Raw genomic sequence first — 144,179 nt, 5'->3', positions numbered from 1 at the left:
ACCTCCAGCTCATCGTAAACCACAACCCACCTCCAGCTCATCGTAAACCACAACCCACCTCCAGCTCATCGTAAACCACAACCCACCTCCAGCTCATCGTAAACCACAACCCACCTCCAGCTCATCGTAAACCACAACCCACCTCCAGCTCATCGTAAACCAACCCACCCCCCACCTCCAGCTCATCGTAAACCACAACCCACCTCCAGCTCATCGTAAACCACAACCCACCTCCAGCTCATCGTAAACCACAACCCACCTCCAGCTCATCGTAAACCACAACCCACCTCCAGCTCATCGTAAACCACAACCCACCTCCAGCTCATCGTAAACCACAACCCACCTCCAGCTCATCGTAAACCACAACCCACCTCCAGCTCATCGTAAACCACAACCCACCTCCAGCTCATCGTAAACCACAACCCACCTCCAGCTCATCGTAAACCACAACCCACCTCCAGCTCATCGTAAACCACAACCCACCTCCAGCTCATCGTAAACCACAACCCACCTCCAGCTCATCGTAAACCACAACCCACCTCCAGCTCATCGTAAACCACAACCCACCTCCAGCTCATCGTAAACCACAACCCACCTCCAGCTCATCGTAAACCACAACCCACCTCCAGCTCATCGTAAACCACAACCCACCTCCAGCTCATCGTAAACCACAACCCACCTCCAGCTCATCGTAAACCACAACCCACCTCCAGCTCATCGTAAACCACAACCCACCTCCAGCTCATCGTAAACCACAACCCACCTCCAGCTCATCGTAAACCACAACCCACCTCCAGCTCATCGTAAACCACAACCCACCTCCAGCTCATCGTAAACACAACCCACCTCCAGCTCATCGTAAACACAACCCACCTCCAGCTCATCGTAAACACAACCCACCTCCAGCTCATCGTAAACACAACCCACCTCCAGCTCATCGTAAACACAACCCACCTCCAGCTCATCGTAAACACAACCCACCTCCAGCTCATCGTAAACACAACCCACCTCCAGCTCATCGTAAAACACAACCCACCTCCAGCTCATCGTAAAACACAACCCACCTCCAGCTCATCGTAAAACACAACCCACCTCCAGCTCATCGTAAAACACAACCTACCTCCACCTCATCGTGTGCGACGACGCGCTGAAGACTCCCTACACCGTTTGCTTGAACGGCGAATGGGAAGGGCGCTTCAATTACCGGTTGAGATATAAAAATAGTACCTCTTTTTAAAACGGTGATAAAAACAGTTAACACACGATTGCATGTAGAAAATGTTGTGCAATGACTGGGCTTATGAAAGCGCACTCCAGCAGCAACGAACGAACGCTTTGAGGACAGCGGCAGTAGTTCTCACCCTGTCAGACAGATTTACCGCTCAAACCAGGCAGATTGACCTATTGACCCGTTAAGCATGACCTGTCAAACGTAATCAATGAATAGGATCAAAAGCAAATGATGTTTCTTCAGACAACTGGCAGAGTTTATTTTAAAAAATGGGCTTCTTTTTTTTTTTTATCAACCAAAAGCCGGCTATTACCAGTAAACGGAACCCTGGACACACATGGTTCAGCACATTAGACAGGCTACCCAGACCAACACAGTCTTCTAGTCTTACCAGCAAACGGAACCCTGGACACACATGGTTCAGCACATTAGACAGGCTACCCAGACCAACACAGTCTTCTAGTCCTACCACAGGGCAGGGGAGACTCAACACCTTACAGCATAACACAGTTAAACAGGGAACCGTCAGGAGCTGAGCCCAACCAGAACCCTGTCTTTAGTCCGTAGCAAGTGGGCACCACAGAATCTGGGACAGCGAGACAATCAAGAAGGAGTATTTTTTGAGTGAGTGAGAGATTCTCTTTGAAAGCAGCACTGTTGACGTCTAAAACAAAATGAGTCACAGCTGCTTAAACCAGATTTAAATAAATGTGAGCTTCATTTCACATCAACCCACCATCCTCCTCCAAGACAGTCCCACAAAATCCTTCTATAGAAACATCCAGAACATCCTCCTCCAAGACAGTCCCACAACATCCTTCTATAGAAACATCCAGAACATCCTTCTCCAAGACAGTCCCACAGCATCCTTCTATAGAAACATCCAGAACATCCTCCTCCAAGACAGTCCCACAACATCCTTCTATAGAAACATCCAGAACATCCTCCTCCAAGACAGTCCCACAACATCCTTCTATAGAAACATCCAGAACATCCTCCTCCAAGACAGTCCCACAACATCCTTCTATAGAAACATCCAGAACATCCTTCTATAGAAACATCCAGAACATCCTTCTATAGAAACATCCAGAACATCCTTCTATAGAAACATCCAGAACATCCTCCTCCAAGACAGTCCCACAACATCCTTCTATAGAAACATCCAGAACATCCTCCTCCAAGACAGTCCCACAACATCCTTCTATAGAAACATCCAGAACATCCTTCTATAGAAACATCCAGAACATCCTTCTATAGAAACATCCAGAACATCCTCCTCCAAGACAGTCCCACAACATCCTTCTATAGAAACATCCAGAACATCTTCCTCCAAGACAGTCCCACAACATCCTTCTATAGAAACATCCAGAACATCCTTCTATAGAATCATCCAGAACATCCTTCTATAGAAACATCCAGAACATCCTCCTCCAAGACAGTCCCACAACATCCTTCTATAGAAACATCCAGAACATCCTTCTATAGAATCATCCAGAACATCCTTCTATAGAAACATCCAGAACATCCTCCTCCAAGACAGTCCCACAACATCCTTCTATAGAAACATCCAGAACATCCTTCTATAGAAACATCCAGAACATCCTTCTATAGAAACATCCAGAACATCCTTCTATAGAAACATCCAGAACATCCTATAGAAACATCCAGAACATCCTTCTATAGAAACATCCAGAACATCCTTCTATAGAAACATCCAAAACATCCTTCTATAGAAACATCCAAAACATCCTTCTATAGAAACATCCAGAACATCCTCCTCCAAGACAGTACCACAACATCCTTCTATAGAAACATCCAGAACATCCTTCTATAGAAACATCCAGAACATCCTTCTATAGAAACATCCAGAACATCCTTCTATAGAAACATCCAGAACATCCTCCGAACCCGGACAGGCTCTGTCCATCTGGAACAACACACTGTAGGCTATAGAAAAACTGTCTGTTCAGTCTACAGAGACGAGTGATTAAACCACTTATTCATCTGAGACTAATGATTTATCTATGAAGCTGAAGAAGTCCACATTGGACAGTAGAGAGAAACACTCCATACAGTTACTAATCACAATATTACTTTTGGACGATATTATATTGGTACTTGGACAAAAAAAATAGAAATTATATTCGTTTTTTTGCTAGGCAGAGTTAAAAATCGTCTGTATCTGCGACAAAATACTGGTAAAAATGTTTTAAGGACATATTTCCTTATGCTCGCTCTCATCTCCTCGCAATATGTTTGGAACATAAAATGGCAGTAGGGAATCGACGAGAGGCGCTGACCCTAGTAGGGAATCGACGAGAGGCGCTGACCCTAGTAGGGAATCGACGAGAGGCGCTGACCCTAGTAGGGAATCGACGAGAGGCGCTGACCATAGTAGGGAATCGACTAGAGGCGCTGACCCTAGTAGGGAATCGACTAGAGGCGCTGACCCTAGTAGGGAATCGACTAGAGGCGCTGACCCTAGTAGGGAATCGACTAGAGGCGCTGACCCTAGTAGGGAATCGACTATACAGAACAAAAATATAAAAACACAACCATTTCAGAAGGTTTTACTGAGTTACAGTTCATATAAGGAATCTGGCGTGGATCAGAAAGCCAGTCAGTATCTGGCGTGGATCAGAAAGCCAGTCAGTATCTGGCGTGGATCAGAAAGCCAGTCAGTATCTGGCGTGGATCAGAAAGCCAGTCAGTATCTGGCGTGGATCAGAAAGCCAGTCAGTATCTGGCGTGGATCAGAAAGCCAGTCAGTATCTGGCGTGGATCAGAAAGCCAGTCAGTATCTGGCGTGGATCAGAAAGCCAGTCAGTATCTGGCGTGGATCAGAAAGCCAGTCAGTATCTGGCGTGGATCAGAAAGCCAGTCAGTATCTGGCGTGGATCAGAAAGCCAGTCAGTATCTGGCGTGGATCAGAAAGCCAGTCAGTATCTGGCGTGGATCAGAAAGCCAGTCAGTATCTGGCGTGGATCAGAAAGCCAGTCAGTATCTGGCGTGGATCAGAAAGCCAGTCAGTATCTGGCGTGGATCAGAAAGCCAGTCAGTATCTGGCGTGGATCAGAAAGCCAGTCGGTATCTGGCGTGGATCAGAAAGCCAGTCGGTATCTGGCGTGGATCAGAAAGCCAGTCGGTATCTGGCGTGGATCAGAAAGCCAGTCGGTATCTGGCGTGGATCAGAAAGCCAGTCGGTATCTGGCGTGGATCAGAAAGCCAGTCAGTATCTGGCGTGGATCAGAAAGCCAGTCAGTATCTGGCGTGGATCAGAAAACCAGTCAGTATCTGGCGTGGATCAGAAAGCCAGTCAGTATCTGGTGTGACCATTTGCCTCATGCAGCGAGACACATCTCCTTCTCATAGAGTTGATCAGGCTGTTGATTGTGGCCTGTGGAATGTTGTCCCACTCCTCTTCAATGGCTGTGTGAAACTGCTGGATATTGGTGGGAACTGGAACACAATGTCGTACCCGTCAATTTAGAGCATCCCAAACATTATTTTATTTTTCTGTTTAACCAGACAAGTCAGTTATTAAGAACAAATTCTTATTTACAATGACGGCCTAGGAACGGTGGGTTAACTGCCTTGTTCAGGGGCAGAATGACACATTTTTACCTTGATAGCTCAGGGATTCGATCCAGCAACCTTTCATTTACTGACCTAACTCTCTAACCACTAGGCTACCTGTCGCCCCAACTAGGTCTGGTGAGTATGCAGCCCATGGAAGTACTGGGACATTTTCAGCTTCCAGGAATTGTGAACAGATCCTTGTGACATGGCGTTGTGCATTATCATGCTGAAACATGAGGTGATGGTGGCGGATGAATGGCACGACAACGGGCCTCAGGATCTCGTCAAGTTCTCTGGGCTTTCAAATCGCCATCGATAAAACGCAAGTGTGTTCGTTATGCCTGCCCATACCATAACCCCACCGTCACCATGGGGCACTCGGTTCACAACGTTGACGTCATCAAACCGCTCGTCCACGCTGTCTGCCATCTGCCTGGTACAGTTGAAACCTGGATTTCAACAAGCAGACTTCACCAGCCAGTGGCCATTGAAGGTGAGCATTTGCAAACACAGAAGTCGGTTACGACGTCGAACTGCAGTCAGGACAAGACCCTGGTGAGGACGACGAGCACACTGATGAGCTTCCCCGAGACAGTTTCTGGCAGTTTCATTGGCTGTCCAGTGGCTGGTCTCAGACCATCTCGCAGGTGCAGAAGTCCTGGGCTGGTGTGGAGGTCCTGGGGGTCCTGGGCTGGCGTGGAGGTCCTGGGCTGGCGTGGAGGTCCTGGGCTGGCGTGGAGGTCCTGGGCTGGCGTGGAGGTCCTGGGCTGGCGTGGAGGTCCTGGGCTGGCGTGGTTCCAGTTGTGAGGCCAGTTGGACAACTTCTCAACTTCTCTAAAATAACGTTGGAAGCGGCATATGGTAGAGCACTGAACATTAAATTCTCTGTTAACAGCTCTAGTGGACATTCCTGCAGTCAGCAGGCCAATTTCACACTCCCTCAAAACTTGAGACATCTGTGGCATTGTGTTGTGTTACAAAACTGCACATTAAATTGTGCCAAGCACAAAGTGCACCTGTGTAATGCTGTTTAATCAGCTTCTTGAAATGCCACACCGGTCAGGTGGATTAATTATCTTGGCAAAGAAGAAATGCTCACTAGCAGGGATATAAACCAAATGTGTGCACAAAACTTGAGAGAAATCATCTTTTTCCATGTGTATGGAACATGGCGCCAACACTTTACATGTTGTGTTTATATTTTTGTTTAGCATAAATGTATTGAACTGGTTTGAACATTTGCCCAAGTTAAATATAATTAAGACATGAACAAAATGCATAAGTGCTTGGTATGAAACCGTCGGTATGTGCGGTGCGTACATCTACACTTACTGTAGCCGTTAGCGATGATGCTAATAATAACCTTCTGGTGATGGAAATGGTGAATTAAATGTTAAACTAATTAAATTAATTAGTAGCCAATGCCTACCTGGCAGAAATATATCGTGAAGAAACAGGAGGAGTTATTACCAACATTACAGTCTTCACTCCGGCTAGCTGACTGGCTAGCTGACTGGCTGGGACTGGCTAGCTGGTTGACTGGCTGGCAGACTGGCTGGCTGTCTGGGACTGGCTAGCTGGTTGACTGGCTGGTTGACTGGCTGGCTGACTGTCTGGGACTGGCTAGCTGACTGGCTAGCTGACTGGCTAGCTGACTGTCTGGGACTGGCTAGCTGGTTGACTGGCTGGCACAATGGCTGGCAGACTGGCTGGCTGGCCGCTTTATCAGGTCAGAGGATAAGGGTCTCCCAGTCCCAGTCCGCTCCAGTCCCAGTCTGCTCCAATGGTTGCATTAGACTCTTGGGAGGGTTATTAAGGGATGAAGATGGGATAGCGTAGGTAGAAGGGTAGGTAGCTAATTCTAAAATGGATGAAGTAGTTCTTCCCCCCAGAAACTACACACAATACCCCATAATGACAACGGGTTCAAGTCCGAGCTTTGGCTGGGCCACTCAAGGACATTCAGAGACTTGTCTCGAAGCGTTGTCTTGGCTGTGTGCTTAGGGACGTTGTCATGTTGGAAGGTGAACCTTCCATCCAGTCTGAGGTCCTGAGCACTCTGGAACAGGTTTTCATCAATGATCTCTCTGTACTTTGCTCGGTTCATCTTTCCTTCAATCCTGACCAGTCTGAAAAAAAAAACAGCATGATGCTGCCACCACCATGCTTCACCGTAGGGATGGTAATGGCCAGGTGATGAGTGGTTTCCACCAGACGTGGCGGTTGGCATTAAGGCCAAATAGTTCGATTTTGGTTTCATCAGACCACAGAATTTTGTTTTTTCATGGTCAGACTACTTTAGGTGACTTTTGGCCAACTCCAAGCGGGCTGTCATGTGCCTTTTACTGAGGAGTGGTTTCCGTCTGGCCACTCTACCATAAAGTCCGCCTGATTGGTGGATTGCTGCAGAGATGGTTGTTCTTCTGTCAGAGTGACCATCGGGTTCTTGGTCACCTCCCTGACCAAGGTCCTTCTCCCCCGATTGCGCAGTTTGGCTGGGCAGCCAGCTCTGGGAAGAGTCTTGATGGTTCCAAACTGATTCCATTTATGAATCATGGCGATCACTGTGTTTTTGGGGATCTTCAATGCAGCAGACATTTTTTGGTGCCTCGACACAATCCTGTCTCGGAGCTCTATGGACAATTCCTTCAACCTAATGGCTTGGCTCTGACATGCACGGTCAACTGTGGGACCTTAGTAGGTAGCTACATGTAGCTAAGTAGGTAGAGGGGTAGGTAGCTATATGGGTACTAAGTAGGTAGAGGGGTAGGTAGCTACATGGGTACTAAGTAGGTAGAGGGGTAGGTAGCTACATGGGTACTAAGTAGGTAGAGGGGTAGGTAGCTACATGGGTACTAAGTAGGTAGAGGGGTAGGTAGCTACATGGGTACTAAGTAGGTAGAGGGGTAGGTAGCTATATGGGTACTAAGTAGGTAGAGGGGTAGGTAGCTACATGGGTACTAAGTAGGTAGAGGGGTAGGTAGCTACATGGGTACTAAGTAGGTAGAGGGGTAGGTAGCTACATGGGTACTAAGTAGGTAGAGGGGTAGGTAGCTATATGGGTACTAAGTAGGTAGAGGGGTAGGTAGCTATATGGGTACTAAGTAGGTAGAGGGGTAGGTAGCTACATGGGTACTAAGTAGGTAGAGGGGTAGGTAGCTACATGGGTACTAAGTAGGTAGAGGGGTAGGTAGCTATATGGGTACTAAGTAGGTAGAGGGGTAGGTAGCTACATGGGTACTAAGTAGGTAGAGGGGTAGGTAGCTACATGGGTACTAAGTAGGTAGAGGGGTAGGTAGCTATATGGGTACTAAGTAGGTAGAGGGGCAGGTAGCTACATGGGTACTAAGTAGGTAGAGGGGTAGGTAGCTATATGGGTACTAAGTAGGTAGAGGGGTAGGTAGCTACATGGGTACTAAGTAGGTAGAGGGGTAGGTAGCTACATGGGTACTAAGTAGGTAGAGGGGTAGGTAGCTACATGGGTACTAAGTAGGTAGAGGGGTAGGTAGCTACATGGGTACTAAGTAGGTAGAGGGGTAGGTAGCTACATGGGTACTAAGTAGTAGACTGTGACTCACACAACACCTTAAATGAGAAAACACAGACCCATACAATATAGACGTTAGTGTCTATCAGACAGGATCCCAGCCAGGTTGGGTAACGTTAGTGTCTATCAGACAGGATCCCAGCCAGGTTGGGTAACGTTAGTTTCTATCAGACAGGATCCCAGCCAGGTTGGGTAACGTTAGTGTCTATCAGACAGGATCCCAGCTAGGTTGGGTAACGTTAGTTTCTATCAGACAGGATCCCAGCCAGGTTGGGTAACGTTAGTTTCTATCAGACAGGATCCCAGCTAGGTTGGGTAGAGTGTTGTACATTCCAGACAGGATCCCAGCTAGGTTGGGTAACGTTAGTTTCTATCATACATTCCAGACAGGATCCCAGCTAGGTTGAGTAGAGTGTTGTACATTCCAGACATGTTTTCCTCTCATCTAGTTCTGCGTCATCACAGAGGCGTCGAACACAATGAACCCATTTAGGGCCGACACACAGACAACTGTTTTAAAAACACCCAGGCCCAGCACATCTCTCTCACTAGACCATCTAAGTCAGATACAGGCTGAGCTCACTCCATCCACTCACTCCTACAACTACTCTCGTATAATTACACACAGATTCAAAACACACACACAGACTTACATCGGTCTCAACTTTCTTATGCTAGTGTTGTTGACTTGTCCCCCGGTAGCGGTGAAACACAAACAAAGGCTGAAGCCTAATATTTACCATGCAAATAACCCTCTCTCTGTGAATGGTGAACATAGGGTTAGCTGTTACCCAGCCTGTCTCTGTGAATGGTGAACATAGGGTTAGCTGTTACCCAGCCTGTCTCTGTGAATGGTGAACACAGGGTTAGCTGTTACCCAGCCTGTCTCTGTGAATGGTGAACATAGGGTTAGCTGTTACCCAGCCTGTCTCTGTGAATGGTGAACATAGGGTTAGCTGTTACCCAGCCTGTCTCTGTGAATGGTGAACATAGGGTTAGCTGTTACCCAGCCTGTCTCTGTGAATGGTGAACATAGGGTTAGCTGTTACCCAGCCTGTCTCTGTGAATGGTGAACAAAGGGTTAGCTGTTACCCAGCCTGTCTCTGTGAATAGTGAACACAGGGGTAGCTGTTACCCAGCCTGTCTCTGTGAATGGTGAACATAGGGTTAGCTGTTACCCAGCCTGTCTCTGTGAATGGTGAACATAGGGTTAGCTGTTACCCAGCCTGTCTCTGTGAATGGTGAACATAGGGTTAGCTGTTACCCAGCCTGTCTCTGTGAATGGTGAACACAGGGTTAGCTGTTACCCAGCCTGTCTCTGTGAATGGTGAACATAGGGTTAGCTGTTACCCAGCCTGTCTCTGTGAATGGTGAACATAGGGTTAGCTGTTACCCAGCCTGTCTCTGTGAATGGTGAACATAGGGTTAGCTGTTACCCAGCCGGTCTCTGTGAATGGTGAACACAGGGTTAGCTGTTACCCAGCCTGTCTCTGTGAATGGTGAACATAGGGTTAGCTGTTACCCAGCCTGTCTCTGTGAATGGTGAACATAGGGTTAGCTGTTACCCAGCCTGTCTCTGTGAATAGTGAACACAGGGTTAGCTGTTACCCAGCCTGTCTCTGTGAATGGTGAACACAGGGTTAGCTGTTACCCAGCCTGTCTCTGTGAATGGTGAACATAGGGTTAGCTGTTACCCAGCCTGTCTCTGTGAATGGTGAACATAGGGTTAGCTGTTACCCAGCCTGTCTCTGTGAATGGTGAACACAGGGTTAGCTGTTACCCAGCCTGTCTCTGTGAATGGTGAACACAGGGTTAGCTGTTACCCAGCCTGTCTCTGTGAATGGTGAACATAGGGTTAGCTGTTACCCAGCCTGTCTCTGTGAATGGTGAACATAGGGTTAGCTGTTACCCAGCCTGTCTCTGTGAATGGTGAACATAGGGTTAGCTGTTACCCAGCCTGTCTCTGTGAATGGTGAACACAGGGTTAGCTGTTACCCAGCCTGTCTCTGTGAATGGTGAACATAGGGTTAGCTGTTACCCAGCCTGTCTCTGTGAATGGTGAACATAGGGTTAGCTGTTACCCAGCCTGTCTCTGTGAATGGTGAACACAGGGTTAGCTGTTACCCAGCCTGTCTCTGTGAATGGTGAACATAGGGTTAGCTGTTACCCAGCCTGTCTCTGTGAATGGTGAACATAGGGTTAGCTGTTACCTAGCCTGTCTCTGTGAATAGTGAACACAGGGTTAGCTGTTACCTAGCCAGTCTCTGAGAATAGTGAACACAGGGTTAGCTGTTACCTAGCCAGTCTCTGTGAATAGTGAACACAGGGTTAGCTGTTACCCAGCCCGTCTCTGGCAGTTACACCACCGATGCCTCACCTGATAACGAGCCGCGTACATTCCACACATTCCTATCAGTCGACAGACGAGAGCAGAAGGAAAACAGTCGTCCTTTAACCAGGACTGTACAGACTGGCTAGAACAACAGAGATAACAGGAAACACAAGCCCTGACAAGAGGTTGTTGGCTTTCTGTCAGATTAGGAATGAAACCAAGGCTGAACCCTTTGGTCTTAAAGCCAAGCGTCACGTCTGGAGGAAACCTGGCACCATCCCTACAGTGAAGCATGGTGGTGGCAGAATAATACTATGAGGATGTTTTCAGCGGCAGGGACTGGGAGACTAGTCAGGATGGAGGGAAAGATGAACGGAGCTCAGAGATTCTTAATGAAAACCTGCCCCAGAGCGCTCAGGACATCAAAGCAAACTTTGTCACATGCGCCAAATAAGTGTAGCCTTAGGCTATATACAGGGTATTACGGTACTGAGTCAATGTGGAGGCTATATACAGGGTATTACAGTACCGAGTCAGTGTGGAGGCTATATACAGGGGGTACCGGTACTGAGTCAGTGTGCGGGGTACAGGCTAGTTGAGGTAATTTGTACATGTAGGTGGGGGTAAAGTGACTATGCATAGATAATAAACAGCTAGCAGCAGCAGTGTAAAAACAAAATGGGGGGGGGGGGGGTCAATGTAAATTGTCTGATGGAGATTTGACTAATTGTTCAGCAGTCTTGGGGGTAGAAGCTGTTGAGGAGCCTCTTGGCGCTCCGGTGCCGCTTGCCATGAGGGAGCAGAGAAAATAGTCTATAATCTGGGTGACTGGAACCCTGACAATTTTATGGTTCTTCCTCTGACACCGCCTGGTATATAGTTCATGGATGGCAGGAAGCTTGAGCCCAGAGATGCACTGGGCCGTACGCACTACTCTCTGGCGCACCTTACAGATGGAGGCCGAGCAGTTGCCATACCAGGCGGTTATGCAACAGGTCAGGATGCTCTCGATGGTGCAGCTGTAGAGCCTTTTGAGGATCTGAGGACCAATGACAAATATTTTCAGTCTCCTGGAGGGTTAAAGGTGTTGTTGTGCCCTCTTCACAATTGTCTTGGTGTGTTTGGACCATGTTAGTTTGTTGGTGATGTGGACACCAAGGAACTTGAAACTCTCAACCTGCCCCACTACAGCCCCGTCGATGAGAATGGGGGCTTGTTCAGCCCACCTTTTCCTGTAGTCCACGATCATCTCCTTTGTCTTGCTCACGTTGAGGGATAGGTTGTTGTCCTGGCACCACACTGCCAGGTCTCGGACCTCCTCCCTATAGGCTGTCTCGTCGTAGTCGGTGATCAGGCCTAGGGGCGGCCCCGGCAGGAAGTCCAGGATCCAGTTGCAGAGGGAGGTGTTTAGTCCCAGAGTCCTCTAGGCTGTAATCACTGCCAAAAGGTGCTTCAACAAAGTACTGAGTAAAGGGTCTGAATACTTACATTTCCATAATTGTTCATACATTTGCAAAAAAAAAACATATTTAAACCTGTTTTTGCTTTGTCATTATGGGGTATTGTTTTTACATTGAGGGGGAAAAAAACAACAACTTTTAATCCATTTTAGAATAAGGCTGTAACAAAATGTGGAAAAAGTCAAGGGGTCTGAATACTTTCCGAATGCACTGTACCTCATGAGAGAACGTACACAACACAACGAGAGGGAGACGGTTCACATATCCACTTTGAAGAACAAGTTAAATGATTTAGTCAGTCAGCTCTACAGCATACTTAGGCAGACTAGCTAAATAGGATGGCTACAGACAGTACAGTATGGGGAGGTTAATGTTGGTTGTCCGTCTGTCCCGGAGACACGTCTACTAACAACCGGGTCTGTCCCGGAGACACGTCTACTAACGACCGGGTCTGTCCCGGAGACACGTCTACTAACGACCGGGTCTGTCCCGGAGACACGTCTACTAATGACCGGGTCTGTCCTGAAGTGCACTAAAAGCTGATATGGGGCGTTGGTAGAAGACAGTACAAACATATGAATGACAGGAAGGAAGTGAGTCATTACAGTAGTAAAGTACAAATCAACTCAGGGGCACGTGTAACCCAATCGGTCTCTCTTCGGGTGGAGCCTCCTCCACTGACAGAGACACAAACAGAAAACAAGGCCTGTAAGCACCCACAACCCTCGTCTTCTCCAACAGGCGCTCCGAGACTTTAAAAAGACTTCCCCTGAGACAGACGGGTGGGAGTCGCTACAGTGAATTACTTAAGTCTCCCTGGGGTCAATGACATGTTCGTCATTTAGCAGACGCTCTTATCTAGAGACACTAGTGCAAAGATAGGTGGTTGTCCTACCTAGCTATCATAATATTTCAGTTAGCAGATATAAAATGATACATGTTCTCAAATGTGAGGGGGAACTTCCGGATTACAAAAAAAAATGTTCCCGTCACCTTTCCAACAGGTTGTTAGGAACACAAGCCTTTCTCTACACCAGCAATAACATCTGCTAAATATGTGTATGTGACCCCAAAAAAACATTTGATAACTTGTAGAAAGAGATCGCAAATAGAGCCCCAACCCGATGAAGCCAGCATCACATAGAGCTCCACCCCGATGAAGCCAGCATCACATAGAGCTCCACCCGATGAAGCCAGCATCACATAGAGCTCCACCCGATGAAGCCAGCATCACATAGAGCTCCACCCGATGAAGCCAGCATCACATAGAGCTCCACCCGATGAAGCCAGCATCACATAGAGCTCCACCCGATGAAGCCAGCATCACATAGAGCTCCACCCGATGAAGCCAGCATCACATAGAGCTCCACCCTGATGAAGACAGCATCACAGAGCTTTAACCCATAATTGAACCGTTGATAATTGAGTCAGCTAGTAAATACTGTGTGAGCCAGCCAACCTCACAAACACACTAACCATATTACCAACTTCCGGGCTCTTGCAGCACGAGAGGAAATCCTTCGTGTAACAGAACATAGTATGGCATTGCGTTTCCAACACACACACACAGAGAGAGAGAGAGAGACAGAGAGACAGAGAGAGAGAAAGAGAGAGAGAAAGAGAGAGAGAAAGAGAGAGAGAAAGAAAGAAAGAAAGAAAGAGAGAGAGAGAGAAAGAGAGAGAGAGAGAGAAAGAGAGAAAGAGAGAAAGAGAGAAAGAGAGAGAGCAAATATTTGAAAAGGACAGAATGAGAGACAACTTGCAATGTGTACACACAATGTTTGGCCTATTAACAAAAGTAGAATTTGGGGTAACACTTTCCAATTTCTAGACTGCAGATGGAGAAACACAGAGCAGTAGTGGTAGCAGCATACTAGCCAACATGTCGTGGTTGGTTGCACAGCAGCGTGGTACGGAAAAAAAGGACCACAGAAACAAGAATTATGGTTCTGCTTTAGAATAATGAGTTCTCTTCTGGACCAGAACCGGATAACATGGCCCTCAACAACAACAACAGGAAGCACAAAGCTCAACATAAAGACCAGGGGCCTCATGTATCAACGTTGTGTAGAAACTACTCTAAAATACTACTTACGAAACAGAATTTAGAATGTTCGGACGAATAGAAAACGTCCGATTTATCAAACAATCCTACGAGTGTTATACACACACACACACAGGTAGGAGATAACCATTGGTAAATAGTAATTGTTCGCAGAGTCAGTGCTCGTGCAAGACTTTGGCTATTTGCATATATGGTCCAATTCACCCCTTTAAAAGCCTGTGGGAAATATACAATGAAATACAACAGCCGTGAAGAGAGACCGAAACAGAGGTGCTCGTATCGGAGATTGAGAAGAACCAAAAGGTTTGATTTGGCTCGTTCAGTTGTGGTTTGACCAGTAAATATAAAACACAGCTACACAGAGTGGACCATAAGGACAATTTAAGATGCTTTAACAATGGTAAATATACTACAATTGAGTAGGAAACACTTACCACTAATCCATCCTCACCACTAATCCATCCTCACCACTAATCCATCTATCCTCACCACTAATCCATCCTCACCACTAATCCATCCATCCTCACCAATAATCCATCCATCCATCCTCACCAATAATCCATCCATCCATCCATCCTCACCAATAATCCATCCATCCATCCATCCTCACCAATAATCCATCCATCCATCCTCACTAATCCATCCATCCTCATCACTAAAGCCATCCATCCATCCTCATCACTAAAGCCATCCATCCATCCTCATCAGCACTAAAGCCATCCATCCATCCTCATCAGCACTAAAGCCATCCATCATCACCACTAAAGCCATCCATCCATCCTCACCACTAAAGCCATCCATCCATCCTCATCACTAAAGCCATCCATCCATCCTCATCACTAAAGCCATCCATCCATCCTCACCACTAAATCCACCACTAATCCATCCTCACCACTAATCAATCCATCCATCCAAAGCTAACTCTTTGATCCTTGAAAACCTTGCTGGAAATAAAAAATATTGTGTGCCATTACTTGGAAAATAAATGTGAGTGTGGATGACATCATAAAGACGTCTGATTCCGTCTGAAATACCCTTTGTTTTTGGTTTCCTCTTGCCCCGATCTTAACAAGTATGGCGATAGTGTTATCGTCCCGGCCGTACCTTCCACTACCTAATGACAACACTCAGATAAACCAAAGATTTTTTTTATGGAGTCGTAACCTAACCACTCAAATGGTTTACCCCATGTGAGATTTACACCAGGACACATCTGGAAGAGAGGCAGAGCGATGCAGTAGAGAGTCAGGGGAGATATCATTCAAGATTCAGTCATAAAAGACATGAAGGCCTACACTGCCCCCAAAAGCCTGTCCCCAAAACACAGACTCACGACTACATAGATGGAGATACCCAACTCCTGCTGCAAAACACCTAGGTTTAATGCAGACTGTAGCTGGGGATTTCATTTGTCAGATCATTGACTGAATCAGAGTGGAAGATAGACAGGAACTGATATATTGTGTACACGGGGACATTAGTTAAGAGGCCAAATGCTTGGTCCGAACGTGAACACATATCGCATGCAAAACGTTTTTTGGAAACTTAAGGAAAGTATCTTTCATATCAGCAAGAAATGATTTTCTAAAAACACAAAAAGGTTAAATTAGTACACATAGTGTTAAGAGTTCCGGTAGGGCCATGAATCCGTGTTAGAGCTCCTGTTAACGGAAGACTAAAAAGCTTTCCGGTGCTAATTATCCATCTTACATGCCCCGAACACCTGTGTGTAACAGTAGGCTGACAGAAATGTGTTGTTACTGAAAAATACTATCAGCTGCAACTGTAACACATCCGGTTAAACAGCGGACAGTGACTGTATATTTAGCATTTGTGATATGACAGTAAATGGATATGTTCCTATAACCGTATTGTAATTGATAATCGATTCACGTTTAACGTTAGATGGGAGTATTTGGCTAACCAGAGCCAGTCTAATGTTAACTCTCAAATTATTTTAAAAAAATTGTGCAATTTGCAGTTACAACATAAACTAATGATATATACCCACGGATTCCTCATCAGTTTAATTCAACTGTCGTACCCCATCAGCATGTATCAGCTTGTTCGTAAACAATGTAAACAAACACTGTATAGTCTCAAAATGTGGTCTAAACTAAAATTGTGTTACCATCGATGGCTAAGAGTATATTATTGGGCTATAGTAGCCCCATGCTAGTGGGCTATAGACAGCACCGGGCCATCTGATCTGCCCTTGAACAGCACCGGGCCATCTGAGCCTTCCTTGAACAGCACCGGGCCACCTGAGCCTTCCTTGAACAGCACCGGGCCACCTGAGCCTTCCTTGAACAGCACCGGGCCACCTGAGCCTTCCTTGAACAGCACCGGGCCACCTGAGACTTCCTTGAACAGCACCAGGCCACCTGAGATTTCCTTGAACAGCACCAGGCCATCTGAGCTTTCCTTGAAGTACACAGGTGCCATCTGAACTCAAAATGTCAGGAAGGAGGAAAACCCATGCAGGAAACGTTTGGGTGCCGTACACATTCGTCTATCCTTCAAAAACAGTCTTCAGATGGACAATGCACACTATACTGGGGCGTTTAAAAAAAAAATGTTTTACAAGCATTTCACTACACCCGTAATAACATCTGCTAAATATGGATGTATGTGACCAATACAATTCATTGTGTTCGGTAGATGGCATCTATACTTTCACAAGATGTAATTGCACACAAATACGATTGTTTAAATGGCATTTTACCTAAAAAAAAAAAAAGTAGCAGAGAACAGATTGACTAGTCAACCAGTTAGTTACATTATTAGCTGGCTAACCGGTTAGCCACCCTTTTGGGGAATTTTAGCTAGTTTATTCAATAGCTAGTTAGCAAACAAACGTCCCATTTTTGGCGCTACATAGGTTAGTTAACATTTTAGTTAGCTAGTTTATTTGAACAAAACGACTAGTTAGCTAGCGTGTAAAACTAAACATCGTCCAGAACAAGCTAAATACATAGAGCTAGGCTAGTTGGCGTCTTGTTTGACAATAAAAGAGTGGCTAACCTGGCGGGGAAGCTAACTAGTTAGCATATGCTAACCGACCAGGGTGCGCTGCAGGGTTAACTAGTTGCAAGATAACTAATACTAATCAGAACAATCACATTGGTGCCACAAAAAAACACAAAAACACGACTAGTGTGTTACAAAATCAGCTAGCAGTATAATGTCTTTAAAAAAAAAAAAATTTATCCTCGGAAAGTGAATTAAATATTAAGTTAATTCACCTGCAATTCGGCCCGATCTACCTCCCATTGAGCCCGGTCCACCTCGAAACGAGCCCATTCGTGTTGCAGGAAGTGTAGGATCCCCGGGATGCTGTACGGAGACCTGTCCGCTTCCCCTGCATCCCCCTCCGGTAGCAGTACCTTCCCCACACCGGCTAAAATCGAGTTATTGTTGTTGTTGAAGAAAACACCGGGCCCTGCCTGTTCGTCCATGGCCGGGCTCGGTTCGGGTCAAGAACAGATATCTCCTCGTTGTTGTTGTGTCCTTGCTCCTTCGTGAGGTCTAGATATAGTTTAGCTACGGTAAGTGAGCGGAAGAGCAGAAACAAACCACGGGTATACCGACAGTCTTCTGGAGGAACTGGGCGCTCACTTTCTGACAGCTTTACTGTCATCGACCCGACGTCAGAGAACGTGATCACTCCCACACCATATAAGGATGTGGAGGTGGTCCGAGAAAACACAAGCAGGACCCATATCAATCATGTCAAATGTTATTTGTCACATATACACACACATATATATATATATGTATATGCTCACCGGATGTCATTGCAGGTGTAGCGAAAATGCTTGTGTTTCTAGTTTCTAACAGTGTAGTAATATCTTAACAATTCACAACAATACACACAACCTAAAAGTAAAATCATGGAATGAACGAATACATAAATATTAGGATGAGCAATGTCGGCGTGGCATAGACTAAAATACAGTAAAATAGATTACAGTATGTATATATATATATATGAGATGAGTAAAGCAAAAATCAAGTAAACATTAAAATGGCTGGTGATTTCAAGTTTATGTATATCAGCAGCAACCTCAGGGTGCAAGGGTAATGTAACCGGGTGGAACCGGCTCGTGATGGCTGTTTAACAGCCTGATGGCCTTCAGATAGAAGCTGTTTTTCAGTCTCTCGGTCCCAGCTTTGATGCAGCTGTACTGACCGCGCCTTCTGTGTGATAGCCGGGTGAACTGGCCGAGGCTCGGGTGGTTGTAAAAATAAATCAAATAAATCTTTCATTTTGAACCTACACAACTGGTTGGGAGCAGCACAGGCTCATCCACAGAGCGGCGTCCCTCGCCTGGGGAACTTCAGATACCGTCGATCTCATTGAGGGAGTTCGATTAGACTGCACCTGGAGAAAGCGGCGAGGGAAGAAAACGCCGGGGCCTGCCTGTTCGAACATAACCGGGTTGGTAATAATGTCAACCACAAAAGCCTGATGTATAGTTCAGATACACAACGAATCCAAGTAAAATGATCTGTTTTTATGAAGAGCAAGCACTTGCTTGGAAACATTTACTCCGAACTCATTACTCCACAGGCTTGACGTATATCACTTGTTTTCAGCCGTCTGCTCTTGACGGGGCACATGGCTCACGCCCAGTTTCAAAACAAATCAAATGCTATCCCGTTACCTCAGGGCATTAATCTCCTCATTGATAACCTTTCAAAAACATCTCTTCTCTATTCTATCAAGTCAGTTAAGAACAAATTCTTATTTTCAATGACGGCCTAAGAACAGTTTTGTACCTTTTCAGCTCGGGGGTTTGAACTTGCAAACTTCCGGTTACTAGTCCAACGCTCTAACCACTAGGCTACCCTGCCGCACCCATCACATATAACTATACGATACACTATTATCAGTAGCCTATATGGCGCAGCAATATAATTGTCAGTAATATTAAAATGTAATACACAAGGAAGCTTTATTGACATGATACATTCTCCAATAGCTGTAAATGGTCACCATAACCGTCTCTGGGCCAGGAGCTTTGAGCTCTCATTGTAGTTTGATATCCTACACATGATTCAACTTCTGTGTGCAGTTGTACAAGAAAAACACATTAAACTCAGTAACATTTGGAGCAAAAACAGAAGTGGAAAAAAAGTGACAAAAAAACTGTAGAATAGCTGAAAAACCAACTCTATTAACTGTGGGTCATGGTTTGCCTTAACTGTGGGTCGTACGTGGCTTCATTAACTGTGGGTCGTACGTGGCTTCATTAACTGTGGGTCGTATCTAGCTTCATTAACTGTGGGTCGTACATGGCTTCATTAACTGTGGGTCGTACGTGACTTCATTAACTGTGGGTCGTACGTGGCTTCATTAACTGTGGGTCGTATCTGGCTTCATTAACTGTGGGTCGTACGTGGCTTCATTAACTGTGGGTCGTACGTGGCTTCATTAACTGTGGGTCGTACGTGGCTTCATTAACTGTGGGTCGTACGTGGCTTCATTAACTGTGGGTCGTACGTGGCTTCATTAACTGTGGGTCGTACGTGGCTTCATTAACTGTGGGTCGTACGTGGCTTCATTAACTGTGGGTCGTACGTGGCTTCATTAACTGTGGGTCGTACGTGGCTTCATTAACTGTGGGTCGTACGTGGCTTCATTAACTGTGGGTCGTACGTGACTTCATTAACTGTGGGTCGTACGTGACTTCATTAACTGTGGGTCGTACGTGGCTTCATTAACTGTGGGTCGTACGTGGCTTCATTAACTGTGGGTCGTACGTGACTTCATTAACTGTGGGTCATACGTGACTTCATTAACTGTGGGTCGTACGTGACTTCATTAACTGTGGGTCGTACGTGGCTTAATTAACTGTGGGTCGTACGTGACTTCATTAACTGTGGGTCGTACGTGACTTCATTAACTGTGGGTCTTCCGTGGCTTCATTAACTGTGGGTCATACGTGACTTCATTAACTGTGGGTCGTACGTGACTTCATTAACTGTGGGTCGTACGTGACTTCATTAACTGTGGGTCGTACGTGGCTTCATTAACTGTGGGTCGTACGTGGCTTCATTAACTGTGGGTCGTACATGGCTTCATTGACTGTGGGTCGTACGTGACTTCATTAACTGTGGGTCATACGTGACTTCATTAACTGTGGGTCGTACGTGACTTCATTAACTGTGGGTCGTACGTGACTTCATTAACTGTGGGTCGTACGTGACTTCATTAACTGTGGGTCGTACGTGACTTCATTAACTGTGGGTCGTACGTGACTTCATTAACTGTGGGTCGTAACTCATGCCTTGTTAGCGTAACATTGTTTTGTTGACATTATTACCCCACTCGTGAAGTTCACAATCTGATTTTTCAGGTCCTTTTTTTAATGGATCTTTATATTTACCTTTAAATAACAACCAACTATTTACAGGCACTCAAAAAAAATATTAAATCATTACTTCATCTTCCAAACAATCTTTCCCATAGATTTTTTTCCTTCAGAAGTCATGAAATCATGCATCCCATGTTAGCATGGATCATCACATAGCAGGTAATGTTCCTCAATAGAACTCGGTCTCTCTCAAACAGGGGATGTTGTAAAGGACTGGTCTATTTAATGTGTTGTAAAGGACTGGTCTGTGAGGTCTATTTAATGTGTTGTAAAGGACTGGTCTGTGAGATCTATTTAATGTGTTGTAAAGGACTGGTCTGTTAGAGGTCTATTTAATGTGTTGTAAAGGACTGGTCTATTTAATGTGTTGTAAAGGACTGGTCTGTGAGGTCTATTTAATGTGTTGTAAAGGACTGGTCTGTGAGGTCTATTTAATGTGTTGTAAAGGACTGGTCTGTGAGATCTATTTAATGTGTTGTAAAGGACTGGTCTGTTAGAGGTCTATTTAATGTGTTGTAAAGGACTGGTCTATTTAATGTGTTGTAAAGGACTGGTCTGTGAGGTCTATTTAATGTGTTGTAAAGGACTGGTCTGTGAGATCTATTTAATGTGTTGTAAAGGACTGGTCTGTTAGAGGTCTATTTAATGTGTTGTAAAGGACTGGTCTATTTAATGTGTTGTAAAGGACTGGTCTGTGAGGTCTATTTAATGTGTTGTAAAGGACTGGTCTGTGAGGTCTATTTAATGTGTTGTAAAGGACTGGTCTGTGAGGTCTATTTAATGTGTTGTAAAGGACTGGTCTGTGAGATCTATTTAATGTGTTGTAAAGGACTGGTCTGTGAGGTCTATTTAATGTGTTGTAAAGGACTGGTCTGTGAGATCTATTTAATGTGTTGTAAAGGACTGGTCTGTTAGAGGTCTATTTAATGTGTTGTAAAGGACTGGTCTATTTAATGTGTTGTAAAGGACTGGTCTGTGAGGTCTATTTAATGTGTTGTAAAGGACTGGTCTGTGAGGTCTATTTAATGTGTTGTAAAGGACTGGTCTGTGAGATCTATTTAATGTGTTGTAAAGGACTGGTCTGTTAGAGGTCTATTTAATGTGTTGTAAAGGACTGGTCTATTTAATGTGTTGTAAAGGACTGGCCTGTGAGAGGTCTATTTAATGTGTTGTAAAGGACTGGCCTGTGAGATCTATTTAATGTGTTGTAAAGGACTGGTCTGTGAGAGTCCTATTTAATGTGTTGTAAAGGACTGGTCTGTGAGAGTCCTATTTAATGTGTTGTAAAGGACTGGCCTGTGAGAGGTCTATTTAATGTGTTGTATAGGACTGGTCTGTGAGAGTCCTATTTAATGTGTTGTAAAGGACTGGTCTGTGAGATCTATTTAATGTGTTGTAAAGGACTGGTCTGTGAGAGGTCTATTTAATGTGTTGTAAAGGACTGGCCTGTGAGAGTCCTATTTAATGTGTTGTAAAGGACTGGCCTGTGAGAGGTCTATTTAATGTGTTGTATAGGACTGGTCTGTGAGAGTCCTATTTAATGTGTTGTAAAGGACTGGTCTGTGAGATCTATTTAATGTGTTGTAAAGGACTGGTCTGTGAGGTCTATTTAATGTGTTGTAAAGGACTGGCCTGTGAGAGGTCTATTTAATGTGTTGTAAAGGACTGGTCTGTGAGAGTCCTATTTAATGTGTTGTAAAGGACTGGTCTGTGAGAGTCCTATTTAATGTGTTGTAAAGGACTGGTCTGTGAGGTCTATTTAATGTGTTGTAAAGGACTGGTCTGTGAGGTCTATTTAATGTGTTGTAAAGGACTGGTCTGTGAGATCTATTTAATGTGTTGTAAAGGACTGGTCTGTTAGAGGTCTATTTAATGTGTTGTAAAGGACTGGTCTATTTAATGTGTTGTAAAGGACTGGTCTGTGAGGTCTATTTAATGTGTTGTAAAGGACTGGTCTGTGAGGTCTATTTAATGTGTTGTAAAGGACTGGTCTGTGAGATCTATTTAATGTGTTGTAAAGGACTGGTCTGTTAGAGGTCTATTTAATGTGTTGTAAAGGACTGGTCTATTTAATGTGTTGTAAAGGACTGGTCTGTGAGGTCTATTTAATGTGTTGTAAAGGACTGGTCTGTGAGGTCTATTTAATGTGTTGTAAAGGACTGGTCTGTGAGGTCTATTTAATGTGTTGTAAAGGACTGGTCTGTGAGATCTATTTAATGTGTTGTAAAGGACTGGTCTGTGAGGTCTATTTAATGTGTTGTAAAGGACTGGCCTGTGAGAGGTCTATTTAATGTGTTGTAAAGGACTGGCCTGTGAGATCTATTTAATGTGTTGTAAAGGACTGGTCTGTGAGAGTCCTATTTAATGTGTTGTAAAGGACTGGCCTGTGAGAGGTCTATTTAATGTGTTGTATAGGACTGGTCTGTGAGAGTCCTATTTAATGTGTTGTAAAGGACTGGTCTGTGAGATCTATTTAATGTGTTGTAAAGGACTGGTCTGTGAGAGGTCTATTTAATGTGTTGTAAAGGACTGGCCTGTGAGAGTCCTATTTAATGTGTTGTAAAGGACTGGCCTGTGAGAGGTCTATTTAATGTGTTGTATAGGACTGGTCTGTGAGAGTCCTATTTAATGTGTTGTAAAGGACTGGTCTGTGAGATCTATTTAATGTGTTGTAAAGGACTGGTCTGTGAGGTCTATTTAATGTGTTGTAAAGGACTGGCCTGTGAGAGGTCTATTTAATGTGTTGTAAAGGACTGGTCTGTGAGAGTCCTATTTAATGTGTTGTAAAGGACTGGTCTGTGAGAGTCCTATTTAATGTGTTGTAAAGGACTGGCCTGTGAGAGGTCTATTTAATGTGTTGTATAGGACTGGTCTGTGAGAGTCCTATTTAATGTGTTGTAAAGGACTGGCCTGTGAGAGGTCTATTTAATGTGTTGTAAAGGACTGGTCTGTGAGAGTCCTATTTAATGTGTTGTAAAGGACTGGTCTGTGAGAGGTCTATTTAATGTGTTGTAAAGGACTGGCCTGTGAGAGGTCTATTTAATGTGTTGTAAAGGACGGGCCTGTGAGAGGTCTATTTAATGTGTTGTATAGGACTGGCCTGTGAGAGTCCTATTTAATGTGTTGTAAAGGACTGGCCTGTGAGAGGTCTATTTAATGTGTTGTAAAGGACTGGCCTGTGAGAGTCCTATTTAATGTGTTGTAAAGGACTGGTCTGTGAGAGGTCTATTTAATGTGTTGTAAAGGACTGGCCTGTGAGAGTCCTATTTAATGTGTTGTAAAGGACTGGTCTGTGAGATCTATTTAATGTGTTGTAAAGGACTGGCCTGTGAGGTCTATTTAATGTGTTGTAAAGGACTGGCCTGTGAGAGTCCTATTTAATGTGTTGTAAAGGACTGGTCTGTGAGAGTCCTATTTAATGTGTTGTAAAGGACTGGCCTGTGAGGTCTATTTAATGTGTTGTAAAGGACTGGTCTGTGAGGTCTATTTAATGTGTTGTAAAGGACTGGTCTGTGAGGTCTATTTAATGTGTTGTAAAGGACTGGCCTGTGAGAGTCCTATTTAATGTGTTGTAAAGGACTGGTCTGTGAGATCTATTTAATGTGTTGTAAAGGACTGGCCTGTGAGGTCTATTTAATGTGTTGTAAAGGACTGGCCTGTGAGAGGTCTATTTAATGTGTTGTAAATGACTGGTCTGTGAGAGGTCTATTTAATGTGTTGTAAAGGACTGGCCTGTGAGAGGTCTATTTAATGTGTTGTAAAGGACTGGTCTGTGAGAGGTCTATTTAATGTGTTGTAAAGGACTGGTCTGTGAGAGGTCTATTTAACGTGTTGTAAAGGACTGGTCTGTGAGAGGTCTATTTAATGTGTTGTAAAGGACTGGCCTGTGAGAGGTCTATTTAATGTGTTGTAAAGGACTGGTCTGTGAGAGGTCTATTTAATGTGTTGTAAAGGACTGGTCTGTGAGAGGTCTATTTAATGTGTTGTAAAGGACTGGTCTGTGAGAGTCCTATTTAATGTGTTGTAAAGGACTGGTCTGTGAGATCTATTTAATGTGTTGTAAAGGACTGGTCTGTGAGGTTAATGTGTTGTAAAGGACTGGCCTGTGAGAGGTCTATTTAATGTGTTGTAAAGGACTGGCCTGTGAGAGGTCTATTTAATGTGTTGTAAAGGACTGGTCTGTGAGAGTCCTATTTAATGTGTTGTAAAGGACTGGTCTGTGAGATCTATTTAATGTGTTGTAAAGGACTGGTCTGTGAGGTTAATGTGTTGTAAAGGACTGGCCTGTGAGAGGTCTATTTAATGTGTTGTAAAGGACTGGCCTGTGAGAGGTCTATTTAATGTGTTGTAAAGGACTGGTCTGTGAGAGGTCTATTTAATGTGTTGTAAAGGACTGGTCTGTGAGAGGTCTATTTAATGTGTTGTAAAGGACTGGTCTGTGAGGTCTATTTAATGTGTTGTAAAGGACTGGTCTGTGAGGTCTATTTAATGTGTTGTAAAGGACTGGTCTGTGAGAGTCCTATTTAATGTGTTGTAAAGGACTGGTCTGTGAGAGGTCTATTTAATGTGTTGTAAAGGACTGGCCTGTGAGAGGTCTATTTAATGTGTTGTAAAGGACTGGCCTGTGAGGTCTATTTAATGTGTTGTAAAGGACTGGCCTGTGAGGTCTATTTAATGTGTTGTAAAGGACTGGCCTGTGAGAGGTCTATTTAATGTGTTGTAAAGGACTGGCCTGTGAGGTCTATTTAATGTGTTGTAAAGGACTGGCCTGTGAGGTCTATTTAATGTGTTGTAAAGGACTGGCCTGTGAGGTCTATTTAATGTGTTGTAAAGGACTGGTCTGTGAGAGGTCTATTTAATGTGTTGTAAAGGACTGGCCTGTGAGAGGTCTATTTAATGTGTTGTAAAGGACTGGTCTGTGAGAGGTCTATTTAATGTGTTGTAAAGGACTGGTCTGTGAGAGGTCTATTTAATGTGTTGTAAAGGACTGGTCTGTGAGAGGTCTATTTAATGTGTTGTAAAGGACTGGTCTGTGAGAGGTCTATTTAATGTGTTGTAAAGGACTGGCCTGTGAGGTCTATTTAATGTGTTGTATAGGACTGGCCTGTGAGGTCTATTTAATGTGTTGTAAAGGACTGGTCTGTGAGAGGTCTATTTAATGTGTTGTAAAGGACTGGCCTGTGAGAGTCCTATTTAATGTGTTGTAAAGGACTGGTCTGTGAGAGGTCTATTTAATGTGTTGTAAAGGACTGGTCTGTGAGGTCTATTTAATGTGTTGTAAAGGACTGGTCTGTGAGGTCTATTTAATGTGTTGTATAGGACTGGTCTGTGAGATCTATTTAATGTGTTGTAAAGGACTGGTCTGTGAGAGGTCTATTTAATGTGTTGTATAGGACTGGTCTGTGAGGTCTATTTAATGTGTTGTAAAGGACTGGTCTGTGAGAGGTCTATTTAATGTGTTGTAAAGGACTGGTCTGTGAGGTCTATTTAATGTGTTGTAAAGGACTGGCCTGTGAGGTCTATTTAATGTGTTGTAAAGGACTGGTCTGTGAGGTCTATTTAATGTGTTGTAAAGGACTGGTCTGTGAGAGGTCTATTTAATGTGTTGTAAAGGACTGGCCTGTGAGGTCTATTTAATGTGTTGTAAAGGACTGGCCTAAATGTATTATTAAAAAGGATGTCTTGGGTGACGTTTAAAGCCTCAAGACAAGAACATCGAAAACAAGCATTTTACTTAAAGGTAGACCCATTTTACTACTTAAAGGTAGACTCTTTTTACTTAAAGGTAGACCCATTTCTGCTCAAGTTTCCACATGCAACAAACACATCCCATTACAAACATACGCATGATTGAATCCCGTCTTACACATCAGCCTCAACAAACGTAACCAAGACTCACGGAGTACAAGAGTCCGCGCGGAATGATGATGTCAGACCAATAAGGAAGCAGATACAAACTGTACTCAGTTCAATTCTTTAGAAGTAGGTCCCTTTACATGTTCAATGGGAAGAGTCCCAAATGGCATCCTATATTCCCTAAATAGTGCACTACTCTGGTCCAAAAGGGGAGTGCACTACTCTGGTCCAAAAGGGGAGTGCACTACTCTGGTCCAAAAGGGGAGTGCACTACTCTGGTCCAAAAGGGGAGTGCACTACTCTGGTCCAAAAGGGGAGTGCACTACTCTGGTCCAAAAGGGGAGTGCACTACTCTGGTCCAAAAGGGGAGTGCACTACTCTGGTCCAAAAGGGGAGTGCATTACTCTGGTCCAAAAGGGGAGTGCACTACTCTGGTCCAAAAGGGGAGTGCACTACTCTGGTCAAAAGGGGAGTGCACTAACTACTCTGGTCAAAAGGGGAGGGCACTACTCTGGTCAAAAGGGAAGTGCACTACTCTGGTCAAAAGGGGAGTGCACTACTCTGGTCAAAAGGGAAGTGCACTACTCTGGTCAAAAGGGGAGTGCACTACTCTGGTCAAAAGGGGAGTGCACTACTCTGGTCCAAAAGGGGAGTGCACTCCTCTGGTCAAAAGGGGAGTGCACTACTCTGGTCAAAAGGGGAGTGCACTAACTACTCTGGTCAAAAGGGGAGTGCACTAACTACTCTGGTCAAAAGGGGAGTGCACTAACTACTCTGGTCAAAAGGGGAGGGCACTACTCTGGTCAAAAGGGAGTGCACTACTCTGGTCAAAAGGGAGTGCACTACTCTGGTCAAAAGGGAGTGCACTACTCTGGTCAAAAGGGAGTGCACTACTCTGGTCCAAAAGGGAGTGCACTACATAGGGAATAGGATGCCATTTAAGATGTAAAAATGAGATCCATCTCTAAAATAGTAACAATACATTTAAATGCCATCAAAAGCAGTACTCTCTCTCTACAGGGGTTGTGGATATTAAAACACCCTTTCTTATTTACATACTTGTTTCCTGGACATTATTATTATATTTATTTTACCTTTATTTAACTCGGTAAGTCAGTTAAGAACAAATTCTTATTTTCAATGACGGCCTAGGAACAGTGGGTTAACTGCCTGTTCAGGAGCACAACGACAGATTTGTACCTTGTCAGCTCTGGGATTCGATCTTGCAACCTTTCGGTTACTAGTCCTACACTCTAACCACTAGGCTACCTGCCGCCCCTACACTCTAACCACTAGGCTACCTGCCGTCCCTACACTCTAACCACTAGGCTACCTGCCGTCCCTACACTCTAACCACTAGGCTACCTGCAGCCCCTACACTCTAACCACTAGGCTACCCTGTCGCCCCTACACTCTAACCACTAGGCTACCTGCCGTCCCTACACTCTAACCACTAGGCTACCTGCCGCCCCAACACTCTAACCACTAGGCTACCTGCCGTCCCTACACTCTAACCACTAGGCTACCTGCCGTCCCTACACTCTAACCACTAGGCTACCTGCCGTCCCTACACTCTAACCACTAGGCTACCTGCCGTCCCTACACTCTAACCACTAGGCTACCTGCCGTCCCTACACTCTAACCACTAGGCTACCTGCCGTCCCTACACTCTAACCACTAGGCTACCTGCCGTCCCTACACTCTAACCACTAGGCTACCCTGTCGCCCCTACACTCTAACCACTAGGCTACCTGCCTCCTCTACACTCTAACCACTAGGCTACCTGCCGTCCCTACACTCTAACCACTAGGCTACCTGCCGTCCCTACACTCTAACCACTAGGCTACCTGCCGTCCCTACACTCTAACCACTAGGCTACCTGCCGTCCCTACACTCTAACCACTAGGCTACCTGCCACCCCAACACTCTAACCACTAGGCTACCTGCCGTCCCTACACTCTAACCACTAGGCTACCTGCCGTCCCTACACTCTAACCACTAGGCTACCTGCCACCCCTACACTCTAACCACTAGGCTACCTGCCGTCCCTACACTCTAACCACTAGGCTACCTGCCGTCCCTACACTCTAACCACTAGGCTACCTGCCACCCCAACACTCTAACCACTAGGCTACCTGCCGTCCCTACACTCTAACCACTAGGCTACCTGCCGTCCCTACACTCTAACCACTAGGCTACCTGCCGTCCCTACACTCTAACCACTAGGCTACCTGCCGCCCCTACACTCTAACCACTAGGCTACCTGTCGACTAAGTAGAAAAATCTCATCCACCGAGAACCAAGTTAAATAAAGAACATGTTAGAGACGTATCAGACGACAACAACATTACACCAGGATGATAAAGTATTCTGCATTTCAGGGATATTTAGAAGAAACTCGTTTTGAGTTTGATGGTGGGCGCGGCCTGCACAGTTGGCTGGGCCAATAGGGCTGCTGCTTTGGCTTTGCTGCTCGCCTGATTGGCTCTGACGGCCGACTCAAGGCGGGTCTTGAGCTCAGGTGCGGCTCCAATCACTGTCTTGAAGGCAGCTGGGTAGAGGGGCCCGATCCGCATCAGGTTCTGGAGAGCAAACTCATGTAGGCCCTTGGAGGCAGGAGGAGCAGAGGAGAAGGCCTTGTCATCCAGGAGATAGGAGACCAGGGTGGGGACGAGCAGAGCCAGCAACTGTACCCCTGTTGAAGAGAGGGAACCGGGTGGAGACGTAGTGAGGGAGGGAGAGGGAAACGGGGAGAGGGAGGGGAACGGGGAGGGAGAGGGAAACAGAGAGAGGGAGGGAGAGGGAGGGAGAGGGGAGAGGGAAACAGAGAGAGGGAGGGAGAGGGAGGGGAGAGGGAAACGGGGAGAGGCAGGGAAACGGGGAGAGGCAGGGAAACGGGGAGGGAGAGGGAAACGGGGAGGGAGAGGGAAACGGGGAGGGAGAGGGAAACGGGGAGAGGGAGAGGGAAACGGGGAGAGGGAGGGAAACGGGGAGAGGGAGGGAAACGGGGAGAGGGAGGGAAACGGGGAGAGGGAGGGAAACGGGGAGAGGGAGGGATGCAAGAGACAGAGGGAGAGACGGAAGGGAAGAGAAAGGGAGAGACAAACATTGATGCATCTTGTTAGTTAACATTTGCTCTATGAAGAAAATGGATCAGTATCAGAGTGAGAGGACATCAAATACTGTGATTCATAAAGATTAGTCTGACCTACATTACAGAGGAGAATCAACTAATACATATTGGAAGCATGAGAACACCTGAACTCTCACAGTTCAGCTGCTCAACTACACACACCCTGAGTCTAAAACCACAGACCATAAATCCAGACTACCACTCCCCTCTACTCCACACACCCTGAGTCTAAAACCCCAGACCATAAGTCCAGACTACCACTCCCCTCTACTCCACACACCCTGAGTCTAAAATCACAGACCTTAAATCCAGACTACCACTCCCCTCTACACACCGAGTCTAAAACCCCAGACCTTAAGTCCAGACTACCACTCCCCTCTACTACACACACCGAGTCTAAAACCACAGACCTTAAATCCAGACTACCACTCCCCTCTACACACCGAGTCTAAAACCCCAGACCATAAGTCCAGACTACCACTCCCCTCTACACACCCTGAGTCTAAAACCCCAGACCATAAGTCCAGACTACCACTCCCCTCTACACCGAGTCTAAAACCCCAGACCATAAGTCCAGACTACCACTCCCCTCTACACACCCTGAGTCTAAAACCCCAGACCATAAATCCAGACTACCACTCCCCTCTACACCCTGAGTCTAAAACCCCAGACCATAAGTCCAGACTACCACTCCCCTCTACACACCCTGAGTCTAAAACCCCAGACCATAAGTCCAGACTACCACTCCCCTCTACACACCCTGAGTCTAAAACCCCAGACCATAAGTCCAGACTACCACTCCCCTCTACACACCCTGAGTCTAAAACCACAGACCTTAAATCCAGACTACCACTCCCCTCTACACACCCTGAGTCTAAAACCCCAGACCATAAGTCCAGACTACCACTCCCCTCTACACCCTGAGTCTAAAACCCCAGACCATAAGTCCAGACTACCACTCCCCTCTACACCCTGAGTCTAAAACCCCAGACCATAAGTCCAGACTAACACTCCCCTCTACACCCTGAGTCTAAAACCCCAGACCATAAGTCCAGACTACCACTCCCCTCTACACCCTGAGTCTAAAACCCCAGACCATAAGTCCAGACTACCACTCCCCTCTACACCCTGAGTCTAAAACCCCAGACCATAAGTCCAGACTAACACTCCCCTCTACACACCCTGAGTCTAAAACCCCAGACCATAAGTCCAGACTACCACTCCCCTCTACACACCCTGAGTCTAAAACCCCAGACCATAAATCCAGACTACCACTCCCCTCTACACACCCTGAGTCTAAAACCACAGACCATAAATCCAGACTAACACTCCCCTCTACACCCTGAGTCTAAAACCACAGACCATAAATCCAGACTACCACTCCCCTCTACACCCTGAGTCTAAAACCCCAGACCATAAATCCAGACTACCACTCCCCTCTACACCCTGAGTCTAAAACCCCAGACCATAAATCCAGACTACCACTCCCCTCTACACCCCGAGTCTAAAACCCCAGACCATAAGTCCAGACTACCACTCCCCTCTACACCCTGAGTCTAAAACCCCAGACCATAAGTCCAGACTAACACTCCCCTCTACACCCTGAGTCTAAAACCCCAGACCATAAATCCAGACTACCACTCCCCTCTACACACCCTGAGTCTAAAACCCCAGACCATAAGTCCAGACTACCACTCCCCTCTACACACCCTGAGTCTAAAACCACAGACCATAAATCCAGACTAACACTCCCCTCTACACCCTGAGTCTAAAACCACAGACCATAAATCCAGACTACCACTCCCCTCTACACCCTGAGTCTAAAACCCCAGACCATAAATCCAGACTACCACTCCCCTCTACACCCTGAGTCTAAAACCCCAGACCATAAATCCAGACTACCACTCCCCTCTACACCCCGAGTCTAAAACCCCAGACCATAAGTCCAGACTACCACTCCCCTCTACACCCTGAGTCTAAAACCCCAGACCATAAGTCCAGACTAACACTCCCCTCTACACCCTGAGTCTAAAACCCCAGACCATAAGTCCAGACTACCACTCCCCTCTACACCCTGAGTCTAAAACCCCAGACCATAAATCCAGACTACCACTCCCCTCTACACCCCGAGTCTAAAACCCCAGACCATAAGTCCAGACTACCACTCCCCTCTACACCCTGAGTCTAAAACCCCAGACCATAAATCCAGACTACCACTCCCCTCTACACCCTGAGTCTAAAACCCCAGACCATAAGTCCAGACTAACACTCCCCTCTACACCCTGAGTCTAAAACCCCAGACCATAAATCCAGACTACCACTCCCCTCTACACCCTGAGTCTAAAACCCCAGACCATAAATCCAGACTACCACTCCCAGAATACAAGGAAACACATGAAGAGGCGTTTAGTTACAGAAAGGCTTTTACAGATCAATGGTTGTCTTTATAGGGAAATGTGTACCTCTACCAGGTTACCCAACTCGAACAGGACACCAGGAAGACAACTCAATTATGTTCTCACCAGTTTCTCTACTGAACCATAAACTGAAAATATCCTGAAAGTCAGATTTTTTTTTACAAACTCTTAGATGTCCCTGCATGATCTTTACTCGGGAATTAAACCAATAGAATCTGGAATCTGGCATTTCATGTCGCTGAAAACATGCAGAGAAACCCGTCCGACCCTTTGAATGCTCTGTCAGGTGGATATTTTCAGTAGTAAAATACTGAAGGGAATAAACTAGATCTAGATTGGGTTTATCGGAGGTCAACAGTTGATCGAGATGCTTGTACCCCACATTCAGGCCATGGTGGTACGGTTCTGTTCCTCTGCCATGCCCACTAGGTTCTCCAGAACCCTGATGCCCTCCTGTACGGCCCTGCAGGTCCGTGACCGTTTTAACCCGGTGTGTACAGCATTGCTACCAACGGTACGTACGGTTCTGTTCCTCTGCCATGCCCACTAGGTTCTCCAGAACCCTGATGCCCTCCTGTACGGCCTGCAGCTCTGTGACCGTGCCTGGGCGACTCCTCTCCACCCCCTTCAGTTTCTCCACCATAAGCGGCGCCAGGGCGTGGATGTAGGGTGTGGATAACGCACGGCTGGGGTGCTGGAACACGGACAGGAGGAGCTGGTAACACCGCGCCTGGACCTGAGAGGGAGAAACAGATTACTGACATTCAGGGACAACTGGAGGGGGGGGGTCTTAGAGCGGGGTAAGAGAAGAGACAATAGACATTAAAGGGGTCAGAGGATTTCAACGCTTTAGTGAGGCAGTGTGTGTGTGTGTGTCGTACCCAGGGGTCAGAGGAGTTCAACGCTTTAGTGAAGCAGTGTGTGTGTGTGTGTGTGTGTGTGTGCGTACCCAAGGGTCAGAGGAGATGAGGCGGTGTGTGTGTGCGTACCCAGGGGTCAGAGGAGATGAGGCGGTATGTGTGTGTCGTACCCAGGGGTCAGAGGAGATGAGGCGGTGTGTGTGTGTGCGCGCGTACCCAGGGGTCAGAGGAGACGAGGCGGTGTGTGTGTGTGTGCGCGCGTACCCAGGGGTCAGAGGAGACGAGGCGGTGTGTGTGTGTGTGTGTGCGTACCCAAGGGTCAGAGGAGATGAGGCGGTGTGTGTGTGCGTACCCAGGGGTCAGAGGAGATGAGGCGGTGTGTGTGTGTGTGTGTAAACAGGGGTCAGAGGAGATGAGGCAGTGTGTGTGTGTGTGTGCGTACCCAGGGGTCAGAGGAGAGGAGTGCGTTCCTATAGCGTTCCATACAACCCTGCTGCAGCACAGTGACTCCTATGACCTCTGAACTGGCAGACAGCAGGAAGAGGGTCATGGCTGTCAGCATACTGACCTCATCCATGTTGGGACGAGACTCATCTGAGGAACACATTAAAGGCCCATTACAACATTATCAGCAGGCCACGGCTGGACAGCCACCTACACAGCATCCTGACACAATGGGAAGATGGGGAACACCTGGCTACCAGGAATCCTTCTAGAACAGTGTGTATGTTACCTGGTTGAGAATATTCTAAAACAGTGTGTGTGTTACCTGGTGGAGAATATTCTAGAACAGTGTGTGTGTTACCTGGTGGAGAATATTCTAGAACAGTTTGTGTGTTACCTGGTGGAGAATATTCTAGAACAGTGTGTATGTTACCTGGTGGAGAATATTCTAGAACAGTGTGTGTGTTACCTGGTGGAGAATATTCTAGAACAGTGTGTGTGTTACCTGGTGGAGAATATTCTAGAACAGTGTGTGTGTTACCTGGTGGAGAATATTCTAGAACAGTGTGTGTGTTACCTGGTGGAGAATATTCTAGAACAGTGTGTATGTTACCTGGTGGAGAATATTCTAGAACAGTGTGTATGTTACCTGGTGGAGAATATTCTAGAACAGTGTGTATGTTACCTGGTGGAGAATATTCTAGAACAGTGTGTATGTTACCTGGTGGAGAATATTCTAGGACAGTGTGTGTGTTACCTGGTGGAGAATATTCTAGAACAGTGTGTATGTTACCTGGTTGATAATATTCTAGAACAGTGTGTATGTTACCTGGTGGAGAATATTCTAGGACAGTGTGTGTGTTACCTGGTGGAGAATATTCTAGAACAGTGTGTATGTTACCTGGTTGAGAATATTCTAGAACAGAAGCCAGACTACTCCTAATCAGTCCTGTCCACTGAGTGGGAGTCTTCTCAGCCCGGGCCAGAGGAGAGGTGATGATGGTCTTTATACCCTGTAGAGCAGCTGAGACAGGCAGGGGGATGGAGTTATCAGGGGTCTTTATAAATGTTTTGTCTGTGTGTGTGTGTGTGTGTGTGTGTGTGTGTGTGTGTGTGTGTGTGTGTGTACCTGAGACTGGCAGGGGGATGGAGTTATCAGGGGTCTTTATAAATGTTTTGTCTGTGTGTGTGTGTGTGTACCTGAGACTGGCAGGGGTATGGAGTTATCAGGTGTCTTCACAGCCGTCTCCTTCAGGACCCCGGTTATTAGGAAGAGAACAGTCGGGAGGATGGTCATGCTGCCTGTGGGTGGGGGGAGGGAGGGGAGGGGGGATGACAGACATGAGGAATGACAGAGTTAGACTTGTATCCTTCAGTAATGAGGAATGAGAGAGACATGTATCCTTCAGTAATGAGGAATGAGAGAGACTTGTATCCTTCAGTAATGAGGAATGAGAGAGACTTGTATCCTTCAGTAATGAGGAATGAGAGAGACTTGTTTCCTTCAGTAATGAGGAATGAGAGAGAGAGAGACTTGTATCCTTCAGTAATGAGGAATGACAGAGAGAGAGACTTGTTTCCTTCAGTAATGAAGAATGAGAGAGAGAGAGACTTGTATCCTTCAGTAATGAGGAATGAGAGACTTGTATCCTTCAGTAATGAGGAATGAGAGAGAGAGAGACTTGAATCCTTTAGGGGCGGCAGGGTAGCCTAGTCGTAAGAGCGTTGGACTAGTAACCGGAAGGTTGCAAGTTCAAACCTCCGAGCTGACAAGAAAATGTAATCCTTCACTCCATCCCACACCAATAGTAATTTTGAAACTGCCACATGCAACAGTTCAATCAATGGGTATTCAATTGAAATGACGATTGGACGGCAGTAACCATTGCAGAATGCACCTTATATATGTCAACAAGGCAAACAGACCCTTTCTATAAACGTCCCTGTCGCTAATCTCTCAGTAGCCCTGAAATCCCTGTCGCTAATCTGTCAGTAGCCCTGAAACCCCTGTCCCTAATCTGTCAGTAGCCCTGAAACCCCTGTCCCTAATCTGTCAGTAGCCCTGAAACCCCTGTCCCTAATCTCTCAGTGGCCCTGAAATCCCTGTCGCTAATCTGTCAGTAGCCCTGAAACCCCTGTCCCTAATCTGTCAGTAGCCCTGAAATCCCTGTCCCTAATCTGTCAGTAGCCCTGAAATCCCTGTCCCTAATCTGTCAGTAGCCCTGAAATCCCTGTCCCTAATCTGTCAGTAGCCCTGAAACCCCTGTCCCTAATCTGTCAGTAGCCCTGAAACCCCTGTCCCTAATCTCTCAGTGGCCCTGAAATCCCTGTCGCTAATCTGTCAGTAGCCCTGAAACCCCTGTCCCTAATCTCTCAGTGGCCCTGAAATCCCTGTCGCTAATCTGTCAGTAGCCCTGAAACCCCTGTCCCTAATCTGTCAGTAGCCCTGAAACCCCTGTCCCTAATCTCTCAGTGGCCCTGAAATCCCTGTCGCTAATCTGTCAGTAGCCCTGAAATCCCTGTCGCTAATCTGTCAGTAGCCCTGAAACCCCTGTCCCTAATCTGTCAGTAGCCCTGAAACCCCTGTCCCTAATCTCTCAGTGGCCCTGAAATCCCTGTCGCTAATCTGTCAGTAGCCCTGAAACCCCTGTCCCTAATCTCTCAGTAGCCCTGAAACCCCTGTCCCTAATCTGTCAGTAGCCCTGAAACCCCTGTCCCTAATCTCTCAGTGGCCCTGAAATCCCTGTCGCTAATCTGTCAGTAGCCCTGAAACCCCTGTCCCTAATCTGTCAGTAGCCCTGAAACCCCTGTCCCTAATCTCTCAGTGGCCCTGAAATCCCTGTCGCTAATCTGTCAGTAGCCCTGAAATCCCTGTCGCTAATCTGTCAGTAGCCCTGAAATCCCTGCCCCTAATCTCTCAGTGGCCCTGACATCCTAACTGAATCTTCTCAGTTGATTTCCAGGATAATCTGATCCTCAGAAAGCTTCAGTCTCAGACATAACAACCACAGACCCAGGGTGAGACAGATCCAACGGGAGAGAGGCTATTGAGCCAGACTGAATCTAAGGCGGAGAGATGAACACTAGAACTCTGCTATTAGCAGTATAACACACCACAACAAGGCAATTAATTATAGGAGACATTCTGAGTCTGTGTGGTCAGGTGTTTTTGTCGGTGTGTTACCTGCGGGGGAGCATAGCAACGGCAGTTCAGCCAGTATAGAGACGGTGTGAGCCACCAGCCGGGTGCTCTCCTCAGGCAGACGAGGCTGGGGTCGGAGGGGCAGGTGGCTGGGGGACTCGTTCACCCTGGGAATGAAAATACATGAGTTTGGGCTTTTCAATGACCCAAAGATGCTGTACTATTAGGGTTGCAAACTTCAGTAAAAAAAAGGCAGGAAATAAAGAATCTTCCAAGCAGGATAACCAGGGTATTAAAACAGAACGACCCCGACAGGTCACAACAGAACGACCCCGACAGGTCACAACAGAACGACCCCGACAGGTCACAACAGAACGACCCCGACAGGTCACAACAGAACGACCCCGACAGGTCACAACAGAACGACCCCGACAGGTCACAACAGAACGACCCCGACAGGTCACAACAGAACGACCCCGACAGGTTACAACAGAACGACCCCGACAGGTTACAACAGAACGACCCCGACAGGTCACAACAGAACGACCCTGATACAACAGAACGACCCTGATACAACAGAACGACCCTGATACAACAGAACGACCCTCACAGGTCACAACAGAACGACCATGATACAACAGAATGACCCTGATATGTTACAACAGAAAGACCCTGACAGGTTACAACAGAACGACCCCGACAGGTTACAACAGAACGACCCCGATAAATTACAACAGAACGACCCCGACACGTTACAACAGAACAACCCTGACAGGTTACAACAGAACGACCCCGACACGTTACAACAGAACAACCGACAGGTTACAACAGAACGACCCCGACAGGTTACAACAGAACGACCCCGACAGGTTACAACAGAACGACCCCGACAGGTTACAACAGAACGACCCCGACAGGTTACAACAGAACGACCCCGACAGGTTACAACAGAAAAACCCTCACAGGTTACAACAGAAAAACCCTCACAGGTTACAACAGAACGACCCTGATACAACAGAACGACCCTGACAGGTTACAACAGAAAAACCCTCACAGGTTACAACAGAACGACCCTGATACAACAGAACGACCCTGATACAACAGAACGACCCTGACAGGTTACAACAGAACGACACTGATACAACAGAACGACCCCGACAGGTTACAACAGAACGACACTGATACAACAGAACGACCCCGACAGGTTACAACAGAACGACACTGATACAACAGAACGACCCCGACAGGTTACAACAGAACGACACTGATACAACAGAACGACCCCGACAGGTCACAACAGAACGACCCCGACAGGTTACAACAGAACGACCCCGACAGGTTACAACAGAACGACCCCGACAGGTTACAACAGAACGACCCCGACAGGTTACAACAGAACGACCCCGACAGGTTACAACAGAACGACCCCGACAGGTTACAACAGAACGACCCCGACAGGTTACAACAGAACGACCCCGACAGGTTACAACAGAACGACCCCGACAGGTTACAACAGAACGACCCCGACAGGTTACAACAGAACGACCCCGACAGGTTACAACAGAACGACCCCGACAGGTTACAACAGAACGACCCCGACAGGTTACAACAGAACGACCCCGACAGGTTACAACAGAACGACCCTGACAGGTTACAACAGATCGACCCTGACAGGTCACAACAGAACGACCCCGACAGGTCACAACAGAACGACCCCGACAGGTCACAACAGAACGACCCCGACAGGTCACAACAGAACGACCCCGACAGGTCACAACAGAACGACCCCGACAGGTCACAACAGAACGACCCCGACAGGTCACAACAGAACGACCCCGACAGGTTACAACAGAACGACCCCGACAGGTCACAACAGAACGTCACGTTACAACAGAAAAACCCTCACAGGTTAAAACAGAACGACCCTGATACAACAGAACGGCCCCAACAGGTTACAACAGAACGACCCCGACAGGTTACAACAGAACGACCCTGACAACAGAACGACCCTGACACAACAGAACGACCCTGATACAACAGAACGACCCTGACAGGTTACAACAGAACGACCCTGACAGGTTACAACAGAACGACCCTGACAGGTTACAACAGAACGACCCTGACACAACAGAACGACCCTGACACAACAGAACGACCCTGACACAACAGAACGACCCTGACACAACAGAACGACCCTGACACAACAGAACGACCCTGACACAACAGAACGACCCTGACACAACAGAACGACCCTGACACAACGACCCTGACACAACAGAACGACCCTGACACAACAGAACGACCCTGACACAACAGAACGACCCTGACACAACAGAACGACCCTGACACAACAGAACGACCCTGACACAACAGAACGACCCTGACACAACAGAACGACCCTGATAAGCAAAAACATATATTTAAAATACTACATTCATATATTACCTGTTAAAATACTACATTCATATATTACCTGTTAAAATACTACATTCATATATTACCTGTTAAAATACTACATTCATATATTACCTGTTAAAATACTACATTCATATATTACCTGTTAAAATACTACATTCATATATTACCTGTTAAAATACTACATTCATATATTACCTGTTAAAATACTACATTCATATATTACCTGTTAAAATACTACATTCATATATTACCTGTTAAAATACTACATTCATATATTACCTGTTAAAATACTACATTCATATATTACCTGTTAAAATACTACATTCATATATTACCTGTTAAAATACTACATTCATATATTACCTGTTAAAATACTACATTCATATATTACCTGTTAAAATACTACATTCATATATTACCTGTTAAAATACTACATTCATATATTACCTGTTAAAATACTACATTCATATATTACCTGTTAAAATACTACATTCATATATTACCTGTTAAAATACTACATTCATATAATACCTGTTAAAATACTACATTCATATATTACCTGTTAAAATACTACATTCGTATAATACCTGGTGTTGAGTTGGGGCAAGTGACGAACCAGGATGAACACCATAAGCTCCATGGCAGCGAAGACTAGGGACTTCCCCGGGAGCAGCTCCCCAGTCTCACCTCCCTCTCCCCGGAGAGACAGAGCGTCCTTCTCCCCTCCACCCTCCTTACCTGGAGGGAGATACGTAGAGCAGATCATCATGAGGTGAGAACATTCTGAGACCGGACATGACAAAATCAGTAGTTATGAGCCCATTTAGGTTTCAGCTAAACATTGATTTTAAATGAATGTACATTTCAGTGGTATATCCTAACGATAGACCGAGAGTCTGGATATACTGGTCGGTATCACCACATGGTTAATGATGACTATAGGTACTGGTCGGTATCACCACATGGTTAATGATGACTATAGGTACTGGTCGGTATCACCACATGGTTAATGATGACTATAGGTACTGGTCGGTATCACCACATGGTTAATGATGACTATAGGTACTGGTCGGTATCACCACATGGTTAATGATGACTATAGGTACTGGTCGGTATCACCACATGGTTAATGATGACTATAGGTACTGGTCGGTATCACCACATGGTTAATGATGACTATGGTACTGGTCGGTATCACCACATGGTTAATGATGACTATAGGTACTGGTCGGTATCACCACATGGTTAATGATGACTATAGGTACTGGTCGGTATCACCACATGGTTAATGATGACTATAGGTACTGGTCGGTATCACCACATGGTTAATGATGACTATAGGTACTGGTCGGTATCACCACATGGTTAATGATGACTATGGTACTGGTCGGTATCACCACATGGTTAATGATGACTATAGTACTGGTCGGTATCACCACATGGTTAATGATGACTATAGGTACTGGTCGGTATCACCACATGGTTAATGATGACTATAGGTACTGGTCGGTATCACCACATGGTTAATGATGACTATAGGTACTGGTCGGTATCACCACATGGTTAATGATGACTATAGTACTGGTCGGTATCACCACATGGTTAATGATGACTATAGGACTGCAGAAAGGTATCTGGGACCAGCATGGCGAACCGTGTCAGAACTGACCCTGTGTGTCTCTCTGCTGTGTCAGGTGGTCCTGTGCAGCCCGGATCGTCTCCTGCACCACAGCCGTAACTTGGAGCTGAACGGCTGGAGGATCTCTGGTCAGGAGTAGTCTGTGGAGAACGTTGAGCAGCTCTACACCTAACAACTACAACATGAAACCTGGTTAGACCCCCAGCCTGTCAGCTCTGTACCCAACAACATGAAACCTGGTTAGACCCCCAGCCTGTCAGCTCTGTACCCAACAACTACAACATGAAACCTGGTTAGACCCCCAGCCTGTCAGCTCTGTACCCAACAACTACAACATGAAACCTGGTTAGACCCCCAGCCTGTCAGCTCTGTACCCAACTAGAACATGAAACCTGGTTAGACCCCCAGCCTGTCAGCTCTGTACCTAAACTACAACATGAAACCTGGTTAGACCCCCAGCCTGTCAGCTCTGTACCCAACAACATGAAACCTGGTTAGACACCCAGCCTGTCAGCTCTATACCCAACAACTACAACATGAAACCTGGTTAGACCCCCAGCCTGTCAGCTCTGTACCCAACAACTACAACATGAAAACTGGTTAGACCCCCAGCCTGTCAGCTCTGTACCTAAACTACAACATGAAACCTGGTTAGACCCCCAGCCTGTCAGCTCTGTACCTAACAACTACAACATGAAACCTGGTTAGACCCCCAGCCTGTCAGCTCTGTACCCAACAACTACAACATGAAACCTGGTTAGACCCCCAGCCTGTCAGCTCTGTACCCAACAACTACAACATGAAACCTGGTTAGACGCCCAGCCTGTCAGCTCTGTACCCAACAACATGAAACCTGGTTAGACCCCCAGCCTGTCAGCTCTGTACCCAACAACTACAACATGAAACCTGGTTAGACGCCCAGCCTGTCAGCTCTACACCCAACAACAACATGAAGAGAAACCTGTATAGACCTCTATACACATGGTGTGTGTGGAGGGAAACGGATAGAGACAGAGATGGTGTGTGTGGAGAGGGAAACGGATAGAGAGAGATGGTGTGTGTGGAGGGAAACGGATAGAGACAGAGATGGTGTGTGGAGAAGGAAACAGAGATGGTGTGTGTGGAGAAGGAAACAGAGATGGTGTGTGTGGAGAAGGAAACACAAGATAAAATAAATAAGCATAAATATGGGTTGTATTTACAATGGTGTTTGTTCTTCACTGGTTGCCCTTTTCTCATGGCAACAGGTCACAAATCTTACTGCTGTGATGTCACACTGTGGTATTTCACCCAGTAGATATGAGAGTTTATCAAAATCAGGTTTGTTTTCTAATTCTTTGTGGGTCTGTGTAACCTGAGGGAAATATGTCTCTCTAATATGGTCATACATTGGGCAGGAGGTTAGGAAGTGCAGCTCAGTTTCCTCCTCATTTTGTGGGCAGTGAGCACATAGCCTGTCTGCTCTTGAGAGCCATGTCTGCCTACGGCGGCCTTTCTCAATAGCAAGGCTATGCTCATTGAGTCTGTACATAGTCAAAGCTTTCCTTAAGTTGGGTAAGTCACAGTGGTCAGGTATTCTGCCGCTGTGTACTCTGTTACTGTTTAGGGCCAAATCTCCCTCCCTCCCTCCCTGCCCCCTCCCTCTCTTCCCCTCTCTTCCCCTCCCTCCCTCCCTCCCCTCCCTCCATGCCTCCCTGCCCCCCCTCCCTCCATGCCTCCCTGCCCCCCCCCCCCTCCATGCCCCCCCCCCCCTCCCTCCTCCCTCCTCCCTCCTGTTATCTTTACCTGGTCTTCACTGATGTGTGTCCTGGCACAGGGAGAGTCCAGTAGGGTACAGAGAGCCTGTAGACATGACATGACATGCTCTATTGGTTCCTCAGCTCTTGGGAAACACAGGAACTCAATACTGACACCTGGGAGGGACAGTGGTTAGTTATCATCTATACTGACACCTGGGAGGGACAGTGGTTAGTTATCATCTATACTGACACCTGGGAGGGACAGTGGTTAGTTATCATCTATACTGACACCTGGGAGGGACAGTGGTTAGTTATCATCTATACAGACACCTGGGAGGGACAGTGGTTAGTTATCATCTATACTGACACCTGGGAGGGACAGTGGTTAGTTATCATCAATACTGACACCTGGGAGGGACAGTGGTTAGTTATCATCTATACTGACACCTGGGAGGGACAGTGGTTAGTTATCATCTATACTGACACCTGGGAGGGACAGTGGTTAGTTATCATCTATACTGACACCTGGGAGGGACAGTGGTTAGTTATCATCTATACTGACACCTGGGAGGGACAGTGGTTAGTTATCATCTATACTGACACCTGGGAGGGACAGTGGTTAGTTATCATCTATACTGACACCTGGGAGGGACAGTGGTTAGTTATCATCTATACTGACACCTGGGAGGGACAGTGGTTAGTTATCATCTATACTGACACCTGGGAGGGACAGTGGTTAGTTATCATCTATACTGACACCTGGGAGGGACAGTGGTTAGTTATCATCTATACTGACACCTGGGAGGGACAGTGGTTAGTTATCATCTATACTGACACCTGGGAGGGACAGTGGTTAGTTATCATCTATACTGACACCTGGGAGGGACAGTGGTTAGTTATCATCTATACTGACACCTGGGAGGGACAGTGGTTAGTTATCATCTATACTGACACCTGGGAGGGACAGTGGTTAGTTATCATCTATACTGACACCTGGGAGGGACAGTGGTTAGTTATCATCTATACTGACACCTGGGAGGGACAGTGGTTAGTTATCATCTATACTGACACCTGGGAGGGACAGTGGTTAGTTATCATCTATACTGACACCTGGGAGGGACAGTGGTTAGTTATCATCTATACTGACACCTGGGAGGGACAGTGGTTAGTTATCATCTATACTGACACCTGGGAGGGACAGTGGTTAGTTATCATCTATACTGACACCTGGGAGGGACAGTGGTTAGTTATCATCTATACTGACACCTGGGAGGGACAGTGGTTAGTTATCATCTATACTGACACCTGGGAGGGACAGTGGTTAGTTATCATCTATACTGACACCTGGGAGGGACAGTGGTTAGTTATCATCTATACTGACACCTGGGAGGGACAGTGGTTAGTTATCATCTATACTGACACCTGGGAGGGACAGTGGTTAGTTATCATCTATACTGACACCTGGGAGGGACAGTGGTTAGTTATCATCTATACTGACACCTGGGAGGGACAGTGGTTAGTTATCATCTATACTGACACCTGGGAGGGACAGTGGTTAGTTATCATCTATACTGACACCTGGGAGGGACAGTGGTTAGTTATCATCTAAACTGACACCTGGGAGGGACAGTGGTTAGTTATCATCTATACTGACACCTGGGAGGGACAGTGGTTAGTTATCATCTATACTGACACCTGGGAGGGACAGTGGTTAGTTATCATCTATACTGACACCTGGGAGGGACAGTGGTTAGTTATCATCTATATTGACACCTGGGAGGGACAGTGGTTAGTTATCATCTATACTGACACCTGGGAGGGACAGCGGTTAGTTATCATCTATACTGACACCTGGGAGGGACAGCGGTTAGTTATCATCTATACTGACACCTGGGAGGGACAGCGGTTAGTTATCATCTATACTGACACTTGGGAGGGACAGCGGTTAGTTATCATCTATACTGACACCTGGGAGGGACAGCGGTTAGTTATCATCTATACTGACACCTGGGAGGGACAGCAGTTAGTTATCATCAATACTGACACCTGGGAGGGACAGTGGTTAGTTATCATCTATACTGACACCTGGGAGGGACAGTGGTTAGTTATCATCTATACTGACACCTGGGAGGGACAGTGGCTAGTTATCATCTATACTGACACCTGGGAGGGACAGTGGTTAGTTATCATCTATACTGACACCTGTCTGTCTGTCTGTCTCTGTGGCTGTCTGTCTCTGTGGCTGGCTAGCTGTCTGTCTCTGTGGCTGGCTAGCTGTCTCTGTGTCTGTCTGTCCCTGTGGCTGGCTGTCTGTCTGTCTGTCCCTGTGGCTGGCTGTCTGGCTGTCCCTGTGGCTGGCTGTCCCTGTGGCTGGCTGTCTCTGTGGCTGGCTGTCTGTCTGTCCCTGTGGATGTCTGGCTGTCTGGCTGTCCCTGTGGCTGGCTGTCTGGCTGTCCCTGTGGCTGGCTGTCTGGCTGTCTGTCTCTGTGGGTGTCTGGCTAGCTGTCTGTCTCTGTGGCTGTCTGGCTAGCTGTCTGTCTCTGTGGCTGTCTGGCTGGGTGTCTGTCTCTGTGGGTGTCTGTCTCTGTGGGTGTCTGTCTCTGTGGGTGTCTGTCTCTGTGGGTGTCTGTCTCTGTGGGTGTCTGTCTCTGTTGGGTGTCTGGCTAGCTGTCTGTCTCTGTGGCTGTCTGTCCGTCTCTGTGGCTGGCTGGCTGGCTGCGTGCCAGACAGACACTGTGGCTGGCTGTCTGTCTCTGTGGCTGTCTGTCTGTCTCTGTGGCTGTCTGTCTGTCTCTGTGGCTGTCTGTCTGTCTCTGTGGCTGGCTGGCTGGCTGCGTGCCAGACAGACACTGTGGCTGGCTGTCTGTCTGTCCCTGTGGCTGGCTGTCTGGCTGTCTGTCTCTGTGGCTGTCTGTCTCTGTGGGTGTCTGGCTAGCTGTCTGTCTCTGTGGCTGTCTGTGTCTGGCTAGCTGTCTGTCTCTGTGGGTGTCTGTCTCTGTGGGTGTCTGTCTCTGTGGGTGTCTGTCTCTGTGGGTGTCTGGCTAGCTGTCTGTCTCTGTGGCTGTCTGGCTAGCTGTCTGTCTCTGTGGCTGGCTAGCTGTCTGTCTCTGTGGCTGGCTAGCTGTCTCTGTGGCTGGCTGGCTGGCTGCGTGCCAGACAGACACTGTGGCTGGCTGGCTGTCTCTCTGTCTGTCCCTGTGGCTGTCTGTCTGTCTGTCCCTGTGGCTGGCTGTCTGTCTCTGTGGCTGTCTGTCTCTGTGGCTGTCTGGCTAGCTGTCTGTCTATGTGGCTGTCTGTCTGTCTCTGTGGCTGGCTGGCTGGCTGCGTGCCAGACAGACACTGTGGCTGGCTGTCTGTCTGTCCCTGTGGCTGGCTGTCTGTCTGTCTGTCTGTCTCTGTGTCTGTCTGTCTCTGTGTCTGTCTGTCTCTGTGGCTGTCTGTCTCTGTGGCTGTCTGGCTAGCTGTCTGTCTATGTGGCTGTCTGTCTGTCTCTGTGGCTGGCTGGCTGGCTGCGTGCCAGACAGACACTGTGGCTGGCTGTCTGTCTGTCCCTGTGGCTGGCTGTCTGTCTGTCTGTCTGTCTCTGTGGCTGTCTGTCTGTCTCTGTGGCTGCCTGTCTGTCTCTGTGGCTGCCTCTCTGGCTGCCTCACTGTCTCTGTGGCTGCCTCTCTGTCTCTGTGGCTGCCTCTCTGTCTCTGTGGCTGCCTCTCTGTCTCTGTGGCTGGCTGCGTGCCAGACAGACACTGTGGCTGGCTGTCTGTCTCTGTGTCTGGCTGTCTGTCTGTCTGACTGTCCCTGTGGCTGGCTGTCTGTCTGTCTGTCTGGCCATGTGGCTGGCTGTCTGTCTGTCTGGCCCTGTGGCTGGCTGTCTGTCTGGCTGTCTCTGTGGGTGTCTGTCTCTGTGGGTGTCTGTCTCTGTGGGTGTCTGTCTCTGTGGGTGTCTGTCTCTGTGGGTGTCTGGCTAGCTGTCTGTCTGGCTAGCTGTCTGTCTGGCTAGCTGTCTGTCTCTGTGGCTGGCTGGCTGGCTGCGTGCCAGACAGACACTGTGGCTGGCTGGCTGTCTGTCTCTGTGTCTGGCTGTCCCTGTGGCTGGCTGGCTGTCCCTGTGGCTGTCTGTCTGTCTGGCTGTCTCTGTGGCTGTCTGTCTGTCTTTGTGGCTGTCTGTCTCTGTGGCTGTCTGGCTAGCTGTCTGTCTCTGTGGCTGGCTAGCTGTCTGTCTCTGTGGCTGGCTGGCTGTCTCTGTGGCTGCCTGTCTCTGTGGCTGCCTGTCTCTGTGGCTGGCTAGCTGTCTGTCTCTGTGGCTGTCTGTCTCTGTGGCTGTCTGTGGCTGTCTGTCTCTGTGGCTGGCTGGCTGTCTGGCCCTGTGGCTGGCTGTCTGCCTGTCTGTCTCTGTGGGTGTCTGTCTAGCTGTCTGTCTCTGTGGCTGGCTGCGTGCCAGACAGACACTGTGGCTGGCTGGCTATCTGTCTCTGTGTCTGGCTGTCCCTGTGGCTGGCTGTCTGTCTGTCTCTGTGGCTGTCTGGCTAGCTGTCTGTCTCTGTGGCTGGCTAGCTGTCTGTCTCTGTGGCTCTGTCTCTGTGGCTGTCTGTCTCTGTGGCTGTCTGTCTCTGTGGCTGTCTGTCTCTGTGGGTGTCTGTCTCTGTGGGTGTCTGTCTCTGTGGGTGTCTGTCTCTGTGGGTGTCTGTCTCTGTGGGTGTCTGTCTCTGTGGGTGTCTGTCTCTGTGGGTGTCTGTCTCTGTGGGTGTCTGTCTCTGTGGGTGTCTGTCTCTGTGGGTGTCTGTCTCTGTGGGTGTCTGTCTCTGTGGGTGTCTGTCTCTGTGGGTGTCTGTCTCTGTGGGTGTCTGTCTCTGTGGGTGTCTGTCTCTGTGGCTGTCTGACTAGCTGTCTGTCTCTGTGGCTGTCTGACTAGCTGTCTGTCTCTGTGGCTGGCTAGCTGTCTGTCTCTGTGGCTGTCTGTCTGTCTCTGTGGCTGGCTGCGTGCCAGACAGACACTGTGGCTGGCTGGCTGGCTGTCTCTCTGTCTGTCTGTCCCTGTGGCTGTCTGTCTGTCTGTCTGTCTGTCTGTCTGTCTCTGTGGCTGTCTGGCTAGCTGTCTGTCTCTGTGGCTGTCTGTCTGTCTCTGTGGCTGTCTGGCTAGCTGTCTGTCTCTGTGGCTGTCTGTCTGTCTCTGTGGCTGGCTGGCTGGCTGCGTGCCAGACAGATACTGTGGCTGGCTGTCTGGCTGTCTGTCTGGCTGTCTGTCTCTGTGGCTGCCTCTCTGTCTCTGTGGCTGCCTCTCTGTCTCTGTGGCTGCCTCTCTGTCTCTGTGGCTGCCTCTCTGTCTCTGTGGCTGCCTCTCTGTCTCTGTGGCTGCCTCTCTGTCTCTGTGGCTGCCTCTCTGTCTCTGTGGCTGCCTCTCTGTCTCTGTGGCTGCCTCTCTGTCTCTGTGGCTGCCTCTCTGTCTCTGTGGCTGCCTCTCTGTCTCTGTGGCTGCCTCTCTGTCTCTGTGGCTGCCTCTCTGTCTCTGTGGCTGCCTCTCTGTCTCTGTGGCTGCCTCTCTGTCTCTGTGGCTGGCTGCGTGCCAGACAGACACTGTGGCTGGCTGTCTGTCCCTGTGGCTGGCTGTCTGTCTGGCTGTCCCTGTGGCTGGCTGGCTGTCTGTCTGACTGTCCCTGTGGCTGGCTGTCTGTCTGTCTGGCTGTCTCTGTGGGTGGCTGTCTCTGTGGGTGTCTGGCTAGCTGTCTGTCTGGCTAGCTGTCTGTCTCTGTGGCTGGCTGGCTGGCTGCGTGCCAGACAGACACTGTGGCTGGCTGGCTGTCTGTCTCTGTGTCTGGCTGTCCCTGTGGCTGGCTGGCTGTCCCTGTGGCTGTCTGTGTGTCTCTGTGGCTGTCTCTCTGTCTCTGTGGCTGCCTCTCTGTCTCTGTGGCTGCCTCTCTGTCTCTGTGGCTGCCTCTCTGTCTCTGTGGCTGCCTCTCTGTCTCTGTGGCTGCCTCTCTGTCTCTGTGGCTGCCTCTCTGTCTCTGTGGCTGCCTCTCTGTCTCTGTGGCTGCCTCTCTGTCTCTGTGGCTGCCTCTCTGTCTCTGTGGCTGCCTCTCTGTCTCTGTGGCTGCCTCTCTGTCTCTGTGGCTGCCTCTCTGTCTCTGTGGCTGCCTCTCTGTCTCTGTGGCTGCCTCTCTGTCTCTGTGGCTGCCTCTCTGTCTCTGTGGCTGCCTCTCTGTCTCTGTGGCTGCCTCTCTGTCTCTGTGGCTGCCTCTCTGTCTCTGTGGCTGGCTGCGTGCCAGACAGACACTGTGGCTGGCTGTCTGTCTCTGTGTCTGGCTGTCCCTGTGGCTGGCTGTCTGTCTGGCTGTCCCTGTGGCTGGCTGTCTGTCTGACTGTCCCTGTGGCTGGCTGTCTGTCTGTCTGGCTGTCTCTGTGGGTGGCTGTCTCTGTGGGTGTCTGTCTCTGTGGGTGTCTGGCTAGCTGTCTGTCTGGCTAGCTGTCTGTCTGGCTAGCTGTCTGTCTCTGTGGCTGGCTGGCTGGCTGCGTGCCAGACAGACACTGTGGCTGGCTGGCTGTCTGTCTCTGTGTCTGGCTGTCCCTGTGGCTGGCTGGCTGTCCCTGTGGCTGTCTGTCTGTCTGTCTCTGTGGCTGTCTGTCTGTCTCTGTGGCTGTCTGTCTGTCTCTGTGGCTGTCTGTCTCTGTGGCTGTCTGTCTAGCTGTCTGTCTCTGTGGCTGGCTGTCTGTCTCTGTGGCTGGCTGGCTGGCTGCGTGCCAGACAGACACTGTGGCTGTCTGCCTGTCTCTGTGGCTGTCTGTCTCTGTGGCTGGCTAGCTGTCTGTCTCTGTGGCTGGCTGTCTGTCTCTGTGGCTGTCTGTCTGTCTCTGTGGCTGGCTGGCTGGCTGCGTGCCAGACAGACACTGTGGCTGGCTGTCTGTCTCTGTGTCTGTCTGGCCCTGTGGCTGGCTGTCTGTCTGTCTGTCTCTGTGGGTGTCTGTCTCTGTGGGTGTCTGTCTCTGTGGCTGTCTGTCTCTGTGGCTGTCTGTCTCTGTGGCTGTCTGTCTGTCTGTCTCTGTGGCTGTCTGTCTGTCTCTGTGGCTGTCTGTCTGTCTCTGTGGCTGTCTGTCTGTCTCTGTGGCTGTCTGTCTGTCTCTGTGGCTGTCTGTCTGTCTCTGTGGCTGGCTGGCTGCGTGCCAGACAGACACTGTGGCTGTCTGGCTGTCTCTGTGGCTGCCTGTCTCTGTGGCTGTCTGTCTCTGTGGCTGGCTAGCTGTCTGTCTCTGTGGCTGTCTGTCTGTCTCTGTGGCTGTCTGTCTGTCTCTGTGGCTGGCTGGCTGGCTGCGTGCCAGACAGACACTGTGGCTGGCTGTCTGTCTCTGTGTCTGTCTGGCCCTGTGGCTGGCTGTCTGTCTGTCTGTCTCTGTGGCTGTCTGTCTCTGTGGGTGTCTGTCTCTGTGGGTGTCTGTCTCTGTGGCTGTCTGTCTCTGTGGCTGTCTGTCTCTGTGGCTGTCTGTCTCTGTGGCTGTCTGTCTCTGTGGCTGTCTGTCTGTCTCTGTGGCTGGCTGCGTGCCAGACAGACACTGTGGCTGGCTGGCTATCTGTCTCTGTGTCTGGCTGTCCCTGTGGCTGGCTGTCTCTGTGGCTGTCTGTCTAGCTGTCTGTCTCTGTGGCTGGCTGTCTGTCTCTGTGGCTGGCTGGCTGGCTGCGTGCCAGACAGACACTGTGGCTGTCTGCCTGTCTCTGTGGCTGTCTGTCTCTGTGGCTGGCTAGCTGTCTGTCTCTGTGGCTGGCTGTCTGTCTCTGTGGCTGTCTGTCTGTCTCTGTGGCTGTCTGTCTGTCTCTGTGGCTGGCTGGCTGGCTGCGTGCCAGACAGACACTGTGGCTGGCTGTCTGTCTCTGTGTCTGTCTGGCCCTGTGGCTGGCTGTCTGTCTGTCTGTCTCTGTGGGTGTCTGTCTCTGTGGGTGTCTGTCTCTGTGGGTGTCTGTCTCTGTGGCTGTCTGTCTCTGTGGCTGTCTGTCTGTCTGTCTCTGTGGCTGTCTGTCTGTCTGTCTCTGTGGCTGTCTGTCTGTCTCTGTGGCTGTCTGTCTGTCTCTGTGGCTGTCTGTCTGTCTCTGTGGCTGTCTGTCTGTCTCTGTGGCTGTCTGTCTGTCTCTGTGGCTGTCTGTCTGTCTCTGTGGCTGTCTGTCTGTCTCTGTGGCTGGCTGGCTGGCTGCGTGCCAGACAGACACTGTGGCTGTCTGGCTGTCTCTGTGGCTGCCTGTCTCTGTGGCTGTCTGTCTCTGTGGCTGGCTAGCTGTCTGTCTCTGTGGCTGTCTGTCTGTCTCTGTGGCTGTCTGTCTGTCTCTGTGGCTGGCTGGCTGGCTGCGTGCCAGACAGACACTGTGGCTGGCTGTCTGTCTCTGTGTCTGTCTGGCCCTGTGGCTGGCTGTCTGTCTGTCTGTCTCTGTGGCTGTCTGTCTCTGTGGGTGTCTGTCTCTGTGGGTGTCTGTCTCTGTGGGTGTCTGTCTCTGTGGCTGTCTGTCTCTGTGGCTGTCTGTCTCTGTGGCTGTCTGTCTGTCTCTGTGGCTGGCTGCGTGCCAGACAGACACTGTGGCTGGCTGGCTATCTGTCTCTGTGTCTGGCTGTCCCTGTGGCTGGCTGTCTGTCTGTCTGTCTCTGTGGCTGTCTGTCTCTGTGGCTGTCTGGCTAGCTGTCTGTCTCTGTGGCTGTCTGGCTAGCTGTCTGTCTCTGTGGCTGTCTGGCTAGCTGTCTGTCTCTGTGGCTGTCTGGCTAGCTGTCTGTCTCTGTGGCTGTCTGGCTGTCTGTCTCTGTGGCTGTCTGGCTGTCTGTCTCTGTGGCTGTCTGGCTGTCTGTCTCTGTGGCTGGCTGGCTGTCTGTCTCTGTGGCTGGCTGGCTGTCTGTCTCTGTGGCTGGCTGGCTGTCTGTCTCTGTGGCTGGCTGGCTGTCTGTCTCTGTGGCTGGCTGGCTGTCTGTCTCTGTGGCTGGCTGGCTGTCTGTCTCTGTGGCTGGCTGGCTGTCTGTCTCTGTGGCTGGCTGGCTGTCTGTCTCTGTGGCTGGCTGGCTGTCTGTCTCTGTGGCTGGCTGGCTGTCTGTCTTGTGGCTGGCTGCTGTCTGTCTCTGGGCTGGCTGTCTGTCTCTGTGGCTGGCTGGCTGTCTGTCTCTGTGGCTGGCTGGCTGTCTGTCTCTGTGGCTGGCTGGCTGTCTGTCTCTGTGGCTGGCTGGCTGTCTGTCTCTGTGGCTGGCTGGCTGTCTGTCTCTGTGGCTGGCTGGCTGTCTGTCTCTGTGGCTGGCTGGCTGTCTGTCTCTGTGGCTGGCTGGCTGTCTGTCTCTGTGGCTGGCTGGCTGTCTGTCTCTGTGGCTGGCTGGCTGTCTGTCTCTGTGGCTGGCTGGCTGTCTGTCTCTGTGGCTGGCTGGCTGTCTGTCTCTGTGGCTGGCTGGCTGTCTGTCTCTGTGGCTGGCTGGCTGTCTGTCTCTGTGGCTGGCTGGCTGTCTGTCTCTGTGGCTGGCTGGCTGTCTGTCTCTGTGGCTGGCTGGCTGTCTGTCTCTGTGGCTGGCTGGCTGTCTGTCTCTGTGGCTGGCTGGCTGGCTGTCTCTGTGGCTGGCTGGCTGGCTGTCTCTGTGGCTGGCTGGCTGTCTCTGTGGCTGGCTGGCTGTCTGTCTCTGTGGCTGGCTGGCTGTCTCTGTGGCTGGCTGGCTGGCTGCGTGCCAGACAGACACTGTTGCTGGCTGTCTGTCTCTGTGGCTGCCTGTCCCTGTGGCTGGCTGTCTGTCTGGCTGTCTCTGTGGCTGCCTGTCTTTGTGGCTGCCTGTCTCTGTGGCTGCCTGTCTCTGTGTCTGGCTGTCCCTGTGGCTGACTGTCTGTCTGTCTGGCCCTGTGGCTGGCTGTCTGTCTGGCTGTCTCTGTGGCTGCCTGTCTCTGTGGCTGCCTGTCTCTGTGGCTGCCTGTCTCTGTGGCTGCCTGTCTCTGTGGCTGCCTGTCTCTGTGGCTGCCTGTCTCTGTGGCTGCCTGTCTCTGTGTCTGTGGTCCATACCCAACATCAGATGCATTCTGTCCTTAATCAGATCCTCCAGGCTCTGAGTAGGTCCAGGATTACCCTGGGGGTAGACTGGTGCCCCAGAAGCCTGTGGAGGGACAGCAGGGGCCTCCTCTTCCCCCTCCCCAAAGCTGGTGCTGCTCAGCCAGAGGGCCACAGCGTGGAGAACGGGGGCCCAGGAGCCACGGTAATGGAGACGGGCTGTGTCGATGGTCTCTGGGGTGTAGAAGGCACCACCTGAACAACACAGGAAAACAGGCTTGTCAGGAGGTATTGTCCTTTTAAGAGACAGAGGTGGAATAGCAACCCAATCTGTCACACAAAGTCATGAACATCATGAAGAAGTTGTAGGGACAGTTTCCCGGAAACAGATGAATCAAGTCTAGAAAAGCGTGTTCAGTTGAGAGATACTCCATTTAATTTATCTGTGGCTTAAGACTGGCCATAGGGTTGAGTTGTGGTGTACCGTCAGGGGGCAGTTGGCTGGAGAACTCAGCAGGCAGTGTGAGCAGAGCGTAGTCTCTGAGGACAGCCAACCACAGCCGAGACAGAGACGGTAGTTCAGGCTGCACCAGCATAATTAGGCTGTCAGGAGGAAGAATGTCCGCTCCCACCTCCTCCTCCTCCTGTTCCTCATCCTCTTCTCCTGCCTTCACCTCCTTCACCGGCCGAGACTCTGCTTCCTTCTTTATCTTCATGGCCACCACATACACCTGAAAGATGGGGGAGGGAGAGAATGAGAGCACGGGAGAGAGAGAGACACAGAGAGAGAGAGAGAGAGAGAGAGAGAGAGAGAGAGAGAGAGAGAGAGACAGAGATAGAGAGACAGAGAGACAGAGATAGAGAGACAGAGAGAGAGAGAGAGAGAGAGAGAGAGAGAGACAGAGAGACAGAGAGAGAGACAGAGAGACAAACTATGTTTTCATCCAACCTGAATGTCAGTAAAGAACATATGACAGGACTCATGGCCTGACGGCTTGATGGAAACAGAAAATGCCGTTAAATGTTAAAAATGTCCACGAAACAAAATACGCTAGACAGGGTGGTATATTTTTTTGTATCTTTAGAATGAAATGAAGTCCTTATCTGTTATCTGTCCTTATCTGTTAACCTCCAGGTTATCTGTTTTATAAGTCTATAGGTAGTCGACACGCAGCAAAGATACACACGGTCAGAGACCCACTAAAACAGCATCGGCCCCTCAAGGCCTAACCTATAGTCTATAGTGTTACAGGCCTCCAGCCTATAGTCTATAGTGTTACAGGCCTCCAGCACAGCCTAACCTATAGTCTATAGTGTTACAGGCCTCCAGCACAGCCTAGTCTATAGTCTATAGTGTTACAAGCCTCCAGCACAGCCTAACCTATAGTCTATAGTGTTACAGGCCTCCAGCCTATAGTCTATAGTCTATAGTGTTACAGGCCTCCAGCCTATAGTCTATAGTGTTACAGGCCTCCAGCCTATAGTCTATAGTCTATAGTGTTACAGGCCTCCAGCACAGCCTAGTCTATAGTCTATAGTGTTACAGGCCTCCAGCCTATAGTCTATAGTCTATAGTGTTACAGGCCTCCAGCCTATAGTCTATAGTCTATAGTGTTACAGGCCTCCAGCACAGCCTAACCTATAGTCTATAGTGTTACAGGCCTCCAGCCCAGCCTAGTCTATAGTCTATAGTGTTACAGGCCTCCAGCCCAGCCTAGTCTATAGTCTATAGTGTTACAGGCCTCCAGCCCAGCCTAACCTATAGTCTATAGTGTTACAGGCCTCCAGCCCAGCCTAACCTATAGTCTATAGTGTTACAGGCCTCCAGCCCAGCCTAACCTATAGTCTATAGTGTTACAGGCCTCCAGCCCAGCCTAGTCTATAGTCTATAGTGTTACAAGCCTCCAGCCCAGCCTAGTCTATAGTCTATAGTGTTACAGGCCTCCAGCACAGCCTAGTCTATAGTCTATAGTGTTACAGGCCTCCAGCCTATAGTCTATAGTCTATAGTGTTACAGGCCTCCAGCCCAGCCTAGTCTATAGTCTATAGTGTTACAGGCCTCCAGCCCAGCCTAGTCTATAGTCTATAGTGTTACAGGCCTCCAGCCTATAGTCTATAGTGTTACAGGCCTCCAGCCCAGCCTAGTCTATAGTCTAAAGGGCTACAGGCCTCCAGCCCAGCCTAGTCTATAGTCTAAAGGGCTACAGGCCTCCAGCCCAGCCTAGTCTATAGTCTAAAGGGCTACAGGCCTCCAGCCCAGCCTAGTCTATAGTCTATAGTGTTACAGGCCTCCAGCCCAGCCTAGTCTATAGTCTATAGTGTTACAGGCCTCCAGCCTATAGTCTATAGTCTATATTGTTACTGGCCTCCAGCCTATAGTCTATAGTCTATAGTGTTACAGGCCTCCAGCCCAGCCTAGTCTATAGTCTAAAGGGCTACAGGCCTCCAGCCCAGCCTAGTCTATAGTCTAAAGGGCTACAGGCCTCCAGCCCAGCCTAGTCTATAGTCTAAAGGGCTACAGGCCTCCAGCCCAGCCTAGTCTATAGTCTATAGTGTTACAGGCCTCCAGCCCAGCCTAGTCTATAGTCTATAGTGTTACAGGCCTCCAGCCTATAGTCTATAGTCTATAGTGTTACAGGCCTCCAGCCCAGCCTAGTCTATAGTCTATAGTGTTACAGGCCTCCAGCCCAGCCTAGTCTATAGTGTTACAGGCCTCCAGCCCAGCCTAGTCTATAGTGTTACAGGCCTCCAGCCCAGCCCAGCCTAGTCTATAGTCTAAAGGGCTACAGGCCTCCAGCCCAGCCTAGTCTATAGTCTAAAGGGCTAGTGTTACAGGCCTCCAGCCCAGCCTAGTCTATAGTCTATAGTGTTACAGGCCTCCAGCACAGCCTAACCTATAGTCTATAGTGTTACAGGCCTCCAGCCTAGTCTATAGTCTATAGTGTTACAGGCCTCCAGCCTAGTCTATAGTCTATAGTGTTACAGGCCTCCAGCCTAGTCTATAGTCTATAGTGTTACAGGCCTCCAGCCCAGCCTAGTCTATAGTCTAAAGGGCTACAGGCCTCCAGCCCAGCCTAGTCTATAGTCTAAAGGGCTACAGGCCTCCAGCCCAGCCTAGTCTATAGTCTAAAGGGCTACAGGCCTCCAGCCCAGCCTAGTCTATAGTCTATAGTGTTACAGGCCTCCAGCCTAGTCTATAGTCTATAGTGTTACAGGCCTCCAGCCCAGCCTAGTCTATAGTCTAAAGGGCTACAGGCCTCCAGCCCAGCCTAGTCTATAGTCTAAAGGGCTACAGGCCTCCAGCCCAGCCTAGTCTATAGTCTAAAGGGCTACAGGCCTCCAGCCCAGCCTAGTCTATAGTCTAAAGGGCTACAGGCCTCCAGCCCAGCCTAGTCTATAGTCTATAGTGTTACAGGCCTCCAGCCCAGCCTAGTCTATAGTCTATAGTGTTACAGGCCTCCAGCCCAGCCTAGTCTATAGTCTAAAGGGCTACAGGCCTCCAGCCCAGCCTAGTCTATAGTCTATAGTGTTACAGGCCTCCAGCCCAGCCTAGTCTATAGTCTAAAGGGCTACAGGCCTCCAGCCCAGCCTAGTCTATAGTGTTACAGGCCTCCAGCCCAGCCTAGTCTATAGTCTAAAGGGCTACAGGCCTCCAGCCCAGCCTAGCCTATAGTCTAAAGGGCTACAGGCCTCCAGCCCAGCCTAGCCTATAGTCTAAAGGGCTACAGGCCTCCAGCCCAGCCTAGCCAATAGTCTAAAGGGCTACAGGCCTCCAGCCCAGCCTAGTCTATAGTCTAAAGGGCTACAGGCCTCCAGCCCAGCCTAGCCTATAGTCTAAAGGGCTACAGGCCTCCAGCCCAGCCTAGTCTATAGTGTTACAGGCCTCCAGCCTATAGTCTATAGTGTTACAGGCCTCCAGCCCAGCCTAGTCTATAGTCTAAAGGGCTAGTGTTACAGGCCTCCAGCCCAGCCTAGTCTATAGTCTAAAGGGCTAGTGTTACAGGCCTCCAGCCCAGCCTAGTCTATAGTCTAAAGGGCTAGTGTTACAGGCCTCCAGCCCAGCCTAGTCTATAGTCTAAAGGGCTAGTGTTACAGGCCTCCAGCCCAGCCTAGTCTATAGTCTAAAGGGCTAGTGTTACAGGCCTCCAGCCTATAGTCTATAGTCTAAAGGGCTAGTGCTACAGGCCTCCAGCCCAGCCTAGTCTATAGTCTAAAGGGCTAGTGTTACAGGCCTCCAGCCCAGCCTAGTCTATAGTCTAAAGGGCTAGTGTTACAGGCCTCCAGCCTAGTCTATAGTCTAAAGGGCTAGTGTTACAGGCCTCCAGCCCAGCCTATAGTCTATAGTCTAAAGGGCTCCAGCCTATAGTCTATAGTCTAAAGGGCTACAGGCCTCCAGCCCAGCCTAGTCTATAGTCTAAAGGGCTAGTGTTACAGGCCTCCAGCCTATAGTCTATAGTCTAAAGGGCTAGTGTTACAGGCCTCCAGCCCAGCCTAGTCTATAGTCTAAAGGGCTCCAGCCTAGTCTATAGTCTAAAGGGCTCCAGCCTAGTCTATAGTCTAAAGGGCTCCAACTAGTCTATAGTCTAAAGGGCTAGTGTTACAGGCCTCCAGCCCAGCCTAGTCTATAGTCTAAAGGGCTACAGGCCTCCAGCCCAGCCTAGCCTATAGTCTAAAGGGCTCCAGCACAGCCTAGTCTATAGTCTATAGTGTTACAGGCCTCCAGCCCAGCCTAGTCTATAGTCTAAAGGGCTACAGGCCTCCAGCCCAGCCTAGCCTATAGTCTAAAGGGCTCCAGCACAGCCTAGTCTATAGTCTATAGTGTTACAGGCCTCCAGCCCAGCCTAGTCTATAGTCTAAAGGGCTCCAGCCCAGCCTAGTCTATAGTCTAAAGGGCTAGTGTTACAGGCCTCCAGCCCAGCCTAGTCTATAGTCTAAAGGGCTACAGCCTATAGTCTATAGTCTAAAGGGCTAGTGTTACAGGCCTCCAGCCTAGTCTATAGTCTAAAGGGCTAGTGTTACAGGCCCCCAGCCTATAGTCTATAGTCTAAAGGGCTACAGCCTATAGTCTATAGTCTAAAGGGCTAGTGTTACAGGCCTCCAGCCTAGTCTATAGTCTAAAGGGCTAGTGTTACAGGCCTCCAGCCCAGCCTAGTCTATAGTCTAAAGGGCTAGTGTTACAGGCCTCCAGCCCAGCCTAGTCTATAGTCTAAAGGGCTAGTGTTACAGGCCTCCAGCCCAGCCTAACCTATAGTCTAAAGGGCTAGTGTTACAGGCCTCCAGCCCAGCCTAGTCTATAGTCTAAAGGGCTAGTGTTACAGGCCTCCAGCCCAGCCTAGTCTATAGTCTAAAGGGCTCCAGCCTATAGTCTATAGTCTAAAGGGCTAGTGTTACAGGCCTCCAGCCCAGCCTAGTCTATAGTCTAAAGGGCTAGTGTTACAGGCCTCCAGCCCAGCCTAGTCTATAGTCTAAAGGGCTAGTGTTACAGGCCTCCAGCCCAGCCTAGTCTATAGTCTAAAGGGCTAGTGTTACAGGCCTCCAGCCTATAGTCTATAGTCTAAAGGGCTAGTGTTACAGGCCTCCAGCCTATAGTCTATAGTCTAAAGGGCTAGTGTTACAGGCCTCCAGCCTATAGTCTATAGTCTAAAGGGCTAGTGTTACAGGCCTCCAGCCTATAGTCTATAGTCTAAAGGGCTAGTGTTACAGGCCTCCAGCCTATAGTCTATAGTCTAAAGGGCTAGTGTTACAGGCCTCCAGCCTATAGTCTATAGTCTAAAGGGCTAGTGTTACAGGCCTCCAGCCTATAGTCTATAGTCTAAAGGGCTAGTGTTACAGGCCTCCAGCCTATAGTCTATAGTCTAAAGGGCTAGTGTTACAGGCCTCCAGCCTAGCCTATAGTCTAAAGGCCTCCAGCCTAGTCTATAGTGTTACAGGCCTCCAGCCTAGTCTATAGTCTAAAGGGCTCCAGCCTATAGTCTATAGTCTAAAGGGCTAGTGTTACAGGCCTCCAGCCTATAGTCTATAGTCTAAAGGGCTAGTGTTACAGGCCTCCAGCCTAGTCTATAGTCTAAAGGGCTAGTGTTACAGGCCTCCAGCCCAGCCCAGCCTAGTCTATAGTCTAAAGGGCTCCAGCCCAGCCTATAGTCTATAGTCTAAAGGGCTCCAGCCTATAGTCTATAGTCTAAAGGGCTCCAGCCTATAGCCTATAGTCTAAAGGGCTCCAGCCTAGTCTATAGTCTAAAGGGCTCCAGCCTATAGCCTATAGTCTAAAGGGCTCCAGCCTAGTCTATAGTCTAAAGGGCTCCAGCCTATAGTCTATAGTCTAAAGGGCTCCAGCCTAGTCTATAGTCTAAAGGGCTAGTGTTACAGGCCTCCAGCCTATAGTCTATAGTCTATAGTGTTACAGGCCTCCAGCCCAGCCTAGTCTATAGTCTAAAGGGCTAGTGTTACAGGCCTCCAGTCTATAGTCTATAGTCTAAAGGGCTCCAGCCTATAGTCTATAGTCTAAAGGGCTCCAGCCTAGTCTATAGTCTAAAGGGCTAGTGTTACAGGCCTCCAGTCTATAGTCTATAGTGTTACAGGCCTCCAGCCTATAGTCTATAGTCTAAAGGGCTAGTGTTACAGGCCTCCAGCCTAGTCTATAGTCTAAAGGGCTACAGGCCTCCAGCCCAGCCTAGTCTATAGTCTAAAGGGCTCCAGCCTATAGTCTATAGTCTAAAGGGCTAGTGTTACAGGCCTCCAGCCTATAGTCTATAGTCTAAAGGGCTAGTGTTACAGGCCTCCAGCCTAGTCTATAGTCTAAAGGGCTACAGGCCTCCAGCCCAGCCCAGCCTATAGTCTATAGTCTAAAGGGCTCCAGCCTAGCCTATAGTCTAAAGGGCTAGTGTTACAGGCCTCCAGCCTAGTCTATAGTCTAAAGGGCTACAGGCCTCCAGCCTATAGTCTATAGTCTAAAGGGCTAGTGTTACAGGCCTCCAGCCTAGTCTATAGTCTAAAGGGCTACAGGCCTCCAGCCCAGCCTAGTCTATAGTCTAAAGGGCTCCAGCCTATAGTCTATAGTCTAAAGGGCTAGTGTTACAGGCCTCCAGCCTATAGTCTATAGTCTAAAGGGCTAGTGTTACAGGCCTCCAGCCTAGTCTATAGTCTAAAGGGCTACAGGCCTCCAGCCCAGCCCAGCCTATAGTCTATAGTCTAAAGGGCTCCAGCCTAGCCTATAGTCTAAAGGGCTAGTGTTACAGGCCTCCAGCCTAGTCTATAGTCTAAAGGGCTACAGGCCTCCAGCCTATAGTCTATAGTCTAAAGGCCTCCAGCCCAGCCTATAGTCTAAAGGCCTCCAGCCCAGCCTAGCCTATAGTCTAAAGGGCTAGTGTTACAGGCCTCCAGCCCAGCCCAGCCTAGCCTATAGTCTAAAGGGCTAGTGTTACAGGCCTCCAGCCTATAGTCTATAGTCTAAAGGGCTCCAGCCTAGTCTATAGTCTAAAGGGCTACAGGCCTCCAGCCCAGCCCAGCCTATAGTCTATAGTCTAAAGGGCTCCAGCCTAGTCTATAGTCTAAAGGGCTCCAGCCTAGTCTATAGTCTAAAGGGCTCCAGCCTAGTCTATAGTCTAAAGGGCTCCAGCCTAGTCTATAGTCTAAAGGGCTCCAGCCTAGTCTATAGTCTAAAGGGCTCCAGCCTAGTCTATAGTCTAAAGGGCTCCAGCCTAGTCTATAGTCTAAAGGGCTCCAGCCTAGTCTATAGTCTAAAGGGCTCCAGCCTAGTCTATAGTCTAAAGGGCTCCAGCCTAGTCTATAGTCTAAAGGGCTCCAGCCTAGTCTATAGTCTAAAGGGCTCCAGCCTAGTCTATAGTCTAAAGGGCTCCAGCCTAGTCTATAGTCTAAAGGGCTCCAGCCCTAGTCTATAGTCTAAAGGGCTCCAGCCTAGTCTATAGTCTAAAGGGCTCCAGCCTAGCCTATAGTCTAAAGGGCTCAGCCTAGTCTATAGTCTAAAGGGCTCCAGCCTAGTCTATAGTCTAAAGGGCTCCAGCCTAGTCTATAGTCTAAAGGGCTCCAGCCCTAGTCTATAGTCTAAAGGGCTCCAGCCTAGTCTATAGTCTAAAGGGCTCCAGCCTAGTCTATAGTCTAAAGGGCTCCAGCCTAGTCTATAGTCTAAAGGGCTCCAGCCTAGTCTATAGTCTAAAGGGCTCCAGCCTAGTCTATAGTCTAAAGGGCTCCAGCCTAGTCTATAGTCTAAAGGGCTCCAGCCTAGTCTATAGTCTAAAGGGCTCCAGCCTAGTCTATAGTCTAAAGGGCTCCAGCCTAGTCTATAGTCTAAAGGGCTCCAGCCTAGTCTATAGTCTAAAGGGCTCCAGCCTAGTCTATAGTCTAAAGGGCTCCAGCCTAGTCTATAGTCTAAAGGGCTCCAGCCTAGTCTATAGTCTAAAGGGCTCCAGCCCAGCCTAGTCTATAGTCTAAAGGGCTCCAGTCTATAGTCTAAAGGGCTCCAGCCCAGCCTAGCCTATAGTCTAAAGGGCTCCAGCCTAGTCTATAGTCTAAAGGGCTCCAGCCTAGTCTATAGTCTAAAGGGCTCCAGCCTAGTCTATAGTCTAAAGGGCTCCAGCCTAGTCTATAGTCTAAAGGGCTCCAGCCTAGTCTATAGTCTAAAGGGCTCCAGCCTAGTCTATAGTCTAAAGGGCTCCAGCCTAGTCTATAGTCTAAAGGGCTCCAGCCTAGTCTATAGTCTAAAGGGCTCCAGCCTAGTCTATAGTCTAAAGGGCTCCAGCCTAGTCTATAGTCTAAAGGGCTCCAGCCTAGTCTATAGTCTAAAGGGCTCCAGCCTAGTCTATAGTCTAAAGGGCTCCAGCCTAGTCTATAGTCTAAAGGGCTCCAGCCTAGTCTATAGTCTAAAGGGCTCCAGCCTAGTCTATAGTCTAAAGGGCTCCAGCCTAGTCTATAGTCTAAAGGGCTAGTGTTACAGGCCTCCAGCCCAGCCTAGTCTATAGTCTAAAGGGCTCCAGCCTAGCCTATAGTCTAAAGGGCTCCAGCCTAGCCTATAGTCTAAAGGGCTCCAGCCTAGTCTATAGTCTAAAGGGCTCCAGCCTAGTCTATAGTCTAAAGGGCTAGTGTTACAGGCCTCCAGCCCAGCCTAGTCTATAGTCTAAAGGGCTCCAGCCTAGCCTATAGTCTAAAGGGCTCCAGCCTAGCCTATAGTCTAAAGGGCTCCAGCCTAGCCTATAGTCTAAAGGGCTAGTGTTACAGGCCTCCAGCCCAGCCTAGTCTATAGTCTAAAGGGCTCCAGCCTAGCCTATAGTCTAAAGGGCTCCAGCCTAGCCTATAGTCTAAAGGGCTCCAGCCTAGTCTATAGTCTAAAGGGCTCCAGCCTAGTCTATAGTCTAAAGGGCTAGTGTTACAGGCCTCCAGCCCAGCCTAGTCTATAGTCTAAAGGGCTCCAGCCTAGCCTATAGTCTAAAGGGCTCCAGCCTAGCCTATAGTCTAAAGGGCTCCAGCCTAGCCTATAGTCTAAAGGGCTAGTGTTACAGGCCTCCAGCCCAGCCTAGTCTATAGTCTAAAGGGCTCCAGCCTAGCCTATAGTCTAAAGGGCTCCAGCCTAGCCTATAGTCTAAAGGGCTCCAGCCTAGTCTATAGTCTAAAGGGCTCCAGCCTAGTCTATAGTCTAAAGGGCTAGTGTTACAGGCCTCCAGCCCAGCCTAGTCTATAGTCTAAAGGGCTCCAGCCTAGCCTATAGTCTAAAGGGCTCCAGCCTAGCCTATAGTCTAAAGGGCTAGTGTTACAGGCCTCCAGCCTATAGTCTATAGTCTAAAGGGCTAGTGTTACAGGCCTCCAGCCCAGCCTAGTCTATAGTCTAAAGGGCTCCAGCCTAGTCTATAGTCTAAAGGGCTCCAGCCTAGTCTATAGTCTAAAGGGCTCCAGCCTAGTCTATAGTCTAAAGGGCTCCAGCCTAGTCTATAGTCTAAAGGGCTCCAGCCTATAGTCTATAGTCTAAAGGGCTCCAGCCCAGCCTATAGTCTATAGTGTTACAGGCCTCCAGCCTAGTCTATAGTCTATAGTCTAAAGGGCTAGTGTTATGATTTTGTATGTATGTTTCTACATGTATTTATTTAGGTTCACAGACCAAGGTCCCCGTCACGAACGGTGCCGTTACAAACCCTACATTTGTGATCAGAAAAAAGACCCGATATAGACCCAAGGAGCAAAAAAAATATAGTGTTACAGGCCTGGTAGATTTACAAACTCACCTCAGCCCAGGCCTTCAGTACGGCCAATTTCTCCATGGTGGTAGCACTCTCACTGTACAGCTGACTAGAGGAACCCTTCCCAGCCTGCACCTTGTCCAGCGAGGATACCAGGAGATTGTGGACGCGACGAAGATCATTCAGGTCACTGACCACACCACTACCGATCCACGTACTACACACCTACAGAAAGGACACACAGAGAAGAAGGGAATTGGAGAGAAACGATTTACACAGGCTGGTAGAAAAACAGGGATTTGGTTTGTTTTTCAGGAGAAGAACAAAATAGAAAAATGGAAAAATGCAGAGAGAGAGAGACAGGGATCGTGATCGAACAAAGAGAGCCAGCGAAAGAGATCGATTTCATGAGAGATGAAGACCGTGAGAGAGAAAGAGATCGATATCATGAGAGATGAAGATCGTGAGAGAGAAAGAGATCGATATCATGAGAGATGAAGATCGTGAGAGAGAAAGAGATCGATATCATAAGAGATGAAGACCGTGAGAGAGAAAGAGATCGATATCATGAGAGATGAAGATCGTGAGAGAGAAAGAGATCGATATCATAAGAGATGAAGACCGTGAGAGAGATAGAGCAATGGATTGTGATCGTCAGAGCGAGACACAACAAGCCCTCCGTGTGAGGAGTGTGTCAACACTGTATCTGACAATTATGTTTGCTGCCTCCTCCTCCACATCAGTCAGAAAGCAGAAGTATCTCAGCTCTACAGCTCCACTACACTAGCCTATAGTACAGTACAGTACACTACAGCTCCACTACACAGAGAGGGACATGATGACTCAGAGCTCTGCAGTACTGAGGATTAGCTGAGACTGTCTACTGCATACTATACACTACAGTACACTACACTATAGTACACTACACTATAGTACACTACACTACAGGTACACCACACTACAGTACAGTACACTGCAGTACACTACACTACACTACAGGTACACCACAGTACACTACCCTATAGTACACTACACTACAGTACACTACACTACAGGTACACCACAGTACACTACCCTATAGTACACTACAGTACACTACACTACACTACCCTATAGTACACTACACTTCACTACAGGTACACCACAGTACACTACCCTATAGTACACTACAGTACACTATAGTACACTACACTACAGGTACACCACAGTACACTATACTACCCTATAGTACACTACAGTACACTATAGTACACTACACTACAGGTACACCACAGTACACTACCCTATAGTACACTACAGTACACTACACTACACTACCCTATAGTACACTACACTACACTACAGGTACACCACAGTACACTACCCTATAGTACACTACAGTACACTACAGTACACTACACTACAGTACACTACAGTACACTATACTACCCTATAGTACACTACCCTATAGTACACTACAGTACACTACACTGCAGTACACTACACTACAGGTACACTATAGTACACTACACTACAGGTACACCACAGTACACTACCCTATAGTACACTACACTTCACTACAGGTACACCACACTACACTACCCTATAGTACACTACAGTACACTACCCTATAGTACACTACACTATACTACCCTATTGTACACTACCCTATACTACCCTATAGTACACTACACTACAGGTACACCACAGTACACTACCCTATAGTACACTACAGTACACTATAGTACACTACAGTACACTACAGTACACTACACTACAGTACACTATAGTACACTACCCTATAGTACACTATACTACCCTATTGTACACTACCCTATAGTACACTACAGTACACTATAGTACACTACCCTATAGTACACTATACTACCCTATTGTACACTACCCTATAGTACACTACAGTACACTACACCACAGTACACTACCCTATAGTACACTACACTACACTACAGTACACTACACTACAGTACACTACCCTATAGTACACTATACTACCCTATTGTACACTACCCTATACTACCCTACAGTACCCTATAGTACCCTATAGTACACTACACTACACTATAGCACACTAAACTGCAGTACACTACACTACCCTATAGTACACTACACTACCCTATAGTACACTACACTACCCTATAGTACACTATACTACCCTATAGTACACTACACTATACTACCCTATAGTACACTACACTACACTACCCTATAGTACACTATACTACCCTATAGTACACTACACTATACTACCCTATAGTACACTACACTACACTACCCTATAGTACACTACACTACACTACCCTATAGTACACTACACTACCCTATAGTACACTACACTACCCTATAGTACACTGCACTACCCTATACTACCCTACAGTACCATATAGTACACTACACTACACTATAGCACACTAAACTGCAGTACACTACACTACCCTATAGTACACTACCCTATAGTACACTACACTACCCTATAGTACACTACACTACCCTATAGTACACTACCCTATAGTACACTACACTACCCTATAGTACACTACACTACACTATAGTACACTACACTATAGCACACTAAACTGCAGTACACTATACTACCCTATAGTACACTACCATATAGTACACTACCCTATAGTACACTACAGTACACTACCCTATAGTACACTACCCTACAGTACACTACCCTACAGTACACTACACTACCCTACAGTACACTACACTACAGTACACTACAGTACACTACACTACCCTATAGTACACTACAGTACACTACCCTACAGTACACTACACTACCCTATAGTACACTACAGTACACTACCCTACAGTACACTACACTACCCTATAGTACACTACAGTACACTACCCTACAGTACACTACACTACCCTACAGTACACTACACTACACTACCCTACAGTACACTATAGTACACCACACTACAGTACACTACCCTATAGTACACTACCCTATAGTACACTACAGTACACTACCCTATAGTACACTACACTATAGTACACTACCCTATAGCACACTACACTACCCTATAGTACACTACCCTATAGTACACTACAGTACACTACCCTATAGTACACTACACTATAGTACACTACCCTATAGCACACTACACTACCCTATAGTACACTACCCTATAGTACACTACACTACCCTATAGTACACTACACTATAGTACACTACCCTATAGTACACTACACTACCCTATAGTACACTACACTACCCTACCCTATAGTACACTACACTACACTACATTACAGTACACTACACTACAGTACACTACACTACACTACACTACACTACACTACACTATAGCACACTACACTACAGTACACTACCCTATAGTACACTACACTACCCTATAGTACACTACCCTACCCTATAGTACACTACCCTATAGTACACTTAACTACCCTATAGTACACTACACTACACTACCCTATAGTACACTACACTATATATAGTACACTACCCTATAGTACACTACAATACACTACAGTACACTACCCTATAGTACATAACACTACACGACAGTACACTACCCTATAGGACATAACACTACACGACAGTACACTACCCTATAGGACATTACACTACACTATAGTACACTACACTATAGTACACTACACTACAGTACACTACAGTACACTACCCTATAGTACACTACACTATAGTACACTAGACTATAGTACACTAGACTAGAGTACACTACACTACACTACAGTACACTACACTATACTATAGTACACTACAGTACACTATAGTACAGTACACTACACTACAGTACACTACACTACAGTACACTAGCCTCACAGTCTACAGCTATACTGAGTAGAAGAGAGCCATGTGATATAAAATCAACGCTTGGAACCAGGGGGAGGTCTGGTCCACAGTGGTCTGGTCCACAGTGGTCTGGTCCACAGTGGTCTGGTCAACAGTGGTCAGGTCAACAGTGGTCAGGTCAACAGTGGTCAGGTCAACAGTGGTCAGGTCAACAGTGGTCAGGTCAACAGTGGTCTGGTCAACAGTGGTCTGATCAACAGTGGTCTGATCAACAGTGGTCTGATCAACAGTGGTCTGGTCAACAGTGGTCTGGTCAACAGTGGTCTGATCAGTGGTCTGGTCAACAGTGGTCTGGTCAACAGTGGTCTGGTCCCAGTGGTCTGGTCCCAGTGGTCTGGTCAACAGTGGTCTGGTCAACAGTGGTCTGGTCAACAGTGGTCTGGTCAACAGTGGTCAGCTCCCAGTGGTCTGGTCCCAGTGGTCTGGTCAACAGTGGTCTGGTCCCAGTGGTCAGGTCAACAGTGGTCTGGTCAACAGTGGTCAGCTCCCAGTGGTCTGGTCAACAATGGTCTGGTCAACAATGGTCTGGTCAACAATGGTCTGGTCAACAATGGTCTGGTCAACAGTGGTCTGGTCAACAGTGGTCAGGTCAACAGTGGTCAGCTCCCAGTGGTCTGGTCAACAGTGGTCTGGTCAACAGTAGTCTGGTCAACAGTGGTCAGCTCCCAGTGGTCTGGTCCCAGTGGTCTGGTCCCAGTGGTCAGCTCCCAGTGGTCAGGTCAACAGTGGTCTGGTCAACAGTGGTCTGGTCAACAGTGGTCAGGTCAACAGTGGTCAGGTCAACAGTGGTCAGGTCAACAGTGGTCAGGTCCCAGTGGTCAGATCAACAGTGGTCTGGTCCCAGTGGTCAGATCAACAGTGGTCTGGTCAACAGTGGTCTGGTCAACAGTGGTCAGGTCAACAGTGGTCAGGTCAACAGTGGTCTGATCCCAGTGGTCTGGTCCCGGTCTGGTCCCAGTGGTCAGCTCCCAGTGGTCAGCTCCCAGTGGTCAGCTCCCAGTGGTCAGGTCAACAGTGGTCTGGTCCCATTGGTCAGCTCCCAGTGGTCAGATCCCATTGGTCTGGTCCCAGTGGTCAGGTCAACAGTGGTCAGGTCAACAGTGGTCAGGTCAACAGTGGTCTGGTCCCAGTGGTCTGGTCAACAGTGGTCTGGTCAACAGTAGTCTGGTCAACAGTGGTCAGCTCCCAGTGGTCTGGTCCCAGTGGTCTGGTCCCAGTGGTCAGCTCCCAGTGGTCAGGTCAACAGTGGTCTGGTCAACAGTGGTCTGGTCAACAGTGGTCAGGTCAACAGTGGTCAGGTCAACAGTGGTCAGGTCCCAGTGGTCAGATCAACAGTGGTCTGGTCCCAGTGGTCAGATCAACAGTGGTCTGGTCAACAGTGGTCTGGTCAACAGTGGTCAGGTCAACAGTGGTCAGGTCAACAGTGGTCTGATCCCAGTGGTCTGGTCCCGGTCTGGTCCCAGTGGTCAGCTCCCAGTGGTCAGCTCCCAGTGGTCAGGTCAACAGTGGTCTGGTCCCATTGGTCAGCTCCCAGTGGTCAGATCCCATTGGTCTGGTCCCAGTGGTCAGGTCAACAGTGGTCAGGTCAACAGTGGTCAGGTCAACAGTGGTCAGGTCAACAGTGGTCAGGTCAACAGTGGTCTGGTCCCAGTGGTCTGGTCAACAGTGGTCTGGTCCCAGTGGTCAGTTCCCAGTGGTCAGTTCCCAGTGGTCAGTTCCCAGTGGTCAGTTCCCAGTTTTTGCCATGTGTGATGAACACATTGTACATCTTGAATAGCCAATTGCAAATATATCATTTTTTCTTATAGTTTAAAACTGCCATTGTTTTATTCGTTTTTCTCTTAAAACAATAAGAAAAATGCATTAAATTCCAGGTGAATTCCCAATGCAGATGGCCTAGATGGCACTTCCCACAGAGAGAGAAAACATGATAATTTCTGCTGCTGTTTCTACTAACCACATCGGTTTCATTTATAGGATGATGAGCGGAAACTGTTTTGTGATAACTACACTGTTATATATTTGGGGAGTGAAAATATATATACACTGCTCAAAAAAATAAAGGGAACACTTAAACAACAATGTAACTCCAAGTCAATCACACTTCTGTGAAATCAAACTGTCCACTTAGGAAGCAACACTGATTGACAATACATTTCACATGCTGTTGTGCAAATGGAATAGACAACAGGTGGAAATTATAGGCAATTAGCAAGACACCCCAATAAAGGATTGGTTCTGCATGTGGGGACCACAGACCACTTCTCAGTTCCTATGCTTCCTGGTTGATGGTTTGGTCACTTTTGAATGCTGACGGTGCTTTCACTCTAGTGGTAGCATGAGACGGAGTCTACAACCCACACAAGTGGCTCAGGTATTGCAGCTCATCCAGAATGGCACATCAATGCGAGCTGTGGCAAGAAGGTTTGCTGTGTCTGTCAGCGTAGTGTCCAGAGCATGGAGGCGCTACCAGGAGACAGGCCAGTACATCAGGAGACGTGGAGGCCGTAGGAGGGCAACAACCCAGCAGCAGGACCGCTACCTCCGCCTTTGTGCAAGGAGGAGCAGGAGGAGCACTGCCAGAGCCCTGCAAAATGACCTCCAGCAGGCCACAAATGTGCATGTGTCTGCTCAAACGTTCAGAAACAGACTCCATGAGGGTGGTATGAGGGCCATACGTCCACAGGTGGGGGTTGTGCTTACAGCCCAACACCGTGCAGGATGTTTGGCATTTGCCAGAGAACACCAAGATTGGCAAATTCGCCACTGGCGCCCTGTGCTCTTCACAGATGAAAGCAGGTTCACACTGAGCATGTGACAGACGTGACAGAGTCTGGAGACGCCGTGGAGAACGTTCTGCTGCTTGCAACATCCTGTAGCTTGACCGGTTTGGCGGTGGGTCAGTCATGGTGTGGGGTTGCATTTCTTTGGGGGGCAACACAGCCCTCCATGTGCTCGCCAGATGTAGCCTGAGCGCTGTCCTCAGATAATCGCATAGTGAGCTTTCGCCATAAAGCCTTTTTGAAATCTGACACGGCGGCTGGATTAACAAGAAGTTCAGCTTTATTTTGATGTATTGCACTTGTGATTGTATGAAAGTTAAATATTTATAGTAATTTAATTTGAATTTGGCGCTCTGCAATTTCACCGGAAGTTGTCGAGGTGCGACGCTAGCATCCCACTGATCCAGAAGAAGTTTTCAGCGTTTCAACCTTCACACCTGTAAATACTACTCACCGAGCTCTCACAATTGTGTTCTTATCGCTAGAACCAGAGCTGAGATTTCCAATGTGTGTAGGCTATTCATGGTGATGTAGAGAGCTGTGATGTCAGAAGGTGGTCGTGTGGAGAACCTATCAGGACAGTTACCTGGCATGCCTTTGCTGTGATGTCAGAAGGTGGTCGTGTGGAGAACCTATCAGGACAGTCACCTGGCATGCCTTAGCTGTGATGTCACAAGGTGTATCTGGGGAGGACCTATCAGGACAGTTACCTGGCATGCCTGAGCTGTGATGTCAGAAGGTGGTCATGTGGAGAACCTATCAGGACAGTTACCTGGCATGCCTTAGCCGTGATGTCAGAAGGTGTATCTGGGGAGAACCTATCAGGACAGTTACCTGGCATGCCTTAGCCGTGATGTCAGAAGGTGGTCATGTGGAGAACCTATCAGGACAGTTACCTGGCATGCCTTAGCCGTGATGTCAGAAGGTGTATCTGGGGAGAACCTATCAGGACAGTTACCTGGCATGCCTTAGCCGTGATGTCAGAAGGTGTATCTGGGTAGAACCTATCAGGACAGTTACCTGGCATGCCTTAGCCGTGATGTCAGAAGGTGTATCTGGGGAGAACCTATCAGGACAGTTACCTGGCATGCCTTAGCCGTGATGTCAGAAGGTGTATCTGGGGAGAACCTACCAGGACAGTTACCTGGCATGCCTTAGCCGTGATGTCAGAAGGTGTATCTGGGGAGAACCTACCAGGACAGTTACCTGGCATGCCTTAGCCGTGATGTCAGAAGGTGTATCTGGGGAGAACCTATCAGGACAGTTACCTGGCATGCCTTAGCCGTGATGTCAGAAGGTGTATCTGGGGAGAACCTATCAGGACAGTTACCTGGCATGCCTTAGCCGTGATGTCAGAAGGTTTATCTGGGGAGAACCTATCAGGACAGTTACCTGGCATGCCTTAGCTGTGATGTCAGAAGGTGTATCTGGGGAGAACGCTGGTCTAAGAGCAGCTCCAACCTGAGGATCAATAAAGATATATACATTGAATAAGGTTGCCAGAGTTACATAGAAATACAACACATAGATTATCTTAATGGCGTATCTTCATTGATTATCTGTGTTGATAGACTCACGTTCGCCTGGTACTGCTCCAGGATCACGTGACCTGGGAACTCTGGCTCCGGAACAGAGGCAAACTTCTTAATAATGTCTTCCAGAGCCTGAAGACCAGCCATCCTCAACTGGTTACTGTTGTCTGTAGCCGCCATGAAGGCCATGCGAATCAGGTCAGAGAGGTGGAGGACCAACAGATCACCTGAGGGAGGGGGGAGGGAGAGAGAGAGAGGGAGGGAGGGGGGAGGGAGAGAGAGAGAGAGGGAGGGGGGAGGGAGGGAGAGAGAAAAAGGGTTGGTTACTGGTGTCTGTAGCCGCCATGAAGGCCATGCGAATCAGGTCCGAGAGGTGGAGGACCAACAGACCTGAGCGAGAGGGAGGGAGAGAGAGAGAGGGAGGGGGGAGGGAGAGAGAGAGAGGGAGGGATCAGGTTTCCTATATATTTTGACAGATGGAATTCCATGACTAACCACTGGCAGCGTCTCAGTGTGTATAAAAAAATTAAGTCTAATGTGGTATCTGAGAGGCTGCTCGCTGATCGTGTGTGTGTACCTTTAGGGTTCTTGGCCTTAGCAGAGCGGGCGCCGGCCAGGTCAAAGTGGGTCTTGTCTGCGTTCTCACACAGCAGTATGATGCGACACAGACAGTCTGCGGCGAACACACGGGTCACCCAGCGCGGCGCCACAGATGGCTTGGCGTTATTGTCCTCTCCCAGCGCCGTAAACATGATGTCATCGTCGATCTCATCCTGCTTCTCCGAGTCGTCCTCTTCTTTACCCAGATCTACCGGTGCCACAACCCCTCCTCCAGCCTCTGGACAGGAAGGAAGGAATACTTCAACGTCCCACACAGGAAAACCAGGCACGACACATTAAAGGCCTAATGCAGCCCTTTTCATATCCATATCAAACCAGGCACGACACATTAAAGGCCCAATGCAGCCCTTTTCATATCCATATCAAATCACACACACGACACATTAAAGGCCCAATGCAGCCCTTTTCATATCCATATCAAACCAGGCACGACACATTAAAGGCCCAATGCAGTCCTTTTCATATCCATATCAAATCATACACGACACATTAAAGGCCTAATGCAGCCCTTTTCATATCCATATCAAACCAGGCACGACACATTAAAGGACTAATGCAGCCCTTTTAATATCCATATCAAATCATGACACATTAAAGGCCCAATGCAGCCCTTTTCATATCCATATCAAATCATGACACATTAAAGGCCCAATGCAGCCCTTTTCATATCCATATCAAATCACACACACACGACACATTAAAGGCCTAATGCAGCCCTTTTCATATCCATATCAAATCATGACACATTAAAGGCCCAATGCAGCCCTTTTCATATCCATATCAAATCACACACACGACACATTAAAATCCTTTCTGGGTAACAAATACCTTACTGGGATTGTTTAACATTAAAATCGTCAAAAATAAACACAAATAGCTTCTTAGCAAAGACCATGCAAAGACCAAGCAATCATTTTGCCAAGACTGTTTGGGAGTGGTTTGAATGGGAGGAGAAAACTAGCTGTTATTGGCAGAGAGGTTTGGAACTCTTTCTTATTGGTCTATTAACTGGTGATGTCACCAGGCAGTATAAAACTCCATCCCACCGAAGCAGGCTGACATTTCAGGTCGTCTTTTCAAAAAGCTTTTAAACTAAAAGGGGCATTATCATAATTTTCACAGTATTCTTCCAAACTCAGTGTGGAAATATATGATATAAAAACACTGAAAAATCCAGTTTTGACTACACTGAACCTTTAAGACGACGGAGGGAGAATGGACAGTTAAAAAAAAAACATTATTCAACAAGACAATAATGAGACCCATATGGCTAGTGGCCTAAATAAATATCACGGACTGACCAACAGCCAGACGGAAATATATCTACAGAACATTCCATGGCCACATCATGTCCTAGTCATGACTTAGCTGAGCATAACATTGATAAATATATAAATAGAAGACATGTTTATTTAAACCCGTCACCAAACACTTAGTTAAGTCAAGTTTCACAGACTGTGACCTGTCGTAGCAGCCAGGACATCCTTGCAGAGCTTCAACCAATGAGAGAGCTTGTCCACGGCGAGCGAGGAGAGCATGTGGCCCAGAGTGTCATGGATGTCGTGACAAAGCTTCCTGTCCGTCTCCCGGTCCAGCATTCCAAACAGAACCCCCTCCAAACCAGTCTCTGTGATGTTCAGATCTGGGGAGAGAGAGGAAGAGAGAGAGGAAGAGAGAGAAAGAGAGTTAATCAATGTCGTCATCATTATCACACCTCTGCGGCACACCACCCCCTACAGACTAGTCTATCTGTGGCACACCACCCCCTACAGACTAGTCTATCTGTGGCACACCACCCCCTACAGACTAGTCTATCTGTGGCACACCACCCCCTACAGACTAGTCTATCTGTGGCACACCACCCCCTATAGACTAGTCTATCTGTGGCACACCACCCCCTACAGACTAGTCTATCTGTGGCACACCACCCCCTATAGACGAGTATCTGCTCCCTAATCTAGCGTCGGGCGCCCGTCCCTGGTCTAGCGCCCGTCCCTGGTCTAGCGTCGGACGCCCGTCCCTGGTCTAGCGTCGGACGCCCGTCCCTGGTCTAGCGTCGGACGCCCGTCCCTGGTCTAGCGTCGGACGCCCGTCCCTGGTCTAGCGTCGGACGCCCGTCCCTGGTCTAGCGTCGGGCCCGTCCCTGGTCAGGTCCACTACTTACTGACGGTGGTTGAGTCCGTGCTGTCCTTGTTGCGGGCCAGACTCATGGCGTACTCACAGACCTCCGCAGCCTCTCTCTGGGCCAGCTGTCTCAGACAGGCCACCGCTGCACGGCGCAGCAACAGGTGAGAGCTACACAGGTGGACCTGAGGAAGGAACACACACAGGTCAACTACCACAACACACACACACACACACCAACTACCACAACACACACACACAGGTCAACTACCACAACACACACATACACACCAACTACCACAACACACACACACAGGTCAACTACTGCCCTGCCACGCCCCCCCCCCCCCCACACTCACACAGAGACAGGGCATCAGGCTGGCCCCCTCACACAGAAACAGGGCATCAGGCTGCCCCCCCCTCACACAGAAACAGGGCATCAGGCTGGCCCCCCCTCACACAGAGACAGGACATCAGGCTGGCCCCCCCTCTCACACAGAGACAGGGCATCAGGCTGGCCCCCCCTCTCACACAGAGACAGGGCATCAGGCTGGCCCCCCCTTTCACACAGAGACAGGGCATCAGGCTGGCCCCCCCTCTCACACAGAGACAGGGCATCAGGCTGGCCCCCCCCTCTCACACAGAGACAGGGCATCAGGCTGGCCCCCCCTCTCACACAGAGACAGGGATTCAGGCTGGCCCCCCCTCTCACACAGAGACAGGGCATCAGGCTGGCCCCCCCTCTCACACAGAGACAGGGCATCAGGCTGGCCCCCCCTCTCACACAGAGACAGGGCATCAGGCTGGCCCCCCCCTCTCACACAGAGACAGGGCATCAGGCTGGCCCCCCCTCTCACACAGAGACAGGGATTCAGGCTGGCCCCCCCTCTCACACAGAGACAGGGCATCAGGCTGGCCCCCTCACACAGAGACAGGGCATCAGGCTGGCCCCCTCTCACACAGAGACAGGGCATCAGGCTGGCCCCCTCTCACACAGAGACAGGGCATCAGGCTGGCCCCCTCTCACACAGAGACAGGGCATCAGGCTGGCCCCCTCTCACACAGAGACAGGGCATCAGGCTGGCCCCCTCTCACACAGAGACAGGGCATCAGGCTGGCCCCCTCTCACACAGAGACAGGGCATCAGGCTGGCCCCCTCCCACACAGAGGCACGGCATCAGGCTGGCCCCCTCACACAGAGGCACGGCATCAGGCTGGCCCCCTCCCACACAGAGGCACGGCATCAGGCTGGCCCCCTCCCACACACTTACACAGAGACAGGGCACCAGGCTGGAGAGGTTAACGTGGCGCGGGGCGAACATGTGTAGCTGCTGGAGACAGGATATGGCCGCTGCCTGCACCAGGGAGTCGCTGTGACCCTGCATGATGGCACAGCCCACCAGACATGATGAGCGGATCGTCGAGATGGTCGCTCCGTTACCTGGAGAGAGAGAGAGAGAGATCAGCAACACTGGTGTAAAGTACTTCAGTATATTTTAAAGTACTGGTGTAAAGTACTTCAGTATATTTTAAAGTACTACTTAAGTAGTTTTTTTGCGGTATCTGTACTTCAGAATTTATATTTTTGACAACTTTTACCTCACTAGATTCCTAAAGAAAATAGTGTACTTTTTAAACACATTTTCCCCGACACCCAACAGTACTTAGCAGGACAGAAAGATGGTCTCATTCACAGACTTATCAAGACAACATCCCTGGTCATCTCTACTGATCTGGATCACTAAACACACCTGGCTATCTGTAAATGATATCTCAGTGTTCCCCTGGCTATCTGTAAATGATATCTCAGTGTTCCCCTGGCTATCTGTAAATGATATCTCAGTGTTCCCCTGGCTATCTGTAAATTATATCTCAGTGTTCCCCTGGATATATGTAAATGATGTCTGAGTGTTGGAGTGTTCCCCTGGCTATCTGTAAATGATTTCTGAGTGTTCCCCTGGCTATCTGTAAATGATTTCTGAGTGTTCCCCTGGCTATATGTAAATGATTTCTGAGTGTTCCCCTGGCTATATGTAATGATATCTGAGAGTTCCCCTGGATATATGTAAATGATCTGAGTGTTCCCCTGGCTATATGTAAATGATGTCTGAGTGTTGGAGTGTTCCCCTGGCTATATGTAAGTGATGTCTGAGTGTTGGAGTGTTCCCCTGGCTGTCTGTAAATGATGTCTGAGTGTTGGAGTGTTCCCCTGGCTATATGTAAGTGATGTCTGAGTGTTGGAGTGTTCCCCTGGCTGTCTGTAAATGATGTCTGAGTGTTGGAGTGTTCCCCTGGCTATCTGTAAATGATGCATGAGTGTTGGAGTGTTCCCCTGGCTATCTGTAAATGATGCCCGAGTGTTGGAGTGTTCCCCTGGCTATCTGTAAATGATGTCTGAGTGTTCCCTTGGCTATATGTAAATGATGTCTGAGTGTTGGAGTGTTCCCCTGGCTATCTGTAAATGATGTCTGAGAGTTCCCCTGGCTATATGTAAATGATCTGAGTGTTCCCCTGGCTATATGTAAATGATGTCTGAGTGTTGGAGTGTTCCCCTGGCTATCTGTAAATGATGCCTGAGTGTTGGAGTGTTCCCCTGGCAATCTGTAAATGATGTCTGAGTGTTCCCCTGGCTATATGTAAATGATGTCTGAGTGTTCCCCTGGCTATATGTAAATGATGTCTGAGTGTTGGAGTGTTCCCCTGGCTATCTGTAAATGATGTCTGAGTGTTCCCCTGGCTATCTGTAAATGATGTCTGAGTGTTCCCCTGGCTATATGTAAATGATGTCTGAGTGTTCCCCTGGCTATATGTAAATGATTTCTGAGTGTTCCCCTGGCTATATGTAATGATATCTGAGAGTTCCCCTGGCTATATGTAAATGATCTGAGTGTTCCCCTGGCTATATGTAAATGATGTCTGAGGGTTGGAATGTTCCCCTGGCTGTCTGTAAATGATGTCTGAGTGTTGGAGTGTTCCCCTGGCTATCTGTAAATGATGCCTGAGTGTTCCCCTGGCTATCTGTAAATGATGCCTGAGTGTTGGAGTGTTCCCCTGGCTATCTGTAAATGATGTCTGAGTGTTCCCCTGGCTATATGTAAATGATGTCTGAGTGTTGGAGTGTTCCCCTGGCTATATGTAAATGATGCCTGAGTGTTGGAGTGTTCCCCTGGCTATATGTAAATGATGTCTGAGTGTTGGAGTGTTCCCCTGGCTATCTGTAATGATATCTGAGTGTTCCCCTGGCTATATGTAAATGATGTCTGAGTGTTCCCCTGGCTATATGTAAATGATTTCTGAGTGTTCCCCTGGCTATATGTAAATGATTTCTGAGTGTTCCCCTGGCTATATGTAAATGATTTCTGAGTGTTCCCCTGGCTATATGTAAATGATTTCTGAGAGTTCCCCTGGCTATCTGTAAATTATATCTGAGTGTTCCCCTGGCTATATGTAAATGATGCCTGAGTGTTGGAGTGTTCCCCTGGCTATATGTAAATGATGTCTGAGTGTTCCCCTGGCTATCTGTAAATTATATCTGAGTGTTCCCCTGGCTATATGTAAATGATGCCTGAGTGTTCCCCTGGCTATATGTAAATGATTTCTGAGTGTTCCCCTGGCTATATGTAAATGATTTCTGAGTGTTCCCCTGGCAATCTGTAAATGATGTCTGAGTGTTGGAGTGTTCCCCTGGCTATCTGTAAATTATATCTGAGTGTTCCCCTGGCTATATGTAAATGATGCCTGAGTGTTCCCCTGGCTATATGTAAATGATTTCTGAGTGTTCCCCTGGCTATATGTAAATGATTTCTGAGTGTTCCCCTGGCTATATGTAAATGATGTCTGAGTGTTGGAGTGTTCCCCTAGCTATCTGTAATGATATATGAGTGTTGGAGTGTTCCCCTAGCTATCTGTAATGATATCTGAGTGTTGGAGTGTTCCCCTGGCTATCTGTAAATTATTTCTGAGTGTTGGAGTGTTCCCCTGGCTATATGTAAATGATGTCTGAGTGTTGGAGTGTTCCCCTGGCAATCTGTAAATGATGTCTGAGTGTTCCCCTGGCTATTTGTAAATGATGTCTGAGTGTTGGAGTGTTCCCCTGGCTATCTGTAAATGATGTCTGAGTGTTCCCCTGGCTATATGTAAATGATGTCTGAGTGTTGGAGTGTTCCCCTGGCTATCTGTAAATGATGGCTGAGTGTTCCCCTGGCTATATGTAAATGATGTCTGAGTGTTCCCCTGGCTATCTGTAAATGATGTCTGAGTGTTCCCCTGGCTATATGTAAATGATGTCTGAGTGTTGGAGTGTTCCCCTGGCTATCTGTAAATGATGTCTGAGTGTTCCCCTGGCTATATGTAAATGATGTCTGAGTGTTCCCCTGGCTATCTGTAAATGATCTGAGTGTTCCCCTGGCTATATGTAAATGATGTCTGAGTGTTCCCCTGGCTATATGTAAATGATTTCTGAGTGTTCCCCTGGCTATATGTAATGATATCTGAGAGTTCCCCTGGCTATATGTAAATGATCTGAGTGTTCCCCTGGCTATATGTAAATGATGTCTGAGGGTTGGAATGTTCCCCTGGCTGTCTGTAAATTATGTCTGAGTGTTGGAGTGTTCCCCTGGCTATCTGTAAATGATGCCTGAGTGTTCCCCTGGCTATCTGTAAATGATGTCTGAGTGTTCCCCTGGCTATATGTAAATGATGTCTGAGTGTTGGAGTGTTCCCCTGGCTATATGTAAATGATGCCTGAGTGTTGGAGTGTTCCCCTGGCTATCTGTAAATGATGTCTGAGTGTTGGAGTGTTCCCCTGGCTATCTGTAAATGATGTCTGAGTGTTGGAGTGTTCCCCTGGCTATCTGTAATGATATCTGAGTGTTCCCCTGGCTATATGTAAATGATGTCTGAGTGTTCCCCTGGCTATATGTAAATGATTTCTGAGTGTTCCCCTGGCTATATGTAAATGATTTCTGAGAGTTCCCCTGGCTATCTGTAAATTATATCTGAGTGTTCCCCTGGCTATATGTAAATGATGCCTGAGTGTTCCCCTGGCTATATGTAAATTATTTCTGAGTGTTCCCCTGGCTATATGTAAATGATTTCTGAGTGTTCCCCTGGCTATATGTAAATGATGTCTGAGTGTTGGAGTGTTCCCCTAGCTATCTGTAATGATATATGAGTGTTGGAGTGTTCCCCTGGCTATATGTAAGTGATGTCTGAGTGTTGGAGTGTTCCCCTAGCTATCTGTAATGATATATGAGTGTTGGAGTGTTCCCCTAGCTATCTGTAATGATATCTGAGTGTTGGAGTGTTCCCCTAGCTATCTGTAATGATATCTGAGTGTTGGAGTGTTCCCCTGGCTATCTGTAAATTATTTCTGAGTGTTCCCCTGGCTATATGTAAATGATGTCTGAGTGTTGGAGTGTTCCCCTGGCTATCTGTAAATGATGTCTGAGTGTTCCCCTGGCTATATGTAAATGATGTCTGAGTGTTCCCCTGGCTATATGTAAATGATGTCTGAGTGTTGGAGTGTTCCCCTGGTTATCTGTAAATGATGCCTGAGTGTTGGAGTGTTCCCCTGGCTATCTGTAAATGATACCTGAGTGTTGGAGTGTTCCCCTGGCTATCTGTAAATGATGCCCGAGTGTTGGAGTGTTCCCCTGGCTATCTGTAAATGATGCCTGAGTGCTGGAGTGTTCCCCTGGCTATCTGTAAATGATGTCTGAGTGTTCCCCTGGCTATATGTAAATGATGCCTGAGTGTTGGAGTGTTCCCCTGGCTATCTGTAAATGATGTCTGAGTGTTGGAGTGTTCCCCTGGCTATCTGTAATTTTGTCTGAGTGTTGGAGTGTTCCCCTGGCTATCTGTAATGATATCTGAGTGTTCCCCTGGCTATATGTAAATGATGTCTGAGTGTTCCCCTGGCTATATGTAAATTATTTCTGAGTGTTCCCCTGGCTATATGTAAATGATTTCTGAGAGTTCCCCTGGCTATATGTAAATGATGTCTGAGTGTTCCCCTGGCTATATGTAAATGATTTCTGAGTGTTCCCCTGGCTATATGTAAATGATTTCTGAGAGTTCCCCTGGCTATCTGTAAATTATATCTGAGTGTTCCCCTGGCTATATGTAAATGATGCCTGAGTGTTCCCCTGGCTATATGTAAATGATGTCTGAGTGTTGGAGTGGTCCCCTGGCTATCTGTAAATGATGTCTGAGAGTTCCCCTGGCTATATGTAAATGATGCCTGAGTGTTCCCCTGGCTATATGTAAATGATGTCTGAGTGTTGGAGTGTTCCCCTGGTTATCTGTAAATGATGCCTGAGTGTTGGAGTGTTCCCCTGGCTATCTGTAAATGATGCCTGAGTGTTGGAGTGTTCCCCTGGCTATCTGTAAATGATGCCCGAGTGTTGGAGTGTTCCCCTGGTTATCTGTAAATGATGCCTGAGTGTTGGAGTGTTCCCCTGGCTATCTGTAAATGATCTGAGTGTTCCCCTGGCTATATGTAAATGATCTGAGTGTTCCCCTGGCTATATGTAAATGATGTCTGAGTGTTGGAGTGTTCCCCTGGCTATCTGTAAATGATGCCTGAGTGTTCCCCTGGCTATCTGTAAATGATGCCTGAGTGTTGGAGTGTTCCCCTGGCTATCTGTAAATGATGTCTGAGTGTTCCCCTGGCTATATGTAAATGATTTCTGAGTGTTCCCCTGGCTATATGTAAATGATTTCTGAGAGTTCCCCTGGCTATCTGTAAATTATATCTGAGTGTTCCCCTGGCTATATGTAAATGATGCCTGAGTGTTCCCCTGGCTATATGTAAATGATTTCTGAGTGTTCCCCTGGCTATATGTAAATGATTTCTGAGTGTTCCCCTGGCTATATGTAAATGATGTCTGAGTGTTGGAGTGTTCCCCTAGCTATCTGTAATGATATATGAGTGTTGGAGTGTTCCCCTAGCTATCTGTAATGATATCTGAGTGTTGGAGTGTTCCCCTGGCTATATGTAAATGATGTCTGAGTGTTCCCCTGGCTATATGTAAATGATGTCTGAGTGTTCCCCTGGCTATCTGTAAATGATGCCCGAGTGTTGGAGTGTTCCCCTGGTTATCTGTAAATGATGCCTGAGTGTTGGAGTGTTCCCCTGGCTATCTGTAAATGATCTGAGTGTTCCCCTGGCTATATGTAAATGATCTGAGTGTTCCCCTGGCTATATGTAAATGATGTCTGAGTGTTGGAGTGTTCCCCTGGCTATCTGTAAATGATGCCTGAGTGTTCCCCTGGCTATCTGTAAATGATGTCTGAGTGTTGGAGTGTTCCCCTGGCTATATGTAATGATATCTGAGAGTTGCCCTTGCTATATGTAAATGATCTGAGTGTTCCCCTGGCTATATGTAAGTGATGTCTGAGTGTTGGAGTGTTCCCCTGGCTATCTGTAAATGATGCCCGAGTGTTGGAGTGTTCCCCTGGTTATCTGTAAATGATGCCTGAGTGTTGGAGTGTTCCCCTGGCTATCTGTAAATGATGTCTGAGTGTTCCCCTGGCTATATGTAAATGATGTCTGAGTGTTCCCTTGGCTATATGTAAATGATGTCTGAGTGTTGGAGTGTTCCCCTGGCTATCTGTAAATGATGTCTGAGTGTTCCCCTGGCTATCTGTAAATGATCTGAGTGTTCCCCTGGCTATATGTAAATGATGTCTGAGTGTTCCCCTGGCTATATGTAAATGATTTCTGAGTGTTCCCCTGGCTATATGTAAATGATTTCTGAGTGTTCCCCTGGCTATATGTAATGATATCTGAGAGTTCCCCTGGCTATATGTAAATGATCTGAGTGTTCCCCTGGCTATATGTAAATGATGTCTGAGGGTTGGAATGTTCCCCTGGCTGTCTGTAAATGATGTCTGAGTGTTGGAGTGTTCCCCTGGCTATCTGTAAATGATGCCTGAGTGTTCCCCTGGCTATCTGTAAATGATGCCTGAGTGTTGGAGTGTTCCCCTGGCTATCTGTAAATGATGTCTGAGTGTTCCCCTGGCTATATGTAAATGATGTCTGAGTGTTGGAGTGTTCCCCTGGCTATCTGTAAATGATGTCTGAGTGTTGGAGTGTTCCCCTGGCTATCTGTAAATGATGTCTGAGTGTTGGAGTGTTCCCCTGGCTATCTGTAATGATATCTGAGTGTTCCCCTGGCTATATGTAAATGATGTCTGAGTGTTCCCCTGGCTATATGTAAATGATTTCTGAGTGTTCCCCTGGCTATATGTAAATGATTTCTGAGAGTTCCCCTGGCTATCTGTAAATTATATCTGAGTGTTCCCCTGGCTATATGTAAATGATGCCTGAGTGTTGGAGTGTTCCCCTGGCTATATGTAAATGATGTCTGAGTGTTCCCCTGGCTATCTGTAAATTATATCTGAGCGTTCCCCTGGCTATATGTAAATGATGCCTGAGTGTTCCCCTGGCTATATGTAAATGATTTCTGAGTGTTCCCCTGGCTATATGTAAATGATTTCTGAGTGTTCCCCTGGCTATATGTAAATGATGTCTGAGTGTTGGAGTGTTCCCCTAGCTATCTGTAATGATATATGAGTGTTGGAGTGTTCCCCTAGCTATCTGTAATGATATCTGAGTGTTGGAGTGTTCCCCTGGCTATCTGTAAATTATTTCTGAGTGTTGGAGTGTTCCCCTGGCTATATGTAAATGATGTCTGAGTGTTGGAGTGTTCCCCTGGCAATCTGTAAATGATGTCTGAGTGTTCCCCTGGCTATTTGTAAATGATGTCTGAGTGTTGGAGTGTTCCCCTGGCTATCTGTAAATTATGTCTGAGTGTTCCCCTGGCTATCTGTAAATGATGTCTGAGTGTTCCCCTGGCTATATGTAAATGATGTCTGAGTGTTGGAGTGTTCCCCTGGCTATCTGTAAATGATGTCTGAGTGTTCCCTTGGCTATATGTAAATGATGTCTGAGTGTTGGAGTGTTCCCCTGGCTATCTGTAAATGATGTCTGAGTGTTCCCCTGGCTATCTGTAAATGATCTGAGTGTTCCCCTGGCTATATGTAAATGATGTCTGAGTGTTCCCCTGGCTATATGTAAATGATTTCTGAGTGTTCCCCTGGCTATATGTAATGATATCTGAGAGTTCCCCTGGCTATATGTAAATGATGTCTGAGGGTTGGAATGTTCCCCTGGCTGTCTGTAAATTATGTCTGAGTGTTGGAGTGTTCCCCTGGCTATCTGTAAATGATGCCTGAGTGTTCCCCTGGCTATCTGTAAATGATGCCTGAGTGTTGGAGTGTTCCCCTGGCTATCTGTAAATGATGTCTGAGTGTTCCCCTGGCTATATGTAAATGATGTCTGAGTGTTGGAGTGTTCCCCTGGCTATATGTAAATGATGCCTGAGTGTTGGAGTATTCCCCTGGCTATCTGTAAATGATGTCTGAGTGTTGGAGTGTTCCCCTGGCTATCTGTAATGATATCTGAGTGTTCCCCTGGCTATATGTAAATGATGTCTGAGTGTTCCCCTGGCTATATGTAAATGATGTCTGAGTGTTCCCCTGGCTATATGTAAATGATTTCTGAGTGTTCCCCTGGCTATATGTAAATGATTTCTGAGAGTTCCCCTGGCTATATGTAAATGATGTCTGAGTGTTCCCCTGGCTATATGTAAATGATTTCTGAGTGTTCCCCTGGCTATATGTAAATGATTTCTGAGAGTTCCCCTGGCTATCTGTAAATTATATCTGAGTGTTCCCCTGGCTATATGTAAATGATGCCTGAGTGTTGGAGTGTTCCCCTGGCTATATGTAAATGATGTCTGAGTGTTCCCCTGGCTATCTGTAAATTATATCTGAGTGTTCCCCTGGCTATATGTAAATGATGCCTGAGTGTTCCCCTGGCTATATGTAAATGATTTCTGAGTGTTCCCCTGGCTATATGTAAATGATTTCTGAGTGTTCCCCTGGCTATATGTAAATGATGTCTGAGTGTTGGAGTGTTCCCCTAGCTATCTGTAATGATATATGAGTGTTGGAGTGTTCCCCTGGCTATATGTAAGTGATGTCTGAGTGTTGGAGTGTTCCGCTAGCTATCTGTAATGATATATGAGTGTTGGAGTGTTCCCCTAGCTATCTGTAATGATATCTGAGTGTTGGAGTGTTCCCCTAGCTATCTGTAATGATATCTGAGTGTTGGAGTGTTCCCCTGGCTATCTGTAAATTATTTCTGAGTGTTCCCCTGGCTATATGTAAATGATGTCTGAGTGTTGGAGTGTTCCCCTAGCTATCTGTAATGATATATGAGTGTTGGAGTGTTCCCCTAGCTATCTGTAATGATATCTGAGTGTTGGAGTGTTCCCCTGGCTATCTGTAAATTATTTCTGAGTGTTGGAGTGTTCCCCTGGCTATATGTAAATGATGTCTGAGTGTTGGAGTGTTCCCCTGGCAATCTGTAAATGATGTCTGAGTGTTCCCCTGGCTATATGTAAATGATGTCTGAGTGTTGGAGTGTTCCCCTGGCTATCTGTAAATTATGTCTGAGTGTTCCCCTGGCTATCTGTAAATGATGTCTGAGTGTTCCCCTGGCTATATGTAAATGATGTCTGAGTGTTGGAGTGTTCCCCTGGCTATCTGTAAATGATGTCTGAGTGTTCCCCTGGCTATATGTAAATGATGTCTGAGTGTTCCCTTGGCTATATGTAAATGATGTCTGAGTGTTGGAGTGTTCCCCTGGCTATCTGTAAATGATCTGAGTGTTCCCCTGGCTATATGTAAATGATGTCTGAGTGTTCCCCTGGCTATATGTAAATGATTTCTGAGTGTTCCCCTGGCTATATGTAATGATATCTGAGAGTTCCCCTGGCTATATGTAAATGATCTGAGTGTTCCCCTGGCTATATGTAAATGATGTCTGAGGGTTGGAATGTTCCCCTGGCTGTCTGTAAATTATGTCTGAGTGTTGGAGTGTTCCCCTGGCTATCTGTAAATGATGCCTGAGTGTTCCCCTGGCTATCTGTAAATGATGCCTGAGTGTTCCCCTGGCTATCTGTAATGATATCTGAGTGTTCCCCTGGCTATATGTAAATGATGTCTGAGTGTTCCCCTGGCTATATGTAAATGATTTCTGAGTGTTCCCCTGGCTATATGTAAATGATTTCTGAGAGTTCCCCTGGCTATCTGTAAATTATATCTGAGTGTTCCCCTGGCTATATGTAAATGATGCCTGAGTGTTGGAGTGTTCCCCTGGCTATATGTAAATGATGTCTGAGTGTTCCCCTGGCTATCTGTAAATTATATCTGAGTGTTCCCCTGGCTATATGTAAATGATGCCTGAGTGTTCCCCTGGCTATATGTAAATGATTTCTGAGTGTTCCCCTGGCTATATGTAAATGATTTCTGAGTGTTCCCCTGGCTATATGTAAATGATGTCTGAGTGTTGGAGTGTTCCCCTAGCTATCTGTAATGATATATGAGTGTTGGAGTGTTCCCCTGGCTATATGTAAGTGATGTCTGAGTGTTGGAGTGTTCCCCTAGCTATCTGTAATGATATATGAGTGTTGGAGTGTTCCCCTAGCTATCTGTAATGATATCTGAGTGTTGGAGTGTTCCCCTAGCTATCTGTAATGATATCTGAGTGTTGGAGTGTTCCCCTGGCTATCTGTAAATGATGTCTGAGTGTTGGAGTGTTCCCCTGGCTATCTGTAAATGATGTCTGAGTGTTCCCCTGGCTATATGTAAATGATGTCTGAGTGTTCCCCTGGCTATATGTAAATGATGTCTGAGTGTTGGAGTGTTCCCCTGGCTATATGTAAATGATGTCTGAGTGTTGGAGTGTTCCCCTGGCTATCTGTAAATGATACCTGAGTGTTGGAGTGTTCCCCTGGCTATCTGTAAATGATGCCCGAGTGTTGGAGTGTTCCCCTGGCTATCTGTAAATGATGCCTGAGTGCTGGAGTGTTCCCCTGGCTATCTGTAAATGATGTCTGAGTGTTCTCCTGGCTATATGTAAATGATGTCTGAGTGTTGGAGTGTTCCCCTGGCTATATGTAAATGATGCCTGAGTGTTGGAGTGTTCCCCTGGCTATCTGTAAATGATGTCTGAGTGTTCCCCTGGCTATATGTAAATGATGTCTGAGTGTTGGAGTGTTCCCCTGGCTATCTGTAATGATATCTGAGTGTTCCCCTGGCTATATGTAAATGATGTCTGAGTGTTCCCCTGGCTATATGTAAATTATTTCTGAGTGTTCCCCTGGCTATATGTAAATGATTTCTGAGAGTTCCCCTGGCTATATGTAAATGATGTCTGAGTGTTCCCCTGGCTATATGTAAATGATTTCTGAGTGTTCCCCTGGCTATATGTAAATGATTTCTGAGAGTTCCCCTGGCTATCTGTAAATTATATCTGAGTGTTCCCCTGGCTATATGTAAATGATGCCTGAGTGTTCCCCTGGCTATATGTAAATGATGTCTGAGTGTTGGAGTGGTCCCCTGGCTATCTGTAAATGATGTCTGAGAGTTCCCCTGGCTATATGTAAATGATCTGAGTGTTCCCCTGGCTATATGTAAATGATGTCTGAGTGTTGGAGTGTTCCCCTGGTTATCTGTAAATGATGCCTGAGTGTTGGAGTGTTCCCCTGGCTATCTGTAAATGATGCCTGAGTGTTGGAGTGTTCCCCTGGCTATCTGTAAATGATCTGAGTGTTCCCCTGGCTATATGTAAATGATCTGAGTGTTCCCCTGGCTATATGTAAATGATGTCTGAGTGTTGGAGTGTTCCCCTGGCTATCTGTAAATGATGCCTGAGTGTTCCCCTGGCTATCTGTAAATGATGCCTGAGTGTTGGAGTGTTCCCCTGGCTATCTGTAAATGATGTCTGAGTGTTCCCCTGGCTATATGTAAATGATTTCTGAGTGTTCCCCTGGCTATATGTAAATGATTTCTGAGAGTTCCCCTGGCTATCTGTAAATTATATCTGAGTGTTCCCCTGGCTATATGTAAATGATGCCTGAGTGTTCCCCTGGCTATCTGTAAATGATTTCTGAGTGTTCCCCTGGCTATATGTAAATGATTTCTGAGTGTTCCCCTGGCTATATGTAAATGATGTCTGAGTGTTGGAGTGTTCCCCTAGCTATCTGTAATGATATATGAATGTTGGAGTGTTCCCCTAGCTATCTGTAATGATATCTGAGTGTTGGAGTGTTCCCCTGGCTATCTGCAAATTATTTCTGAGTGTTGGAGTGTTCCCCTGGCTATATGTAAATGATGTCTGAGTGTTCCCCTGGCTATATGTAAATGATGTCTGAGTGTTGGAGTGTTCCCCTGGCTATCTGTAGATTATGTCTGAGTGTTCCCCTGGCTATCTGTAAATGATGTCTGAGTGTTCCCCTGGCTATATGTAAATGATGTCTGAGTGTTGGAGTGTTCCCCTGGCTATCTGTAAATGATGTCTGAGTGTTCCCCTGGCTATATGTAAATGATGTCTGAGTGTTCCCTTGGCTATATGTAAATGATGTCTGAGTGTTGGAGTGTTCCCCTGGCTATCTGTAAATGATGTCTGAGTGTTCCCCTGGCTATCTGTAAATGATCTGAGTGTTCCCCTGGCTATATGTAAATGATGTCTGAGTGTTCCCCTGGCTATATGTAAATGATTTCTGAGTGTTCCCCTGGCTATATGTAATGATATCTGAGAGTTCCCCTGGCTATATGTAAATGATCTGAGTGTTCCCCTGGCTATATGTAAATGATGTCTGAGTGTTCCCCTGGCTATATGTAAATGATGCCTGAGTGTTCCCCTGGCTATCTGTAAATGATGCCTGAGTGTTGGAATGTTCCCCTGGCTGTCTGTAAATGATGTCTGAGTGTTGGAGTGTTCCCCTGGCTATCTGTAAATGATGCCTGAGTGTTCCCCTGGCTATCTGTAAATGATGCCTGAGTGTTGGAGTGTTCCCCTGGCTATCTGTAAATGATGTCTGAGTGTTCCCCTGGCTATATGTAAATGATGCCTGAGTGTTGGAGTGTTCCCCTGGCTATCTGTAAATGATGTCTGAGTGTTGGAGTGTTCCCCTGGCTATATGTAAATGATGTCTGAGTGTTCCCCTGGCTATATGTAAATGATTTCTGAGTGTTCCCCTGGCTATATGTACATGATTTCTGAGAGTTCCCCTGGCTATCTGTACATGATATCTGAGTGTTCCCCTGGCTATCTGTACATGATATCTGAGTGTTCCCCTGGCTATCTGTAATGATATCTGAGTGTTCCCCTGGCTATCTGTACATGATATCTGAGTGTTCCCCTGGCTATCTGTAAATGATCTGAGTGTTCCCCTGGCTATATGTAAATGATGTCTGAGTGTTCCCCTGGCTATATGTAAATGATTTCTGAGTGTTCCCCTGGCTATATGTAATGATATCTGAGAGTTCCCCTGGCTATATGTAAATGATCTGAGTGTTCCCCTGGCTATATGTAAATGATGTCTGAGTGTTCCCCTGGCTATATGTAAATGATGCCTGAGTGTTCCCCTGGCTATCTGTAAATGATGCCTGAGTGTTGGAATGTTCCCCTGGCTGTCTGTAAATGATGTCTGAGTGTTGGAGTGTTCCCCTGGCTATCTGTAAATGATGCCTGAGTGTTCCCCTGGCTATCTGTAAATGATGCCTGAGTGTTGGAGTGTTCCCCTGGCTATCTGTAAATGATGTCTGAGTGTTCCCCTGGCTATATGTAAATGATGCCTGAGTGTTGGAGTGTTCCCCTGGCTATCTGTAAATGATGTCTGAGTGTTGGAGTGTTCCCCTGGCTATATGTAAATGATGTCTGAGTGTTCCCCTGGCTATATGTAAATGATTTCAGAGTGTTCCCCTGGCTATCTGTACATGATATCTGAGTGTTCCCCTGGCTATCTGTACATGATATCTGAGTGTTCCCCTGGCTATCTGTACATGATATCTGAGTGTTCCCCTGGCTATCTGTACATGATATCTGAGTGTTCCCCTGGCTATCTGTACATGATATCTGAGTGTTCCCCTGGCTATCTGTACATGATATCTGAGTGTTCCCCTGGCTATCTGTACATGATATCTGAGTGTTCCCCTGGCTATCTGTACATGATATCTGAGTGTTCCCCTGGCTATCTGTACATGATATCTGAGTGTTCCCCTGGCTATCTGTACATGATATCTGAGTGTTCCCCTGGCTATCTGTACATGATATCTGAGTGTTCCCCTGGCTATCTGTACATGATATCTGAGTGTTCCCCTGGCTATCTGTACATGATATCTGAGTGTTCCCCTGGCTATCTGTACATGATATCTGAGTGTTCCCCTGGCTATCTGTACATGATATCTGAGTGTTCCCCTGGCTATCTGTACATGATATCTGAGTGTTCCCCTGGCTATCTGTACATGATATCTGAGTGTTCCCCTGGCTATCTGTACATGATATCTGAGTGTTCCCCTGGCTATCTGTACATGATATCTGAGTGTTCCCCTGGCTATCTGTACATGATATCTGAGTGTTCCCCTGGCTATCTGTACATGATATCTGAGTGTTCCCCTGGCTATCTGTACATGATATCTGAGTGTTCCCCTGGCTATCTGTACATGATATCTGAGTGTTCCCCTGGCTATCTGTACATGATATCTGAGTGTTCCCCTGGCTATCTGTACATGATATCTGAGTGTTCCCCTGGCTATCTGTACATGATATCTGAGTGTTCCCCTGGCTATCTGTACATGATATCTGAGTGTTCCCCTGGCTATCTGTACATGATATCTGAGTGTTCCCCTGGCTATCTGTACATGATATCTGAGTGTTCCCCTGGCTATCTGTACATGATATCTGAGTGTTCCCCTGGCTATCTGTACATGATATCTGAGTGTTCCCCTGGCTATCTGTACATGATATCTGAGTGTTCCCCTGGCTATCTGTACATGATATCTGAGTGTTCCCCTGGCTATCTGTACATGATATCTGAGTGTTCCCCTGGCTATCTGTACATGATATCTGAGTGTTCCCCTGGCTATCTGTACATGATATCTGAGTGTTCCCCTGGCTATCTGTACATGATATCTGAGTGTTCCCCTGGCTATCTGTACATGATATCTGAGTGTTCCCCTGGCTATCTGTACATGATATCTGAGTGTTCCCCTGGCTATCTGTACATGATATCTGAGTGTTCCCCTGGCTATCTGTAATGATATCTGAGTGTTCCCCTGGCTATCTGTAATGATATCTGAGTGTTCCCCTGGCTATCTGTAATGATATCTGAGTGTTCCCCTGGCTATCTGTAATGATATCTGAGTGTTCCCCTGGCTATCTGTAATGATAGCGGAGTGTTCCCCTGGCTATCTGTAAATGATATCTGAGTGTTCCCCTGGCTATCTGTAATGATATCTGAGTGTTCCCCTGGCTATCTGTAAATGATATCTGAGTGTTCCCCTGGCTATCTGTAATGATATCTGAGTGTTCCCCTGGCTATCTGTAATGATATCTGAATGTTCCCCTGGCTATCTGTAAATGATATCTGAGTGTTCCCCTGGCTATCTGTAATGATATCTGAGTGTTCCCCTGGCTATCTGTAAATGATATCTGAGTGTTCCCCTGGCTATCTGTAATGATATCTGAGTGTTCCCCTGGCTATCTGTATTTTTAAACCAAATATTTGTAGACTTTTACTCAAGTAGTATTTTACTGGGTTACTTTTACTTTCCCTTGAGTCATTTACCATTATCATATCTTTACTTAATTATGTAAATTATGTCCTTTTTCCATCCCTGATTAGCAGTCAAAGTGAAGTTATAATCTGTAAAGATTCATGACTTCTCTGTAAATATGTAGGAGCAGTATACTGCCCTCTACTGGCACATCAATGCTTTTAGAGACAAAACTAGCCAGCCTGGAAGCTAGACATGGTTGTCTTGTTATAATTGACCATTACCCTGTAGTTCGGGTCCAACGGTGGTGATGAGAGCGCCCAGACATCGTCCCAGACACTGGTGTACCTCAGTGTGTGACGGGGGTACGGTTAGGAGCAGGGTCAGGACCAGGGAGAGGGTGGGCTCCACATAGCCTCGATACATGGGACCACTGGAGTCTACTATGAGAGCCAGGGAGTGGAGGGCCCACGTCTGGAGAGACAGAGAGGTCACAGATCAAAAGCTTACAGGATTATGGAGGAACTAAACATTGGGCCAGTTTCCCAGATACAGATTAAGGATTTGGACTAAAAACCAAACTGCTTTTTAAAATCTAGGATTTGGCTTAATCTGTGTCTGGGAAACTGGCCCATTACACTTCTCCAAAGTCCAAGCCAGACTTGTATTAGGGAGCTGCCTTCGTGAAGCAGGTTGTGTACAGATTCTCTACCATTTAATAATAGTGGGAAAGTCCCCTCTGACAAAGTTTACAGCAGGATTGAGCTTTTAAAGCCACTACTGTACAAGTACACACGTCAGGAGAAGGGTGGCGAATCAGGACGCAGCCTGAGACTCACCTGTCCACCGTTCACTCACCTGGACCTCGTGGGAGGTTCCATCCTGGGCTAGGGCCAATAGGATGCTGACGCTGGTTTTGAGGTGCTGTCCTGAACCAATTCCTCCTACGTATCTGTGCAGACAGCCCAGAGCCAGGGAGTGGCCTGTTCTGGAGACCACGTCACGGGCTGACCTCAGTCTGGAGGGGGGAAGAGAGGAGAGGAGATGGAGAAGAGAGGAGATGGAGAAGAGAGGAGATGGAGAAGAGAGGAGATGGAGACGAGAGGAGAGGGGAAGAGAGGAGAGGAGAAGAGAGGGGAAGAGAGGAGAAGAGAGGAGAGGAGAAGAGAGGAGAAGAGAGGAGAGGGGGAGAGAAGAGAAGAGAGGAGAAGGGAAGGGAGGAGAGGGGAAGAGAAGAGAGGAGAGGAGAAGAGAAGAGAGGAGAGGAGAAGAGAGGAGAGGAGAAGAGAGGAGAGGAGAAGAGGAGAAGAGAGGAGAGGAGAGGAGAGGAGAGGAGAGGAGAGGAGAGGAGAGGAGAGGAGAGGAGAGGAGAGGAGAGGAGAGGAGAGGAGAGGAGAGGAGAGGAGAGGAGAGGAGAGGAGAGGAGAGGAGAGGAGAGGAGAGGAGAGGAGAGGAGAGGAGAGGGGGAGAGAGAAGAGGGGGAGAGAGAAGAGGGGGAGAGAGAAGAGGGGGAGAGAGGAGAGGGGGAGAGACGAGAGGGGGGGGAGAGGAGAGGAGAAGAGAGGAGAGGAGAGGAGAGGAGAGGAGAGGAGAGGAGAGGAGAGGAGAGGAGAGGAGAGGAGAGGAGAGGAGAGGAGAGGAGAGGAGAGGAGAGGAGAGGAGAGGAGAGGAGAGGAGAGGAGAGGAGAGAAGAGGGGGAGAGAGAAGAGGGGGAGAGAGGAGAGGGGGAGAGAGGAGAGGGGGAGAGAGAAGAGGGGGAGAGAGGAGAGGGGGAGAGAGGAGAGGGGGGGGAGAGGAGAGGAGAGGAGAAGATAGGAGAGGGGAAGAGAGGAGGGGGAGGAGGAGAGGAGAAGAGAGGAGAGGAGAAGAGAGGAGAGGGGGAGAGAGCAGAGGGGAAGAGGGGAGAGGAGAAGAGAGGAGAGGAGAAGAGAGGAGAGGAGAGGGGAAGAGACGAGAGGAGAGGGGAAGAGAAGAGAGGAGAGGAGAAGAGAGGAGAGGGGAGAGAAGAGAAGAGAGGAGAAGGGAAGGGAGGAGAAGGGAAGGGAGGAGAGGGGAAGAGAAGAGAGGAGAGGAGAAGAGAGGAGAGGAGAGGAGAGGAGAAGAGAGGAGAAGAGAGGAGAGGAGAGGAGAGGAGAGGAGAGGAGAGGAGAGGAGAGGAGAGGAGAGGAGAGGAGAGGAGAGGAGAGGGGGAGAGAGAAGAGGGGGAGAGAGAAGAGGGGAGAGAGGAGAGGGGGAGAGAGGAGAGGGGGGGGAGAGGAGAGGAGAGGAGAAGATAGGAGAGGGGAAGAGAGGAGGGGGAGGAGGAGAGGAGAAGAGAGGAGAGGAGAAGAGAGGAGAGGGGGAGAGAGCAGAGGGGAAGAGAGGAGAGGAGAAGAGAGGAGAGGAGAAGAGAGGAGAGGAGAGGGGAAGAGACGAGAGGAGAGGGGAAGAGAAGAGAGGAGAGGAGAAGAGAGGAGAGGGGAGAGAAGAGAAGAGAGGAGAAGGGAAGGGAGGAGAAGGGAAGGGAGGAGAGGGGAAGAGAAGAGAGGAGAGGAGAAGAGAGGAGAGGAGAAGAGAGGAGAAGAGAGGAGAGGAGAGGAGAGGAGAGGAGAGGAGAGGAGAGGAGAGGAGAGGAGAGGAGAGGAGAGGAGAGGAGAGGAGAGGAGAGGAGAGGAGAGGAGAGGAGAGGAGGAGAGAGAAGAGGGGGAGAGAGAAGAGGGGGAGAGAGGAGAGGGGGAGAGAGGAGAGGGGGGGGAGAGGAGAGGGGGGGGAGAGGAGAGGAGAAGAGAGGAGAGGAGAGGAGAGGAGAGGAGAGGAGAGGAGAGGAGAGGAGAGGAGAGGAGAGGAGAGGAGAGGAGAGGAGAGGAGAGGAGAGGAGAGGAGAGGAGAGGAGAGGAGAGGAGAAGAGAGAAGAGGGGAAGAGAGAAGAGGGGGAGAGAGAAGAGGGGGAGAGAGGAGAGGGGAGAGAGGAGAGGGGGGGAGAGGAGAGGAGAGGAGAAGATAGGAGAGGGGAAGAGAGGAGGGGGAGGAGGAGAGGAGAAGAGAGGAGAGGAGAAGAGAGGAGAGGGGGAGAGAGCAGAGGGGAAGAGAGGAGAGGAGAAGAGAGGAAAGGAAAGGAGAGGAGAGGAGAAGAGAGGAGAGGAGAGGGGAAGAGAGGAGAGGAGAGGGGAAGAGAAGAGAGGAGAGGAGAAGAGAGGGAGAGAGGAGGGGAGAGGAGAAGAGAGGGAGAGAGGAGGGGAGAGGGGGAACGTTAATAAGTTAAATAAGGGGGTGAAGAGAAAATAACACAAGGTCAAGCAGGTCAAGAGAGAGAGCGATCTCAGGAAAGTCCTGTGACACATGAAGCTAGATAGATATGAGTAACAGACGGGTCGTACTTGTCAAAGCTGTACTGTGCCATGCGGGCAATGAAGGTGGCCTCTCCCACCACCTGAGCCATCCTTCCCAAGGCCTCCCCAGCAGCACAGCGCAGGATGGGGTTTGGGTTGTCCAGAGCGCCCATCACCAGCGCCAGGGCGGATTTACGAACCTCTTCAGGACCCAGGGTGGACTTGTTCTCTGCCAGACCCTACAGGGAGGAGAGAAGATTGTCTGGTTCATTGGGGAAGAGAGAACAGGATACATAGCAGGGCCCCTCCTGGACGGTAGCTCTCCAGGAACAGGGTTGGAGTTAAAACCTACAGGAGGGTCTCTCTCCAGGAACAGGGTTGGAGTTAAAACCTACAGGAGGGTCTCCCTCCAGGAACAGGGTTGGAGTTAAAACCTACTTGAGGGTCTCCCTCCAGGAACAGGGTTGGAGTTAAAACCTACAGGAGGGTCTCCCTCCAGGAACAGGGTTGGAGTTAAAACCTACAGGAGGGTCTCCCTCCAGGAACAGGGTTGGAGTTAAAACCTACAGGAGGGTCTCCCTCCAGGAACAGGGTTGGAGTTAAAACCTACAGGAGGGTCTCCCTCCAGGAACAGGGTTGGAGTTAAAACCTACAGGAGGGTCTCTCTCCAGGAACAGGGTTGGAGTTAAAACCTACAGGAGGGTTTCTCTCCAGGAACAGGGTTGGAGTTAAAAACCTACAGGAGGGTCTCCCTCTAGGAACAGAGAGTAAGCTGTCACTACTGGAAAGGTTTTGTGTTTAAGAGATTTCCCTGTGCAACTTTAACAGGAGTTAAAGGCCTCACCTTGAGGGCGCTCAGGACAGCGGTGAAGATGTTGAGCTGGACAGCCTGCTGTCTGACCCCCTTGGCCTGTTTAATACACTCTGCAAAGTGGTCCAGCATCTGCAGCCTAGCACAGACAGATGTGAGAGATGAATAAAAACTGTTTCCCAAACGTCTCCTGAAGTACCCCCCGGCCAGTCCCAAACCTCTCCTGAAGTACCCCCCCGGCCAGTCCCCCTGTTTCTAGTTTCCCAAACCTCTCCTGAAGTACCCCGCTGGCCAGTCCCCCTGTTTGTAGTTTCCCAAACCTCTCCTGAAGTACCCCCCTGGCCAGTCCCCCTGTTTCTAGTTTCCCAACCCCTCTCCTGAAGTACCCCCCTGGCCAGTCCCCCTGTTTCTAGTTTCCCAACCCTCTCCTGAAGTACCCCCCCGACCAGTCCCAAACCTCTCCTGAAGTACCCCCTGGCCAGTCCCCCTGTTTGACATCTAGTTTCCCAAACCTCTCCTGAAGTACCCCCCGACCAGTCCCAAACCTCTCCTGAAGTACCCCCCCGGCCTGTCCCAAACCTCTCCTGAAGAACCCCCCCGGCCAGTCCCAAACCTCTCCTGAAGTACCCCCCCGGCCAGTCCCAAACCTCTCCTGAAGTACCCCCTGGCCAGTCCCCCTGTTTGTAGTTTCCCAAACCTCTCCTGAAGTACCCCCTGGCCAGTCCCCCTGTTTGACTCCATCTAGAAGCAGCATAGCTGATTCAACTACTGAAGGCCTGGACACCTCTGAAGACCGAGACAAACAATATTCGATTATTCTAGGAATGTCAAATGTCAGTTGACCAGGGACCAGGTCTCTGAACTGTGTCAGGGGTCAGAGTTAGGACTGACAGGTAGTCTCACCTGTGTTTAAAGGAGACATGAGGGAACACCACTCCGAACAGAGCGACGGAGGCGTCTATAACAGAAACGCCAAGGGGGAGGGGCCCAGGCATGGCCTCGCCCATCGGTACCCTCAGGTAGATGGAGGAGGGGTCGTGTTCTAGAGCGCCACTGCCTGACGCACTGTTGGGCTGGAGCTACACACACACACACACACACACACACACACAATTAACAAAGCAAGGGGGTCTATTCAGTGATGTGAAACGTCCTGAAAATTGCAGATAGAAATAGAATAAAACAGATTGGACACGATTCTAGCTGACAGAAAACCACGAGGTTCTACACAATGTATTTCTATATGAAAATTGTGTCATGTTCCATCCGCTTGGAGTCATCATGGGGAGATGGGCACTTCGCTTTACAGTAACCTCTAGCCTTTAGAGTAGGTCAGTTACCTGGTCCTCAATAGACTTGTGGTCAGTCTCCTGTAGCCAGGACCCCATCAGAACACTGTCGTCATAGTGACAGAGGGAGCGTAGCAACGAGGTGGTGGTGTTGGCCGAGTTATCAGTCAGAGTGAACTCTGCCACCAGCTCTCTCAGCAGGGCATTGAAACTACCTACAGTGGAGAGATGGAAAGGTAAGGGACAACTTCCCGAACACAGACTAAACATATGCTCTGTGCTCCAGGACTAGGCTTAAATCGGGGCGCGGGTAAACCAGCCCTATAGGACTAACACCTCAACACCAGCTGTTGGATCGAAGCCTAATTAAAAAGTCTGGTCATATTTCCTCCAGTCGGTACCTTCGTATGTCTTCGGGGGAAGTAGAGCCAAGATGTCATAGAGTCTCAGCCTCACCATAGCTGCACTGGCTTTCAGATGGGTGCCATGCACCTTGATGACCGACGGGACACTGAGGATAAACAACAACATAATAAACAACAACATAATAAACAAAAACAAAATCATCATAAACACCATAATAAACAACACCATAATAAACAACAACAAAATCATCATAAACAACAACAACCGGTCGGGAGGGGATGGACCCCCCCGCCCCCAGGTCCGTCAGTCAAATCAATCATACTCACTGTGACATCATGGTCATGGCGCACTCGATAGGTGTCATCAGCCTGCGGATCACATCCTCCGTCAGCAGCTCAGGACAATGGGCCACAAAGCTACGCATGGCTTGAGGAGGAGAGACGGAGGAGAGAGAGAGGGAGGAGGAGAGAGAGAGAGGGAGGGAGGGGGGGAGAGAGAGAGGGAGGAAGGAGAGAGGGAGGAGGAGAGGGAGGGGGAGAGAGGGAGGAGAGAGAGAGAGGGAGGAGGGGGGAAGAGAGAGTGGGAGGAGGGGGGAGGAGAGAGAGGGAGGAGGAGAGAGAGGGGAGGAGGAGGGAGGAGAGAGAGGGGAGGAGAGAGGGGAGAGGAAGGGAGGAGAGAGGGGAGAGGAGAGGAGGAGAGAGAGAGAGGGAGGAGGGGTGGAGAGAGGAGAGGAGGAGAGAGAGAGGAGGAGGGGTGGAGAGAGAGGGCGGAGGGGTGGAGAGAGAGGGAGAGGAGAGGAGAAAGGGAGAGGAGAGGAGAAAGGGAGGAGAGGAGAAAGGGAGGAGAGGAGGAGAGGAGAAAGGGAGGAGAGGAGAAAGGGAGGAGAGGAGGAGAGAGAGGGGGAGGAGAGGAGGAGGGAGGAGAGGAGGAGAGAGAGGGGGAGGAGAGGAGGAGAGAGAGGGGGACATTTCAGATAAAGCAAAACTCCTTGGGATCCAGAGTGACAAGCCACACATTACTGTAGTGAAGAGCACGCGTCTCCCTACCACAGAGTGCCCCAGCACGTCCCTCCAGCGTAACCTGCCAGGTGAAGCTGTCTCCTCTAGCCTTCTCTGCCTCCATCTCTTTCTGGGAACGGGGGGGAACACGTTCCTCCACAGCAGCAGCATCTTGGGAAGGTGATAACGGACCAGGGACGGGCCTGGACACAGCGTCAGGTTCACAAATAAGAAGTGTTAGGACAGGCGACCAAACAAGTTGCTGTGTTGGACCACACACCCTGTCAATGTGAAGAAAGATAAACCACTCTGGACTGCTTTAGCTGACTGGCAGGAATGAAGAACGACACAGAACATATGGAAGAGCAGCTGAAAAACACAGCTAAATGGTGGGAGGTGTTAGGGGGTAGGGGTTTGGTGTTAGGGGTTTGTTGTTGTGCTAGGGGTTAGGGGTTTGTTGTTAGGGGGTAGGGGTTAGGGGTTTGTTGTTAGGGGGTAGGGGTTAGGGGTTTGGTGTTAGGGGTTTGGTGTTAGGGGGTAGGGGTTAGGGGTTTGGTGTTAGGGGTTTGGTGTTCGGCTAGGGGTTTGGTGTTAGGGGGTAGGGGTTTGGTGTTAGGGGGGTAGGGGGTAGAGGTTTGGTGTTAGGGGGTAGGGGTTAGGGGATAGAGGTTTGGTGTTAGGGGGGTAGAGGTTTAGTGTTAGGGGGTAGGGGTTAGGGGGGTAGAGGTTTGGTGTTAGGGGCTAGGGGGTAGGGGTTTGGTGTTAGGGGCTAGGGGTTAGGGGTTTGGTGTTCGGCTAGGGGTTTGGTGTTCGGCTAGGGGTTTGGTGTTAGGGGCTAGGGGTTAGGGGTTAGGGGCTTAGGGCTAGGTAGTAGTAGGGAACTAACTCACCAAGAGACATTAGTGCCCCCAGAAGCAAGCCATCCAGCCTGGGTTCTCTGCAGAGAAAGACGGCTGTTCTGGGCTGCTGTACGGAGCAAGTCCTCAGCTATGCTCACCACCAGCTAGAACAGACAGAGATTAGAGTATATACCACCAGCTAGAACCAGAGAGAGATTAGAGTATATACCACCAGCTAGAACAGAGAGAGAGATTAGAGTATATACCACCAGCTAGAACAGAGAGAACAGAGAGAGATTAGAGTATATACCACCAGCTAGAACAGAGAGAGAGATTAGAGTATATAACACCAGCTAGAACAGAGAGAGAGATTAGAGTATATACCACCAGCTAGAACAGAGAGAGAGATTAGAGTATATACCACCAGCTAGAACAGAGAGAACAGAGAGAGATTAGAGTATATACCACCAGCTAGAACAGAGAGAGAGATTAGAGTATATAACACCAGCTAGAACAGAGAGAGATTAGAGTATATACCACCAGCTAGAACAGAGAGAGAGATTAGAGTATATACCACCAGCTAGAACAGAGAGAGAGATTAGAGTATATACCACCAGCTAGAACAGAGAGAGATTAGAGTATATACCACCAGAGGGAACAGAGAGAGATTAGAGTATATACCACCAGCTAGAACAGAGAGAGAGATTAGAGTATATACCACCAGCTAGAACAGAGAGAGAGATTAGAGTATATACCACCAGCTAGAACAGAGAGAACAGAGAGAGATTAGAGTATATACCACCAGCTAGAACAGATACATTTTTGGTAGGGTTCACTGTCAAAAATCACACTGTTGTTGAAAAAAAAAAAGATAATTCAAGTCCACAAAAAAGCGTAAAACAAACCAGGAGAACACTTTTGAGGTCTGAAACAAATCTGAGACATGTGGATGTTGTGGTGTAGTCCCCTTCAATTCCAGTGTTCACATAGCAAGAGGCTGTTGTTTATCAGTGTCTGTGTAGTGGTGGAGTTTACACAACAAATACCCCATGGGTTGAATAATTAATCATGATAATTATTCTGCCAGGTAAGCTACTAAGTGGTTAACATTTAACTCGGAAGGTTTTTGGGGGAATTTTTTCCACAACTAGCAAACCTTTCATTAGCATCGTTGCTAACGGTTACCGGTAGAGTCACGCACCAACTCAAGGGTGGAAAGGACCCAACGTGACTCAAATATACCTATATATATATAATATAATATAAAGTTACCCAGTAAAATACTACCCGAGTAAAAGTCTTAAAAGTAATTTGGTTTTAAATATCCTTAAGTATTAAAAGTAAATATATAAATCATTTCAAATTCCATCTATTAGGCAAACTAGACGGCGCAATTTATTTTTGTATTGGCGGATAGCCAGGGGTACACTCCAAGATTCAGAGGCAGGAAGGGATGTTCTCTTGATCAGTGTGTGAAATTGGGTCATTTCCTGTCTTGTCAGCATTCAAAATGTAACGAGTACTTTTGGGTGTCAGGGAAATGTACAGAGTAAAACCGTACAATTATTTTCTTTACGGAATGTAGTGAGTAAAAGTAGTTCAGGAATATAAATAGAGTAAAGTACAGATACCCCCCCCCCTGCTATCTGGAACAGAAGACGTGGCATCTCGTTGCCCCCCACCCCCCCCCCCCACCCCCCCCCCCCCCCCAGGACCTACTAAGTAGTATTTTAAAGTACTGCACAGACAGACGGGCATTCTCGTGCCACTCCAGAAAGTTAGCAGAAAGAGTCTGTACATCTAGGTTGATTCCCTACTAGGGTCTCATACCTTTTAGTTGATTCCCTACATCTGTGATTCCCTACATCTAGGTTGATTCCCTACATCTAGTGATTCCCTAACATCTAGTCGATTCCCTACTAGGCCAACACATCTACGTCGATTTCCATACATAGTGATCCCTACATCTAGTTGATTCCCTACATCTAGTTGATTCCCTACATCTAGTTGATTCCCTACATCTAGTTGATTCCCTACATCTAGTTGATTCCCTACATCTAGTTGATTCCCTACATCTAGTTGATTCCCTACATCTAGTTGATTCCCTACATCTAGTTGATTCCCTACTAGGGTCAATACATCTAGTCGATTCCCTACATCTAGTTGATTCCCTACATCTAGTTGATTCCCTACATCTAGTTGATTCCCTACATCTAGTTGATTCCCTACATCTAGTTGATTCCCTACATCTAGTTGATTCCCTACTAGGGTCAATACATCTAGTTGATTCCCTACATCTAGTTGATTCCCTACTAGGGTCAATACATCTAGTTGATTCCCTACATCTAGTTGATTCCCTACATCTAGTTGATTCCCTACTAGGGTCAATACACCTAGTTGATTCCCTACATCTAGTTGATTCCCTACATCTAGTTGATTCCCTACTAGGGTCAATACATCTAGTTGATTCCCTACATCTAGTTGATTCCCTACATCTAGTTGATTCCCTACATCTAGTTGATTCCCTACATCTAGTTGATTCCCTACTAGGGTCAATACATCTAGTTGATTCCCTACATCTAGTTGATTCCCTACATCTACTTGATTCCCTACATCTACTTGATTCCCTACTAGGGTCAATACATCTAGATGATTCCCTACATCTAGTTGATTCCCTACTAGGGTCAATACATCTAGTTGATTCCCTACTAGGGTCAATACATCTAGTTGATTCCCTACATCTAGTTGATTCCCTACATCTAGTTGATTCCCTACATCTAGTTGATTCCCTACTAGGGTCAATACATCTAGTTGATTCCCTACATCTAGTTTGATTCCCTACATCTAGTTGATTCCCTACATCTAGTTGGATTTCCCTACTAGGGTCAATACATCTAGTTGATTCCCTACATCTAGTTGATTCCCTACATCTAGTTGATTCCCTACTAGGGTCAATACATCTAGTTGATTCCCTACATCTAGTTGATTCCCTACATCTAGTTGATTCCCTACATCTAGTTGATTCCCTACATCTAGTTGATTCCCTACTAGGGTCAATACATCTAGTTGATTCCCTACATCTAGTTGATTCCCTACATCTACTTGATTCCCTACTAGGGTCAATACATCTAGTTGATTCCCTACATCTAGTTGATTCCCTACTAGGGTCAATACATCTAGATGATTCCCTACATCTAGTTGATTCCCTACATCTAGTTGATTCCCTACATCTAGTTGATTCCCTACTAGGGTCAATACATCTAGTTGATTCCCTAGTAGGGTCAATACATCTAGTTGATTCCCTACATCTAGTTGATTCCCTACATCTAGTTGATTCCCTACATCTAGTTGATTCCCTACTAGGGTCAATAATCTAAGTTGATTCCCTACATCTAGTTGATTCCCTACATCTAGTTGATTCCCTACATCTAGTTGATTCCCTACATAGTTGATTCCCTACATCTAGTTGATTCCCTACATCTAGTTGATTCCCTAAATTAGTTGATTCCCTACTAGGGCAATACATCTAGTTGATTCCCTACATCTAGTTGATTCCCTACATCTAGTTGATTCCCTACATCTAGTTGATTCCCTACTAGGGTCAATACATCTAGTTGATTCCCTACATCTAGTTGATTCCCTACATCTAGTTGATTCCCTACATCTAGTTGATTCCCTACTAGGGTCAATACGTCTAGTTGATTCCCTACATCTAGTTGATTCCCTACTAGGGTCAATACGTCTAGTGATTCCCTACATCTAGTTGATTTCCCTACATCTAGTTGATTCCCTACATCTAGTTGATTCCCTACATCTAGTTGATTCCCTACATCTAGTTGATTCCCTACATCTAGTTGATTCCCTACATCTAGTTGATTCCCTACATCTAGTCGATTCCCTACTAGGGTCAATACATCTAGTTGATTCCCTACATCTAGTTGATTCCCTACATCTAGTTGATTCCCTACATCTAGTTGATTCCCTACATCTAGTTGATTCCCTACATCTAGTTGATTCCCTACATCTAGTTGATTCCCTACATCTAGTTGATTCCCTACATCTAGTTGATTCCCTACATCTAGTTGATTCCTACTAGGGTCAATACATCTAGTCGATTCCCTACATCTAGTTGATTCCCTACATCTAGTGATTCCCTACATCTAGTTGATTCCCTACATCTAGTTGATTCCCTACATCTAGTTGATTCCCTACATCTAGTTGATTCCCTACTAGGGTCAATACATCTAGTTGATTCCCTACATCTAGTTGATTCCCTACTAGGGTCAATACATCTAGTTGATTCCCTACATCTAGTTGATTCCCTACATCTAGTTGATTCCCTACTAGGGTCAATACACCTAGTTGATTCCCTACATCTAGTTGATTCCCTACTAGGGTCAATACATCTAGTTGATTCCCTACATCTAGTTGATTCCCTACATCTAGTTGATTCCCTACATCTAGTTGATTCCCTACATCTAGTTGATTCCCTACATCTAGTTGATTCCCTACTAGGGTCAATACATCTAGTTGATTCCCTACATCTAGTTGATTCCCTACATCTACTTGATTCCCTACATCTACTTGATTCCCTACTAGGGTCAATACATCTAGATGATTCCCTACATCTAGTTGATTCCCTACTAGGGTCAATACATCTAGTTGATTCCCTACTAGGGTCAATACATCTAGTTGATTCCCTACATCTAGTTGATTCCCTACATCTAGTTGATTCCCTACATCTAGTTGATTCCCTACTAGGGTCAATACATCTAGTTGATTCCCTACATCTAGTTGATTCCCTACATCTAGTTGATTCCCTACATCTAGTTGATTCCCTACTAGGGTCAATACATCTAGTTGATTCCCTACATCTAGTTGATTCCCTACATCTAGTTGATTCCCTACTAGGGTCAATACATCTAGTTGATTCCCTACATCTAGTTGATTCCCTACATCTAGTTGATTCCCTACATCTAGTTGATTCCCTACATCTAGTTGATTCCCTACTAGGGTCAATACATCTAGTTGATTCCCTACATCTAGTTGATTCCCTACATCTACTTGATTCCCTACTAGGGTCAATACATCTAGTTGATTCCCTACATCTAGTTGATTCCCTAACTAGGGTCAATACATCTAGATGATTCCCTACATCTAGTTGATTCCCTACATCTAGTTGATTCCCTACATCTAGTTGATTCCCTACTAGGGTCAATACATCTAGTTGATTCCCTAGTAGGGTCAATACATCTAGTTGATTCCCTACATCTAGTTGATTCCCTACATCTAGTTGATTCCCTACATCTAGTTGATTCCCTACTAGGGTCAATACATCTAGTTGATTCCCTACATCTAGTTGATTCCCTACATCTAGTTGATTCCCTACATCTAGTTGATTCCCTACATCTAGTTGATCCCTACTCTAGTTGATCCCTAATCTAGTTGGATTCCCTACATCTAGTTGATTCCCTACATCTAGTTGATTCCCTACATCTAGTTGATTCCCTACTAGGGTCAATACATCTAGTTGATTCCCTACATCTAGTTGATTCCCTACATCTAGTTGATTCCCTACATCTAGTTGATTCCCTACTAGGGTCAATACATCTAGTTGATTCCCTACATCTAGTTGATTCCCTACATCTAGTTGATTCCCTACATCTAGTTGATTCCCTACTAGGGTCAATACGTCTAGTTGATTCCCTACATCTAGTTGATTCCCTACTAGGGTCAATACGTCTAGTTGATTCCTACATCTAGTTGATTCCCTACCATCTAGTGATTCCCTACATCTAGTTGATTTCCCTACATCTAGTTGATTCCCTACATCTAGTTGATTCCCTACATCTAGTTGATTCCCTACATCTAGTTGATTCCCTACTAGGGTCAATACGTCTAGTTGATTCCCTACATCTAGTTGATTCCCTACTAGGGTCAATACGTCTAGTTGATTCCCTACATCTAGTTGATTCCCTACATCTAGTTGATTCCCTACTAGGGTCAATACGTCTAGTTGATTCCCTACATCTAGTTGATTCCCTACATCTAGTTGATTCCCTACATCTAGTTGATTCCCTACATCTAGTTGATTCCCTACATCTAGTTGATTCCCTACATCTAGTTGATTCCCTACATCTAGTTGATTCCCTACATCTAGTTGATTCCCTACATCTAGTTGATTCCCTACATCTAGTTGATTCCCTACATCTAGTTGATTCCCTACATCTAGTTGATTCCCTACATCTAGTTGATTCCCTACTAGGGTCAATACGTCTAGTTGATTCCCTACATCTAGTTGATTCCCTACTAGGGTCAATACGTCTAGTTGATTCCCTACATCTAGTTGATTCCCTACTAGGGTCAATACGTCTAGTTGATTCCCTACATCTAGTTGATTCCCTACATCTAGTTGATTCCCTACATCTAGTTGATTCCCTACATCTAGTTGATTCCCTACATCTAGTTGATTCCCTACATCTAGTTGATTCCCTACATCTAGTTGATTCCCTACATCTAGTTGATTCCCTACATCTAGTTGATTCCCTACATCTAGTTGATTCCCTACATCTAGTTGATTCCCTACATCTAGTTGATTCCCTACATCTAGTTGATTCCCTACATCTAGTTGATTCCCTACATCTAGTTGATTCCCTACATCTAGTTGATTCCCTACATCTAGTTGATTCCCTACTAGGGTCAATACGTCTAGTTGATTCCCTACATCTAGTTGATTCCCTACTAGGGTCAATACGTCTAGTTGATTCCCTACATCTAGTTGATTCCCTACTAGGGTCAATACGTCTAGTTGATTCCCTACATCTAGTTGATTCCCTACATCTAGTTGATTCCCTACATCTAGTTGATTCCCTACATCTAGTTGATTCCCTACATCTAGTTGATTCCCTACATCTAGTTGATTCCCTACATCTAGTTGATTCCCTACATCTAGTTGATTCCCTACATCTAGTTGATTCCCTACATCTAGTTGATTCCCTACATCTAGTTGATTCCCTACATCTAGTTGATTCCCTACATCTAGTTGATTCCCTACATCTAGTTGATTCCCTACATCTAGTTGATTCCCTACATCTAGTTGATTCCCTACATCTAGTTGATTCCCTACATCTAGTTGATTCCCTACATCTAGTTGATTCCCTACATCTAGTTGATTCCCTACTAGGGTCAATACATCTAGTTGATTCCCTACATCTAGTTGATTCCCTACATCTAGTTGATTCCCTACATCTAGTTGATTCCCTACATCTAGTTGATTCCCTACATCTAGTTGATTCCCTACATCTAGTTGATTCCCTACATCTAGTTGATTCCCTACATCTAGTTGATTCCCTACATCTAGTTGATTCCCTACATCTAGTTGATTCCCTACATCTAGTTGATTCCCTACATCTAGTTGATTCCCTACATCTAGTTGATTCCCTACATCTAGTTGATTCCCTACATCTAGTTGATCCCTACCTTATCCCATCTAGTTGATTCCCTACATCTAGGTTGATTCCCTACATCTAGTTGATTTCCCTACATCGTAGTTGATTCCCTAGCATAAGTTGTTCCTACATGCTAGTTGATTCACCTACATCTAGTTGATTCCCTACATCTAGTTGATTCCTACATCTAGTTGGATTCCGCTACCATCTAGTTGATTCCCTACATCTAGTTGATTCCCTACATCTAGTTGATTCCTACATCTAGTTGATTCCCTACATCTAGTTGATTCCCTACATCTAGTTGATTCCCTACATCTTAGTTGATTCCCTACATCTAGTTGATTCCCTACTAGGGTCAATACGTTTTTATTATATTGTTGAATTGAGTTTTAATGTCTGGATTCCGTCCGCGTTCTCGGCATCACAGATTGGATCGGGCCCGTAGTTTGGACCGAGGGAATGGGCCAGACAGAAACGGGTACAAACCTTCCCCTTGGAGATGTGGACGCCCAGAGGACACTGGTGCACCCGCCCAGCAGAGCAGCCACGGCGAAGCTGTAGCCGCTGACGGCCTCTGGAGAGCTCTTCAGGTTGTTGATGCGCTCCGCACAGCGCTCCAGCAGCGGAGTCAGCTGATAGGGCAGCGCCACGGCAACGCAGCGTAGACACCAGGCCGCCGCCAAACGGGCCGCCATGCTTGGGTGGAGCAGCACAGAGGAGACCGTCTCCAGGAGACCTGAGGGGTCAGGGGTCAGGGTTACATATGACTACCCTATAAATTGTATACTTGTTAGGAGGCCTATAATTGTATACTTGTTAGGAGGGCTATAATTGTATACTTGTGAGGAGGGCTATAATTGTATACTTGTGAGGAGGGCTATAATTGTATACTTGTGAGGAGGGCTATAATTGTATACTTGTGAGGAGCCCTATAATTGTATACTTGTGAGGGGCCCTATAATTGTATACTTGTGAGGAGCCCTATAATTGTATACTTGTGAGGAGCCCTATAATTGTATACTTGTGAGGAGCCCTATAATTGTATACTTGTGAGGAGCCCTATAATTGTATACTTGTGAGGAGCCCTATAATTGTATACTTGTGAGGAGCCCTATAATTGTATACTTGTGAGGAGCCCTATAATTGTATACTTGTGAGGAGCCCTATAATTGTATACTTGTGAGGAGCCCTATAATTGTATACTTGTGAGGAGCCCTATAATTGTATACTTGTGAGGAGCCCTATAATTGTATACTTGTGAGGAGCCCTATAATTGTATACTTGTGAGGAGCCCTATAATTGTATACTTGTGAGGAGCCCTATAATTGTATACTTGTGAGGAGCCCTATAATTGTATACTTGTGAGGAGCCCTATAATTGTATACTTGTGAGGAGCTCTATAATTGTATACTTGTGAGGAGCCCTATAATTGTATACTTGTGAGGAGCCCTATAATTGTATACTTGTGAGGAGCCCTATAATTGTATACTTGTGAGGAGCCCTATAATTGTATACTTGTGAGGAGCCCTATAATTGTATACTTGTGAGGAGCCCTATAATTTTATACTTGTGAGGACCTCACATTACATTATAAACTGTATGAGGACTTTTCGGTTGGTCCTGTGTGTGTGTGTGTGTGTGAGCCTGCATTCATGCATGGTGTGTGATTGATTGACTGTGTGTGTGTGTGAGCCTGCATTCATGCATGGTGTGTGATTGATTGACTGTGTGTGTGTGTGAGCCTGCATTCATGCATGGTGTGTGATTGATTGACTGTGTGTGTGTGTGTGTGTATGTGTGAGAATAGTATATCCTGTGTGTGTGTGTGTGTGTGTGTGTGTGTGTATGTGTGAGAATAGTATATCCTGTGTGTGTGTGTGTGTGTATGTGTGAGAATAGTATATCCAGTGTGTGTGTGTGTGTGTGTGAGAGAATAGTATATTCAGTGTGTGTGTGTGTGTGTGTGTGAGAATAGTATATTCAGTGTGTGTGTGTGTGAGAATAGTATATTCAGTGTGTGTGTGTGTGTGTGAGAATAGTATATTCAGTGTGTGTGTGTGTGTGAGAATAGTATATTCAGTGTGTGTGTGTGTGTGAGAATAGTATATTCAGTGTGTGTGTGTGTGTGAGAATAGTATATTCAGTGTGTGTGTGTGTGAGAATAGTATATTCAGTGTGTGTGTGTGTGTGTGAGAATAGTATATCCTGTGTGTGTGTGTGTGTGTGAGAATAGTATATCCTGTGTGTGTGTGTGTGTGTGTGAGAATAGTATATCCTGTGTGTGTGTGGTGTGTGTGAGAATAGTATATCCAGTGTGTGTGTGTGTGTGTGAGAATAGTATATCCTGTGTGTGTGTGTGTGTGAGAATAGTATATCCTGTGTGTGTGTGTGTGTGTGTGTGTGGTGTGTGTGAGAATAGTATATCCAGTGTGTGTGTGTGTGTGTGTGTGTGCTGCATTCCTGCATGGTGTGTGTTCTGTGTAATGTCCTACCAATGGAAGGTTCCTGTATGAGCGGTGAGGATGTGGCACTAAGACTCTGCACCAGGCTGCCCAGCTCTTTGAGGGCACAGACCATCACGTGTTGACTGGCAGAAACATCAGCTGCTCCTGCCTTGTTCTCTCCACTGGTGTCATTCACTACTGCTTCTGGAGCGGGAGAGGAGAGAGAAGGAGGAAGGGGGAGAGGGAGAGAGAAGGAGGAAGGAGGAGAGGGAGAGAGAAGGAGGAAGGAGGAGAGGGAGAGGGAAGGAGGGAGGAGAGGGAGAGGGGAGGAGGAGGGAGGAGAGGGAGAGGGAAGGAGGGAGGGAGGAGAGGGAGAGGGAAGGAGGGAGGAGAGGGAGAGGGAAGGAGGAGGGAGGAGGGAGGAGAGAAGAGGGAAGGAGGAGAGAGGAGGGAAGGAGAGAAGAGGGAAGGAGGAGAGAAGGAGAGAAGAGGGACGGAGGAGAGAAGGAGAAGAGAAGAGAAGAGGGAAGGAGGAGGGAAGGAGAGAAGAGGGACAGAGGAGAGAAGGAGAAGAGAAGAGGGAAGGAGGAGGGAAGGAGAGAAGAGGGACAGAGGAGAGAAGGAGAAGAGAAGAGGGAAGGAGGAGGGAAGGAGAGAAGAGGGAGAGAAGAGGGACAGAGGAGAGAAGGAGAAGAGAAGAGGGAAGGAGGAGGGAAGGAGAGAAGAGGGACAGAGGAGAGAAGGAGAAGAGAAGAGGGAAGGAGGAGGGAAGGAGAGAAGAGGGAGAGAAGAGGGGACAGAGGAGAGAAGGAGAAGAGAAGAGGGAAGGAGGAGGGAAGGAGAGAAGAGGGACAGAGGAGAGAAGGAGAAGAGAAGAGGGAAGGAGAGAAGAGGGAGAGAAGAGGGAAGGAGGAGAGAAGAGGGAAGGAGGAGGGAGGAGAGAAGAGGGAAGGAGGAGAGAAGAGGGAAGGAGGAGAGAAGAGGGAAGGAGGAGGGAAGGAGAGAAGAGGGAAGGAGGAGGGAAGGAGAGAAGAGGGAAGGAGGAGGGAGGAGAGAAGAGGGAAGGAGGAGAGGAGAAAGAAGAGGGAAGGAGGAGAGGAGAAGAGAAGAGGGAAGGAGGAGAGAGAAGAGAAGAGGGAAGGAGGAGAGGAGAAGAGGGAAGGAGGAGAGGAGAGGGAAGGAGGAGGGAGGAGAGGGAAGGAGGAGGGAGGGAGAGGGAAGGAGGAGGGAGGAGAGGAGAGGAAAGGAGGAGGGAGAGAGGAGAGGAGAGGGAAGGAGGAGAGGAGAGGGAAGGAGGAGGGAGGAGAGGGAAGGAGGAGGGAGAAGAGAGGAAGGAGGAGGGAGAAGAGAGGGAAGGAGGAGGAGAAGAGAGGGGAAGGAGGAGGGAGAAGAGAGGGAAGGAGGAGGGAGGAGAGAAGAAGAGAGGGAGACAGGAGAGGGAAGGAGGAAGAGGGGCCAAGTAGTTTTGAGCACATTGTCAAGATGACTCATTGTATTATCGTTTAATAAACTTCAAGGAACCTCTGGCTAACAGGCAACCTCTAGCTAACAGGTAAACAGGCAACCTCTGGCTTAACAGGCAACCTCTGGCTAACAGGCAACCTCTGGCTAACAGGCAACCTCTGGCTAACAGGCAACCTCTGGCTAACAGGCAACCTCTGGCTAACAGGCAACCTCTGGCTAACAGGCAACCTCTGGCTAACAGGCAACCTCTGGCTAACAGGTAACCTCTGGCTAACAGGTAACCTCTGGCTAACAGGCAACCTCTGGCTAACAGGCAACCTCTGGCCTAACAGGCAACCTCTGGCTAACAGGCAACCTCTGGCTAACAGGCAACCTCTGGCTAACAGGTAACCTCTGGCTAACAGGGCAACCTCTGGCTAACAGGCAACCTCTGGCATAACAGGCAACCTCTGGTAACAGGCAACCTCTGGCTAACAGGCAACCTCTGGCTAACAGGCCAACCTCTGGCTAACAGGCAACCTCTGGCTAACAGGCAACCTCTGGCTAACAGGCAACCTCTGGCTAACAGGCAACCTCTGGCTAACAGGTAACAGGCAACCTCTGGCCTAAACAGGGTAACAGGCAACCTCTGGGCTAACAGGTAACAGGCAACCTCTGGCTAACAGGTAACAGGCAACCCTCTGGCTAACAGGTAACAGGCAACCTCTGGCTAACAGGTAACAGGCAACTCTGCTAACAGTAACAGGTAACTCTGGCTAACAGGTAACCTCTGGCTAACAGGTAACCCCTCTGTACTAACAGGTAACCTCTGGCTAACAGGTAACCTCTGGCTAACAGGTAACAGGCAACCTCTGGGCGTAACAGGTAACAGGACAACCTCTGGCTAACAGGTAACAGGCAACCTCTGGGCTAACAGGTAACAGGCAACCTCTGGCTAACAGGTAACAGGCAACCTCTGGCTAACAGGTAACAGGCAACCTCTGGCTAACAGTTAACAGGCAAACCTCTGGCTAACAGGTAACAGGCAACCTCTGGCTAACAGGTAACAGGCAACCTCTGGCTTAACAGGTAACAGGCAACTCTGGCTAACAGGTAAAGGCAACCTCTGGCTAACAGGTAACAGGCAACCTCTGGCTAACAGGTAACAGGCAACCTCTGGCTAACAGGTAACAGGCAACCTCTGGCTAACAGGTAACAGGCAACCTCTGGCTAACAGGTAACAGGCAACCTCTGGCTAACAGGTAACAGGCAACCTCTGGCTAACAGGTAACAGGCAACCTCTGGCTAACAGGTAACAGGCAACCTCTGGCTAACAGGTAACAGGCAACCTCTGGCTAACAGGTAACAGGCAACCTCTGGCTAACAGGTAACAGGCAACCTCTGGCTAACAGGTAACAGGCACCTCTGGCTAACAGGTAACAGGCAACCTCTGGCTAACAGGTAACAGGCAACCTCTGGCTAACAGGTAACAGGCAACCTCTGGCTAACAGGTAACAGGCAACCTCTGGCTAACAGGTAACAGGCAACCTCTGGCTAACAGGTAACAGGCAACCTCTGGCTAACAGGTAACAGGCAACCTCTGGCTAACAGGTAACAGGCAACCTCTGGCTAACAGGTAACAGGCAACCTCTGGCTAACAGGTAACAGGCAACCTCTGGCTAACAGGTAACAGGCAACCTCTGGCTAACAGGTAACAGGCAACCTCTGGCTAACAGGTAACAGGCAACCTCTGGCTAACAGGTAACAGGCAACCTCTGGCTAACAGGTAACAGGCAACCTCTGGCTAACAGGTAACCGGCAACCTCTGGCTAACAGGCAACCTCTAGCTAAACAGGCAACCTCTAGCTAACAGGCAACCTCTAGCTAACAGGCAACCTCTAGCTAACAGGCAACCTCTAGCTAACAGGCAACCTCTAGCTAACAGGTAACCTCTAGCTAACAGGTAACCTCTAGCTAACAGGTAACCTCTAGCTAACAGGTAACCTCTAGCTAACAGGTAACCTCTAGCTAACAGGTAACCTCTAGCTAACAGGTAACCTCTAGCTAACAGGTAACCTCTAGCTAACAGGTAACCTCTAGCTAACAGGTAACCTCTAGCTAACAGGTAACCTCTAGCTAACAGGTAACCTCTAGCTAACAGGTAACCTCTAGCTAACAGGTAACCTCTAGCTAACAGGTAACCTCTAGCTAACAGGTAACCTCTAGCTAACAGGTAACCTCTAGCTAACAGGTAACCTCTAGCTAACTAGCTAACAGGTAACCTCTAGCTAAACAGGTAACAGGCCTCTGGCTAACAGGCAGCCTCTGGCTAACAGGCAGCCTCTGGCTAACAGGCAACCTCTAGCTAACAGGTAACCTCTAGCTAACAGGTAACCTCTAGCTAACAGGTAACCTCTAGCTAACAGGTAACCTCTAGCTAACAGGTAACCTCTAGCTAACAGGTAACCTCTAGCTAACAGGTAACCTCTAGCTAACAGGTAACCTCTAGCTAACAGGTAACCTCTAGCTAACAGGTAACAGGGACATTGTAATATATTTTTATTTTTATCATGCATTAACAGTACTACATATCAGCATTAAGACAGACAACACAAAGGTCTGAGGATTCATTGTCACCAGGACATTTAATGAACCCACATCAAATATGGCTGGGAGTTTGCATCAAATAGGACATCTGCCATGGTTTCTCTGCTGGCGAAAGATCGGCAAGACATCTGGATTTATGAAATGTTTTGGCTTTAATAGATACATTTTCCCCTCTTACTTTAGTCTCATTCGAGATGGTTCCTATGATGAATTAAAACCCTCAGAGCTCAGTAGGAAGAAATTATGTTTTCTATGATATACAGTACAAGTCCAAAGTTTGGACAACCTACTCATTCAAGGGTTGTCTTTATTTTTTACTATTTTCTACATTGTAGAATAATAGTGAAGACATCACAACTATGATGAAATAACACATATGGAATCATGTAGTAACCAAAAAAAAGTGTTAGTCAAATCAACATATTTTTTTATATTTTAGTAGCAACCCTTTGCCTTGATGACAGCTTTGTTCTCTTGGCATTCTCTCAACCAGCTTCACCTGGAATGCTTTTCCAACAGCCTTGAAAGGAGTTCCCACATATGCTGAGCACTGAGCACCAAAAATCTCAAATTTCGACTCATCAGACCCAAAGGACAAATTTCCACCAGTCTAATGTCCATTGCTCATGTTTCTTGGCCCAACCGAGTCTCTTCTTCTTATTGGTGTCCTTTAGTAATGGTTTCTTTGCAGCAATTAGACCATGAAGGCCTGATTTATTGAGTCTTCTCTGAACAGTTGATGTTGAGATGTGTCTGTTACTTTATTTGGGCTGGTAACTCTAATACATGTATCCTCTGCAGCAGAGGTAACTCTGGGTCTTCCTTTCCTGTGGCGGTCCTCATGAGAGCCAGTTTCATCATAGCGCTTGATGGTTTTATCGACCGCACTTGAAGATACTTAAAAAGTTATTCAAATTTTCCACATTGACTGACCTTCATGTCTTAAAGTAATGATGGACTGTAATTTATCTTTGCTTATTTAAGCTGTTCTTGCCATAATATGGACTTGGTCTTTTACCAAATAGGGCTATCTCCTGTATACCACCCCTACCTTGTCACAACACAACCGATTGGCTCAAACACAGGCAAAGGGTGGCTACTTTGAATAATCTCAAAAATAAAATATATTTTGATTTGTTTAACACTTTTTTGGTTACTACATGATTCCATATGTGTTATTTCATAGTTTACACAATGTAAAAAAAAAAGTTAAAAAATGAAGAAAAACCCTGGAATGAGTAGGTGTGTCCAAACTGTTGACAGGTACTGGAGTAGAAAGATGGCCAGTTGACACGGACAGTTGACACGGACAGTTGACACGGACAGTTGACACGGACAGTTGACACAGAAGGTTTCAGAGGGAATCACAGAGTAAGAATCTGGAGAAGTTATTTTGTAAAAAGAACAAAAAAAGTGATTGTGATGATAGGATGGAGTAATTCCAACACCAAATGATGTCACACACAAAAAGACCAATTAGTTCATGTTTGTTTTGTTTTTTATAAAAGCTCCCCAGGGGGGATAAAAGGTTTGCTTTTGCTGAGTGTGTGAGTTAATTGGTTAATTGCTTTTCATCTCTATAACAAGATAATGTGATATACTTTTTACAGGTTAGCAGGGTATAGTTTAATACACTATAGGGAGTGTGCAATGGTAACTGAGAGTTGCACAATTTCAGCAACTTCAACAAAATCCCTGGTTTTCCAGAAATCCTGGTTGGAATATTACAGGGGAAGGAAGAAAGAAATACGGAATCCTCCAACCAAGATTTTCTGGAAACCCAGGGAATTCTGGGAAAGTTGCCCTATCTACTGTACATATATTAAAGCCAGACTCAGCCCCAAATAAAATGTCCCCCCCCCTCCGGTTTAAAACATATTGAACTGTATAGATCCGGGACGGGCAACGCCAGTCCTCGAGGGCCTGATTGGTAAAACATCTTTTCTCCATCCCAGGCAAACACAGCTTATTAATCACATTGCATTTTTAACTGAAGATCCTGATTAGGTGATTATTAGAGTCAGGTATGTTAGCTGGGGCAAAACTGTGACACCAAATCAGGACCTCAAGGACTAGAGTTGCCCTGGTCTACAGTGTCTGGGATGATGGAGTTGCCCTGGTCTACGGTGTCTGGGATGATGGAGTTGCCCTGGTCTACGGTGTCTGGGATGATGGAGTTGCCCTGGTCTACGGTGTCTGGGATGATGGAGTTGCCCTGGTCTACGGTGTATAGGATGATGGAGTTGATGCATAAGCAGCCTTTTAAAGCACTTCATGACTACAGATGTGACAGGGTGGTAGTCATGTCAGGCCCCGGAGGACTGGAGTTGTTGACATGACGTCTGTCCTGGGTTCGTTTTGACGTCTGTCCTGGGTTTGTTTTGTCGCCCCGAACAGTTTGATATTTCATAATCACTTAATAACATGAGACTTACAGAGTCTGTCTTTAATGGGTTATAATCTCTATAGTAGTAGCAGTAAAAATGTTAGTCTCATTCTGGAAAAACCTACGATGCATCCAAAATGCCACCCTATTCCCTATTATAGTGTACCACCCACAGGGCTCCACATAGAAAGTAAGGGACCATTTGAGATGCATAAGGCTCTAGAATGGCTGGAGATGTAAGAAAATGTCAATACCAGCAGAACTGTGCCTCCGAGCAGAGGTAAGAGCTGAGATGAGAAAAAGAAGAACAAATGAGAGAGAGAGAGAGAGAGAACAGGTGAGAGAGAGAGAGAGAACAGGTGAGAGAGAGAACAGGAGAGAGAGCGAGATCAGTAGAGTCAGAGGATGAGCAGAGCAAGCGAAAAGCCCACACAACAAAAGCACACCCACTCCAAAATGAGAGATGGAAAAACACAAAGGCTTGTGTGTTGGAGAACCCCAACTTCCACTTAGTCAATGGGAGACTGGACCTAAGTTGAAGTTGGGATTTGACCCTTTACAAAAGTACAAATTGTGAGAAAACAAGAAAGAAAAACCCGAAAGTAAAACCATAAGAAATTAGGATCAAATTAAACAAATTAAATGTATATGTTAAATAATGATAATAAGGTGGACGTGTACTTACTCTGTAAAGCTCTGAACCGTGAAATGTCCCCCCCATCTATCTCCTTACCCACAGCCCTCATCTGTTTACTGATCGCCTGGCAGATGTCTTTCCCCGACGCGACCTGGGCCTTCTCCCCTAGCAGCCCCCCCAGAGTGGAGCGCAGCATGAACGACACACAGCGACGGGAGTACACCTGTTAACACACACACACACCCTTAGTGTTAACACACACACCCTTAGTGTTAACACACACACACACCCTTAGTGTTAGCACACACACACACCCTTAGTGTTAGCACACACACACACCCTTAGTGTTAACACACACACACACACACACACCCTTAGGGTTAACACACACACACCCTTAGGGTTAACACACACACACCCTTAGGGTTAACACACACACCCTTAGGGTTAACACACACACCCTTAGGGTTAACACACACACCCTTAGGGTTAACACACACACACACACACACACACACACAATGAGAGTACATCCTTAGCTTAGCTCATCACTAAGCTAAGGACTCTGGGACTAAACACCTCCCTCTGCAACTGGATCCTGGACTTCCTGACGGGCCGCCCCCAGGTGATGAGGGTAGGCAGCAACACATCTGCCACACTGATCCTCAACACTGGAGCCCCTCAGGGGTGCGTGCTTAGTCCCCTCCTGTACTCCCTGTTCACTCATGACTACATGGCCAGGCACGACTCCAACACAATCATTCAGTTTGCTGATGACACAACAGTGATCACCTGATCACCGACGACAACGAGACAGCCTATAGGGAGGAGGTCAGAGACCTGGCAGGGTGGTGCCAGAATAACAACCTATCCCTCAACGTAACCAAGACTAAGGAGATGTTTGTGGACTACAGGAAAAGGAGGACCGAGCACACCCCCATTCTCATCGACGGGGCTGTAGTGGAGCAGGTGGAGTGGAGCTTCAAGTTCCTTGGTGTCCACAGCAACAACAAACTAGAATGGTCCAAACACACCAAGACAGTCGTGAGGAGGGCACGACAAAACCTATTCCCCCTCAGGAAGCGACAAAGATTTGGCATGGGTCCTCAGATCCTCAAAAGGTTCTACAGCTGCACCATCGAGAGCCACTGGTTGCATCACTGCCTGGTCAGGCAACTGCTCGGCAACTGACCGCAAGGCACTACAGAGGGTAGTGCGTACGGCCCAGTATATCACTGGGGCAAAGCTGCCTGCCATCCAGGACTTTTACACCAGGCGGTGTCAGAAGGCCATAAAAATGGTCAAAGACTCCAGCCACCCCAGTCATAGACTGTTCTCTCTACTACCACATGGCAAGCGGTACCAGAGTGCCAAGTCTAGGACAAAAAGGCTTCTCAACAGTTTTTACCCCAAAGCCCCAACACTCCTGAACAGGTAATCAAATGGCTATACAGACCATCTGCATTGTGTGCCTCCCCCAAACCCTCTTTTACACTGCTGCTACTCTCTGTTAATCATACATGCATAGTCACTTTAACTATACATTCACCTCAATCAGCACGACCAACCAGTGCCTGTATATAGCCCCTCTACTGTTATACACACACACACATCCTTAGTGTTAACACACACACCCTTAGCCCCTCTACTGTATATAGCCCCTCTACTGTATATAGCCCCTCTACTGTATATAGCCTTGCTACTTTTATAGCCCCTCTACCGTATATAGCCCCCCTACCGTATATAGCCCCCCTACCGTATATAGCCCCTCTACCGTATATAGCCCGGTTACTGTGTTTGGCCCCTCTACTGTATATAGCCCCCCTACTGTATATAGCCTGGTTACTGTATATAGCCCCTCTACCGTATATAGTCTGGTTACTGTATATAGCCCCTCTACTGTATATAGCCTGGTTACTGTATATAGCCCCTCTACTGTGTATAGCCCCTCTACTGTGTATAACCCCTCTACTGTATATAGCCTGGTTACTGTATATAGCCCCTCTACCGTATATAGCCCCTCTACCGTATATAGCCCCTCTACCGTATATAGCCCCTCTACCGTATAGCCCTCTACCGTATATAGCCCCTCTACCGTATATAGCCCCTCTACCGTATATAGCCCCCCTACTGTATATAGCCCCTCTACCGTATATAGCCCCTCTACCGTATATAGCCCCTCTACCGTATATAGCCCCCCTACCGTATATAGCCCCCCTACCGTATATAGCCCCCCTACCGTATATAGCCTCTCTACTGTGTATAGAGCCCCTCTACTGTATAGAGCCCCTCTACCGTATAGAGCCCCTCTACCGTATAGAGCCCCCCTACCGTATATAGCCCCCCTACCGTATATAGCCCCCCTACCGTATATAGCCTGGTTACTGTTTATAGCCCCTCTACTGTATATAGCCTGGTTACTGTATATAGCCCCTCTACTGTATATAGCCTGGTTACTGTATATAGCCCCTCTACTGTATATAGCCTCTACTGTATATAGCCTCTACTGTATATAGCCTCTACTGTATATAGCCTCTCTACTGTATATAGCCTCTCTACTGTATATAGCCCCTCTACTGTATATAGCCTCTACTGTATATAGCCTCTACTGTATATAGCCTCTCTACTGTATATAGCCTCTCTACTGTATATAGCCCCTCTACTGTATATAGCCTGGTTACTGTATATAGCCTGGTTACTGTATATAGCCTGGTTACTGTATATAGCCCCCCTACTGTATATAGCCTGGTTACTGTATATAGCCCCTCTACTGTATATAGCCTGGTTACTGTATATAGCCCCCCTACTGTTATACACACACACACACACACACACATCCTTAGTGTTAACACACACACACACACCCTTAGCCCCTCTACTGTATATAGCCCCTCTACTGTATATAGCCCCTCTACTGTATATAGCCTGGTTACTGTTTATAGCCCCTACTGTATATAGCCTGGTTACTGTATATAGCCTCTCTACTGTATATAGCCTGGTTACTGTTTATAGCCCCTACTGTATATAGCCCCTCTACTGTATATAGCCTGGTTACTGTATATAGCCTCTCTACTGTATATAGCCTGGTTACTGTTTATAGCCCCTACTGTATATAGCCCCTCTACTGTATATAGCCTGGTTACTGTTTATAGCCCCCCTACTGTATATAGCCCCCCTACTGTTATATAGCCCCCCTACTGTTATATAGCCCCCCTACTGTTATATAGCCCCCCCTACTGTTATATAGCCCCCCCTACTGTTATATAGCCTGGTTACTGTATATAGCCCCTCTACTGTATATAGCCTGGTTACTGTATATAGCCCCCCTACTGTTATACACACACACACACACACACACACACATCCTTAGTGTTAACACACACACACACACCCTTAGCCCCTCTACTGTATATAGCCCCTCTACTGTATATAGCCCCTCTACTGTATATAGCCTGGTTACTGTTTATAGCCCCTACTGTATATAGCCTGGTTACTGTATATAGCCTCTCTACTGTATATAGCCTGGTTACTGTTTATAGCCCCTACTGTATATAGCCCCTCTACTGTATATAGCCTGGTTACTGTATATAGCCTCTCTACTGTATATAGCCTGGTTACTGTTTATAGCCCCTACTGTATATAGCCCCTCTACTGTATATAGCCTGGTTACTGTTTATAGCCCCCCTACTGTATATAGCCCCCCCTACTGTTATATAGCCCCCCTACTGTTATATAGCCCCCTACTGTTATATAGCCCCCCCTACTGTTATATAGTCCCCCCTACTGTTATATAGCCCCCCCCTACTGTTATATAGCCCCCCTACTGTTATATAGCCCCCCTACTGTTATATAGCCCCCCTACTGTTATATAGCCCCCCTACTGTTATATAGCCCCCCTACTGTTAAATAGCCCCCCCTACTGTTAAATAGCCCCTCTACTGTATATAGCCCCCCTCCTGTATATAGCCCCCCTACTGTATATAGCCCCCCTACTGTATATAGCCCCCCTACTGTATATAGCCCCCCTACTGTATATAGCCTGGTTACTCTATATAGCCCCTCTACTGTATATAGCCTCTCTACTGTATATAGCCTCTCTACTGTATATAGCCTCTCTACTGTATATAGCCTCTCTACTGTATATAGCCCCTCTACTGTATATAGCCTGGTTACTGTATATAGCCTCTACTGTATATAGCCTGGTTACTGTATATAGCCCCCCTACTGTATATAGCCTGGTTACTGTATATAGCCCATCTACTGTATATAGCCTGGTTACTGTATATAGCCCCCCTACTGTTATACACACACACACACACACACATCCTTAGTGTTAACACACACACACACACCCTTAGCCCCTCTACTGTATATAGCCCCCCTACTGTATATAACCTCTCTACTGTATATAGCCCCTCTACTGTATATAGCCTTGCTACTTTTATAGCCCCCCTACCGTATATAGCCCCCCTACCGTATATAGCCCCCCTACCGTATATAGCCCCTCTACCGTATATAGCCCCCCTACCGTATATAGCCCCCCTACCGTATATAGCCCCCCTACTGTATATAGCCCCCCTACTGTATATAGCCCCCCTACTGTATATAGCCCCCCTACTGTATATAGCCCCCCTACTGTATATAGCCCCCCTACTGTATATAGCCCCCCTACCGTATATAGCCCCCCTACCGTATATAGCCCCTCTACCGTATATAGCCCCTCTACCGTATATAGCCCCTCTACCGTATATAGCCCCTCTACCGTATATAGCCCCTCTACCGTATATAGCCCCCCTACTGTATATAGCCCCCCTACCGTATATAGCCCCTCTACCGTATATAGCCCCTCTACCGTATATAGCCCCCCTACCGTATATAGACCCCCTACCATATATAGCCCCCCTACCATATATAGCCCCCCTACCATATATAGCCTGGTTACTGTATATAGCCCCTCTACTGTATATAGCCTCTACTGTATATAGCCTCTACTGTATATAGCCTGGTTACTGTATATAGCCTGGTTACTGTATATAGCCTGGTTACTGTATATAGCCTGGTTACTGTATATAGCCCCCCTACTGTATATAGCCCCCCTACTGTATATAGCCCCCCTACTGTATATAGCCTGGTTACTGTATATAGCCCCCCTACTGTTATACACACACACACACATCCTTAGTGTTAACACACACACACACCCTTAGCCCCTCTACTGTATATAGCCCCCCTACTGTATATAACCTCTCTACTGTATATAGCCCCTCTAATGTATATAGCCCCTCTACTGTATATAGCCTGGTTACTGTTTATAGCCCCTACTGTATATAGCCTCTCTACTGTATATAGCCTGGTTACTGTTTATAGCCCCTACTGTATATAGCCCCTCTACTGTATATAGCCTGGTTACTGTATATAGCCTCTCTACTGTATATAGCCTGGTTACTGTATATAGCCTGGTTACTGTATATAGCCTCTACTGTATAGAGCCCCCCTACTGTATAGAGCCCCCCTACTGTATAGAGCCCCCCTACTGTATAGAGCCCCCCTACTGTATAGAGCCCCTCTACTGTATAGAGCCCCTCTACTGTATAGAGCCCCTCTACTGTATATAGCCCCTCTACCGTATATAGCCCCTCTACCGTATATAGCCCCTCTACCGTATATAGCCCCTCTACCGTATATAGCCCCTCTACCGTATATAGCCCCTCTACCGTATATAGCCTCTCTACCGTATATAGCCTGGTTACTGTATATAGCCTGGTTACTGTATATAGCCTCTACTGTATATAGCCTCTACTGTATATAGCCTCTACTGTATATAGCCTGGTTACTGTATATAGCCTCTACTGTATATAGCCTCTCTACTGTATATAGCCTGGTTACTGTATATAGCCTCTCTACTGTATATAGCCTCTCTACTGTATATAGCCTGGTTACTGTATATAGCCTCCCTACTGTATATAGCCCCTCCACTGTATGTAGCCCCTCCACTGTATGTAGCCCCTCCACTGTATGTAGCCCCTCCACTGTATGTAGCCCCTCCACTGTATGTAGCCCCTCCACTGTATGTAGCCCCTCCACTGTATGTAGCCCCTCCACTGTATAGAGCCCCTCTACTGTATAGAGCCCCTCTACTGTATAGAGCCCCTCTACTGTATAGAGCCCCTCTACTGTATAGAGCCCCTCTACTGTATAGAGCCCCTCTACTGTATAGAGCCCCTCTACTGTATAGAGCCCCTCTACTGTATAGAGCCCCTCTACTGTATAGAGCCCCTCTACTGTATAGAGCCCCTCTACTGTATATAGCCCCTCTACTGTATATAGCCCCTCTACTGTATATAGCCCCCCTACTGTATATAGCCCCCCTACTGTATATAGCCTCGTTACTGTATATAGCCCCCCTACTGTTATACACACACACACACATCCTTAGTGTTAACACACACACACACACACACACCCTTAGCCCCTCTACTGTATATAGCCCCCCTACTGTATATAACCTCTCTACTGTATATAGCCCCTCTAATGTATATAGCCCCTCTACTGTATATAGCCTGGTTACTGTTTATAGCCCCTACTGTATATAGCCTCTCTACTGTATATAGCCTGGTTACTGTTTATAGCCCCTACTGTATATAGCCCCTCTACTGTATATAGCCTGGTTACTGTATATAGCCTCTCTACTGTATATAGCCTGGTTACTGTATATAGCCTCTACTGTATAGAGCCCCCCTACTGTATAGAGCCCCTCTACTGTATAGAGCCCCTCTACTGTATAGAGCCCCTCTACTGTATAGAGCCCCTCTACTGTATAGAGCCCCTCTACTGTATAGAGCCCCTCTACTGTATAGAGCCCCTCTACCGTATATAGCCCCTCTACCGTATATAGCCCCTCTACCGTATATAGCCCCTCTACCGTATATAGCCCCTCTACCGTATATAGCCCCTCTACCGTATATAGCCCCTCTACCGTATATAGCCTCTCTACCGTATATAGCCTGGTTACTGTATATAGCCTCTACTGTATATAGCCTCTACTGTATATAGCCTCTCTACTGTATATAGCCTGGTTACTGTATATAGCCTCTACTGTATATAGCCTGGTTACTGTATATAGCCTCTCTACTGTATATAGCCTCTCTACTGTATATAGCCTCCCTACTGTATATAGCCTCCCTACTGTATATAGCCTCCCTACTGTATATAGCCTCCCTACTGTATGTAGCCCCTCCACTGTATGTAGCCCCTCCACTGTATGTAGCCCCTCCACTGTATGTAGCCCCTCCACTGTATGTAGCCCCTCCACTGTATAGAGCCCCTCCACTGTATAGAGCCCCTCCACTGTATAGAGCCCCTCCACTGTATAGAGCCCCTCCACTGTATAGAGCCCCTCCACTGTATAGAGCCCCTCCACTGTATAGAGCCCCTCCACTGTATAGAGCCCCTCTACTGTATAGAGCCCCTCTACTGTATAGAGCCCCTCTACTGTATAGAGCCCCTCTACTGTATAGAGCCCCTCTACTGTATATAGCCCCTCTACTGTATATAGCCCCTCTCCTGTAATTATTCACTGTTATTTACTTCCTTACGTATCTGAGTTGACAATGCCATGGAAACCCATGTAACTTGTATTTCTGAGAAAAGTTATTTTTATGTGTACTATGTCATCACACAGTCTTTTATCTGCAAAAAGTATGTTTGATGAAAACACACCTACAGTAGGAAATGTAGTGTTTTATGCAGATTTTAAAATGGATGTGTATATATATATATATATATATGTATGTATGCTAACACAATGCTAACTTCCCTAGCATGGACAGCATAATGCTATGTGATTTTCATTGAAAACTCCCATAGCAATAGTTATGCTAACACAATGCTAACTTCCCTAGCATGGACAGCATAATGCTATGTGATTTTCATTGAAAACTCCCATAGCAATAGTTATGCTAACACAATGCTAACTTCCCTAGCATGGACAGCATAATGCTACTCACCGCCTCCACGTGTGTCTGGGTGGCCCGCGGGTGGCTGACCAGGTCCAGGACATGAGACAGGAACGTGGCAAAGTTCCGCTCCAGCCACTGGCCGCCCAGCGTGGTCACGAATACAACATATGCCTTTTGGAGGAGAGAAGGAACATTACACGATTACATCATCACCTTGTTATGAATGGTTATAACACCATAATCTTGTTATAACACCATCATTAGCTTGTTATGACTGGTTATAACACCATCATTAGCTTGTTATGAATAGTTATAACACCATCATCACCTTGTTATGACTGGTTATAACACCATCATCACCTTGTTATGACTGGTTATAACACCATCATCACCTTATTATGACTGGTTATAACACCATCATCACCTTATGACTGGTTATAACACCATCATCACCTTATGACTGGTTATAACACCATCATCACCTTATGAATGGTTATAACACCATCATCACCTTGTTATGACTGGTTATAACACCATCATTACCTTGTTATGAATGGTTATAACACCATCATTACCTTGTTATGAATGGTTATAACACCATCATTACCTTGTTATGAATGGTTATAACACCATCATTACCTTGTTATGAATGGTTATAACACCATCATTACCTTGTTATGACTGGTTATAACACCATCATCACCTTGTTATGAATGGTTATAACACCATCATCACCTTGTTATGAATGGTTATAACACCATCATCACCTTGTTATGACTGGTTATAACACCATCATCACCTTGTTATGACTGGTTATAACACCATCATCACCTTGTTATGACTGGTTATAACACCATCATCACCTTGTTATGACTGGTTATAACACCATCATCACCTTGTTATGACTGGTTATAACACCATCATCACCTTGTTATGACTGGTTATAACACCATCATCACCTTGTTATGACTGGTTATAACACCATCATCACCTTGTTATGACTGGTTATAACACCATCATCACCTTGTTATGACTGGTTATAACACCATCATCACCTTGTTATGACTGGTTATAACACCATCATCACCTTGTTATGACTGGTTATAACACCATCATTAGCTTATGAATGGTTATAACACCATCATTAGCTTGTTATGAATGGTTATAACACCATCATTAGCTTGTTATGACTGGTTATAACGCCATCATTAGCTTGTTATGACTAGTTATAACACCATCACCTTGTTATAACACCATCATCCGAAAACAAAGGAAAACAAAAGTGAGCCGCACACACAGCTCAGATGCAACAATGTAATTACCAACGTTTCGACAGCCAAGCTGTCTTCATCAGGGTATAATCACAAACACTGCGGGATGACTCGTTTATATAGTGTCAAAAGACACAGGTGTCTGTAATCATGGCCAAGAGTGGCCTCAGCGTGTTTGAGGGGATCAGATTGAGCTGTCTGACTGTGCAGAATCACTCCTCCTCATCACATAATGATCAGTTACTGGGGATGAATGTGATTTGTAGATCTGTGATTCTCCAGTCGGACAGCGATGTCGTCACATCTCAAACAAGCACATTATTATTCAACAACCTACCCAAACGGGAGGGCCTTCTACGTACCTGTGTGACTCCCACCCGCACCTCCCTGCTGACAGAGCCCCCTCCCTTCAGCATCTCCCCCCCGCTCTTCAGGAAGCCAGACCCCCCTCTTAGGAAGCCTGTAGCCATCAGCTCCAACACCTCGTCTAGCGTGGCACGTTTCACGTTCTGACGCATCACTAGAGGAGACGGTAACATAGCATAGGGACAGAGGTCAGGGGGGGGTAGCAGTGATATTGGTTAAGCACAGGGTTTGGAGAGCTCTGAGATATGCTCGTCAGTCAGCACAGGGTTTGGAGGGCTCTGAGATATGATCGTCAGTCAGCACAGGGTTTGGGGGGCTCTGAGATATGATCGTCAGCACGCGGTTTGGAGGGCTCTGAGATATGATCGTCAGTACAGGGTTTGGAGGACTGAGATATGATCGTCAGTACAGGGTTTGGAGGGCTCTGAGATATGATCGTCAGTCAGCACAGGGTTTGGAGGGCTCTGAGATATGATCGTCAGTCAGCACAGGGTTTGGAGGGCTCTGAGATATGATCGTCAGTCAGCACAGGGTTTGGAGGGCTCTGAGATATGATCGTCAGTCAGCACAGGGTTTGGAGGGCTCTGAGATACAGGGTTGAGGGCTCTGAGATATGATCGTCAGTACAGGGTTTGGAGGACTGAGATATGATCGTCAGTACAGGGTTTGGAGGGCTCTGAGATATGATCGTCAGTCAGCACAGGGTTTGGAGGGCTCTGAGATACAGGGTTTGGAGGACTGAGATATGATCGTCAGCACAGGGTTTGGAGGACTGAGATATGATCGTCAGCACAGGGTTTGGAGGACTGAGATATGATCGTCAGCACAGGGTTTGGGGGGCTCTGAGATATGATCGTCAGTCAGCACAGGGTTTGGGGGGCTCTGAGATATGATCGTCAGCACGCGGTTTGGAGGACTGAGATATGATCGTCAGTACAGGGTTTGGAGGACTGAGATATGATCGTCAGTACAGGGTTTGGAGGACTGAGATATGATCGTCAGCACGCGGTTTGGAGGACTGAGATATGATCGTCAGCACAGGGTTTGGAGGGCTCTGAGATACAGGGTTTGGAGGACTGAGATATGATCGTCAGCACAGGGTTTGGAGGACTCTGAGATACAGGGTTTGGAGGACTGAGATATGATCGTCAGCACAGGGTTTGGAGGACTCTGAGATATGATAGTCAGTCAGCACAGGGTTTGGAGGACTGAGATATGATCGTCAGCACAGGGTTTGGAGGACTGAGATATGATCGTCAGCACAGGGTTTGGAGGACTGAGATATGATCGTCAGCACAGGGTTTGGAGGACTGAGATATGATCGTCAGCACAGGGTTTGGAGGACTGAGATATGATCGTCAGCACAGGGTTTGGAGGGCTCTGAGATACAGGGTTTGGAGGACTGAGATATGATCGTCAGCACAGGGTTTGGAGGGCTCTGAGATACAGGGTTTGGAGGACTGAGATATGATCGTCAGCACAGGGTTTGGAGGGCTCTGAGATACAGGGTTTGGAGGACTGAGATATGATCGTCAGCACAGGGTTTGGAGGGCTCTGAGATACAGGGTTTGGAGGACTGAGATATGATCGTCAGCACAGGGTTTGGAGGGCTCTGAGATACAGGGTTTGGAGGACTGAGATATGATCGTCAGCACAGGGTTTGGAGGACTGAGATATGATCGTCAGCACAGGGTTTGGAGGACTGAGATATGATCGTCAGCACAGGGTTTGGAGGACAGATATGATCGTCAGCACAGGGTTTGGAGGGCTGTTTGTGAATGTTAATATAGTCTATAGCCTAGAATTAAATACACGAGGAACATGGAAAGCACCACTTCTGCAGCTTCAAAATGATGAAGACATATATTTGAATAACGACTAAGACATAAGGTAATCATGTAACTCTTGACATCCAGTTCCTATACTTGTGTAGTAATTATTACAATAATTATTACAATAACATTGCTACATAGGTAATTCTATTTTTATTACACACAAGAACAGTTTAATGTTAAGTGTTACTAAGGATGCTAACCGTCACGAAATACGGCTATTAAGTGTTGAATGGAAACGAAATATCCAAAAACTGCTTTCGTGAATAAACTAGAGCCAAGGCTGGAGGAAAACCATGTTAGTCTGTAGTCAGAGTAAACTATCCATTTCAAGATGTAATAGCAGAGTTCCCCAACTGGCGGCCCGTTATTAAAAAATATAAAAATTATAATTAAAAATTAAATATTTCGTATTATTCATTGTTACATATACAGTGCATTCAGAAAGTATTCAGACCCCTTGACGTTTTCCACATTTTGTTATGTTACAGCCTGAATCTAAAATGGAATAAAAATGTTTTTTCTCATTAATCTACACACAATACCCCATAATGACATCACAATACCCCATAATGACATCACAATACCCCATAATGACAAAGCCAAAACCAGTTGGTTTGAAATGTTTAAAAAAAAATAAAAAATGAAATATCACGTTTTTTAGGTATTCAGACCATTAACATTACTTTGTTTGAAGCACATTTGGCAGTAATTACAGCCTTGAGTCTTCTTGGGAAATGCTTGGCACACCTGTATTTGGGGAGTTTCTCCTATTCTTCTCTGATCCTCTCAAGCCCTGTCAGGTTGGATGGGAAGGGTTGCTGCACAGCTATTTTCAGGTCTCTCTGGAGATGTTTGATTGGGTTCAAGTCCAGGCTCTGGCTAGGCCACTCAAAGACATTCAGAGATTTGTCCCAAAGCCACTCCTGCGTTGTCTTGGCTGTGTGCTTAGGGTCATTGTCCTGTTGGAAGGTGAACCTTCGCCCCAGTCTGAGGTCCTGAGGGCTCTGGAGCAGGTTTTCATCAAGGATCTCTCCGTACTTTGCTCCGTTCATCTTTCCCTTGATCCTGACTAGTCTCCCAGTCCATGTCACTGAAAAACAACCCCACAGCATGATGCTGTCACCACCATGCATCACCGTAGGGATGGTGCCAGGTTTCCTCCAGACGTGACGCTTGGCATTCAGGCCAAAGAGTTCAATCTTGGTTTCGTCAGACCAGAGAATCTTGTTTCTCATTGTCTGAGAGTCCTTTAGGTACCTTTTGGCTAACTCCAAGCAGGCTGTCATACAGCCTTTTACTGAGGAGTGGCTTCTGTCTGGCCACTCTACCATAAAGGCCTGATTGGTGGAGTGCTGCAGAGATGGTTGTCCTTCTGGAAGCTTCTCCCATCTCAACAGAGGAACTCTGGAGCTCTGTCAGGTCAGGTTCTTGGTCACCTCCCTGCTGACCAAGGCCCTTCTCCCGATTGCTCAGTTTGGCCGGGCGGCCAGCTCTAGGAAGAGTCTTGGTGGTTCCAAACTTCTTCCATTTAAGAATGATGGAGGCCACTGTGTTCTTGGAGACCTTCAATGCTGCAGACATTTTTTTTGGTACCGTTCTCCAGATCTGTGCCCCGACACAATCCTGTCTCAGAGCTCTATGGACAATTCCTTCGACCTCATGGCTTGGTTTTTGCTCTGACATGCACTGTCAACTGTGGGACCTTTATATAGACAGGTGTGTGCCTTTCCAAATCATGTCCAATCAATTGAATTTACTACAGGTGGACTCCCATCAAGTTGTAGAAACATCTCAAGGATGAACATTGGAAATAGGATGCACCGGAGGTCAATGGCGAGTCTCATAGCAAAGTGTCTGATCACTTATAGTGTATTTACATATGTGTTAATACATTTGTAGAAATGTCTAAAAACCTATTTTTGCATTGTCATTATGTGTGTGTAGATTGATGTAGAAAAACTATTATTTAATTAATTTTAGAGTAAGGCTGTACCGTAACAAAATCTCACCCCCCCCCCCCCCCCCCACTGGGACCTCAACCCCCCCCCCACTGGGATCTCAACCCCCCCCCACTGGGATCTCAACCCCCCCCCCACTGGGACCTCAAACACCCCCCCCCCCCCCCACTGGGACCTCAACCCCCCCCCCCCTCCACTGGGACCTCAACCCCCCCCCCCCCCCACTGGGATCTCAACCCCCCCCACTGGGATCTCAACCCCCCCCCCCAGTGGGACCTCAACCCCCCCCCCAGTGGGACCTCAAACACCCCCCCCCCCCCCCACTGGGACCTCAACCCCCCCCCCACTGGGACCTCAACCCCCCCCCCCACTGGGATCTCAACCCCCCCCCACTGGGATCTCAACCCCCCCCCCCCCACTGGGACCTCAAACACCCCCCCCCCCCCCCCCCACTGGGACCTCAACCCCCCCCCCCCCCTCCACTGGGACCTCAACCCCCCCTCCACTGGGATCTCAACCCCCCCCTCCACTGGGATCTCAACCCCCCCCTCCACTGGGATCTCAACCCCCCCCTCCACTGGGATCTCAACCCCCCCCTCCACTGGGATCTCAACCCATCAGAGAGCCCCTCGATATTACCAACGAGACCCATCAGAGAGACCCTCGATATTATCAACGAGACCCATCAGAGAACCCCTCGATATTATCAACGAGACCCATCAGAGAACCCCTCGATATTATCAATGAGACCCATCAGAGCCCCTCGATATTACCAACGAGACCCATCAGAGCCCCTCGATATTATCAACGAGACCCATCAGAGAGCCCCTCGATATTATCAATCTCAACCCCCCCTCCACTGGGATCTCAACCCCCCCACTGAGACCCATCAGAGAGCCCCTCGATATTACCAACGAGACCCATCAGAGAGCCCCTCGATATTACCAACGAGACCCATCAGAGAGCCCCTCGATATTACCAACGAGACCCATCAGAGAGCCCCTCGATATTACCAACGTGACCCATCAGATAGCCCCTCGATATTACCAACGAGACCCATCAGAGAGCCCCTCGATATTACCAACGAGACCCATCAGAGAGCCCCTCGATATTACCAACGAGACCCATCAGAGAGCCCCTCGATATTACCAACGAAACCCATCAGAGAGCCCCTCGATATTACCAACGAGACCCATCAGAGAGCCCCTCGATATTACCAACGAGACCCATCAGAGAGCCCCTCGATATTACCAACGAGACCCATCAGAGAGCCCCTCGATATTACCAACGAAACCCATCAGAGAGCCCCTCGATATTACCAACGAGACCCATCAGAGAGCCCCTCGATATTATCAACGAGACCCATCAGAGAGCCCCTCGATATTATCAACGAGACCCATCAGAGAGCCCCTCGATATTACCAACGAGACCCATCAGAGAGCCCCTCGATATTACCAACGAGACCCATCAGAGAGCCCCTTGATGAATCCCACAGCAGATGAATACACTAACTGTTATTGGCTCTGGATAAGAGCGTCAGCTAAGTGACTAACATGTCAAACCTCACAAAGGAAACCCCATTAGAGCATGCTCCTAACCTGCAGCTTGTTTGGGCATCAGGGCCGTGGCCATGACGGTTCCTAGTAGTTTGGATACGGCTACCCTCACTCCATAGTTCGATCCTTCCAGGGCCTTGAAGCACAGAGTAGCTACGTTCTCCAGCTCAGTGGTCCACATGAATACAGCCTCATTCTGCAGCTCTAGCAGACACTATAGACAGAGAGGACAGGGTGAGAGAAAGAAAGAGCGAGACAGAAAGAGAGAGACAGAGAGACCGAGTTAATCGTTAGATCCTTCCAGGGCCTTGAAGCACAGAGTAGATACGTTCCCCAGCTATGTGGTCCACTTGAACGCGCCAGCCTCTCCCGCCAGCATTCTCCCGCCGGCCGACGGCCATCGTTCTCCGGCCGGCCGATGGCCATCGTTCTCCGGCCGATGGCCATCGTTCTCCGGCCGATGGCCATCGTTCAATGTGGACTGTTACACAGTATTCACTAACCTTAGCTACAGCACAGCGCACAGCCATGGAGCGGTCTGTGAGTAGGGAACGAGCGTTCTTATAGATGTCTCTATGGCAAGAGGCTGCTGCTCCACCAAGACCATTCAACACCTTCTGTAGACTGAGTAGAATCTCACTACGACCCTGGGACTGGAGACAGAGGGAGGAGGAGAGGGGAGGGATGAGAGAGAGGAGAGGGATGAGAGAGAGGGGAGATATGAGAGAGGAGGGGATGAGAGGGATGAGAGAGGAGGAGGGGATGAGAGGGATGAGAGAGAGGAGGAGGGGATGAGACAGATGAGAGAGAGGAGGAGGAGGGGATGAGACAGATGAGAGAGAGGAGGAGGAGGGGATGAGACAGGAGGAGGGGATGAGAGGGGAGATATGATAGAGAGGAGGAGGGGATGAGAGAGGAGGAGGATTGGATGAGAGGGGAGGGATGAGACCGAGGAGGGGATGAGAGGGGAGGGATGAGAGAGGAGGAGGATTGGATGAGAGAGGAGGAGGATTGGATGAGGATTGGATGAGAGAGGAGGAGGATTGGATGAGAGGGGAGGGATGAGAGAGAGGAGGGGCGAGGAGAGTTGGAGAAATGGGGTGGCATTACATACAAGTCAATCGAAGTCTATCTATATTGTTGCCAAGATGAACTGTACATTGTTCTGAGCAACGATAGAGATACTCCTGGTGTTCCTAGAATGTATTTATTTATTTAATTAGGCAAGTCAGAATACCATAAGAAGCATTATGAGCTGCCAGGAAGCCCTTACCCCTGCTCTATAAAACCCAGGAAGCCCTTACCCCTGCTCTATAAAACCCAGGAAGCCCTTACCCCTGCTCTATAAAACCCAGGAAGCCCTTACCCCTGCTCTATAAAACCCAGGAAGCCCTTACCCCTGCTCTATAAAACCCAGGAAGCCCTTACCCCTGCTCTATAAAACCCAGGAAGCCCTTACCTCTGCTCTATAAAACCCAGGAAGCCCTTACCCCTGCTCTATAAAACCCAGGAAGCCCTTACCCCTGCTCTATAAAACCCAGGAAGCCCTTACCCCTGCTCTATAAAACCCAGGAAGCCCTTACCCCTGCTCTATAAAACCCAGGAAGCCCTTACCCCTGCTCTATAAAACCCAGGAAGCCCTTACCTCTGCAGTCTTCAGTGCTTTCAGCATGTTGGTGATGGTGTCGGGAAAGGAGCTTCCCAGCATCCTCCCCATCTTCTCATAGAAGGACCCAACACAGGCCACAGCAGCTCTGCAAAACAAACCACGATGAGCCGAACAGAGGGGTTCATTACCACTCAATTATAGACTGGAAGCTATTCTTTACCCACTCACATCTGGTCAGACAGACAATACCCGGGTCAGACAGACAGTACCCGGTCAGACAGACAGTACCCGGTCAGACAGACAGTAGTCTCCACTCTTCTGGGAAGGCTTTCCACTAGATGTAGGAACATTGCTGCAATAACAGCCTCCAGTCTTCTGGGAAGGCGTTCCACTAGATGTTGGAACATTGCTGCGGGGACTGATGTGTTGGTCATGATGCCTGGATCGCAGTGAGCTTTCAAATTCATCCCAAAGTTGTTCTATGGGGTTGAGGTCAGGGCTCTGTGCAGGCCAGTCAAGTTCTTCCACACCGATCTCGACAAACCATTTCTGTATGGACCTCGCTATGTGCACGGGGGCAGTGTCATGCTGAAACAGGAAAGGGCTTACCCAAACTGTTAACACAAAGTTGGAAGCACAGAATCATCTAGAATGTCATTGAATGCTGTAGCGTTAAGATTTCCCTTCACTGGAACTAAGGGGCCTGAACCATGAAAAACAGCCCCAGACCATTATTCCTCCTCCACTAAAATTTACAGTTGGCACTATGCAATCGGGCAGGTAGCGTTCTCCTGGCATCTACCAAACCCAGATTCATCCATCGGACTGCCAGATGGTGAAGCGTGATTTATCACTCCAGAGAACGTGTTTCCACTGATCCAGAGTCCAATGGTGGGGATCTTTACACCACTCCAGCTGACGCTTGGCATTGTGCATGGTGATCTTAGACTTGTGTGCAGCTGCTCGGCCATGGAAACCATTTCATGATGATCCCGATGAACAGTTATTGTGCTGACGTTGCTTCCAGAGGTAGTTAGGAACTGTAGTGAGTGTTGCAACTGAGGACAGTCGATTTTTACACGCTACATTCTGTGAGCTTGTGTGGCCTACCACTTCACGGCTGAGACGTTGTTGCTCCTAGAGGTTTTCACAATAACAGCACTTACAGTTGACCAGGGCAGCTCTAGCAGGGCAGAAATTTGACAAACTGACACGTTGAGCAGGTGGAATCCTATGACTGTGCCACGTTGAAAGTCACTGAGCTCTTCAGTAAGGCCATTCTACTGCCAATGTGTGTCTATGGAGATTGCATGGCTGTGTGCTCGATTTTATACACCCGTCAGCAACGGGTGTGGCTGAAATAACCGAATCCACTCATTTGAAGGGGTGTCCACATACTTTTGTTTGTATATAAAGTGCATTCGGAAAGTATTCAGACCCCTTGACTTTTTCAACATTTTGTTACGTTACAACCTTGTTAAAATGGATTAAATACAAAAACATCCTTAGCAATCTACACACACTACCCCATAATGACAAAGCAAACACAGATTCAGATTAAGACACTTTGGAAAATGTAATAAAATTTAAAAAACAGAAATAGTTTATTTACATAAGTATTCCAACACTTTGCTATGAGACTTGGAATTCAGCTCAGGTGCATCTTGTTTCCATTGATCATCCTCGAGATGTTTCTACAACTTGATTGGAGTCCACCTGTGGTACATTCAATTGATTGGACATGATTTGGAAAGGCACACACCTGTCATATATAAAGGTCCTACAGTTGACAGCATGTTAGAGTAAAAACCAAGCCATGAGGTCGAAGGAATTGTCCGTAGAGCTACGAGACAGGATTGTGTCAAGGCTCAGATCTGGGGGAAAGGAACAAAACATTTCTGCAGCATTGAAGGTCCCCAAGAACACAGTGGCCTCCGTCATTCTGCAGCATTGAAGGTCCCCAAGAACACAGTGGCCTCCGTCATTCTGCAGCATTGAAGGTCCCCAAGAACACAGTGGCCTCCGTCATTCTGAAATGGAAGAAGTTTGGAACCACCAAGACTCTTCCTAGAGCTGGCCGCCCGGCCAAACTGACCAATCAGGGGAGAAGGGCCTTGGTCAAGGAGGTGACCAAGAACCAGATGGTCACTCTGACAGAACTCCAGAGTTCATCAGCGGAGATGGGAGAACCATCCAGAAGGACAACCATCTCTGCAGCACTCCACCAATCAGGCCTTTATGGTAGAGTGGCCAGACAGAAGCCACTCCTCAGTAAAAGGCAGTATGACAGCTTGATGAAAACCTGCTCCAGAGCGCTCAGTACATCAGACTTGGGTGAAGGTTCACCTTCCAAAAGGACAATGCCCCTAAGCTGACAGGCCAAGACAACGCAGGAGTGTCTTCGGGACAAGTCTCTGCATGTCCTTGAGTGGCCCAGCCACACCCCGGACTTGAACCCGATCGAACATCTCTGGAGAGACCTGAAAATAGCTGTGCAGCGACGCTCCCCATTCAACCTGACAGACCTTGAGAGGAGAATAATGGGAGAAACTCCCCAAACAGGTTTGGCTTGTACCCAAGAAGACTCGAGGCTGTAATCGCTGCCAAATGTGCTCCAACAAAGTACTGAGTAAAAGGGTCTGAATACTTATGTAAATGTGATATTTAAGTGTTTTATTTGTAATACATTTGCAAAATTTACTAGAAACCTGTTTTTGATTTGTCATTATGGGGTATTGTGCAGTTTAAAAAAAAATCAATTTTAGAATAAGGCTGTAATGTAACAAAATGTGGAAAAAGTTAAGGGGTCTGAATACTTTCCAAATGCACTGTATGTATGTATGTATGTATGTATGTATGTATGTATGTATGTATGTATGTATGTATGTATGTATGTATGTATGTATGTATGTATGCATGCATGTATGTATGTATGTATGCATGCATGTATGTATGTATGTATGTATGTATGCATATATATAATGCTTAGACCTACATCTAATGCATAAATATATATGAATCTAAAAAGCTCACAGTTTGGTGGGGAGGTAAGTGGGCGTGTCATCCTTGCTCTTGATGATGTCGTTGCACTTGTCCAGTGTCTGGAAGACGGTGAAGGTGTCTCCTATGCTGTAGAGGGTAGCCAGGTTCTTCGCTAGCAGTTTCCTGGTGGGAGGGCCAGGGGCACTGCTGATCAACCCTGTCAGCTGCTCAACCAACTTCTTCTGCTTCTCCTTCACATCCACCTGGCAAGGGTGGAGGGGGAGGGATGGTGGAAGAGGGGAGGGGAGGAGGGAGGGGGAGGGGAGAGGGGCGGGGTGTGAGGGGAGAGGGGTGAGAGGGGAGGAGAGGGGTGGAAAGGGGTGAGGGGTGGTGGGAGAGGGAGGGGGGAGGGGGGCAGGGTGAGAGGGGTGGGGTGGGGAGGAGTGAGAGGGGAGGAGTGAGAGGGGAGGAGAGGGGTGAGGTGAGAGGGGAGGAGAGGGGAGGGGTGAGAGGGGAGGGGAGGGGTGGGGTGGGGTGAGAGGGGAGGGGTGGGGTGGGGTGGGAGGAGAGGGGAGGGGAGGGGAGGAGAGGGGAGGGGAGGGGAGGAGAGGGGAGGAGTGACAAACGTGTAGGTTGCAGATAGATTAAATCGAATAACACTGACAGCCCAGGTGTATGTGTGTGTGTGTAGTGTAACACAGGTGTATTGGCTAGCGTGAGTAAATTCGTCTCTCTGTCAACTCACCCTGTTTGCTGCCACTAGAACCTTGTCCAGGAAGCGAAGCCATTCGAAGATGAAGACGGGTCTCTTAGCCTCAGTGATCTGAGCTAGGGCTTCCTCGTTCAGAAGTAGACTGTGAGCCAACTCCATGGCGATAGTAATCCAGCTAGCGGTAGCTAATAGCCGATAGCACTTGGGTAAAGGGTCCTCTCCTTCAGCTCACAGAGCCCAATGATACAGCCTCCTCAACTCTGGAAATGTATTGGAGAGAGAGTATGTTCACAATGGTATTATATATCAGGCCGGATAGAGACCAAAGATAAACGTCAGAGCAAAGAGGATGTAACGGTAGCTAGCTAGCTACAAGCTAACGTTACAGAGTCAGAGGTGGTCGCACCTGCCAACTATATTGGCTAGTAGTTAGTGTTTACTAACACAAATATTAACTTGGTAACGTTACAATGCTTCATAGTACCGGACCGTTATGTAACCAACTAATTTAACTGATATCTGGCTAACTAACTACGTTTATAAAATGTTTGACTGACGTTGCAATGATAGAAGAGTGTTAGGAGCACAGCTAGTAAACATTAGCATTCAGGACACTTGCCACACAGCTTACTAGACCCAAATGAATGTCTAAAAAACTCACGATCAAACGCCTTACACGAACACATCTATTTCATACACTTAATCACAGACGTAAATATTGAGTAGGCTTTAATCAACCAAATAAACAGAAACAAACAACCTCGTCCTACCTGTTTTGTCGCCAAGATCATTGACGAATCATTTGCCGTCAACTGTGTCGATGATGTGTATAAACCATGATGAAAAGACAGGAGCGCTGTTTTGAAGTCACCCCGCAGCCATCTTGGTACTCTTCAATTAAACAAATATATTTTGGAAGCCATAGAAATGTATATATTAACGTCTACATTAGTTTTTGACACGTTTATTATATTACAGACACCTTAATATATCATTTAAAATGTGATTATGTCAGCTAAACAGAAATAAAAAAATACAAAACATATATGAAACATTTTCCTTAAAATATATATTTTAGAGAATACTAATGTTACTTTCCACACTAAAACAACTTAAATACATGTACATTTTGTTCTTGAAACATTTAATTAAAATGCTGTAGAATTCCATTCATTCCTACGGAGGACTGCTTCCTACTAGGGAGTACCAATATGGCCGACCGGAGGCTTCAAATCGACTCAGATATATTCAACTTTTCGAGGTACTCGGTCCTAGCCTATGAATGCAGCAATAACGTCAGAAAACCATAGGTTAAACACGTCATACGTCGTCGGGACTATGGTGGCACACAGTAGATTTATATTTGAACAAGAGTTGACCCTATTATGAAGAGATGTACTGCTTGGATTATTTACCTACGATATAAACCATTTGAAACATTTTTATGTCATTAAATATTTTGGCCAAATTTCATATTCCCAAATGTAAATCATTAAAAAAAATTAAAAAAATCTTACCTTACCAAAATAAATTTACAAATATTTTATCACAATTAAATACTGTACCAACAGTATATTTTAGGCTTTGTGTAATGAGTTAGCTCCGCCCCTGGCCCACTCACAGCCAACTGTCCTTTGTACATTTCTATGTCAGATTTTTTTCCCAAAATTGTATTTAGACGCGCAACATGTAAACGGAACCAATCAAATGTAAACGGAACCAATCGAATGTGCAGAGGTTCCAGGCGGAATCTTTTCGCGAAGGGAAAATGGTTGTCACTAGTTACTACAGCCACAAAGTCAAAATTGTCTGGCTATGTCGTAAACAAATATATAAAAACAAAAAATAGCTTTTTGGTCTTAATTGAAGGTTAGTGTTAGACATAAAGTCAGTAACTTGGTGTGTTTAAGGTTATGTTTAAAATGAGATTTTAAGAAGATTAATTGTAGAAATCGGCGGGGTTTAGCTGATTATGACATTGTAGATGTGGTAACTTAACTAACGTTAGTGACGACCGAGAAAAGGTGAAAGCCAGCTGAACAATAATAGTCCTACAATAGTTCACTTGTTTGGTTTTACAAGTCAATCATGGCTGAAGACGAAGATGATTATATGTCTGATGCCTTTCTCAGTCAAATGTGAGTTTTTTCCCCCTTCAGTTTCCGTACGGTGAGCAAATAAATTGTAACTAACGGCTACATCAGAGTGCGAGTTTGTGATGGTGGGTACCATTAGCTAGCTAGCTAGTTACTGGAACAATAGTTAACGTAGCTAATTAGCTAGCTACACAGATGAATAGGGGCCACGTTCGGTTGCCAAACGTTGCATATAGAAATGCAATTAATAAAGACGACATAATACCTTGGTCTCTTGCTTGGAATACATGTTGGAGAGGCAGATTTAGCTAACGAGCTAACTAGTCAAAGACATGCTGATTCATTTAAGTAGTAGTAGTAGTAGTAGTAGTAGTAGTAGTAATTGGCTGGATCAAAAGCCTGCACGTAGGGTTTCAGGTGACTGTCTCACCTCACATTTAGTTACACATTCCACAGAAGAATATTTAAAAAATATACTTTAGTGTCTATTGTCTGGTTATTACATGTGTGTTCCGTTTATAGCTAAGTTCTCAGTTTATGTGCAAGGTTCTCTCTGTGTCCCATCTCCCTGACAGACCAGATGTGAAGCCCGGTATCCCGATGGTGAAGCGTGTGAAGGAGGCCCTGAGGAAAGAGGTGCTTCACAAGGAGAAGAACGTTAAGAATCGCCAGAAGACTATTAAAGAGTTGGAGCAGGAGAGTAGAGAGATGGCACAGCATAGCACCATTAGCAACCAGAACAAGGGCTTTGCTCTGCTGCAGAAGATGGGCTACAAAGCTGGACAAGGCCTGGGGAAGCAGGGTTAGTCCTGTCCAGTTCAACTCAGAATGTATCATATTACTTCTTAACTGAATCAGTTCAACTCAGAAATAAATGCCTGACTTTAATGTATTCAGCTAGGAGTTAGGCCAGACATCACCATAACTAAGCCAGTCAGGTCTCTTTTAGTGACGGAGTTAGTACTGTAGCAAAGTCATGGGGTAGTCCAGAGTGGGACTTGAACCCAGCACTTTGGTACTGTCAACCCAACACCTTAGCAGTTCCGCTGAGAGATGTGAACCCTTGATGAGGTCACTGTGTTGGAATAAAGTTGTTACAATATGACGATCAGACCTGACATCACATGGTAGATTTTCTTCAAGTATTTATTCCCTCTTGCAGGGGCGGGAAGAGTCGAACCTATTCCATTAAATATCAAAACAGGTGAGAATTCATTTTTGTATCCAAAATGTAAGTAAATTCTAACCTACACATTGACAGTGTATACATTGTATGTATCAACATTACCTTTCTGAAGAGATGTAGCCTACCGAATTGCAATTAACACATTATCTCAAACATTACCTTTCTGAAGAGATGTAGCCTACCTAATGCAATTAACACATTCTCTAACAGTACCTTCCGAAGAGATGTAACCTACCTAATGCAATTAATACATTATCTCTAACATTACCTTCTGAAGAGATGTGGCCTACTTAATGCAATTAATACATTATCTCTAACATTACCTTCTGAGATGTAGCCTACCTAATGCAATTAATACATTATCTATAACATTACCTTTCTGAAGAGATGTAGCCAACCTAATGCAATTAACACATTATCTATAACATTACCGCCTGAAGAGATGTAGCCTACCTAATGCAATTAATACATTATCTCTAACATTACCTTTCTGAAGAGATGTAGCCAACCTAATGCAATTAACACATTATCTCTAACATTACCTTTCTGAATAGATGTAGCCTACCTAATGCAATTAATACATTATCTCTAACGTTACCTTCTGAAGAGATGTAGCCTACCTAATGCAATTAACACATTATCTCTAACATTACCTTTCTGAAGAGATGTAGCCTACCTAATGCAATTTACACATTATCTCTAACAGTACCTTCCGAAGAGATGTAGCCTACTTAATGCAATTAATACATTATCTCTAACATTACCTTCTGAAGAGATGTAGCCTACATAGTGCAATTAATACATTATATCTAACATTACCTTCTGAAGAGATGTAGCCTACCTAATGCAATTAATACATTATCTCTAACATTACCTTTCTGAAGAGATGTAGCCTACCTAATGCAATTTACACATTATCTCTAACAGTACCTTCCGAAGAGATGTAGTCTACTTAATGCAATTAATACATTATCTCTAACATTACCTTCTGAAGAGATGTAGCCTACCTAGTGCAATTAATACATTATATCTAACATTACCTTCTGAAGAGATGTAGCCTACCTAATGCAATTAATACATTATCTATAACATTACCTTCTGAAGAGATGTAGCCTACCTAATGCAATTAATACATTATCTCTAACATTACCTTCTGAAGAGATGTAACCTACCTAATGCAATTAATACATTATCTCTAACATTACCTTTCTGAAGAGATGTAGCCTACCTAATGCAATTAATACATAATCTCTAACATTACCTTCTGTTATTGAAATAGTTGTAAACATACTGCATCGTCCTGTGGTTCTGTATCACTCAGACAGAGGGGGCATCGGGATGGAGGGAGTGAAGAAGAGGAAAGCGGAGGAGGAACTTGAACATTACCGTCAGAAAGCCCGGGCCAAACAACAGAATGAGAAACAGTCCCTGGAGGACTTCAGGTAAAGACCTAGTCCCAGATGGCACCCTGTTCCCTATTGGCTCTGGTCTAATGGCACCCTATTGGCTCTGGTCTAATGGCTCCCTATTGGCTGTGGTCTAATGGCTCTCTATTGGCTCTGGTCTAATGGCTCTGGTCTAATGGCACCCTATTGGCTCTGGTCTAATGGCTCCCTATTGGCTGTGGTCTAATGGCTCTCTATTGGCTCTGGTCTAATGGCACCTATTCCCTATTGGCTCTGGTCTAATGGCTCCCTATTGGCTCTGGTCTAATGGCACCCTATTGGCTCTGGTCTAATGGCACCTATTCCCTATTGGCTCTGGTCTAATGGCTCCCTATTGGCTCTGGTCTAATGGCACCTATTCCCTATTGGCTCTGGTCTAATGGCACCCTATTCCCTATTGGCTCATGTCTAATGGCGCCCTATTCCCTATTGGCTCTGGTCTAATGGCACCATATTGGCTCTGGTCTAATGGCACCCTATTCCCTATTGGCTCTGGTCTAATGGCACCCTATTCCCTATTGGCTCTGGTCTAACGGCACCCTATACCCTATTGGCTCTGGTCTAATGGCACCCTATTCTCTATTGGCTCTGGTCTAATGGCACCCTATACCCTATTGGCTCTGGTCTAATGGCACCCTATTCTCTATTGGCTCTGGTCTAATGGCACCTTATTCCCTATTGGATCTGGTCTAATCGCACCCTATTCCCTATTGGCTTTGGTCTAATGGCACCCTATTCCCTATTGGCTCATGTCTAATGGCACCTTATTCCCTATTGGCTGTGGTCTTATGGCACCCTATTCCCTATTGACTCTGGTCTAATGGCACCCTATTCCCTATTGGCTTTGGTCTAATGGCACCCTATTCCCTATTGGCTCCGGTCTATTGGCACCCTACTCCCTATTGGCTCTGGTCTAATGGCACCCTATTCTCTATTGGCTCTGGTCTAATGGCACCCTATTCCCTATTGGCTCTGGTCTAATGGCACCCTATTCTCTATTGGCTCTGGTCTAATGGCACCCTATTCCCTATTGGCTTTGGTCAAATGGCACCCTATTCCCTATTGGCTTTGGTCAAATGGCACCAGTCAGGTGCTGGTCAAATGTGTACGTGTGTTCTAATGCTGTGTACGTGTGTTCTAATGCTGTGTACGTGTGTTCTAATGCTGTGTACGTGTGTTCTAATGCTGTGTACGTGTGTTCTAATGCTGTGTACGTGTGTTCTAATGCTGTGTACGTGTGTTCTAATGCTGTGTACGTGTGTTCTAATGCTGTGTACGTGTGTGTTCTAATGCTGTGTGCGTGTGTTCTAATGCTGTGTGCGTGTGTTCTAATGCTGTGTGTGTGCGTGTGTTCTAATGCTGTGTGTGTGTGTGTGTTCTAATGCTGTGTACGTGTGTTCTAATGCTGTGTACGTGTGTTCTAATGCTGTGTGTGTGTGTTCTAATGCTGTGTACGTGTGTTCTAATGCTGTGTACGTGTGTTCTAATGCTGTGTACGTGTCTTCTAATGCTGTGTACGTGTGTTCTAATGCTGTGTGCGTGTGTTCTACATCAGAGTGAGGATGAGGACAGAGAGGGAAGAGCAAAGGATTGAGGGGGACCTCAGGAGGAGTCAGAAAGCCTGTGAGCAGCTGGACAGTCAGAAGGTTAGACACACACACACACACACACACACACACAGTCTTTTATCTGCAAAAAGTCAATTTGGTGGAAACACACCTCTGGTGGAAAATGTGTGGATTTTACCTGAAAATCTGTTGCCAATTGCATTGAAACCTAGCTAGTCACAAAATCTATTGACAAGAAGAAGACAGGGCCTTTTATGTTTAACTCTGACTATACTGAATACTCTCCTTTTGAATTCCAGGGTGTCCCGGTGCCCAGGGAAGACTGGTACTGGCCTAAACTGGTTGTTGAGGAAGAGGAAGACAAGGTGGTGGAGGAGGATGAGGAAGAGGAAGACAAGGTGGTGGAGGATGAGGAGGAAGAGGAAGACAAGGTGGTGGAGGAGGATGAGTTAACTGTTAGTACATTTCATTTGAATATGATAGAAGCTTCAGGAAAGAGACTAAAGATATGGCCAGTTAAAGAATAGATGTTTTAATTGCGTGACACAGTAGGGTTGAATTAAGAATAGATGTTTTAATGGCGTGACACAGTAGGGTTGAATTAAGAATAGATGTTTTAATGGCGTGACACAGTAGGGTTGAATTAAGAATAGATGTTTTAATGGCGTGACACAGTAGGGTTGAATTAAGAATAGATGTTTTAATGGCGTGACACAGTAGGGTTGAATTAAGAATAGATGTTTTAATGGCGTGACACAGTAGGGTTGAATTAAGAAGAGACGTTTTAATGGCATGACACAGTAGGATTGAATTAAGAATAGATGTTTTAATGGCGTGACACAGTAGGGTTGAATTAAGAAGAGACGTTTTAATGGCATGACACAGTAGGGTTGAATTAAGAATAGACGTTTTAATGGCATGACACACTAGGGTTGAATTAAGAATAGACGTTTTAATGGCATGACACAGTAGGGTTGAATTAAGAATAGACGTTTTAATGGCATGACACACTAGGGTTGAATTAAGAATAGACGTTTTAATGGCATGACACAGTAGGGTTGAATTAAGAATAGATGTTTTAATGGCATGACACAGTAGGGTTGAATTAAGAATAGACGTTTTAATGGCATGACACAGTAGGGTTGAATTAAGAAGAGACGTTTTAATGGCATGACACACTAGGGTTGAATTAAGAATAGACGTTTTAATGGCATGACACACTAGGGTTGAATTAAGAATAGACGTTTTAATGGCATGACACAGTAGGGTTGAATTAAGAATAGACGTTTTAATGGCATGACACAGTAGGGTTGAATTAAGAATAGACGTTTTAATGGCATGACACAGTAGGGTTGAATTAAGAATAGATGTTTTAATGGCATGACACAGTAGGGTTGAATTAAGAATAGACGTTTTAATGGCATGACACACTAGGGTTGAATTAAGAATAGATGTTTTAATGGCATGACACACTAGGGTTGAATTAAGAAGAGATGAAAGAATAAATTGAATCTAGATTATTATTTTGAAGTTTCTCCTGTGACAACCCTGTTTTCCTGATCTTTTCTAGTCACTGGACAAGCTACAAATTCTGACATCATATTTAAGAGGGGTCCATTTTTACTGCATGTGGTGTGGCACCGCTTACAATGGTAAGAATTGAATCCTCCTCGCTTAAATAAAAACATCCCTGGCCATTGTAAGACATTGAATAGCACTTTACACGGTTTGTGACCTACAGATGAGGAGGATCTGTGCTCTAATTGCCCTGGAGACGCAGCTGTAGACCACGATGACTGAACCACTGCAGAATAATCACCAGAAGAGACTGGAGTCATCGGCCAGTCGGATTCGTTAACATACGGGGATAAATGAATGGGATCGGAGGCCGTATGTATGAATGTACCGATCTGTAGGATTTTTCTCTTTAGAGCACAATGAATAAGGTTACGTGAACAGGGAGGGACTGATCCTAGATCAGTCAGAGAGAGTCGGGTGATGGATATAACAGCTGCCCCTGTATGATATATAAATATAGGTGAGTTTTGACCTATAAAGTGTTCATTTGTATTATTTATTATGTAGACAGGACATTTGATGTATTTTCATCCTGAACATGTTATATCTTTTGTTTTTTTTGTTTAATAAATTAAAACATTTTTTTATATGATTCAGAAACCATGAATTAAAAAGATTATAATCTGTATTGTGTTATTTGTACATTTGACAGGCAAACATGATATTAGCGTAGGGTTCATTCATCCACAGACCACCAAGTCCAGATGTTTAGCGTAGGGTTCATTCATCCACAGACCACCAAGTCCAGATGTTTAGCGTAGGGTTCATTCATCCACAGACCACCAAGTCCAGATGTTTAGCGTAGGGTTCATTCATCCACAGACCACCAAGTCCAGATGTTTAGCGTAGGGTTCATTCATCCACAGACCACCAAGTCCAGATGTTTAGCGTAGGGTTCATTCATCCACAGACCACCAAGTCCAGATGTTTAGCGTAGGGTTCATTCATCCACAGACCACCAAGTCCAGATGTTTAGCGTAGGGTTCATTCATCCACAGACCACCAAGTCCAGATGTTTAGCGTAGGGTTCATTCATCCACAGACCACCAAGTCCAGATGTTTAGCGTAGGGTTCATTCATCCACAGACCACCAAGTCCAGATGTTTAGCGTAGGGTTCATTCATCCACAGACCACCAAGTCCAGATGTTTAGCGTAGGGTTCATTCATCCACAGACCACCAAGTCCAGATGTTTAGCGTAGGGTTCATTCATCCACAGACCACCAAGTCCAGATGTTTAGCGTAGGGTTCATTCATCCACAGACCACCAAGTCCAGATGTTTAGCGTAGGGTTCATTCATCCACAGACCACCAAGTCCAGATGTTTAGCGTAGGGTTCATTCATCCATATGTCATCCACAGACCAAGTCCAGATGTTTAGCGTAGGGTTCATTCATCCATATGTCATCCACAGACCAAGTCCAGATGTTTAGCGTAGGGTTCATTCATCCACAGACCACCAAGTCCAGATGTTTAGCGTAGGGTTCATTCATCCATATGTCATCCACAGACCACCAAGTCCAGATGTTTAGTGTAGGGTTCA

The 144,179-nt window shown here is 47.1% G+C and overlaps 3 protein-coding genes across 3 annotated transcripts in view; 1 reads left to right on the top strand and 2 right to left on the bottom strand.

The window, feature by feature from the left end:
- LOC109880786 (striatin) overlaps positions 1-17,836 on the bottom strand; it is a 53,622-nt gene extending 35,786 nt beyond the window's left edge. The window contains 1 exon segment of the mRNA XM_031799974.1: positions 17,460-17,836. Within this exon segment, the coding sequence (XP_031655834.1) occupies positions 17,460-17,672 (213 nt within the window). The 5' untranslated portion in view covers positions 17,673-17,836.
- Positions 17,837-28,754: 10,918 nt separating this feature from the next.
- On the bottom strand, positions 28,755-135,640 carry heatr5b (HEAT repeat containing 5B). Its single transcript, XM_031798997.1, is given in 42 exon segments — positions 28,755-29,145; positions 32,523-32,736; positions 33,303-33,454; positions 34,206-34,328; positions 34,505-34,606; positions 36,489-36,613; positions 39,452-39,602; positions 40,534-40,678; positions 42,289-42,416; positions 52,234-52,473; positions 52,703-52,949; positions 62,448-62,627; positions 70,425-70,493; positions 70,610-70,791; positions 71,142-71,402; positions 72,648-72,827; positions 73,350-73,494; positions 74,581-74,750; positions 90,226-90,415; positions 90,800-90,959; positions 93,298-93,488; positions 94,094-94,199; positions 94,964-95,139; positions 95,401-95,564; positions 95,751-95,860; positions 96,042-96,141; positions 96,762-96,855; positions 96,858-96,916; positions 97,604-97,631; positions 97,633-97,716; positions 105,487-105,527; positions 105,530-105,736; positions 107,493-107,648; positions 114,614-114,740; positions 122,524-122,646; positions 124,109-124,266; positions 129,504-129,675; positions 129,965-130,114; positions 131,107-131,215; positions 134,104-134,315; positions 134,798-135,024; positions 135,535-135,640. Coding segments are annotated over 41 exon segments (6,165 nt in total). The 5' UTR covers positions 134,924-135,024; positions 135,535-135,640; the 3' UTR covers positions 28,755-28,837.
- Positions 135,641-136,531: 891 nt separating this feature from the next.
- gpatch11 (G patch domain containing 11) lies at positions 136,532-143,263 on the top strand. The gene is made up of 8 exons (XM_031799763.1): positions 136,532-136,902; positions 137,436-137,662; positions 138,023-138,064; positions 139,368-139,488; positions 141,047-141,137; positions 141,359-141,514; positions 142,630-142,711; positions 142,801-143,263. The coding sequence occupies exons 1-8, from the start codon at positions 136,853-136,855 to the stop codon at positions 142,857-142,859; spliced, it is 828 nt and encodes a 275-aa protein (XP_031655623.1). The 5' UTR covers positions 136,532-136,852; the 3' UTR covers positions 142,860-143,263.
- The last annotated feature ends 916 nt before the right edge of the window (positions 143,264-144,179 follow it).

This window comes from Oncorhynchus kisutch, linkage group LG20, assembly GCF_002021735.2.
Source record: "Oncorhynchus kisutch isolate 150728-3 linkage group LG20, Okis_V2, whole genome shotgun sequence".
NCBI classification, from domain to species: Eukaryota; Metazoa; Chordata; class Actinopteri; order Salmoniformes; family Salmonidae; genus Oncorhynchus; species Oncorhynchus kisutch.
The sequence above is the reverse complement of the archived record's forward strand: the minus strand, read 5'-3'. Positions and strand labels throughout refer to the sequence as shown.

What these genes read in the sequence shown, in the direction of transcription:
- gpatch11 (XM_031799763.1), top strand. Translation starts at nt 136,853, where the DNA reads ATGGCTGAAGACGAAGATGATTATATGTCTGATGCCTTTCTCAGTCAA. An exon ending in GATGCCTTTCTCAGTCAAAT is followed by an intron (nt 136,903 to 137,435) that starts GTGAGTTTTTTC and finishes TCTCCCTGACAG; the next exon opens with ACCAGATGTGAAGCCCGGTA. An exon ending in ACAAGGCCTGGGGAAGCAGG is followed by an intron (nt 137,663 to 138,022) that starts GTTAGTCCTGTC and finishes TCCCTCTTGCAG; the next exon opens with GGGCGGGAAGAGTCGAACCT.